Genomic DNA, 144,179 nt, shown 5'->3' with positions numbered 1-144,179 from the left:
CTGTCTCGACCCTTGGCTCTGGCATTGAGACTCTGACTCTGGTTCTGACCTTTTGGCTCCATTCCCTGCCTCTGGCTCTGCTTCGACCTTGGGCTTTGGACTCTGACCACTAGGCCTGACTGCCTACCACCCAGTCTCCTGACACACCCCCACCAACTTCTTTACCATGCTGTCTATTCTGGTCTCCCTAGTAACATGTAGAACTGCAGTGCTAAAACCATCATCTCTCCATGTTCACTGGTCCAGTCTCATAGCTTAACATTTAAAATGACAAATTCTGTTTTCAAGGTCTTGGTTATAAATTCTCTAATCGTCCTATTCTCTGACGTAGCTGAACCCCGCTCTTCATGCAAGTGGGTCAGAAAATAGCCTGCTTATTTAACACACTGTCTTGATTTTTCTTTGATCAGACCGTTAGCACTAGGGCTGGCCCAGCAAGCTCCAGGAAAATCTATACGCTGGCACTTGGCAAGATAGGTCATGCAGGCCCTCAACACAATGGGGCAGCCCAATCCGCAGGTGAACTTTTAGCTGTGTCACACAAACAGTGCAGAGCAGTGCTAGGATAGCAGAAGTGTGAGCACACTAGCTACAACTGATTCTTTTTTAACTGATATTTTTGGGCTGTGAAACTCAGTGATGTTTTAACCTTTAAAAAAAGGGAAAGACTTGAAAGCATTAGCTAATCTGAGGGAGAGTGTAGCCAGAAGCTGTTTGGGAACTTGGTACAGTTTGGATCCCGCAGTGAGGAGTAGAGTACTACACAGATTGGCTCAGAGAAAGAACGGTCGATCAGGATCATGGTCATAAATATCTCAAGCCTTCCAAAGGTTGGGACTGATATGCTTGAAGGACTGCCCCTCTCTCTCTACAGCCATGGACATCCATGACAGCTGAGCTCTTCCGGATCATACCAAAGGTAAGACTGAGAGCTGAAGATAGGCCTTTCTCAGGTGTGCCGCTCCCTTGCTGAAGAGATGATAACCATGAACCTTACCACTTTCCAACCCAAATCTTCCTGGGCCCTGGCTTTCCCTTGACAATAGAACAAACCCTTCCCCTGCCTCATATCCCCATTTCACCCCTTGTTTCCCTGGGACCAAGAAAAGGGAACCATGAGCACCAAGCCACCTCTTTATTGTCTTGTAAGGCTGTGGCATTCTGTTCAGGACACCCAGAACTGTGAGCCACCACTACTCCTCTGCAAGTGAGAGCTTTGCTGGAGATTAGACTGTCAGTCGCCTGCCACACCCGGCTGTCTGCCTCACCAACAAACTCCTCAAGACTCTTTCAGTGTAAACCGTGCCTTGCAAGTAACAGTCAGTGAATCCCAGTTCCTGAGTTCTCTGGGGACGTCTCACTGTAGTGTCCAGTCTCTGTGCGACACTCACAGAAATGAAGTTCGCTGCCTCCAAAGAGACAGTGTGCACATCAGCGTGTGAGGTTAGCTGAAGCCTCTCACTGCACTTGAATACACCGCACTGAGAAGGTTTTGTAATAAAACCAGAATAAGTTTATTAGCAAAGAACAGATTTAAGTGATACTAAGCAAGAGAAAACGACAGGTGTAGTTACCAACAAAATAAAGCATGCTTTCTAGCATCTAACGCTTAACGAGTTAAATCTTGGTCTCAGCCAATTTCTCATTGATAGGCAGAGACTTCAGCTCCCATGGTTGAAGGATTCACCTTTCATGTAGTCCAAGAGCTCTGGCCTCTTTTGTCCCTTAAGCGATGGATAACTAGAATGTCTTTCTGCTCCCCTTATATTACTCAAAGTCCATTGACTCTGCCTCAAGAACCAGGCAGGATTCCTGGGGTGCCTGCTCTGCCCTCTGGTGTGCTCACTCAGCTGCCATTTATTAGCTTGATGGCTTTGATTACCTTATATGTAAATATACTTTCATTGTCCTCTGCCTATAGACAAGCCCCTCAGAGAAGCAAATCCACATTCCTTTGTCAAAGGCAGGCTGGGTTTGTGCACTGTGCAACAAATACATTTTAAGAACATACTTCTGGCACGCACATGTGCACACACACACACATGACTCTCTGCACACAATCTGTACATACATCATGCAATGATGTTACCAGTTTACATACTGTACCTTACACAACACCTTTTAGATACGTATTTTGACAACCGTATGTAGGGGTAGTGAGTGTTTTAGGCCTGATGCGAGTTACAGTAGGGTGGGCCCTCTGCCAGTGAGTATTGAGGAGCTCCCAGGGTCACAAAGGCACTCTGATTTCACAGTGATGAGCTTCAAAGTCACCTGTGGGAATGAGGTATCCAACTCCCACAATTTAATAATTGGGGTTTGGGGGCCTATCTCCATAATACTCCTTTGAAAATCCCCACCTAAGTAGACAGAGAGAGATTTGCTTATGAACCTGAGTCCTGACCTCTATGGCCCAAACCACTCTTCCCATACTTCCCCTCCCTATATCTCTTCCAATGTACCTCATTTCTGATCTGGAGTGTCCCTTGCTGTTTCATTTCCTCTCTTGTGGAGACACTGCAAAGTGTGACCATTCTACACAATGGTTTCATAATCTATGTGCATTTCCGTGAGAGCCTATGCTAAAGCAGCAAAAATCATTTCACTCGTAATGAGCTGGGTCCTAGCCAACACCCTGGACCTGAGCACTTCAAAGTTGGGTGGATGCCAGATCTAGACCCAAACTTCACAACTAGCTTCTGTCTCTACACTTGGCCCAACCAAACTGCTGGATCCGAACATACCTAAATATTGGGGAAAGTCTGGATCTGGATCTGCTCTCTGCAGCTCAGCCCCATCTCTATGTGTAGCAGATGGACTGGTTTGGATAAAGTAGTTAAAGAGGATTTAGTGTCACAGGGGTTGGCAATCCTACTTCAGATGCAGTCTAGGTACGACAGTCTGGTGCAAAACATGCCGAAGTCAACACAAAGACTTCCACTGACTTCAGTAGGCTTTGGGTCAAGCCCCTAATGACTAGGGACGAATGAAGCTTTCCGGATTATTCAAGAACTAACGTGTTCACTCAGTAAACCTTATCTGAGGTCTGGCAGTGCTCAGATTGTCTATGTGTCCTGGAGAGGAGTTGAAATTCTGCAAGAAGGGCTGTTATAAAATGTCAAGCCTGTTTTAAATTTGCCAGGCCCCAGAGCTTTAGGCTATTTGGATATAGGCTAAAATGAACGTCTGAGCAGTTCGAACTTTGCCCATCACTGACCTCATCACAGCTGGCACTGGCTGGCTTCCTTTTGCTTGAAATCTCAGCCCAAAAGTCAACACCAGAAAGGGCCATAGAGGCTGAGCTCCCCTCTCACCCCTCAAAGTCAGCCCTGTAGCCTCGGACAGAGGCATATTGGTGAGTGCCGCTGCAGAGCCGGTTCTTGGGATACTAGGGAGAGTTAGTCTTTGAGTCTGTCAGTTTCAGGGCTTTCAGGAATGTTTCAGTTGACATGAAAATTGGAAAATATATTAAAAAGCAAGCTGTGTTGTTAACGTGTAGCAAAACTCAGTGTGACCGATACTGCAATGGCATACAGTATCTCTGGGGATCCTATTGTACTAAGTTTATGTATCACTATGGACCAGGGATTGTATGCAAATGCAGGGTGGGAGGGTTACCACAGCTCCTCCAGGAGCCAGACATGGGAAGGGAGGGGGGATGATTCAGCCTACTAGGACCTCATAAGACTAAAGATAAGCTGCGGGTATTAACTTGTATTGTTTTTTTCCTTCTGTAATCCTTTTACAGTAATAGTAAATATTTTGTATTGTGCAGGCTGGTTGGTAACTGATATACGCCATTGTAGCCCCTGGAGAAAGGTTGACCCTAGGTGCTGGGCCCTTCTACGACCTGCTGGGGAAATCACAGTGAGGTGCAGAGTGACTGCAAACCTCAACCACCAATCTGGAGGAAGAGGGGCATGGGTCTCCACCCAGGCTGGGAGCCTGAAACCTTCAGTGCATGCCTTCAAGGAAGACCAGAAGACTCAAAAGTGCAGTTAACTGTGACACTTGGTACTTACCATACTGTTCAGAATAGATCGTCTTGTGTCCATTTGGTTCAGATGTTAGAACTGCCTAATTTGGCTGTACATAAAATATACACACAAGGCACTTTATAATTCGTATTACAAAGGTGTGGAACACGTAGGGAATTTTTCTCTTTCCAATGTTGGAAATGGCACAGTGATGAGTCCAAAGAAGATTTTGTGTAAACTGGTGCTGATGCCAATTATTTTATATATTTGGAAGTGTTGTTTTTATCAGGAGAATCACGATGTAAAGAACCAGATTTGGGATTTTCAAAGGGACCTAATATAGTTAGGCAACTAAATCCCCCCCACTTTCGATTGGAGTTGGGTGTTAGGCATCCAGCGTGAGGAAATAGCCAAAGGCATCACTGTAAACGTTAAGGGAATCTGTTCTGTCAATGCATGTGCAGCGTGTTCCCATCTAGAGGACAGAAGACCCCTATATAGAAACCTACAGCAAGGAGACAGGAAGGAACAGGACTCACTAATGTCTACTCTGCAGGGTGTTCATCGTGGGGGATGGGGTCAGCTGACCCTAGGAGATGATGGTTCCTGCTCAGTGATCCAGAGGAAGGTAACTCTCCCTAAATCCTTGTCAGTACAAGGTGGAGAAAATTTCTGAATGTGCTTAATGGGAGATTATGTTGCTCCTCATTAAAAAGCAGAAGTCACAGGATATGCAATTGGCTAGCTGCTATGCTACCGTTCAAACAAACACGGGTAGATTCTGTTTGCCATTCAGTAATGGGCCTGTCATGCAAACAGGCTCCGCTGTTTGTACTATAATAAAGCTATTAAGCACTTTTCTAATATGCAGATTGCCTTTGATATGTTCACCTTTTACAGATATTGCACAATCACAAACAGTGCCGGTAACTCCAAGCAGAACGCATCTGCTGTATGCATTAGTCACTGTCAGCTCTAGCAGTCCATGGATTTCCATGGTGTGTCCATGGACGATGGCAGTGACAGGAGAGCTGAGCAAATCACTGGGGATTTTTTTTGGTTTTGTGGCCATAATGAAAAATCCGGACAAAGCTTCACTTCAAGTTGGGCTGAAATAGAAACAGTTTGATTTTTCTCACTGAAAAGAAAAACCAAAATAATATTTTGTTTGTTTGTTAAATGAATTTTTGTTTCATTTTCTCTGCCCCATCTCTTCCCATCCCTGTTCTGCCTCCTCCCCCGAGGGTGCCCTATATATGACCTGGTGCCTCCTCATAGTGGGTGGGGGGCATGAGCTAAAGGGCAGGTCACATGTCGTCCACCCCATGCCCAGCCCAGGGCCACCACGCTCTCCCCGCCCCATGTTGCCTGTGTGGAGACAGGAGCGGGAGACACCTCTCCAGCCAGGCTCTCTCAGGCAGCTGCTGCACAGGGCTGCAGAGCAGCGTCTCAGCAGCTGGAAGGGGCTGGTCCCACCCCTTCCACTCCCGGCATCTGGGCCATGCGTTGCCCAGGCCCGCCCCGCCTCTCCCCTCCCTTCCCCCCCCTTCTCCTCCCTCCCCCACTGTCTCCAGCATGCAGCCAAACAGCTGATCATAGAATATCAAGGTTGGACGGGACCTCAGAAGGTCATCTAGTCCAACCCCTTGCTCAAAGCAGGCCAATCCCCAACTAAATCAGCCCAGCCAGAGCTTTGTCAAGCCTGACCTTAAAAATATCTAAGGAAGGAGATTCCACCACCTCCCTAGGTAACGCATTCCATTGTTTCACCACCCTCCTAGTGAAAAAGTTTTTCCTAATATCCAACCTACACCTCCCCCACTGCAACTTGATGGCGGCGGGCGGGAGGCACTGGCAGGGACGGTGGGGCTGATTGGTGGGGCCCGCTGCTGCCAGGAGGCACAGGGGGAGGAGAGGCCTATTGGTGGGTGCTCAGCAGCAACTCAGAGACTATGCCTAGGAGCCCAGTGGCCCGCCCAGGCAATTTAAAGGGCCAGGGTCTCCTGGCCGCCACTACCGCAGCAGTGGTGGGGGCCCTAGGCCCTTTTAAATTTCCTGGGCTCCTGGGCAATTGCCCCCTTTACCCCCCCCGCTCCCGCCAATTGGTGGGCCTGCCTGCAGTGGTGGGGGGGGTCGCTTTTTCTTGTGGTCTGCTATGTAGGCCAAAGTTCTTTGCATTAGATACTACTCCCGCACCAGTCACCTTCCAAAATGGAGCTTTTCAAGGAGATCCATTTTCTTTAGACCTAACATGTTTTCCATCTGTGAGATTGTGCAGCTGGCCGGACAGCTCTGTGTGCAAAGAATTTGCTTCCACTTGGGCTTCCAACCAGACAAGATGCAATTCCAAAGTGCTTGCTGCTTTGCTGTGTGTTGAGAGCAGCAAGTCTTCCTCATTTTCTTCAGATTCCAGCTCTGTGTGGGTTGTGGGGGTTGGCATGCATGTGTATGGCCCAGAGGGATAGTCTGATTGTGAAGCTGAGCCAGTGAGGGTTAAGCAAACAGCAGACTAAGTGACCCAAAATCAACCTCTCAGGACATATTAGAAAAGTATTGAAATGGTAAACAGGGCCATTTCTTCTTGATAGTTATCAAAGCCACGTTAAGTAGACTAAATGCTTTAATATGTATGCCTGTATTGTTAGAGAATCAAAGGCTAAATACTAAGTGTATTTGTCTGTGTTTACCTATATCTTGTTAGAAGTTTAACCCTATAACCAGATTAGCTTGTAGATGCTAATTCCCTTTCATGTCTTAATTGCCTTAATTATGTATGCATCTGTATTCAGTTAACCTTAAGATCAAAGATGTAAGACAATGTGAATAATATCATTAATTTCCTGCAGAAAAGCTATCTGTGCTATAATGAAGGATCAGTTAATTGCCTTATGTGAAGGAGTATGACTAGTGTACCTGTGTATGCATAGGAAATAGCAGATTTGCTTCAAAGCAAAGAGCTACATTGCCTATTCTTCCTCAGGAGGAGGCCCTGCTGTGACAAGAGGCTTCTCAGCTGCTTGGGAACTATAAAAGAAGGTCTCGGGCCTCATCCTTTTTCAATCTCAGCTCTGCTTAAACTTTATCGGGGAAGTTAAAGTTGCTAGACTGAGGTCTCCAGGTCTATTCTGTATTATCCCTGCAAATTCTCATGGAAGAATTTGAACAAACTCTGCAGACCGACTGCCTATTGGCCTATAATCTGTTGAACTGATTCTGGAAGGACTTTTATAAATCAGCAGCCTCACCATCTTCGCCATGAAACTGACCTGAGACCTTTATTCATATCTGTATGTATAATGATCTTTTAACCACAGTAACTCTTTCTTTTAGATTTAGTTAATAAGAATTGGCTGTAAGCATGTATTTGGGCAAAATCTGAAGTATTCATTGCCCTGATGGGTAATGTGTCCGATCCCTTGGGATTGGTAGAACTTTACATATGGTGAATAAGGTTTTAAATAATCCTCACTATATAGGCTTGATAGTCTAAGTGGGAGCCAAAGTCTAGATTGCTTAAAGGGAACTGCATTTTAGCTTCTTGGTAACCAGTAAGGTATTACAGAAGATGTTTTGTTACTGGCTTTGTGAATCTGTTTTTCACTAACAAGGTCAGCTCTCAGACTGCTGCGCTGGGCATCACAAAATGCGGAAGAGATGGCCAGCCCTCTGTGGAGATAGAGGCGGTTAGGGACTATTTAGAAAAGCTGGACGTGCACAAGTCCATGGGGCCGGACGAGTTGCATCCGAGAGTGCTGAAGGAATTGGCGGCTGTGATTGCAGAGCCACTGGCCATTATCTTTGAAAACTCGTGGCGAACCGGGGAAGTCCCGGATGACTGGAAAAAGGCTAATGTAGTGCCAATCTTTAAAAAAGGGAAGAAGGAAGATCCTGGGAACTACAGGCCAGTCAGCCTCACCTCAGTCCCTGGAAAAATCATGGAGCAGGTCCTCAAAGAATCAATCCTGAAGCACTTGCATGAGAGGAAAGTGATCAGGAACAGCCAGCATGGATTCACCAAGGGAAGGTCATGCCTGACTAATCTAATCGCCTTTTATGATGAGATTACTGGTTCTGTGGATGAAGGGAAAGCAGTGGATGTATTGTTTCTTGACTTTAGCAAAGCTTTTGACACGGTCTCCCATAGTATTCTTGTCAGCAAGTTAAGGAAGTATGGGCTGGATGAATGCACTATAAGGTGGGTAGAAAGCTGGCTAAATTGTCGGGCTCAACGGGTAGTGATCAATGGCTCCATGTCTAGTTGGCAGCCGGTATCAAGTGGAGTGCCCCAAGGGTCGGTCCTGGGGCCGGTTTTATTCAATATCTTCATAAATGATCTGGAGGATGGTGTGGATTGCACTCTCAGCAAATTTGCGGATGATACGCTGGAGGGGAGGGATAGGATACAGAAGGACCTAGACCAATTGGAAGATTGGGCCAAAAGGAATCTGATGAGGTTCAATAAGGATAAGTGCAGGGTCCTGCACTTAGGACGGAAGAACCCAATGCACAGCTACAGACTAGGGACCGAATGGCTAGGCAGCAGTTCTGCGGAAAAGGACCTAGGGGTGACAGTGGACGAGAAGCTGGATATGAGTCAGCAGTGTGCCCTTGTTGCCAAGAAGGCCAATGGCATTTTGGGATGTATAAGTAGGGGCATAGCGAGCAGATCGAGGGACGTGATCGTTCCCCTCTATTCGACATTGGTGAGGCCTCATCTGGAGTACTGTGTCCAGTTTTGGGCCCCACACTTCAAGAAGGATGTGGATAAATTGGAGAGAGTCCAGCGAAGGGCAACAAAAATGATTAGGGGACTGGAACACATGAGTTATGAGGAGAGGCTGAGGGAGCTGGGCTTGTTTAGCCTGCAGAAGAGAAGAATGAGGGGGGATTTGATAGCTGCTTTCAACTACCTGAAAGGGGGTTCCAAAGAGGATGGCTCTAGACTGTTCACAATGGTAGCAGATGACAGAACGAGGAGTAATGGTCTCAAGTTGCAGTGGGGGAGGTTTAGATTGGATATTAGGAAAAACTTTTTCACTAAGAGGGTGGTGAAACACTGGAATGCGTTACCTAGGGAGGTGGTAGAATCTCCTTCCTTAGAGGTTTTTAAGGTCAGGCTTGACAAAGCCCTGGCTGGGATTATTTAACTGGGAATTGGTCCTGCTTTGAGCAGGGGGTTGGACTAGATGACCTTCTGGGGTCCCTTCCAACCCTGATATTCTATGATTCTATGATTCTATGAATCTAATTATAAGACTAAATCTCTGGTTTTGGAAATCATCTGTCCTATTCTTTGCAGTTTGCCCTGATTGAAGGTTCTCGGCATAGCCCCTCCAGCAACCACAGTCGCAATGATGCTTTGTGAACTGGAGCTTGAAATGGAACTTCTTTGGGGGAGAAACAAACGCACCTGTTATGCCACAAAGCTTTTCTCTTTTCTTGATTAATGCTTGTCTTACACCAATGCCTAGATCAGCTCTATTTTGCTAGGCACTGTATAGTTGTTAGAGATGGTCCATGCCCGAAAGAGCTTGCAATCTCCATAGCTAAAAGGCGAGTGGGGAAACAGGCACAGAGAAGTGAAGCAACTTGCTGAAGGTCAGTAGTAGACCCAAGAATAGAAGCCCAGGTGCCTGACTCATATCCAGTGCTCTGGCCACTTCACCAGCCTGCCTTTTACAGTGCTGAATTGTTCACGAAAGGTTTTGTTTCACATTTTGCATTTGCTGCCAATTAGATTAGATTCAAATTTTTCTTTTAATGGTTTTAATGAGATATTGAAAAACTATTGTAATTTAAGGTATTAACCGCTTCTTCTGTTAAATAGACTATGCATTCCTGGAGAGGAGACATCAGCTGTGAGAGTGCCTGTCTCAGGAGACTTCCAATTCGGGTTTGAGGCTTCTCCTGCACTGTGAATCAGAAGGAATTCCTCTGAGATCAAGTGTAAGTGAAATTGGAATCAGATTCCTTGCATCTTCAAAACCAAGTCAGAGGCTTCAAATATTTTTCCAAATGTTGTTAGGTGCTTATCTGAACTGTAGCCCAACGCAGAAGATTTAGAAGTTTGCTCATCTCTCCAGCTTCTGTTTTCCCATCCCCAAAATGTCGTCTTTGGCAGAAGCACAGGAAGATTTGGTATTTCCTTCCAAGCAGGCTATGTTCTGGGAAATGAAGTCCCGATTTCCAGTAACTCAAGGGAACTCTTCAGTGGGTTGTGAGAAAATCTAGGCTCCCATGTTGCCAGTTCTCTTAATAGAAAGGCGTGTGGTGTAGTTGTCTGAGCAAGCCCCTGAGAATCAGCTATACTGGGTTCTATTCCCTCTGACTGCTTACATGGCTTAGGACAAGTCACTCATCTCTCTGCAATGTGTTGTGAATTAACCATAAGATCATGGGAGGGAGATTGCTGTGGACCTGGTAGGGTTTCCCAGGCTTACATTGGTGTCATTCCCTTGATTTCAATTCCATGGAAATAGTGTAAAACCAGTGTAAGGCAATGGGGGATCAGGTCCCATAGGAGCAAAAACCCTATATTATTATTGATGTATTGATAGACAGCTGAGGGTACATTTCAAAACCATCTGTGGATGAGAAGGTTGCGGAGTAATAATACAAAGGGGGCGGGGGGGGCAGTGCTGCTCTTAGAGGAGAAGTGAGCTTCCAAGAAGGCTAATTGTACTCTGAGTTGTTGATGTCTGGTTCCCTGGGCTTTTCAGAGGAGGAAAGCATTAGCATTGGAGTTACTGAATGGGCTAAAAGGCAGTATCATCCCTCATAATGTGCTGCAGGCTTATTGGCTATGACTGTCAGTGTGGTAAAATCCTGGTCGTGCTAGAAGACAGGCAGAAAACTGCTGTGGGTAAAGTACTGGTCTCAACATTGGGAGATTGGATTCTAGTCCCAGCCCTGCCACCAACCTGGCTGAACTTAGACAAGTCCCTTCATCTTTCTGTTGCTCATTTTCTCCATCTGTGTTTGCTTCCTGTGTGAAGTGCTTTGAAATCTACAGATGAAGAGATTTCAGTATTTAGTTCGTGTGCTCAGCCTCAAAGCTAAGGGCTGTCTATTTTCCATCAATAGGAGCAGCAAGCATATTTATTAGGGGAATTCTTTTATCCCTTCCTTCAAAGGCCAGGACTTCTAAGTTATCAAACTAAGACGTTATCTGTCAGCAATAACATGACAGGAGCTGTAGTTAGAGTAGAAGCATTCCTGCCTGAGGGGCAATATGATCCAGTGGGTGTGTGTGTATATACCAGATTCTCACATGCCTTAGCAATACCACATGAGAAGGTGTGTGTTTACCAGACACTTGAATGCCTCTTGGGCAGTAATTCACAGCAATGCATGTGGTTATGCTACATATACCCCTGCTTCAGATATATTGTCCAACCAAGGCTCTTCAGCCACCTGAGCAGTGCAGGTATCTTGGTGAACTATTTCCTGAAATGTTGGTACCCTTGTGCAAATATGATCTCATTAAAAGTATTTTCAACAAATTGCCTAATGAAGCTGGTCCCAACCAGTTATTCTGGACACCTGCATAATATAAACCTTGATCAGCCTCTTGGCGTACTTTCATAATGCCCAAATTATAATTAGGGGCCAGTTGCATGTGTGGTTTTGAAGATGATAATGAGATCAAAACCATGCATAATTAACCTGTGGAACTCACCACCCCAAGATATGATTGAAGGCCAGAGCTTTCCAATAGGATTATCCCTTTCTGCAGATATGGAGAGAAGATAAAATCACCTTATGGCCAATACCCTGGAATATGTGTAGGAAGAGACACCATGTTCCCACTGAAGTCAATGACAGGACCCCAGTGGCACCATGATTCCATATTTGCTCGCTAGACATAGGCTTGTATGATTCCCCATATGGAACCCTAAAAAAGAGGGTAAGAATCAGGGGTGTTACAACCCCAAGGGATGCATTTTTCATAGCGCTCAGTGCAAATCCCATCGAGGCTAATAGGAGCTGAGTGGCTCATGCACAGTGTTTTGCCAATATTGTTACTCCATGAGTGAAGAGACTTGGGTTGATGAGGGGATTGGGCTCATACTCATAAGTTGATAACAGTTGTGAACAAAGCAGGCTTCTGCAGAATAGAAAAGACCCCTGGCATAAAAAAGACCCCTGGGTATAATACAGAATAATTGGAAGGAGGGCCTAGTGATGGTTGTATGGTTTGGAAACTGGCAAAGTCTGAGCCGCTTTTGCTGTTCTTTCCCTGCAGGGGTGAATTTACTGTTGCTTTCCGTATTGATTTTAGCAAGCCTTAGTACAATATTATAGTAGTTGGTGCTGCCTAATCCCTTGCTTGCTTGCTTTTGCCTTGTCTTCCTGACATCAGGACTGTTTCCTGTTTAGACTAGTATTTATTTATACTGGACTCCTGTAGTTTTGCCAAAGGTTATGGTGGCAACTTAGCCAGCTTCTGAAACTCAATTTATTTAGCAACCCCCTGTTGAATACTTATTGGCTTTATTATCCTACCCAGGCTGTTCCCAGAAAGCCATCTTAAATCGTTTGGATGCTCCTACCATGCTCACATCAAAGGCTTATCACTGCTCTTCCTCGATATCAAGCACTTTGCATGAAAATTAAATCACCTTTATCACTTTAAAATGGTTGATAGTCTCGATTCTGGGCTGAGAGCCAAGATCAGTTAGAATTCAAGTGAGAACATGCAGAAAAACCTGAGCAATCTGTAGAAACTCTTCCATATTCTGCATCTTGTTTGTTTCTTTGACATGGTAAAAACCTGGAGTGGCTAAATTATGACAGCTTTGCAGAAATGTCCTGACCGCTTACCAGTCTAGAAACAAAATCTCTTTGCCCACCCTAACCAAAAGAATGCTGAAACTCGAGAACAGATGCTATTCTACTTATCCAGAGGAAGTTGATGAGTAGAGTGTTCCCAGGTCTAACTTATGAGACAAATATAATAATGATTGCCCAGCTGATCCCAACCAAACTCAGTGAGCGTGGAGGGCCCTCAGTACCTTTCAGGACTGCATCCTCTCAAGCAACAGATGGAATTCCCCCTCGTGCTGAGGATGTCCATGAGAGTGAAGTGGCACATAGCGCTTGTGGCACAGTATGACCACTATTATCCTCAGTTTACGGATGAGAAACTGAGGCACAGCGCGATCGAGTGATTTGCACTGATTTCAAGTGAAATCACACTGGAAAGCCCCTATTCTGCACCGCCAGATGTACAGTCAGCAGTTCCTTCCTGAACGTCTCACCGTTTCCAACATGGGAATGCCATTCCTGGAATAGAAATGAGATGCTCATTTGAAATCCCTGTACACCACACCATAATTAAGAACAAGAGATAGGTTTGCTATTAATTAGCTTGCACTGACCCAGTTTCGACCCTCCAAATGCTGTAGCAGTGTGCAAAGTCTCCGAGAAGGCATGTATGTCCTCCTCTCTGGGGAAAGATTAATCTTCATTACTTCTATTACATTAGCCTGGCACTCTTTGTTACAGTCTCATTATGGTGTCACGTGCATCAGAGCCACTGGTTGAGAATGCGACATGTTCACGCTTACCCTTATGAAAACTATGCTACAGTAATGGGTAACTGCTGTACGATACAAACCATCTGGTAAGGACTAGGCCAGTGGCAAATAGCCATTCAGAAGTGGTGGTCACCCAGTATTGTGCATACAGCTAGTCTGAGCTAAAACACCCTATTTTTTTTGTTGTTGTTACCACATACGCCCTCCTTTCCCTGCCCACTTGTTTTTCTCATCCCCCTGTTATATTTTGTCATAGAATTTAAGCTTTTTGAAGCCAGGATTTTCATTCATGTTTATATAGCACCAGCACAATGGGGCCTCTAGGCGTTCCTGTGATACAAATATTAAACAATAACACAGGGCCAGATCTAGCGAAGGATCTGTGCTGTAATGATTAGAGTAATTATGGCATGATCCCGGCCTCCTTATTTGTAAATGAGGAGTGATCCATTGAATCCTAGCTATAGAATTATGCCGAGTACAATGAATCAGGCCTATAATGTGGGGTATGGTTGATGTTTTTTTGAAAGAGAGAATGAACCACGTGGTCCCTCATGCAGTTTTCTTTGAATTGTTCCAGCTGACATTTACCAATAACATTTGTCATGGGAAGCTCAGCACCATGAGATCACAGTGCTTTGTTGACAGCTGTGGGGGAACCCGTTCTTTGTTTTGGCTGCGGCTCCCAAAGTCTGGTTATATCAGTCAGCCAAACTAGAAGACTCTGGTTTGTTGGTGCTCTCTCACAGCCTGCCAGGGCTGCTGTTATTATTTATGGTGCTCACTGCCATAAGACCCCAAAATACAGACAATCCTTTCCTTGCAACATTTGTAACCCACAGGAGATATCAAGAGGCCAGGATGCTGTGGGCAAAGCAGGGAAAGGAACAGGCAAGAGAGAAAGGATGGTCCAACCATTAGGATGATTGCTTAGCACTCAGGAGAGCAGGATTCAATTCCCTGCTCTCCCACAGCCCTCATCTATCACAATGATCCCATATAATCTAGGAAACGTGGAGAGTTTTAAAAGAGTCATTCGCAATACTATATTAAGTCACTTCTTGTGGGCATTCTGGAAGGAATGAGTTGATGAATAGAAAGGCCACAGATGGAAAGAGCTATTTTATACATACAGGACACAACATTGTTACAATAGGAAATTGGCCAGAGCCCAAGTCAACTTCAGACTGTTTTCTTCTTTCTGCTCCAAATCTGATTTTCACACAAATTTCCATTTGCTTCATCAAGGCAATGTGAATGTTGTAGCTGGTGGATGGAACTGGAACATGAAGGGGTTGTTAGTCCAGCCTTATAGTTAGGGCCCTACTAAATTCATGGCCATGAAAACTGTGTCATGGACTGTAAAATCTGGTCTCCCACCATGAGATCTGGTCTTTTGTGTGGTTTTACCCTATACTATATAGATTTCACAGGGGAGACCAGGGTTTCTCAAATTGGGGGTCCTGACCCAAAAGGGAGTTGCAGGGGAGTCACAAGGTTATTTTAGGGGGGTCATGGTATTGCCACCCTTACTTCTGCCCTGATTTCAGAGCTGGGCAGACAGAGAGAGGTGGCTGTTGGCCAGGTACCCAGCTTTGAAGGCAGCACCCCGCCAGTAACAGTGCAGAAGTCAGGGTGGCAATACCATAACATGCCACCTTTACTTCTGCGCTGCTGCCTTCAGAGCGGAGCAGCTGGACAGCGGTGGCTGCTGACTGAGGGCCCAGCTCTGCAGGCAGCAGCACAGAAGTAAGGATGGTATAGTACGGTATTGCCACCCTTACTTCTGCGCTGCGGCTGGCGGCGGCTCTGCCTTCAGAGCTGGGCTCCTGGCCAGCAGCCGCCGCTCTCCAGCTGCTCCGCTCTGAAGGTAGCGCCGCCAATAGCAGCAGTACAGAAGTAAGGGTGGCAGTATTGCACCCCCCGCCCCCCACAATAACCTTGCAACATCCCCTCCCACTCCTTTTTGGGTCAGGACCCCCTACAATTACAACACCCCGGGGAAATTTCAGATTTAAATAGCTGAAATGATGAAATTTACTATTTTAAAAATCCTATGACCATGAAATTGACCAAAATGGACTGTGAATTTGGTAGGGCCCTCTACTATAATCCTTTCCCTTGACTCCAAAGCCCAGCTGTGCTGAACACATCAATTACATGGTATGTTTTCAATCTCCAACTGGATGAGTGTAGCACTAAGAATCTGGTTTCAGGTGTAAATGCTTGCCTTTATGGATTCAAATGTTGTTTTCGACAAACATCTAGAAATTCGATTTGCCGTCTCAGCAAACATTGCTGTCAGGGAACTCATTTGCTAACCTGTTTGGAGAAAATCCAACAGAAGGGACACAAACACACTCCAAGCTAATTCTTTTACACAGTTGGAATTAATATTTGCAAACAGCCTGTGGTACTGGAGTGAGTGAATACGGAATCATGCTAGGACCCCTGTGCCTTGCTCTGCTATTACATTAGCTGAGAAGGAAATCACCAATGCTGAACTTACTATTAGAGCTGGTCAAAAACTGATCTTGTTACCAATGAAAAACTTTTGGGTTTTCATCAGAAATTAGAAACTCGACAAATTTTAGCCAAAACCCAAAATATTTAGATTTGGGAACACAACTGTGGTGCATCTTAGGAGGCACAGTTGTGTGCCTTATGCTCCCATTCTCCTCTATAGGCCAGGCTCCCTGGCCAGACTACATCTTCCATAATGCATCATGGTCTCACTTCTTCAAGAGGGAGGCGGTATACCATGGGACTCCCTGGCCATGGTGCATCATGGGAGATGTCCAGCCAGAGAGCCTGGCTCATAGAAGAGAATAGAGACTGACGGCATCCATACAGCAGTTCTCATAAAGCACCACAGCAGTATTTCTATACGGAAATATTTCAGAGTTTAACCAAGAAAAAAAATCCATTTTCTGTGGAAAGCTGGCACTCCTCACAAAAAGAATTAGTTTAATCAAAAACCCAATTCTCTGTCAAAAATAAATAGTTTTGCTCAAAACGTTTTGACCAGCCCTATTTATTATTTATTATTTTTTTTTATGTTTGCATTTCATTAGCACCGAGAGCCCTCTGTCAGGGATCAGGACTGCATTTTGGTAGGTCTAGGCCTTGTGTATATATGTAACAAAAGAGCCATTGCCCCAAAGAGGCCGCAATCTATACATATTGTGAGAAACAACTGAGGGAGAAAAACAAGCAGATGGAGAAGGAGGACAAGAAAACAGTGAACAGCAGCAATCCTAGCATGCCCATTACATGACAGTGAAGAGAATGAAATGCTGAGAATCAGCTAAGCAGTGGGTTTCGTGATCCCATATCTAGATGGGGAAGAAAAGGTCTGTAGTTTTCTTCCTATCACAGTGGCTGGAGATCAGGGAAAGGGAGCCACCTGCTCAGGAGATGGCAAGACAACATGGGGAAGTTATTACGAGTGTTTTAAAAAATAGAATTAAGCTCAAATTTAGTGCAGTAGGTTGCATGGTTAGCAGCTGCTTAAGGAAGTCAGGTTATGATTATATAATTCTCTGGGGAAACACTACCGCAAATGATGATAGGATCAGCTCAAAGCACTATATTATTTAAAATAGACGATTTCTGAGTGCTGAAAACTGTGTGGAGGAGGATAGCGAAGTAGTGAGCTTAAAAAAAATTCTAAATGTATGCAGCATAGTGGGGGGAGGGAAAAGCCAGCGAAGAAAAGGATTCATTTGATATGTCAGAGATATTAACAGCATAGGCAGTGTCAGCTCTAGTGACATCTTTAAGAGGTAAGTGGAAATTTAAAGAGAAACATTTAGAACAGAAGCCTCAAAGCACTTTAAGAACAATAAATTAAAACAATGATACAAGTGTCTTATAGCTCAGTCTACCTAGGAATGTCAAGATGGCTCTTTTCATGACCATGTATGGCTATTTCTCTATATTACAGCTCAGGGTACTAACACTAGACCAGCTCAGAGCTGAGGAGTTAGTGCCCAATCCAAAATTCATTGAAGGGAGACCCTACAAGAATCTACAGACCACAGTGGAGATCAAGGGAGAAGAATTCTTTGAAAAACCAAAAGCTCACAGCTCCTTGATTCAAGAATGTCATAGGCTAGAGACAGTTGAGAAGATGATCAGGACCCCTGGGTTCTCCTCCTAGCTCTGTCAGGGACTCCCTGTGTAACCTGGCACAAGTCACTTCACTTCTGTGTCTCATCTGTGAAATGAGCATAATAGTATGTCCTTCAATGAGCAGGTCAAATTATTTGATTCCAAAAAATTTTTGGAAGAAGAATGGTTTTTCCCTTCTTAATCAAAAGACTTTTCCATGGGGAAATGTCTGGTTTCAGGAGCAACTTGCCTGTTTTGAGCCCAAAATTTCTTTTTGAGGTCGTTTGATTAAAATCCCAACAACGTTTGAAGAAAAATTGTTAATGAAAATTTGTCATGGAAACAAAAACTTGTCCTGACCGGTGTAGTCTTTAGCTCCCAGGAATATGCTGTAGTGCAGTGAATCAATGTCTGTACAACGCTTTGTGATTCTGGGATGAAATTTGATTTATAAGCACAGCATGTCGTCATTATGCTGACCATTCAGAACCCCATGCTGACAGCCTGGGTACAGCTCAACTCCTCCTGCTCCAAAAGCACAGCCCTCTGCCCGTTGATCTCATGGAGAATCTCCATTAGCTGTTAGTAGTACAGGGTGTATGGTCCACAGCTGAGCAGTTTTAATTGTCTGTAATAAAGGGCAGTGGTGCACAGACCCAATAGTAAGTGTATTACACTAATCATTCCATATACTGTATTTAACACTGAGCTCTACTGAGGCAATTGCTGACAAAACACTAAGATCTGTGGGTTAGATGGAAGAGGTTTTTACATCCCCTTTGGATTGCAAGATGTAACAGATGCACTCTCCATTTCCCTGCGCTGTGTGCAATCATTCACAGCAGTGCAAAGTGAGCATAAAGCATTATCCAGTTCATCCTATCTGAACTCTTGTCGCACTGGTGTAAATGAAGGGCAGAAGAGACTCAGGCATTTGCTGTCTTCTTGGCTCCCTTCTCTTGGTACGTGACCTCTATCAAGTTTACTTTGGCTCTGTCGTGTTTGTGAAAGGAAAAGACACCACAAGGGAGTTTGTTGATAACTGATCTGAGATTGGAATCTTTAAGCAAAGTCTTGACTTGCCTGACTTTCGGTTTCTGATCGTCTTTCTAAGCGAGGTACAGTACAGTACTGCGCCAACCTGGTTGCTTTCCGTACAACAGATCACATCACACTTAGCAATAATCTCTAACACATGAGGCCTCCCTTGGTTAATAATCCTCTGTCCCATTTATTTCAGTCTCTGCCAGTGTCATGGACATTAATTTGTATCCCCCTTATTTCAAACAAACAAGCAGAGCAAGGTGGGAGCAATATGATATCTGTGATATGTCTCTTGGAGTCGTTAGTGCCTAGTTTAATACAGAACATTAGGCAGTCACTGCAAGCTGACATACCGAAAGCTTTTAGAGAGACCCAAAGCAGTGGCTGAGACTAGGGAGCAGTACACAAGCTATGTAAGGAAGTGAGAGAGAGAGAGAGAGAGAGAGAGAGCAAGCGAGAGAGACACAAACGTTCTCATTTCCTCAGGAACACGGCCTGATGCAAACAAAAGGATGAGTCAGACACAAAGGACACTGGCCTCTGTCAGTTGTGTGATTTAGCAGCTGCTGGTTTTTAATTCTGTAATGTTAATATATGGGAACATTTAAAAAGGGAAATAGAGATGGGAAAGATGTGCCTCATTGTGTGTGGAGAATCTGATTTTCAGATGTGGGCACCTAACCTGGGCTTTCTGATCTCTACTTTGGAGGTTTGCCAGCTGTTTAAGCTTGTGGCCACGGTTATGCATAGTCTACAAAGTTCTCTGGGGATTCTACAGGATGAAATGAACTGAAGAAATGTAAAGAGGAGAATTCTCTCCTCTTTGTCCAGATACACTAACATTGATCTGTATCTCTCGAAAAGCCCAATATCTTTTTACTCCTAGTTATCTTTTGCTAAGGTTCCCAGAGGTCTTCAATGAATGATCATTTATTTACTTGGTTGGTGCTGATGGCCTGTACAGGTAGCACCTTTTCTCTGGGTTAGGTAGGTCAGAGAACAATTCTGTGTGAAATGGACAGACAGACCTTTCCCCTTTCCTTAAAAGTCCTCCTTTTGGCAATGGTCAAAACAACAGAAACTAAACCTAGGGGGATTAGGGTGAGATGTAGTTTGAAGGATAGAGACTTGAGTTAGACGGATAACTGAGGGAATATCAAGGGTATAGAAAGATCTTTAGTATACATCAGACCAGAATTTCTTTAGCCTTCAGTCAATATCATGTTTCTACGTTTTGCTTGGGGCTGGACATTGGCATAGTCCTTATTAGGGCATCTCATAAACTACTCAATAACCGAGGGTATTGCTAATAAGAACTGAGGAATTGTGGCAGAGCTGTGTCAATGATAACCTGAAATATCAACGTTCGGTGTTTCACTGCTGATCAAAGCCTAGCGGAGAGAAGAGGAATGGTTATATTAGGAAGTTATGCGCAGTCTACTGTGCATGACATCTGATTTTTGGGGCCACAAGTAGGTGGCTCTTGGGAGATACCATTTTTCTTCTTCCCCAGTTGAGAAGCAACCGAGACTAGCAGAACCCAGCAGAGCCAGATTTCTAAAGTTAGTTAGGAGGCTAAAAGTGCAGATAGACTCCTAGTGGGATTTTGTTATGTACCTGACTCCCACTGAAGCAAATGGGAATTTGGTGCTTTTGAAAATCCTACCAGGCCCCTAGCTGCATCTTTAGCCTTTGAACTAATGTTAGAAGTCTGGCCAGTAGTCCTAGATCCACAAAGGGACTTGGCATGTAAGTCTCATTTTTAGGCATCTCTGTGATCCACAAAATTCCCACTCAGCTGCCCCTTGACCCTGTAGGTGCCTACATTTGCACTGTGAAAGTTTTCTAGACACCTGCGTTTCTGCCTGTGGGCACTGCTCGCTGCTGCCTCACGGTCGGCACCTGGATGCCTGTCTCCTGCCTGAGCCACAGTGTGATCCATGAACTGGGGGAGATAGGTGGAGGAACACCTAGCTCAGCCATGGGGCCTCATCCAGGTGGCATAGTCAGAGGCCACCTACCAGATCGGGTCCTATTCAAAATCTATCCAGACAAGGAGCAAGAGATGTAACTTTTTTCATCCAGTTGTTAGGTTCAATTCCCCACCCTCTGCCAGAAAGGGAAAAGGTATTTGAATAGGGGTCTCCCACCTCTGGGCTAGGGGATATTCTGAAGAGGGACTCCCAAATGCCTGCAGTGAGGCACCAGTGAGCAATGCCCAGAGGGGCAGATACTTAGGTGCCTAGGGAACTAACAGGGGAAACCTACTGTGAGTGGCATCTCATTTGGATATCTCAAGTGGGCATGGCTTGTTTGTCGGGTAGTGACTATATTTTTGGCTGGCGCCTGGGAAAGTTTCACTACCTCCTCCCGCCATTCCACCTTTGCCTCATGTTCTGACAGTAATAGTACCCCTGCAATTTGCAATGGACCCAGCTGCAATGAGATCTAATGGTGCACATTGTAGCAACCCACATGATGCATGAAGGGAGGAGCACAGACTGTAGGAGGGAAGCATTTGGAGGAGGCACCAGGAAGTCAGTCCGTGTGCGCATGACTAGAATACTAGCTGCAGTTGCAGCATCTCTTTAAATGGTTTCCTGATAAATAGCAAAATTAGTTTCCCAACATGGAGTCCTTTTGTGCATGCAGTACCTAAAACACACACACTGCTCTTCTTTTATTTTAACTTTTTATTTGCTCTATTTTCTGTCTGCCTTTTTTTGCTCTCTCTCTCTTTTGATTTGAGGTAGATAAAATCCAGACAGCACCTGACATCTGGCATCTGAAGGAATCTCAATGTGGATCTAAACCAGCCACCCAGCTCCAAGAATGCAAAGGAAGGGAGAAAATGCCTTTGGTGTTTGTGGGGTGATTTATTGCTTGCGTATTGGTCTAACTAAACTCATGCTTATCGAGGAGCCTCTTCAACAGCTCAGTAAACTAAGGAGATGGCTTTCAAAGCCCTTTTGTGCCAGAAACAAGAGGGAGGACAGGACTGAATTGATTCCCAGTGTCTTCTGCAGTGCACTAGTTTCAAGATATTAATGTAGCCCCTCTTCCCTCCTCCCAAAAAGGCACTGAGCTTAGGGTCTTGAAGCATGAGAGTGAAAGCCTTAGCACATCAGCTAGAGGCCGTTGCTATACAGATTTCTCCCATAGAGTCAAAGTCTTGGTCCACACTAAAGCTAGGTGGGAAATTAAAAACGAAATTAATCAAATAATTTATTTGAAAAGTATCACAACATTAATTAACAACATTGACTGGAAGATGCCCAAGAGCCACGTGGATCCCAGGACCTTTTCAGAGAATCTTGTACTTCAGGATATAAGCCAACCATTCAACTAATTGAAAGAGGTTAGGAAAAAATTTCCCTTGTGGGCAATCTATTCCATAATTATGCGATTTCTTTTATCTGCCTCTGTGGCATCTGGTTCTGTCCATTTGTTATATACAAAATACCAGACTAGAGGGGCCAATGTGGGTATTCTCATTTGGCAATTTTTCTGCTCCTAAAAATATCTAAGAAGAAACTATGAGAGCGTATTGACTTTCACCAAAAGAAGTGATTGATTATTGCAGGGTCGGGTCAGGCTTACACAAAGATATGAAATAGTAGAAAACAGAATTACTTAGCAATTAGCATCTCTCACTCAAAAGGTTAATTGCTTCCACTAGATAACTTAAGTGAATTAGACTGGGTTTTTTGTTTACATTATTTGACACAGGAAATGTAGCCATGGCCTTTCTTTGTCTTCATCAGCTCAATTCAGGGGTAAGAGGAAATGGTTTGTAAATGCAATTTAAAGGTGGATTGAAGTGGGTTTTTTTTTTAACTAAATAACTACTAGTTTAAGTTCTCAAATCAGTACTGGAATAGATATGTCAATTTTGAATAAATGTAACTATATTTTAAAACAAAATATTTGAAATCAATTCTTCCTTAATTATTGATTCCTTTTATGACATTACTTTGGTCAGTCTGGTGTTTATAAGAGCCAGGTAGTCTTGTAGTTAAGGCAATTCACTGGGACTCAGGAGATCCTGGTTAAATACCCAGCTTTGCCACAGATGCTGGATGTGACCTTGATAAATCACTTAGCCCCCAGGTGAGGAAACAAAGTTAAGCATGTGCTTAAGTGGAAATGTGAATAGCATTGTTGACTTCAGTGGGGCTATGTAGTGAGGCGGTGTGGGTCTCTGCCACCCCAGGGAGAGACAAGCCCCTCCAGACACCAGAGAGGGCAGAGTCAGGAAGCCCTGAGCCAGCCCCTCTGAGGGTCAGGCATGGCATAGGAAGTATAAAGTCCTAACCCCAGAGCTCCCTGAGAGAGCAGCTGCCAGGGAGGCCAGACACATCTGGCCTACCTCCTGGTTGGGAAACCCCAGCAACCTGCAGCAGACCAGCTACCCAGAGGAATTGCCGGGCCTGCCCTCTGCCAGCTATCCCGAGGAACCCATGGTGCTGGACCCCCTGAGGACACCACCCTGACCCAGGTACCTCAAGAGGGGGAGTCTGGAAGTAGCCCGGGGGCAGCCGACCCTAGTCTGGCTGCAGCACTGCCAGAACCCATGTCAGTAAGTGGTGGCCAGGATCCCCACTGACGCAGCAGCGGGTCTTCTCCCACTGCTATGGCCCCAGGCTGGGACACAGTGGAGTGGGAGGGCCTGCGTCCCCCCCGCCACCCAACTCGCGGGTGGCAGTCTCCCCCTCTCCCAGGCCTTTGGACCGAGGGCCTGGGCTCACTGTTTATGTGCTTTTATTTCTCAGCCCCTGCCTGAGGGCCTGAGCACGTGACTCACCATTGCCCTGCCCTGCCCTAGGGCCTGGGTTTACGACTAACTGTGTTTGTTTCTGCTCTCACAGAGGCCGCGGAGGAAGACTCCTGTGGCTGGACTAATTCCCTGCTAGGCCTTCTCCCAAACTTAGTGAGGCAGTGGGGGTCCCTGCTGCCCCAGAGATACAAGCCCCAGCTAACCTGGTTACTTGTAGACTTAAAATTCAATATGTGCTTTAGTGCTCTGTTGAACCGGTTCCTTAATTTTTCTGCACTCAATTCCCCACATGTAAAGTAGGAATAATTACTCTTCTACCCATTTTTCTGTTTTGTCTATATAATTCACAAACTCTTGGGTCAGAGAGTTATCTCTGACTGCAGGCACCCAATAATGCTAGAAAATGAAACATCTGCAACAAGATGAACCATGACAAAATATTAGTGCAATCAAGCATCAGCGATAACGGGGAAGTGACAGGATAGCAGGAAAACCCTGTGATCTAATGAATTGCTGTCACCTGTTAAAGCCCCAAAAAATGGAAAAAATAACCTAGCCTAAAAAGAAAATTATTATGATTGTGGAGGGGGAGGGGCAGGAAATAAGATTCCGTGCTTGGATGCAAGACCTTACAAATAGCTCCAAGCAAAGCCTACTGGCTCATCTAAGCCATCATCAGAATGCAAAGCAATCCCTAGGGATTAATCTATTAATCCTAGATTACTGAGATCACAAGGCTACTGAAATGTGTATCATTTGATGGATTTGGTATTTTTTGGAGAATCCTCTCCCATTTTGTTAGCCTACTTTGCCACCCTTGTAAAATTCCACTTAACCTCATCACAGAATCTGTGCTACCTTGCTGTGCAGGACGTGCTGCCAAACTGAACCTTCTTCACATAACAGAATGTATGCCTAACAAAGTGTTCAAATGGAAAATGTTGGGGGGGGAGGGAAGGGAAGGGGGAAAAGTCCACTCCTGGCATAAGAGATTGCAGGAACTGGGTTGTTGGCTGGTACTAAATTGACCCCGCCCCCTCCTTTCGGTATATTGTTGAACAATTAAGCATTTCAGTGGCAGTGCTATATATATGGGGAAAGTTGTGTGAATAATGAACGTTTCAGTTCACTGGCAATTCCAAAATCCGAAACAAATTTTTTTCTGTTGAACAGAAATGAAAATTATTCCAAATTTTTACCAAATTGAAAAGTTGAAAAAAAAATGCTGTTTTGGGTGGGACAAAACATTGTGTCCAACCCAAAACTGAAATGTTTCATTTTGACTCTCAGCGTTTTTAAAAAAAATAAATCAGTTGGAAGGACATTTCTAAACAAAAGTTGTTTCAAACCAATCAAAATACTTTGTTTCAAAAGCATTGAAATGAAACATTTTTTTTAAAACTTTTTCAGATATTTTGGGGGGTAGGGCTGGTGTTTCTACATTAACAATTAGCTGAACATGACATAAATTCAGAAAAGGGTTTTGTGTTGCTGAAGCTGCATTTTTTCACTGGAAAAATCTTTCAGACAAAAAAAAAATCACCCAGGGGTGCGTGTGTGTGCATTTTGAATAAGTTAGAATGATACCAAGCAATATCTTCCTCAAAATACTGGTGTCCCTCTACAAAAAATTACGCAGTTCCCCATGGAGGATGCATGGTAGCAGGCAGCAGCCAATAGATGAAAGATCAAATCCTGAATTGGTGACCTCAGTGGAGTTACACCAGTTTATACCTGCAGAGGAGCTGGCCTCAGGTGTCAGGAAATTCTACAATTTCAAGTTAGTGGGGCGCCTGAGCACAGAAGTGTCCTAAATCCCACTCCAGACTGGGTACATCCAGGAGCTGAAGTGTGGCGGTCTCTGTAGTAATGTAGCTTGGGATCATTCAGGATGAAAAGCCGAGTAAACACAAGCTATTCCTTTTGCCATTAGTGACCCCAGCTGAAGAGGATATAGTGTTAGTGCAGAAACTTGTGGCTTGGCATTTGCAGCAGTTAAAAGTGGAATGGAAAGTATGCCTGGCCCAGGCGCTCCTTAACCTTAGAGTGCTCAGATTGCGATAAGAGAGTTTCAAATAGGCCACTCAAGCACTGGATCTTCAGGGACAAAGTTTCTATGAACTGGAGAGAGAATGGCCCCTGACATTCCATGCAATTCAGATTGTGTTGGCTGTCAAACAAAGCTGAAAGGATATGGAATCCCGTCCTGAAAATTTTCTTTTCTCCTTCTTGATTTAAAGAAAGACGAATTTCTCCTTCAACTATGCAATTTTTTTGGACATTGCTGATTGCTAATGTTCAAAAAGAACAGAAATGGACCTTTACTGCTCTAGAGTTAGCTCTCTGGCCTGGTTATTTCTGAGGTGGACATAGAGTTGGGTGGAAACCTGATTTTTCTATTTCATGGGAAATACCCTGAGTTACCTTCTCCCCCTACCCCATTCTGGAACAGGACCATTTTTTAAAATGTCCAGTAAAAAGAAAATTTGTTTTGGGTCAATCAAAATGTTATTTTTGGATGTTGACGTTTTAATTTTTTTAAAAATTGGTACAATAGAGAAAAGAAATTTCTAATCAAAAAGCTGTTTGACAAAAAACATCAAAATGTTCCCCAAAAGGTCCAAACAGAACTTTTTGAAATATCTAAATATTTTGTCGAAACTGACAACGTTTCTTTGAACCATTCCGCTCTTGACAAATGGGCATTTTCTGGAGAAAAAACCATTCCATTGGAAAGCTACTGACCAGCGCTAGTGCACACCAAGAGCTAAACTTAGCATACCAATGTGATCAAACAATCAGGAAATCCACTCATCTGCAGCCTGCAACCCTCTAACATTGTCCATACAGCCACCTCTCCTCCACATATTCTAGCCTTTGCTCCTGAGCTGCTGCCCTTTTATCTTTCAAAAGTTGCTGAGTGCACAGTAGCATGCTGGGCCCTTTAACACTAGATGCACTACACTGGGTGTTACTGGCAATGGAATACTGGGAAATGTAGTCTGAAGGGAGCCTGAGAATTATAGCCCAGGGATCAGGTCATTGAGGGAACCTTGTGACTGCGATCTGGTGGGGTGGGTCTGTATAAAAGGCAAGCTCTGTGGTCAGTCAGAGGGGGTAAGATGTGGGGGAAAGGATCCAGAGTGACTAGGCTGGAAAATAGATCGGATGGGCTGATGGAAGGGGCCTGGGGCAGGATGTAGAAAGAAAGACCTGCAAGGAGGGGTGAAGTGAGAATGAAGAGCCTAGTGTATTGCAGGGTGTGTTTGAGATCTCAGTTACCACCTCCACCTATAGGGGCTTCAGGCTGGGACTTCCACTGAGTTTGGGAGAAGTCTCCTCCCCCTTCTCTGGCCCTGTGTCATCAAGAACAAATGAACTTCTGAGCCCAGGGCACAATGTTACCCAGCAGGAGGCTGGGTGTAATGTGACTGTAATGTAGGTATTTTCATTATCTCCAGGAGGGAAAAGACCTTATCTGAAGTTTGGCTACAGTGCTAAACCCGAATTCACCCATCTTCCAGTGGGAGACTGCAGGCCCCCTGGAGGGAAACTGAGGTACAAACAGAGACAGAGATAAGAACCTATTATGCTCAGTAAGAGGATCAATATAAATTTGGAATTTATTTGCCTGGTCCACTGCAATGTCTGCCATACCATATTGTCTGAGTGCTCGTGAATTTAACTGGAATAGTTCATCCTGCCAACTATGGAAGCACTGGGCGGTTGTTATTGGGTGGAGGGATAGCTCAGTGGTTTGAGCATTGGCCTGCTAAACCCAGGGTTGTGAGTTCAATCCTTGAAGGGGCCATTTTGGGATCTGGGGCAAAAATTGGGGATTGGTCCTGCTTTGAGCAGGGGGTTGGACTAGATGACTTCCTGAGGTCCCTTCCAAACCTGATATTCTATGTTGAAGATGTAGTAGGTGGCATCTTTAAAATCAGGTCATCTTAACAAATTCTGCTCTTTCCCTTTCTGCCCTATGTGAGGAAAGAGACTACTCCTGAGGGCATTCTGTGCCTAAAAATTCAGTGCACAATATTTTAAAATTTTGCAAAATTCTGCAAATTTTATTTGTCAGATAAATGTGGAGGCTCCAGCATGGCATTGGGAAGCACAGGCCCCTGGCTGCACAGAGGTGAGAGATCACTGTGCAGCTCCCCTTGGGACATGGGCTCAGCAGTGAGGCTGCACCCAACCCTCACACAGCGCAAGGATGAGGCCTGCCCCAGAAACACCTCAGGGCCCTGCCCCTCCATTCCAGGTGCACCAGGCGTGGAGAGGCAGGCTCAGCAAGGCAGGATCCAAGTATGGAGGGGCTTAGTATGGGGGGCAATCCAGGCATGGTTTGAAAAGGTTCTGTGTGGGACAATCTGGGTGCAGGCAACTCAGTGGGGGGGGGATCTGGGAGCAATGGTAATGGGACTCTGTAGGGGGGTCCAGGTAAAGGTGGTTGTGGCTCAGCGGGGGTGTCTGGGTGTGGGGAGGATAAAGCTCAGCAGAGGGGTCTTGGTGTCGGGGGCTCAGTTGGGGGGTCCAGATTCTGGAGAAGTGGGTCTCAGTGGGGTGGGGATCCAGGTGCAGCTGATTGGGGTTCAGTGGGGTGGGGATCTGGGTGTGGGTGGCTTGTTGGGGTGGTCCAGTTGCAGGGGAGTGGCGTTCATTGGGGGTGGTCTGAGTGCGGATGGGGTGGGGCTCAACAGGAGGATCTGGGTATGAGTGGGTCTGGATGCATGGGGGTTGGGCGATGGGGGAGCAGCTATCTGTACAACGATCTTTCCCCCTGCAGCTGAGGAGTGATGGGTGCAGGAAGCGCGGGGTGGACGGAGAGTTTCCAGAACTTCGTACAGCCGGGGGAGAAATCAGGGCGGGGAGGGGGGGTGTGACACAGCCCTGGATGCTGTGTAGGGGAAGAGGAAGTCCTGTCCTCCCCAGCCCAGCTGGGACTAGCAACTGAGCCCGGCGCAGGGTAGGAGCCACCAGTCAAGTTTTCCCCAGTACCGTCCCCTGCCCCACAGTGATTTACCGCTCTGCCAGCTGCCCTGGGCACCCAAAACATATTGCTGGGGAGGGTTGCATGACCACTCTCATGGCTTCCCTTTGCTTCCCTGTCAGAAAGTCATTTTTCTGTGGGGAAGCAAAGAAATCTGCAGGGGACATAAATTCTGTGCATGCGCAGTGGCACAGAATTCCCCCTGGAGTAAGAGATGATGGAAATGAAGAGGTAAACTAAATTCCAGTCTATAAATACAGACACAGAGAGAAGATATCTGATAGTAGAGGACTCTTTCATCTAACAGAGAGGTGCATAATAAGAGTCAGTGGCTAGAAGATGGAAGTCAGCAAACCTGAAACTGGAAATGAGATGCAAAGTTTTAACACAGATCGTAATGAACTATTTGTATAGTTTCCCCAGCGCTGGGGGGAAAGATTCACTCATGGAGTCTCTAAATCAAGATGGCATGTCTTCCTAAAAGTTAAGCTCTAGTTCAACCACGAGTTGTTGGGCCAGATGCAGGAATCACTGGGTGAAGTGCAGTGGCCTGTGTTATGCTGGAGGGCAGGCTAGCTGATCCTAATGGCCCTTTCTGGCCTTGAAATCTATGAACTCCTCATGAAATAAAAAGCCAGATTATTTTTGCAAACTTCACAGAGACACGTCTACGGACACACTGCATCAATTGACAGCAGGGACTCGAAGGAGGATCAATATTCTGCACTAAACAGTATGGGTCAGTGAGCTAGCTGGGAACACACAGCAGGGAAGCAATTTCCTTACAGTGCAAGAACATACTTGAATAATGCAAAATCCTTTATTGTGCTGTTCAGGAATATGTGAATTTGCCTTCCTGGTTCACATTGAGAGTCTCTACATTTGAGTGTAACTTGAGAACAAGGAAATGGGTTTTGTGTTTGTTTTTTGATGGATGTGAATTCCTTGATCCACCAGGAAACAGATAATTACAACAGGCTGGCTTTTAGTTGTTTGAAAGTACGCTAAAGGTTACAGTAGCATTAACTTTTGAGGCACAGTGTATGAAAGTGAAGAGATACCTCCCCTGTTAGGTTTGGTTGCCACAATGTCCTATGAATAACTCTGATCTGGAACAACTTCCCATTACTCTGTGCTATTAAGCTCTGAACTAGTGAAAGCTCTGCTGCTGGGACTCTTTTTTAGACCAAGCAGAATACTAGAAAATGTACTGCCACATTGATGGGGTCACCGTCTTGTTCCTCTAAATTGATAAGGGCCTGTTCCAAAGCCCACAGAAAGTCTCCCATTGACTTCAGTAGTCATTGAATCAGATCCTAGTCTGTGAACTAATGTGCCAGGCTTGCTGTGGCTTCTGTGCAAAACAGGCTGAGTGGAGGACAAGACAACTCCAAGCTCTGTCCTCCCCACCTCACCCCGTCTCTTGCATGGGTGTTACAAACTTGTCAACTTTGTACCCATCTCTGCCCCCACCAGTTTCCTTCCTGCTGTCTATGAGGTAGGGGAGTATTACATCCCATCCCCCACTTATACTGATGGGAAAACTGAGGCATTGAAAGTCACTTGCAGAGTTTGATAGTAGACATTGCTGCTATTTTCATGCCAGGGTTCAGATCTGATGCAGAAGTTTTGCTCCTCGCAGCCTAAAGGTTGTTTATGAACTCTTCACTTTGAATGCTCTTCACTATTTGTTGCTTTTGGCTCTGACTGGTCTCCTGTGTATCTGCATTTTTGTTGCATCACTGAAACTTTCAAAAGCAGGCAGAGTGAAATCAAAAAGATGGACGGTCACAGGAACATTCTGGTACAAACATTTTCATGAGTACAGGCTTGCAATAGTATCCAGGAATCGCCTGCTTTCTGCAGACATTTTTTGAATGTGAAATCACTTGTATGAATGTTAGAAGAAAATGGATAAAGAAGGAGAGGAGTCCATTGAAGTAAACCTACGGTTTTCATTTGAACAAATGATACTATTTTTGCAATATTTTCCTAGCTCTAATGTTCACACTGAAAATTAGAGCTGCACTATACATTCCTCACCAACCTGACATGCTACCCTGAGAAGAAATGTTGATATGAGCTCATCTTTTATTCATTTTTGAACCCTGACTGTACTTGTCTACACTAGCTGGTTTTTGAGGCAAATAGTAGAAACTTTTGGTACACTGATGTAATTCTGTTATGCTGTATTTAAAGTTGAAAAAACTTTAAGGGAAATACACTTCTTAATAGAACATAGATAATTTAAAATGCATCAGACAGCCAGGAAATGCACACTAAAGGAAAAAAATACAATTGAAAAGTACGGAAATGCAAAGTTAAGGACCGCAGAGAACTTTAACTCTGCCCCATATCCCCAGTCACCCTTTGTCTAAATTCACAAGACAAACTTATGTTTGCAAACTATAAACCAATATTGATCTTGTGTTTGTAAAGGTATGAAAATACCTCATCAGTTTCTCAGCTGGTTAATCCACCTAATATTGACTAATAGGATTCCTTCATTAATCAATACAATTCTCAGTGCATAATTGGGAGTAGATCAACTACTATAGTGATTCTCATTCAGATATAGGGGTTTAAACTGATTTTGGACCCCAGATTCGGAAAGGCATTTAATGTCTGGCTTCCTCTGGGTCACTGAGCTGGGATCTTCTGACCTGAGGATCAATTCATCACGGGCCATGTGATTGCAGTGAGGGGGCCTGGATATTGGTCCTTTATACCTTGTCTTTCTACTTTAGTAAAACCTATCTGGAATGAGTTAAAGCATGTAAATCATTTTTTACAATGGAGAGAGGTAAGTAGCAGGGTCTCGCAAGGATCTGTACTTGGACCTGTGCTTTTCAACATATTCATAAATTATCTGGGAAAGGGGGTGAACAGTGATGTGGCAAAGTTTGCAGAGGATACAGAATTACTCAGGATAGTGAAGTCCAAAGCTGACTGCGAAGAGTTAAAGGGATCTTACTATAGTGTGAGTGGGCAACAAAATGGCAAATGAAATTCAGTGTTGATAAGTGCAAAGTAATGCATGTTGGAAAACATAATCCCAACTATACATACAAAATGATAGGATCTACATTTGCTGTTACCAGTCAAGAAAGAGATCTTGGAGTAATTGTCGATAGTTCTCTGAAAACATCTGTTTAATGTGCAGTGGCAGTCAAAAAGCTAACAATGTGAAGAACCATTAGTAAAGGGGGATAGATAAAACAAAATATCATAATGCTACACTATAAATCCATGGTACACCCACACCTTGAGAACTTCAAGCAGTTCTGGTCACCCCATCTCAAAAAAGGCTTGGAAAAGGTGCAGAGAAGGTTAATGAAAATGATGAGGGGTATTGAACAGCTTCCATCCAAAAAGCGATTAAAAAGACTGGAACTGTTCATGTTAGAAAGAGGATGACTTGGGATGGGGGCGGGGGGGGGGGTATGATAGAGGTCTATAAAATCGTGAATGGCCTGGAGAAAGTAAATAGGGAAATGTTATTTACCTCTTCCAATAACACAAGAATTGTTCTGAAATTTTTTTTATCTGTTAAAATTAATAGGCAGCAGGTTTAAAACAAAGAAAAGAAAGTACTTCTTTACGCAATACACCTGTGGAACTGGTTCTCAAGGGATGTTGTGAATGTCAAAAGTATAAAGAATTAGGTAAGTTCATGGAGGATAGGTCCATCAATGGCTATTAGCCAAGATGGTCATGAATGCAGCCTCATGTTCTGGGTGTCCCAAAACCCCCAACTGCCAGAAGCTGGGACTGGACAACAGGAGATAGATCACTCGAAATTGCCCTGTTCTGTTCATTCCCTCTGAAGCATCTGACACTGGCCACTGTCAGAGACAGGGTACTAAGGATACCAATGGACCATTGGTCTGAGCTGGTATGGCCATCCTTATGTTCTGATCCTCTAAAACTAAGAGCCACCTGATCATTGTGGAATGATACAAATACTAATTGAGCTGTTCTTCTTGTTTGAATGGAGACATAGGGAGTTCTGGATAGTTTCATTTTTGGTATTAATCAGCTGTTTTCCAGCAGCCAAGACCAAAAAACCCAACAATTTCCTGGTGCAAGTGCTGGAGGAACCAACTAGGGGCAGAGCACTTCTCGACCTGCTGCTCACAAACAGGGAAAAATTAGTAGGAGAAGCAAAAGTGGATGGGAGCCTGGGAGGCAGTGACCATGAGATGGTCGAGTTCAGGATCCTGACACAGGGAAGAAAGGAGAGCAGCAGAATATGGACCCTGGACTTCAGAAAAGCAGACTTTGACTCCCTCAGGGAACTGATGGGCAGGATCCTCTGGGAGAATAACATGAGGGGAAAAGGAGACCAGGAGAACTGGCTGTATTTTAAAGAATCCTTATTGAGGTTGCAGGAACAAACCATCCCGATGTGTAGAAAGAATAGTAAATACTGTATGGCTTGGCTTAACAGTGAAATCCTTGCTGATCTTAAACACAAAAAAGAAGCTTACAAGAAGTGGACGGTTGGACAAATGACCAGAGGAGTATAAAAATATTGCTCAGGCATGCAGGAGTGAAATCAGGAAGGCCAAATAACACTTGGAGTTGCAGCTAACAAAGGATGTTAAGAGTAACAAGAAGGGTTTCTACAGGTATGTTAGCAACAAGAAGAAGGTCAGGGAAAGTGTGGGACTCTTACTGAATGGGGGAGGCAACCTAGTGACAGAGGATGTGGAAAAAGCTAATGTACTCAGTGCTTTTTTCACCTCTGTCTTCACGAACAAGGTCAGCTCCCAGACTACTTCACTGGGCAGCACAGTATTGGGAGGAGGTGACCAGCCTTCTGTGGAGAAAGAAGTCCATGGGGCTGGATGCATTGCAACCGAGGGTGCTAAAGAAGTTGGCAGATGTGATTGCAGAGCCATTGACCATTATGTCTGAAAACTTGTGGTGATCGGGGGAGGTCCCAGATGACTGGGAAAAGGCTAATGTAGTGCCCATCTTTAAAAAAGGAAGGAGGAGGATCCGGGGAACTACAGGCCAGTCAGCCTCACCTCAGTCCCTGGAAAAATCATGGAGAAGGTCCTCAAGGAATCAATTCTGAAGCACTTAGAGGAGAGGAAAGTGATCAGGAACCGTCAGCATGGATTCACCAAGGGTAAGTCATGCCTGACTAACACTGCCTTCTATAATGAGATAATTGGTTCTGTGGATGAGGGGAAAGCAGTGGACATGTTATTCCTTGACTTTAGCAAAGCTTTTCATATGGTCTCCCACAGTATTCTTCCCAGCAAGTTAAAGAAGTATGGACTATAAGGTGGGTAGAAAGCTGGCTAGATTGTCGGGCTCAACAGGTAGTGATCAATGGCTCCCTGTCTAGTTGGCAGCCGGTATCAAGTGGAGTGCCCCAAGGGTCGGTCCTCGGGCTGGTTTTGTTCAATATATTCATTAATGATCTGGAGGATGGTGTGGATTGCACCCTCAGCAAGTTTGCAGATGACACTAAACTGAGAGGAGAGGTAGATATGCTGGAGGGTAGGGATAGGATACAGAGGGCCCTAGGCAAATTAGAGGATTGGGCCAAAAGAAATCTAATGAGGTTCAACAAGGACAAGTGCATAGTCCTGCACTTAGGAAGGAAGAATCCCATGCACCTCTACAGACTAGGGACCAAATGGCTTGGCAGCAGTTCTGCAGAAAAGGACCTAGGGATTATGGTGGACGAGAAGCTGGAGAGCGTGCCCTTGCTGCCAAGAAGGCTAATGGCATTTTGGGCTGTATAAGTAGGAGCATTGCCAGGAGATCTAGGGATGTGATCATTGCCCTCTATTTGGCATTGGTGAGGTCTCTTCTGGAGTACTGTGTCCTGTTTTGGGCCCCACACTACAGGAAGGATGTAGAAAAATTGGAAAGAGTCCAGTGGAGGGCAACAAAAATGATTAGGGGGCTGGAGCACATGATTTATGAGGAGAGGCTGAGAAGAATGAGGGGGGATTTGATAGCTGCTTTCAACTACCTGAAAGGGGGTTCCAAAGAGCATGGATCTAGACTGTTCTCAGTGGTACCAGTTGATAGAACAAGGAGTAATGGTCTCAAGTTGCAGTGGGAGAGGTTTAGGTTGGATATTGGGAAAAGCTTTTTCACTAGGAGGGTGGTGAAGCACTGGAATGGGTTACCTAGGGAGGTGGTGGAATCTCCTTCCTTTGAGGTTTTGAAGGTCAGACTTGACAAAGCCCAGGCTGGGATGATTTAGTTGGGGATTAGGCCCTGCTTTGAACAGGGGGTTGGACTCGATGACCTCCTGAGGTCCCTTCCAACCCTGATATTCTATGATTGTATGATTCTATTAATTGTTTTTCAGGTATTACTCATCCATCAGTTATTATAGCATTTATGAGTTACTATTTTAACTTATAACTTCCTCATTTGTGGACCATATCTAGGAGAAGAATATCAATTTTCTTTAGCACAAAAGACAAAGCATCATGAAAAAGGAAGCTTAAAAGAGAGCAAGATGAAAGATTACTTATTTTGTAAACTGAACAAGGAAGGAGGATAAAGATGACATGACCGTGTAGCATGGTTAGAATGGCTCCTTCCAATGTTCTACAGTGTGGTGTGGGATGTATTGAATGTATTACTGGATGATGATGTAGCTCTGGTGTAGAGATAAAATCATAAGGCCATCTTGAATTCCTCTAAAGGACAACTGAGTGTCCATCTTGTAAGCCCTTCTTGTCCCCTCCTAGCTGTAGTTTGGCGCTTTTTCTGTTTTGGTGGGAAATAACAGTAGCTGTCAATCACCTAATCTGCTTAGTGACCAAAAGTCTATATAAGGCAGTGTTCAAATCAGATAGGGGCTGCCCATCTGAGTGGTAGTGTCTGGTTGAGACAAACTTGGTAACTGAGGGTAGGTTATTAGCCCCACAAGGGTTACTTGTCATACTTACCTACACACACCTGATCCACCTGTATAGGATTCACTCACCACATGCGTGACGACACATGATAGGGAGTGGGAGGGTTTTAGCAACTTACCTGAAGAAGCACTCGTCTGATCCTGTTCCAGGTTCCCTGGATCCATCTGAGGGATCCAGCAGTCCTGCTGTGCTGTGCTACCCTAAGGAGAAGACACCAGTGAGTCAAGCTGCCAGGAATGGTACTGTAACCATCACTTGGTTGTATTCACAGTTCCCTTATTGGTACAACCTGCCTTATTTTGTAATTTGCCTGATCGTTATCTGTTTACCTTGTTTATCCTGGGAGTTCTTGCCACCGTCTTTAATAAATTCTGTTGTACCTTTATTGGTTTGAGTTTTATGTAAAGATTACAAGCCCCCAGTGATAGATACAGGTAGGAGACGAACCTGAGACTGAAAGATCAGGGCCACTTTTAATTTCAGCTCCTATTTCGGTCAACACTGGAAAAGTATCCCATATAAATGAAAATCGGTAATTTTTGCCTGCTCGGTATGCATATTTTTTGTGGTTTTCTAAAATGACTTAAAGCTTGACACATTAGAAGGGGCTTGATTTTTTTTTCAGAACATGTTGAACATTTGCCTTCTAAAAACTAGTCCCCTTTTAAGGTGTCTCAGATTGGGCACCCAAACTCATTAGTCACTTAACTGATCCTTGGCTGTCTCTTTCTGCCAATGGGTCATAGAGTCTTTGTCTCACAGGTGGTGGTGAGTTGACAGGTATTTTCACCCCTGCTGTTAGCAGTGCCCTCACTAACGACGCTGGTGTTTGGTTGTGGGGAGAGTGACTTTGTTCATTTCAGAAGTAGCAATCATCATAGTAATGGAAGGTGCGCTACTGTTTGACAAGCTGTGCTCAAACTCCCCAAGATAGTGGTGGAGGGATGGTGGTCTTACCAGGTGGTCTGCAGCATACATACCTACAAGAGCAATAAACGAGAAGACCAGGTGTTCTGCTTAGCAGCATTCCCAAAATTCTACAAGAGTCTCCAAACAGAAACAATCCAGTATCAGGTGGGGGAGAAGAGGTCCATCTCAGATCTTTTCCCCCTATGAAGTCACATTCACAGAACGTTCTGAATTATTCCAGTCATCAGAAAGTTTTATTTAATTTCTGACTGAGTTTGGTTAGGAATTACAGCCTTAACCATTTAAGGGCTGGAAAGTGTTCCTATCAGGGAAACTCTCCCATCCCAAAAGTGCAGTGTCTTCAGAATACCGAGGGCTCAACCTCAGTGTTCAGCTAATTTGGTTCAGTCTGGGGAAGCTCCATCTACAATTTCAGATGTATGACATTCCAGGGTGCAATCCAGACACATGAGGGGTTGTGTCACAACCTGTCCCGCAACCTGGGGTGCCTCTCAATGCTTTGCTGCTGAAGCTCCCACCTGGGCCACTCACAAACAGCCAAACAGCATGCAGGTCACACCCTGAGTGTCTCTGTGCAGTTGCAGCCTGCCAGCCACACATCAATCACACTCTGATTTCCACCAGCCTGAGTTACCACTTGCACAGTGACCCCAACACACTCCCAGTCCTGGATTTTACCCCCAAACGTGAGTTCTACATTGTCCAGCCCCCTCCTGGACAATCCAGATATATTAAGTCCATTGCCTCCTAAGGGGATCAACATACAACAGTTTGCTACTCTAAATGGAGTTACCGAAACAATTCACAACACTGGATTAGTTTTGATTAAAGAATAAAACAAGTTTCACTACAAGGAGATAGATTTTATATGAGTACAAGTATAAGGCATTGAAGTCAGAAATGGTTATAAGAGAAATAAAGATAAAACACTTTCTGGTGCTAAAACTTAATAAACTAGACTTAGTGCAAGATAAAATTCTTCCCACAACAGGGCTGACCAAGTTTCAGGTCAGGGTCTCTCTCAAAGTCAAATGTGCAGGTTTCTTTTCTTGTCTTAGGTGAAAGAGCAAGCGATGGATAGGAAATGATAACTTTGGGTGGTTTTGCTCTTTGCTTTGAAATGTCACCCTTTGAAATGCATTTTCCTGAGGGTTACCCTTAAATAAATTTCATTCCTGCTGTGAGGATGGAGACAAGGAGTCTGATGGTGAAAGGTGTGCCAAGCTGTTATGTGCTAAGGGCAGATCTGTTTGTTCCTGCCTCCCTTCCTTGCCAATCATGGCCACTTGATTGGTGATGGCCCATCAACTTTGATGACACCTGGCTAGAGGTGTCAACTTTGTCTTTGATAACACTTCTCCACCCCTCAGACTTGTCTGGTAAACACACTTCAGTCACATTCCTACATATTTCAGATTTCAGAGTAGCAGCCGTGTAGTCTGTATCCACAAAAAGAAAAGGAGGACTTGTGGCACCTTAGAGATACATATGTTTCACCATGATGATACTGACCAGCAAGTTATTAGTTTCAAATGATACCTTACAAGGCATATTTTGTGCAAAGATTATTACAATGGTGTGCAGGGTGGGACTGCAGGAATGCATTCCATCACAAGATGCTTCTCTGAGCCTCTTGAGTAACTGATGTTTGGGTACCAATCTTGGGTGAACAAATGCTGTGGCAGGATATGCAGTGCTTTCTAGCTGTATTTCTGCTATGTGTGTGTCTTGCAGAATCAGGATCTTATTTAATCAAAGCCAATTTGCCAATCCTTGCTTCAGCCTGAGGAATGACTCTTCATTAGCAAAGTTTCAGAGTAGCAGCCGTGTTAGTCTGTATTCGCAAAAAGAAAAGGAGGACTTGTGGCACCTTAGAGACTAACCAATTTATTAGAGCATAAGCTTTCGTGAGCTACAGGAAGTGAGCTGTAGCTCACGAAAGCTTATGCTCTAATAAATTGGTTAGTCTCTAAGGTGCCACAAGTCCTCCTTTTCTTTTTTCATTAGCAAAGTTGCAAAACTGGAGCAGAGCATTAGTCTATCAGTGGACTGAAGGCTCCAGAGTGGGGAAAATACACACCCCTCCCTCCGCTGGACAGGTTAAAGACTTCGTTTTTCTCCCTATAATATACTTCTCATCCCTGGAGCAAGTCAACTTCTGCCATGCAGTCATAAATGTTGACATTCTTTGTAAGCTAAAAAAACAGGAGTACTTGTGGCACCTTAGAGACTAACAAATTTATTAGAGCATAAGCTTTCGTGGGCTACAGCCGACTTCATCGGATGCATTGAATGGAACATACAGTAAGAAGATATATATATATATATATATATAAATATATATATAATATATATACAGAGAAGGTGAAATTTGCCACACAAAATGTAAGAGGCTAATTAATTAAGATGAGCTATTATCACCACGAGGAAAAAAAACTTTTGTAGTGATAAGCAAGATAACCCATTTAGACAGTTAACAAGAAGGTGTGAGGATACTTAACATGTGGAAATAGATTCAATATGTGTAATGACCCAGCCACTCCCAGTCTCTATTCAAACCCAAGTTAATGGTATCTAGTTTGCATATTAATTCAAGCTCAGCAATTTCTCTTTGGAGTCTGTTTTTGAAGCTTTTCTGTTGCAGAATTGCCACCCTTAAGTCTTTTACTGAGTGGCCAGAGAGGTTGAAGTGTTCTCCTACTGGTTTTTTAATGTTATGATTCCTGATGTCAGATTTGTGTCCATTTATTCTTTTGCATAGAGACTGTCCGGTTTGGCCAATGTACATGGCAGAGGGGCATTGCTGGCACATGATGGCATGTATCACATTGGTAGATGTGCAGGTGAACGAGCCCCTGATGGCGTGGCTAATGTGATTAGGTTCTATGATGGTGTCACTTGAATAAATATGTGGACAGAGTAGGCATCGGGCTTTGTTGCAAGGCTAGGTTCCTGGGTTAGTGTTTTTGTTGTGTGGTGTGTGGTTACTGGAGAGTATTTGTTCAGGTTGGGGGGCTGTCTATAAGCGAGGACTGGTCTGTCTCCCAAGATCTGTGAGAGTGAGGGATCATTTTTCAGGATAGGTTGTAGATCTTTGATGATGCGCTGGAGAGGTTTTAGTTGGGGGCTGAAGGTGACAGCTAGTGGCGTTCTGTTATTTTCTTTGTTGGGCCTGTCCTGTAGTAGGTGACTTCTGGGTACTCTTCTGGCTCTGTCAATCTGTTTTTTCACTTCAGCAGGTGGGTAGTGTAGTTGTAAGAATGCTTGATAGAGATCCTGTAGGTGTTTGTCTCTGTCAGAGCGATTGGAGCAAATGTGGTTGTATCTTAGAGCTTGGCTGTAGACAGTGGATCGTGTGGTGTGTTCTGGATGGAAGCTGGAGGCATGTAGGTAGGAATAGCGGTCAGTAGGTTTCCAGTATAGGGTGGTGTTTATGTGACCATCGCTTATTAGCACAGTAGTGTACAGGAAATGAACCGTTTATGTGGATTGGTCTAGGCTGAGGTTGATGGTGGGATGGAAATTGTACATATACATATAGAGAAGGTGGAATTTGCCATACAAACTGTAAGAGACTAATTAATTAAGATGAGCTATTATCAGCAGGAGAAAAAAAAGCTAAGTGTATTGCACCTTCACCTCTAATTCTGTTACTCAAGCCTTGCTGAGCCTTTTATTTGAAATCTAGTGAGTAAGAAGTAGAAGGGGATTACAATAAACTGGCTAGTGTGCATGAGTTCCACTGCCCTTTACCGGATGGAATCAGAACTGCCCAGCCATGTCACATGCCCCATCCTACCAATGGCTAATTGAGATACTCCTTCAGTTTGACTGGGAGGGGCTCTTGGCCTTTTCCAGCAGGGTGACGGGAGCCCTGCTCCTGTGGTGGGGCAGTTCCTGATTGCTGTACTCTTTAGAATCACGGCGACTGTTAAATCCTAGGTTTGTCCACAGATTATTTTTAGCATATAAAAGGGGACCCAGTTTTCAAGGCTTTTAAAAATTCTCTGTGGGGAGGTTTTAAACTGGGAATTTTCCCTCCAGTCTATTCAGCACATCACTTTGTCAAGCGAGGAAATGTCAGGCAAGATGGGAGTTCTTGAAACACACCCTAAGAATAGTTCAAAAAGGCGGGGCAAGCTGTTCATTTTTTGACACCCGTTTGTTGAACTTTGAAGAATTTTCATGCCGTGTCAAGGAAAGGGCAAACCTTGCCGCCTCGTTCTCCTGTCAGTGGTGAAGAGCGGTCTGCTCCCTTGTTACCAGAACACAGCATGTTGCCATAGAGATGGGCTCGCTCTCTCCTACAGATTGTCATTGCATTGTAAAGAGATGGAGTAATGTTGTGCTTCGAGGAGGGAATCTTTTATTAGGAGGTGATATGCAGCAGGAACTATGCTGACCTAGCTACTGATCCAGAGTCCTCACAAGATGAAAACACCTGATTGACTGTTTCTGAACTTCAGCTTCCTCCACATGTACAGCTTTTGGCTGTCTTACATTTTGCGGAGAAAGCACCATTTTATAGACGAACATTTGAGTCAGGGCAAAAATATTCTTTGTTGGTCTGCTTGCTGACAGTGATGTATCTGGGTTTGTTCATTTGGCTCACAAGTGTTCCCTTAAGGCAAGGAAAAGAATGGGAGGCAGTTGTGGTTCCAGAAAGACTATAGACTTGAGATGGGCCTGACCAATCTAAATGCCCTGGAAACTGATGGGGTGGGAATTCCAATCTGAAACTGGACCCAGAGCTGAATTTTGTGGCTAGTTCCAGGCTAAACGATGATTGCAACCTGAGTCTTAAATTCAGATGCCTGCAAAATTTATGGTGCTCAAAATCTAGATTCAGAGTAAAATTTTACAACATGGCTCCATTTTTAGTACTAAGTATCCCGTAGGTCTCACAACTAAGGATTCTCAATTCTCTTAATTTGCCAGTCCTTTGAGAGACAATATATTCGGTCCAAACAATACCATTTGCAATAATATAACAGTAGTTTGGGGGTCACAATGGGAAAGTGAATTGGTAGGATACCTGCAAGAAACAATCCCCTGTAGGGCCTGTTGCTTTATTGAGCAATGACTAACGTTGACATTTCCTAGTCTAACAGGAATACAACTTTGTTTCCAAAACTGCTGCTTTAATTCATCTGGCAAATTCACTCCTATACACACAAAGTGTCTCCTGGTACCGTGTCTCTGCTGCTCTTTGTAGCCTATCTGCACTGCATGTACCAAACAAGAACTGCACTAACCCTGATTCTTAGATGAATTTCAGGACAAACTTCCTGGGAACAGAAAGTCATCATCCAAATAGGCATTCCTCTTTCTTAGACAGCCATTATCACGTTACACAATGGCAGTAGATAAGGAAACTTTCTAAATGGGCTCAATAAATATGAAAAACTTGTGCTGCATCTGATGTAGAAACCATTTCACTCTATGTACAAGAAAAACATACAGTACAATTCCAGTCAGAACCTAGGAATTAAACCAGACATGGCTGGCCTGCAGCTACTTCCTGATCAAGGCCCTTCCAAAAATATTAGTCATGATACTAAAATATTGGCACCCAGGAAATGAAAAATTCTCTCTCTAAGAAGTCCCTCTCAGCCCCTGTATTTTCTCCCCTAGATAGCATTACTTCATAAGACCAGTGAATTCCTTCTTGGGAATATATCAATGTTGCATGCATGGCCATTTACATTATGCTTTTAGGAAGGGTTGGGTGAACTGCAAAGGAATGTGCCTGAAAGGTGAGTCTTGGACATAAAATGTGGAAGTGCCATGTGAACATGTCTTTATTGCCATCACCAGTTTCATTATAATCTTTTACCAGGTACAACCTCTTGGACTATAAGAAACCAAATAAAAGTGTATTCTTTCTCTCTTCCCCCTCCCCTCCCCACCCCACCCCCCAGCCCCCCACTTCTCTGCAATCAGGTGCTAAGGGATCTACAGCAAGGAAAGCTAGCCCCTAGGGTGTGAGGAGAAGCCTCAGGAGGAGCTGGCTAACTTCTGACAAGCCTTCTCAGAAGGAAATGATGTAACCACACCAAGCCATGGCATGTGGGCCCCCTTTGCTTTGTTATTCCTGCTTGCATTCACCCAGGCATGTTTGCGCAAGAGTGGGTGGGCTTTTCTCCAGCCCAGGAGAAGTGGTGTAGGCTATAACAGAAGGAATGTAAAGAGTGTGTGGGTGCGTGCACTGTGCTGGTAAGTAAACAAGAGGGCAGAGGAGGTAGAGCTGGGGGAGGGATAAGATGCATGTGGGAGGGATAAGATGCATGTGGAATGCTAACAAGGTGTGTATCTGGAGGGCTTAGTAGGCTGGGGGTCTTGGGGTTAATGGTGCTGCAGTGGAAATTTGTATTTGATTTAGCCTTTCTTGTTTGTCTTGAAATATGTTGCTAGGGAGAACAAGGACTCCTAATTTCCCCTCTCTCTGCCAGCCATTCGAGTGGGACGTTCAAGAATGCTCAGTGTTGGCCTACTTCTCTCCCCAGTTGACCAAGTGAAATGGGAATTAGATGTTTAATGGCTATTGGCCTTCTGAACATCTCCTTCTCCTCACCCTGAGTTAGCTCAATGCTGACCGCTTCTCAAAAGGCCCACCCATACTCATTGGGACACTTCGACAAATGTTTGAAAAGATTAAAATAAACATCTCCATCCACTCCTCCATCATAGCTCCTCCCAAAGATTCAGGAAAGTCAAGTTTTTGACACAGCCCCACATGACATTCTCATAAGCAAATTAGGAAATATGGTCAAGATTAAATTACTATAAGGTGGGTGCACCACTGATTGAAAGACCATGCTCAGAGTAGTTATCCATGGTTCCCTGTCAAACCGGGAGGACATATCTAATGGGGTCACACAGGCGTCAGACCTGTGTCCAGTACTAGTCAATATTTTTATTAATGACTTGGATAACGGAGTGGGCAGCATGCTTATAAAATTTGCAGATGACACCAAGATGGAAGGGGTTGCAAGCTCTTTGGAGGACAGGATTAGAATTCAAAACGATCTTGACAAATTGGAGAATAGGTCTGAAATCGACAAGTGCAAAGTACTACATGTAGGAAGGAAAAAAATCAAATGTACAGCTACAAAATGGGGAATAACTGGCTAGGTTGTAGTATTGCTGAAAAGGATCTAGGGGTTATGGTGGATCACAGATTCAATATGCGTCAACAACGTGATGCAGCTGAGAAAAATACTATTATTCTTGGGTATTGTGATGGAGTATGTTCCCTGCTCTGCCCTGCAAGGGTTGAATTGGGGCAGCTGGGCCCAATTAGATAATCAGGCTGAAAATGGGGGAGCTTTAGGCTGGTAGCAGCTAATTAAAGAGACACTCGCCTGTAAGGGACAGGTGAGGCTTCTACAAAAGACAGGAAATTAGAAGCAGAGAGGGCTACAGTCACTCCCTGGAAAAATGGAGGTGTGTTTGGGGGGCTGGAGAAATGAACTGTCTAAAGTTACGCCATGGGAGAAGGGAGTGGAGAGACTGGCAAACCCAGAGGAGTGGGCAGGGCCAGGACCAGTGCTTAATTTGTGCCAGGGCTTGCCAGGGCTGAGCCCTGGCACCTCTAGGCTTGGTAGTTCATAGTCCCAGAATCTCTGGGCTTTCTGCATCTGTTATGAATGTAAAAAAATTGCTTGAGCCCCAGCACCTCTTTCATTACATATTAAGCATTGGCCAGGAAGTATAGAAGCAGCTCAGGGAAAGGCAGAAAGGTGCATGGAGTGGATCTTGGCTGCTGTGTACAGGGTCCCTGAGCCAGAACCCGGAGTAGAGGGTGGGCCCAGGTTCCCCTGCAGCCACTGTGGGAGTGGCACTGTGAGGCAGTGAAGCCTGAGGCTGATGAATAGTGGGAACCTTGATACACTCCCCCTGGAAGGGAAAACCACAACAGTAAACTAGCCAGAGGGCTGATTCACGAAGAGGACGCTGTGGGTCCTGAAGTAAAGAGTGGCTGCAGAGGAGAAACTAACCAGGTGTAATCACTGGAAGGAGCGTCTGCCTGACTGAGTTAATCCCCAGAACCGCCAGGAGCTGGCACTTTCCAGCTGTGAGTAGAGCAACCCTGTCATCGGTGTATTAACAGGAGCGTCTTACGTTAGACACCGGAGGCAATTGTCCCTCTCTACTCAGCACTGAGGCCTCAGTTGGAGTACAGTGTCCAATTCTGGGCGCCACACCTTAGGAAAGATGTGGACAAACCGGAAACAGTCCAGAGGAGAGCAACAAAAATAATGAAAGGTGTAGAAAACCTGACTTATGAGGAAAGGGTAAAAAAACTAGACATAGTCTTAAGAAAAGAAGACTGTGGGGGGACCTGATATCAGTCTTCAAATGTGGTAAGGGCTGCTGTAAAGAGGACTGTGATCAATTGTTCTCCATGACCACTGAAGATAGGACAAGAACTAATGGTTTAAATTGCAGCAAGGCAGATTTAGGTTAGATATTAAGAAAAATGTTCTAACTAGAAGGGTAATTAAACTCTGGAATAGGCTTCCAAGGGAGGTTGTGGAATCCCCATCATTGTAGGTTTTTACACAGGTTGGACACACACCTGTCAGGGGATAGTTCAGGTCATGGGTGCCCAACTTATGGCCCACGGGCTGTACACAGCCCACCAGAGCATTTCAGAAGGTCTGTGGCCTGCTTCAACACAATATACTAATGGCTAATTAGGGATAGTTCAGGTCATGGGTGCCCAACTTATGGCCTACGGGCTGTACACAGCCCACCAGAGCATTTCAGAAGGTCTGTGGCCTACTTCAACACAATATACTAATGGCTAATTAGGGAGAAGGTTCTGTGTTCTTTACTGTTTTTCCCCCGTTTTCTATAATTCTGATACGTTTTGTTCACTGATTTCTTTATTTGTTTTTAAATAGACAATACTACACGTAGCTTGTTTCTATCTAAATACATATGAAACAAGTTAAAATATAAATCAATACACATGACTTTACATCTTATGAAAATGTGTAGAATCTGCATGGCCCACACAAGTTTGTGCTTAGGTTTATGTGGCCCTCCTGGGTAATAAGGTTGCGCACCACTGGTGTAGGTATACTTGGTCTTGCCACAGAGCAAGGGACTGGGCTTGATGACTTCTTGAGGTCCCCTACAGCCCTATATGTCTATGATTCTATGAAACATCAGCTGCGTAATGGGGCATTAGGATTTTAAATGAATGGTGATAAAGCTGCTGCATGTCTAGAAAAGAATTTGTCAATATAATGCTGACCAGAAAAGTAAAGTTATACTCTTCTCTTCACAAACGCATACCACAGCATCTCTAACTTGCACTTAAACAGCCATCAGGAATGGGTAGAAGAGATGTCATCATGACAGCTCTTCCAAATGAAGGTACAGTCACCACTCCAGCACACTCTCCCATGATACCACTCTGCTGAGTTGGCATTTGAGCGAGACTCATGACCCCACAGATGAGTGAGTGCACCATCAATGCAGTCTTTTTAGGTAGGTGCTACTGTAACCTTCTGGTGAGTGTGACAAGGCTACTTCTGTCCTGATGTGCAGGGGATGAGAGTGTTACAACTCCAGTTAGAGAGGTTTGGCTCTTTTGCTCAAAAGCATGAGCCTCTATTATCTATTTCAAGAGGTCCCTGGAATCAAGATAGCAGCTGTTGCTCTACTATAATACAGACCACCTTCTCTAATCAAATAAGGCCCGTATTCTACTGTTACACCTGTGCAGCAAACCCTTTAAAGTTGAACTAGTGGAGCAAGGTAGAATTTGGCTAAATGTAGAACTTCCAGGAACAAAACTGCAACTCAGGGTAGAGCAGGCTGGATGATATAAAGTTGTTCCTTCACACAATGATTTCTTTGGAAGAGGTGCTGAACTTTCTAGGCTGGTGTCAAAGTATGGTGATTGTCACTGGCTGATTGTGCAGTGACTGCAGGTAATACAGTTATCAGGAGGATCACTGACCATCTTCTGAAGTAACATGTGAAATGTTTGCACTGTGCTACAGAGAGGCATCTGAATGAAGATTCAGAAGTATGGGATGTGCATTCGTGTGAAACCCAGCCTGTGAGAGTGCCATCAGACCTGCTGCTCGATATGCAAATTAGTCTTTCTATGTATAGAAAAGCTGCTTTTATCCAGCAAGTTGTTCCTCCTATTTTTAAGATGTGGAGGTGGCTTGAACTGTGTGCTCATCTGACTCAGACATCAGTGTAGCTCATCGCACTGCATGGATTCAGTTGTGGGGGAGTCCATGAGACTCCAGGTGCTCCCAGGGTAAAAAAAGGAAATGGAAAAATACTGAGAGAGGGGGACTCTATTAGAGAACACTTCTGAAAGTCCATTGGGGGCAAGAGGAAATCTTTCTGGGTGCCAATTACTGTAGATCTCGTGTGATTATCCCTTATTTCAGACTGGAAACAAGGTAGGCATCCGATGAAGTGCTGAAGCTCACGAAAGCTTATGCTCAAATAAATTTATTAGTCTCTAAGGTGCCACTAGTACTCCTTTTCTTTTTGCGAATACAGACTAACATGGCTGCTACTCTGAAACCATTTTTAAAAGTGAGAGTAATAAATTGTTGTAACAACTTACCAGGAGCTATGGTGGATTCTCCAGCACTGACAACTTTAAAATGAAGCTTGGCTGTTTTTCTAAAATCTGGGGAAGGTCTCTGGCTTGGGTTCTACAAGAGGTCAGATTAGATGACCATCTGGCCTTGGAATCAATTAATTAAATCTGGATATTTTGTGGAATTAACATTTCATATAAACATTGCTATATACATTTTTGTATGTAAATTCATCTGACCTCTGACCAAAGCCCTTTGAAGTCACTGGAAAGACTCCCATTGACTTCAGTGGGCTCTGGATCATGCTCCATATAATTACCTAGGTCAAGTCTTAAGGTGAGTTTGTATGGTTTTCTGAACTCTTACGTTAATCAACCATGTGTGTCTCAGCTAACTCAGGGGTTGTCTTTTTGCAGTGTGGGGCCCTGTCCAGAGGTGTGAAGCCCAGGTAAAATGTTTGGAGTTCTTGCAGACTTTGTGGCTTGATGAGTTTAGTACTTTGACTTGGGTCTACTGTAACTATTCAGCCATTGTAAACTATCTACCATGTACTTAGTTACTAATTATTAAACAGGAGGTGTATGGCATTTGTGCCTTGCAAAAGCTTTGCTTGCTGTTTTGCTTGATGGCATGTCAAAACCTCCAGATCCTGCCTGGTTTAAAGTATAAACTGGCCCAGATTCAACTTGGCAGGTTTGCGATCCTGGTCCAACTCTTGGATTAATAGCTAAGCCTGAAACCAGGATAGCCTGAGTTATGGGCTCGTGTCACACCAAAGTGGGTTAGGAAAGCATCAAATACATGAGCTGGAACCCCTGACCCAGAGGACCGATCCTATATGCTACAAAAGGGCCCCACAGCGTGCAACCCTGCAGCTTCACATGAAAAATAAATAAGTGATGTGTCCCTTATTTTGAGTTGACCGGTCTCAATCCATCTTTGAGCCATAATCCATCCCTCTCTGAGTACACTTGGAGGCCATTGTTCTACTTCTAATTCCCAAGGCTGTGGGGGAGGGAGTTCCCTGAGTGCTTTCCTCTCTCTGGTTTTTAGTGCAATCCTGGTCTCCCATGGCAGCTTTGATTTAAACATCTGGTGCTGAGCATATGGGGAATCTGAGGCTCCCTTCCAGAGAGTCAGCTTTACTGTGTTTGTCTTAACTGTCCCTGTAATGTTTAAACCCAAAGTCATATCCATAACCCAAATGTATTACTAGAGAATTACTTGGCTCTGATATTTGGTCATCCCGAGCCTTTTAACTGAAACACTTAGCAGTATTATAGCTCAGTTTTTTGGTAACTCGGTGGTTGTTCTTGGCACTCCTACGCTCTCCCAGACCCACACTCACAGCCCTCTCTGTCTAGGCAGCCCAGCATGTGGGATCGCCAAGAGCTGAAGATTTTGCAGTCACAGTGCTCCAAGTGTTCATGTCTGGCACAGATGCTGCCTGTTTCTCAGTATGCCTCCAGTGTCCTTGCACCTCGCTTTGTATCTCCCTGATGGAGTGGTATTTGCTTGTTTTAGCTAAAGTGGGCAAAACAAAGTGCTGGACTCTAGGTAAGGTTGCCGACTCTGACTGAAGCTATTCTAGGAGATTTTTTCTCCCCAACATGGCATAATGTCATTTTCTTAAAACATCCTATTAAAATCTCCCAGACTGCTTTCAATAGACTCCAGGCCAATCCTGGAGGGTTGGCAACTGTAACTCTGTGCTATGTAACCCACCTATAACAAGCAACTCTAAGATGAGTAGGAAGGAAGGGCTTGTAAGCAGACCTTGGGAGACCTGGGTTCAATTCCTGACTCTGATAGATGCTTTCTACACTTGGATCCTATGAAGATATGAGCCATTTAGGCACATACATAGGAGTGAATGAACTAGGTGCTGAACTGACTGCTTCTCCAGGGGTAAGCTGGCACATCAGAATTGCTATACTGGATCAGACCAGTGGCCCGGCCTCTCTGGTATTATCTCTCTGATGAGGCTGATACCAAAAGCTTCCGAGAAAGTTTCAAGAAACCCCATCATGGAATGATTTCCCCACAGGGGAATCTTGTTCCTTGCCCCATCAACTAGTGGCTGGCTAGGCCCTGAAGCATAATGTGTTCTTACTCCTTAGATGGTTTTGGTCCTATGCTGAAGAGTCTGGAGCAAGAAGCACCTCTACAGAGTTTAGTTGAAGAGCTAAAATCAACATAAGGAAGCTGGAGTAAATATTTCCTGTTGCCCACATCCCGTTTGCCCACCCTGCCTTCAAATGCCAGCTGCCATAATTTAGCACCAAATCAACCACATGAAAAAAAAACTCAGCTAAACTTTCCTGAGTTCCTCAGCACAGCACACGGTTGTTAAATGTATTTGTGTGTGTGTGTGTGTATTGTTCGTCTTGGCTTTCATTTCCTCTTCTGGAGGGGATTAGGCATTTAAACCCATGAATCATTGCAGAAGCCACTAATGTTGCCAGCCCTTCTCGGTAATGGATATAAAGGAACTATGATAATACCGACTTAAGTCAGCATGACTCCAAAAGAAGTTCACCGGTGTCTCAGGCATGCCATTGTTCCTGGGGTGCAGCGAGGGCAGGGTGTTTTCATTTGGCTGTTAACCATGAAGCAGGCTGCTGAGAAGGGTGGGGAGGTAGGATGGGTATGGATTAGAATACACTTTCTCAGGTAAAGTGGATGTCTTCCATGAATACGTGCCACTTTGGCATCTAACAGAACTGAGTTCCGCTTGTAACATTCCACCTGCATCATCTCCATAGGGAGCCTTATATATCTTGGCACTCTCCTTCAGTTTCTGAGACTGCAATATCTCCTACAGCCAGAAGTGACACGTGGGGGATGGGCATGTGGGGTCACGTAACCCCTCCCCTCCCCACCGCCCCAGATTTGCTGCTTGGTTGGACTGAGTGTGCGCAGTGACACTGCTGAAGCTGGCTGCCCTCACTATGTCCCCCCCACCACACACATACACACTATTGGCAGGCACAGATAGTCTCTGCCTACAGCAGTGGTTCTCCGCATATGGGCGACTAGTTGTCTCTGGGGAAGTGGTTCATGAATTTTTTCTGGTTGGCTTTTCTCTGCTCCTTGGCTGAAGCTGATTTGCTCAGTCACTACTTGCTGGGGCCTGCTGGCCCCCAAGCCAATTTACAAAGCCCATGCCACCTCCTTCAACAGGTCTGGGAATATCAGCTCGAAGTGTTCTGGAGCACAGATGGAGTTGGGGCTGGGCCTGGCTGTGATGAGCTGAATGGAATAGCCAGCTGCTCACTGCGACTTGTCGGGGAAGTTTCTGCCTGGTGATGTGTCCGCTGCACCTCTCCCTTGTGGAGACTGAATGCAGCTTTGGGACACACGACATTGCTGATCTTTCTTCAGAAGTCGAAGTCAGAAATGCAGAATCAGGCCACACTTTCACTGGCTTTGTTAAGGTGAGAAGTGCAGGATTGGGTCCTAAGGGCCAAGACCTCAAGCCCAATAAAATCTGTGGAAAGACTCCTGTGGACTTCACTAGGCTTTAGATCAGGCCATAAGTGAAGCAGACAATATCCCCAGCTATGGATGAGTATTGTGTGGGTTTTTTCTGTTTAAAAATAAGGGAGTAGATGGGACAGAATGCTATGAAAGCTACAAATGAAGGAGAAACTCTCTCTTTTTGGCTTGTGGTGAATCTTTGATCAGTAGTGCAGTAGCAGAACCTACAACTTCTGTCCTGGAGCTGTCTTGGATTTTAAATCCTGTTGGGAAAAAATTAACAGCAGAGAGCAAATTATCTGCAATTTGCTGTACTTTTTATACAGTGCTCTACTGCTAATGATTGAATTGCCTTGTTCTTGAAGAGCTATAGCTCACTGTAAGATATACATTTAATAACAAACTACAATAGACAATCGTGGCAGGTTTCTGCTACATTTGTTTTAGAAAGGACACCAAGTGAAGTTAAGAAGAATGGGGCGCGGGGGTGGGGGTACCTGTAGCATTTCAGTAGAGACTAGAGTGTGCTTTATTTGGATTGCAGTAATATCTAGACCCCCAACTGCAATTAAGGGCAGAGGGAGCCTTTCTGTATGTGTGAGAGTTTCTGCCCCCAAGAGCTTACAATCTAAATAAACATGATTACCAAAAAATTGGAACTGGGGGGGAGGGATGCAACTTACTGGCAGTGAAGAGTATGTTGGTTTGCAAACATAATGGATATTCAAAGATACTGGGGCAATTCTGGTGCATTGTAATACTCACTGATGGAAGCACATGGATTTATTGGGGCAATGCAAGCACTAACACTGGTTTACACAGGCAGGACTGAACATCCTCTCTCTCCTCAGGTCAGATCAACAACATACAAGATAACTTAATATTAAGATAGTTCTATCCCTATCTACTGACAGAGGTGCTGTCTACACTAACGATTACAGTGTCTCAACACAACTCCACTGATTTCAATAGAGCTATGGCGTTTTCAGCAGCTGAAAATGGTGCATTACTACCTGATGCTCACCAGTCTTTGTTTTGGCTTAGAAAAACAACTATACTAATTGCACATTTTATTTAGCTCTTCACTAAAACTGATGGAGTTCATATTAATATTAATTTTTGGAAGTCTTTCATGTACACTATCTCCAACTGCTTTACAGAGACTGCACAAATCATGCCAAAAAATACTGACATAGAGCAAATAATTCAAACCAATGCACACCAGGAATACATACAGTCCAGTGGTATAAGCAAGTTATTTAATCAACAATTAATTTTAAAAAGAATAAGGAAAAATGGGAAAGGTTAAAGGAAACGCATCAACCCGCTCTGTGGCAGGGAACATCACAAACAGTGTCTCTGGGATGTCAGGGCCGTTCACAGTCTGTTCTTTGTAAGTCCCAGGCCTTCTTCTCAGGCCCTGGCTGTGCTGTAGGGATGCTGTGGGTTGGACACTTGCTCTGGTGGTGGCCACACGCTCTCAGGCTCTAGGTGTCAGGCCCTTCTTCCCAGTGTCGCCCCCGCCCTGTCGGGCTTACGAGCCAAGCCTGGCCTGCAGAGTCTCTTGGCTGAGGCATCTCCATGTGCTGGGCCTGCTGCCCAGGGTCCCCCTCGGTCTCCCCAGCTGCTCACTGCTCCCAGCTCTGGACTGCTCCAGCCCCAGCTCCACCACTCTGTCTCAGCACTGCTGCTGCTCTGCCTTCAGCTCCCTGGGCTGCTTCTTTGGCCCCTCTGTCTCTGGTTGCTACAGCTCTGCTCCCAGGACAGGTCTGCTCTGCAGGCTGCTTCTGTGACTCTGCTCCCAGCACTGACCTGCTTCCTGGGCTGCTTTTCTGGCCCCTCTGGCTCTGGTTGCTGCAGCTTTCTTCCCAGGGCAAGTCTGCTCTCTCTGGGCTGTGCCCTCTGGCTTTGGGGCTGCAGCTCTGCTCCCAGGACACGGTCTGCTCTCTCTGGATCTGGCACAGCTCTGCTCCCCAGCTCAGCTCGGGCCCCTGCTTTCTCCTTAGCTCGGCCCCACTCTCTCTGACCCAGGCAAATCCAGCTCACACGGAGGATGGGAGGACAGGACCTCCCTGGCCTCCTGACTCCCTGATTAGCCTGCTCCTGATTAGGCTGACCTGGAGCATTGGCCTCTCCCCATTTTTCCTGGGAGCTGTCTGTCTCAGGGTCCTGATTCCCCATTGACCCTTCCCCCTTTTTAGTACTGGGAGCTAGCAACTAAAACACCCCCACTGAATGTTAGTAAGGGGGCAAGAGTCCCCTTACATAAATCACAACTGTGGTGTGGATGGCACTGTTAAAGCCTTTGGTGACAAGGCCAATAACAGTGACAGAGAGAAGGGGAAGGAAATCTGTCTTAAGATGAGATTTGAAAAGCCTTGAAGAGGCGACGGGTTGGAGAAAGGAAATCTGTTCTCAAAGGCATAAGAGGTTGAGGAGTATCTTGTATCAGTAATGACATGATTTAAAACAAAGGACTCGGGAAATTATAGAGCAGTCTGCGTAACTCTGATATCTGGAAAGATACTGGAACAAATTATTAAGCAATCAGTTTGTAAGCACCTAGAGCACAATAGGGGTATAAGAAATAGCCACCCTGGATTTGTCAAGAACAAGTTATGCCAAACCAGCCTATTTTTCTTCTTTGACAAGGTTACTATAATTGGCCTAGTGAAGAGGAGGGTAGGGTAGTCAGGGTACATTTTGATTTTAGTAAAGCTTTTTTGACATGACAGTCTCATAAGCAAACTAGGAAATTGTGGTCTAGATTTAATTACTATAACATGGACACAAAAATGGTTGAAAAATTACATTCAAATAGCAGTTATCAATGGTTCACTGTCAAACAGAGAGGACGTGGCTAGTGGGGTGACCCAGGGATCTGTCCTGGGTCTGGTGCTATTCAAAATTTTCATTAATGACTTGGATAGGATAATGGAGCGGAGAGTATGCTTATAAAGTTCATAGAATCATAGAAACAAAAATAGAAGTTTGAAGATGACATCTAACTGGACAGGTTTGCAAGCACTTTGGAGGACAGGATTAGAATTCAAAATGAAATCAACAAGATGAAATTAAATAAAAATAAGTACAAAGTTACTACACTGAGGAAAGAAAAACAATCAAATGTACAACTACAAAAGGGGGGAATAACTGGCTAGGTGCTGGCACTCCTGAAAATGATCTGGGGGGTATAGTGGATCACAAATTGAATGAGTCAACAATGTGATGCTGTTGCTAAAAAGGTTAATATTCTGGGGTGTATTAATCTAAGTGTTTTATGCAAGATATAGGACATAATTGTTCCACTCTACTTGGTACTAGTGAGGTCTCAGCTGGAGTATTGTGTCCAGTTCTGGGCACCACTCTTTAATAAAGATGTGGACAAACTGGAAACAGTCCAGAGGAGAGCAACAAAAATAATGAAAGGTTTAGTAAACCTGACCCATGAGGAAAGGTTAAAAGAACTGGACACGATCAGTCTCGAGAAAAGAAGACTGAGGGGGGACCTGATATCAGTCTTCAAATATGGAAAGGGCTGCTGTAAAGAGGACTGTGGTCAATTGTTCTCCATGTCTGGTGAAGGTAGGAAAAGCAGTAATGGGCTTAATCTGCAACAATGGAGATTTAGGTTAAATATTAAGAAAAAAATGTTATAACTATAACGGTGGTTAAGCTTCGGAATAGGCTGTGGAATCCCCATCACTGGAGGTTTTTAAAAACAGGTTGAACACACACCTGTCAGGATGGTTTAGGTTTACTTGGTCCTGACACAGCGCAGGGAGCTGAAGTTGGTGACCTCTTGAGGTCCCTTCCAGCCCAACATTTCTACGACCAAGAAGAAAGATCAGAGAACAGGCTAGTGTTTTAGGTGAGAGTAAAAGGAGGGGGGTTACAAAGAGATCAAATCTGTTAGGTGGGCAGGCCCCAGAGAGAACATAAATTTGGGTTCAAATTTGATGTGAAGGTATCCATCTCCTAGCAGAAACAGAACGCTCTGTAACTCCCCTAAGTGGAGTTCATACTGCATGTTGCCTTGCTTTAAATGGTAATAGCATCTGCCCCACATAAGAGATTTAAATGGCTCAGGAGGCTGGGATTTATTGCTAGGTCCTGGGTTCAAATCTGGCCCCATTTTGAAGCAACGCAAACAATTACTCATTGGATTGCTATTCAGGGGCTTGGGTGTCAACCTGGTATTCCCAGCAAGACAGCAATATACATATCACCCTGACAATTGGCATTAGTTGACTCCCTGGCTGGCAGCCGTGGCAAAGTGGGGTATAAAAGGGGATGCATAAAGATCTCCCTATAGATCCTCAAGGCTGGTGGGAGGCACAGTTGCCAACTTTCACACGGTAAATTAGTACCCCAACTTTCACAATAAGCCAAAAATCTAGCCAATCCCATTTCAAAACAAAGGCCAAAATAAGCCAATCCCTAAGAACCCCAGCACTCTGTGACTAGATCCTCCCTGGCGTGCAGTCTGGGACTGTGGTGAGCCTGCTGTGCACCTCTGACTCTTTCCCCCCATTGCCCCTGCCTGCAGCCCCCCTTGCCCCTGCTTGCTGGGAGCCAATCAAAAAAAAAAAAAAGAAGCAACAAGCTGCAACAAGCTATAAGCCAAACAAGCTACAAGCCAAAAACTAGCCAACAAGCAACTCACAAGCCAAGTAAGCCAAAAAGAAGCCCAAGTTCTGCATTTTTTTCACAGGTTTGGTATCTCTGGTGGGAGGTGGTGTGGGAGGATACTGGACTTGAGTCATGTCACAGTTGTCAGTTTGGTATTTTTTGCCAGCACTAAATTTACATAATAATGCATCATGATGAGACATTCCCTGCAGAGTTAATTTCAGGGATACCCCCCACCCATCCCCTCCTACTCCCTTAGCTATTAGTCAGCATCTGCAAGGCTCCAGCAGGCGACTGGCATCTTGCTCAAGGGATGAAAGGAGGACAAGCATTCATAAAGTATCCATCCCTGTCTCATCCTCCCGGGCTACCTTGCCAGCTGTTTGCTTAATGACTCGCAGAACCCTCAATCTCTGCCTTCACACCCTGAGGATAACAATCTGCTCAGAGCAGCCAGCTGTTCTTCACAGGGGAAACTGGCCGGCCCACTGTAGATCAAATATTTCTTTTTTTTTTATTTCAGAAACCACAGGACCGTTCAGAATGTCGTATACGCATCTGCAGGACACACAGTAAAGAGGGGCCGTTTTTTCCATTGAGAACAAAAGGCCAGATGTTGAAAAACAGCCTCCCTCTTTGGAGGTATAATTTCTTGTGAGGCAAAATGGTCTGGAGAACAGTGCACTGGACTGGAACTTGGGAGCACTGGTCTCTATTCCTGGCTTTGCCGCGTCATCTGCAGCCAATCCCTTCACCTCTGTTTTCCCCTCAGCCCTGTGGGTGTCTCTATGTTCATACAGGGCCTAGCAGTGGTGGGCAACCTGCGGCGCATCAGGGTAATCCACTGGCGGGCCGCAAGACAGTTTGTTTACATTGACCATCTGTTGGCACAGCCGCCCGCAGCTCCTAGTGGCCGCGGTTCACCATTCCTGGCCAATGGGAGCTGCGGAAAGCCTAGCACATTGGGCCACAAGGTGCTACCATAATACAAATGCATGATAATGAACTATGGGTTCAAATGTATATATGCATTTATTGAAGTGTCTAACCTCAAATCTCTAGGTGATGGTACATAAGTTCTGTAAAGCGTGTTGGAGGCAGGGAATTCTCAAGATATATGACTTGCTTTATTAATCAAATAATCCTAAGGCAAATGTGGCTTTCCCATAATAAAATAAAGAGCACATGTAATGGAATCGGAGCTGCTTTGTACTAATTATGAACAGTGTATGTTGACCTGTTTATTGGAATGTTTACTGTGTGAATATTTTTTTTTTAGTTTAATAGAGGGCTGCTAGGGGAAAAACAAGCAGGAAGGGAATCATAGAATATCAGGATTGGAAGGGACCTCAGGAGATCATCTAGTCCAACCCCCTGCTCAAAGCAGAAAACAATCTCCAATTTTTGCCGCAGAAGAATGACTCAAGACAAGCCACTTCTCAGCAAACACTTGAGACAATTCTAGGACAGGGGAAAGGTCTGGGAACATGAAGATCAAAAGGACTAAAGAGGTTTAAAAAGGGTCTCCCTCTCAAGAATGGTGAGTTGTTCAGGGGGGCCAGCCTGACACATGGGGATCCCACTTGGGTATCCGTAGAAAGTGGTCACAATGGCAAGATGGTGTGGCTTGCGATCAGAGCGTACAGGCAGACTGTTCTTAAAACCCCTTTCCTCTCAATACTTTGTTCCTACTGGTAAATAAACAATACATTGTTTTAAGAAAGCTGTTTGGTCCCCATGTACACCACATGTTACAGACTCCCAAAGGGAAGTAACTCAGGCGCCGAATCCTGTCAGATGAGTACGGCTGATGCACAGGTTACTGTAGCCCAGTGGCCAGTTCAGGAGGAGGAGAACTACAGAATTCCACCCCAGGCTAGGTACAGCCATGCGGCCTAACTCCTGAGAGGGTGCACTAAGAGACAAGAGAGGGGATAGCTCGCCCTGCAACTGTGCACTACCCATAGGTGCCGATTCCGTGGGTGCTCTGGATGATCAGTTGGCAAGAGCAAACAGGACAAATGCCCAGTTTTGCCAAAAAAGTTGGGACAGCTGGATCAGGGCTCTAAAAAAGGGACTGTCACGGCCAAAATGGGACACATAGTCACCCTCCTGTCATTTAAACACCTAACTGTGTCCATGAATCCTATAGACTTCTACAGTGAGTGACAACCCATTGAATATATATCATGAAGGCCAGGTAAAAATAGACGTACGTAACTTGTACCTCTATCCCATCCACCTGAGGAAAGGGGTGACAGATGCCTTAGCGATGCACATAGGTGTTCCTACCAGGAGAGAAGTAACAGTAGTGATTTTATACTCTGAGACCTGTCGTTACACAATGTGATCACTAGCATTGCTGTTATAAATAATCAGTGAAAGGCCTGAAGAAGAACGGACCAAATCTGTCATTTCCCAAAAGAAACACTGCACCTCAGGAGTCAGAATTAAAAATCGTGCTTGGTGGCACATATCTGCCCACATCCATCATTCTGAGTGACTGATTTGAGTTAGTGACAGGCAAACATCAGTAGGTTTGGCATTTTGTGGGTTGGTCTGAATAGACATTCAAGCACTTATCATACCTAGCCCAGGCACTTTGCTGCCCTACCTCGAAAGCATAATGTCACTACTGAATTTTGATCACATGTCAGGGACAGATGACTTTCCAATAAGGCAAGATCTGACCTGAACCGTCACCTAAAATTCAAACAGTGCCCAAGATTTTCCTAAGTGATTTCAAGTGCCCAACTTGAAAGACCTTTGAATAGGGCCTGATTTTCACAGCACTTTCAAACTGGGTCTTTTTATAGCATGCCAAGTTGGCCACCCAAAAGAAATGAGGCTCTGAAAATCTCTACTCATATTTGCAAATCTTGTTAACAGATCAGAAGGATAGTGCCCTTTTGGGTATTTCCTAATCCTCTAAGGATCTACATTTCTAGGTTCTGGCTGAGACAAGAAGCAGATATGCCACAACAATGCCATACCATTAAGAGGCTTCCCTTTATGCAGCAGAGCTGTGTCTGGAGTTCATTCATGAGCACAGGTCTCTTGTCTTTCCGACTGCTACTTCATCCTTCTCTCTTTGCCTCCATTATGTAAACACAGCATCCTTCTCCATTGTTAAATCAACACCCGCTCCCTTGTTAACCTGCAACATTCAAGAACGCTGTAGCTCTATTTTATTAAAGGTTTTTTCAAGCATTCTTCCCTGTACAAAGGGGGCTTCTATCTGTAAATGGGTTTCCTCTGCCTTTAGATCATTGTTGTACTGGGGCTGGTTGTTGCTACTGTCTCTTTTAATAGGGAAAGCCCTGGCACAACACAACAAAGCCAGAGGGTGCCTGGTGTCCCCATTGATTCAGCAAGCGCAGGCCAGTGTGTGAAAGAGATGACAGAAACACAGCAAGTGCCTCTCTCCTCCCCTTTTATTCAAGGAATAGGGGCTGGTTTATGAATGAAAAGCTGAGGCTCATTCACAGACTGAGTGAATAACAGATAAACTGCTCAAGAGCAAGCAGCTTACAAGCTGCAGAAGTGCTTAAGATGTGGCACTCCCCAGAGGAGGGCTTAATTCCCAATGACTCATTGGTGTACGACAGATGGAAAGGGAACTATTAAAATATGAAGGAATTATAGAGCTTTGATCTTCTAGTTTTGAAAAGTGCAGGTTCTGTTGCCGCGGGCGGAGGAATCTTCTTTTGAAAGAATTACTCTGTGAATTGTGGTTTATAAGGCTAAGGCCCTCATTCAGCAAGGCACTTAACTGCGTGCTTCACTTTAGCCACAGGAGCAACCTCACCCCTGTTCAGTAAAGCACCTGCTTAACTTTAAGGGCATGCTCAAGTCCTGTTGATTTCAATGGGATTACTCACCTGATTAAAGTTAAGCACCTGCTTAAATGCTCTCATGGAACAGAGCCAGAGTGGAATGCTTTGCCTTGCAATGATATAATTGAGCTTATGATCCCAGCAAGAAAAGATAAATGTTTTTGGACCATAAATAAATGTTATCTTCCTTCAGCAGCCTCAGATGTTCAAAAAAATCAAGAGACCCCAAAATACCATGAAATCTTACATTTTGGGCTCTCTATTTTCCCTCTGATGTCTGAGCCCTTATTGTTGATGTTTTCAGGTTTTAATCCAGAACCATGAGGGCTAGATCCTTTAAAAAAATAAAAACACAATTTGAGTTTCCCACATTCTCACCTGACTCTAGGAGTTAGGGATTTAAAAAAAACACCCTAAGACTTGTGATAAAAGCATAGAAGTTAGCAATACTGCGCTCTATAAATCCCTGTGGGCCCTGCACATCTCAGAGTTCTTCGCTACTGCTTAGGGGTGCATGTGGGAGAAGGTAGTAGATTGTAATAGGGTGGCCTGCCCCTTTATGCCCCAGGATGCCTGTTCAATCAGCCCCACCTGTGTTGTAATTAACTGCAGCCCAGCCTGAGGGGGCAGGATGAGGGGTCAGCTGTTAGGATGGTGAACACTTGAGCTTTGTGATAAAATGATGTAAAAGAGCAGAGTCCCAAGGAAGCTGGGTTAGGAGCTACAGACAGCAGCTTAGGTGCCTGTGGGAAGTTCTGAGTTAGGGTCCCTAAGAAATAGGGAGGCTACTGAGAGAAGTTTCTGGAATTCCCAGAGAAGGGAGGCCGTGGGAAACCTGTCAGACAAAGTATGTTGTGGTTTGTTTGTTTAATTGGACTACTGCTACCCTGGAGGAGGACTGACTTTACATGTGACCTGGCCAGAGGGCCAAGTCAGCTAGAAGAGGGCTGTGGCAGAACCACATCAGCTGGCAAAAGGGGATGCTTGAGGTGAAGACCTGCTGCAATGCCATGCTCTGGTGGTGGGTGTTGTAGTAGTAAGTAGAACTCTTTAATGGAGGCCACTGTATGGCTTTTTTCTACATTTCCTAAATTCTGTGGGTTTGGGTGCTTTGTCCTCAGTAACCTTAATTCCGTGTTGGGGTTGTCTTGACATTTTTTGATAGTAATGACTGGTGACCGCTCAGTTTAAAGAGTTACATGCTTTTCTTCTGCTTCTAGCTGTGGTGCTGCTATCCTCAGTGTTCTGGTTTGTAAACCACGTCCCAGCCTCCCATTTTCCAGTCAGTCTGCTCTGACCTTGCACGAGTCACTAAACAGTGGGCACAACCAAGTATCAGGGATGTGACCGTTCCATCTCTGGGGATGCTCTAGCTGGCTTGTGGTAAAGTGACCAATCCCTAAACTGGTTTCTAGTTTCTTCTAGCATCAGATTTCAGCTTTTCTGCCTCACCTGCAAGCCCAGAGGCAATCCTGTCCCCATCACATTTCTGGACTCCTTCTATTGATTCCCTTTCACTCTCTCCCCACTCCTTGGTTTTCTAGTCCAGAGCCTTAGATGGTAGAAACCACCACAGCTCCCCTGAAGTCACTGTGCTGTAGTGACTTTCACCTGCTAGGGAGTCTGGCCCTTTGGTTTTTCTTTTCCCCCATATGTCCATGCCTTGATCCCCCAACAACTGGAACACTGTCCCTCTGCTCAATTGCCAAGCCCCCCTCTCCCCTTAATCCTATTTCCTCTAGCAATCCTCTTCCCTTCTGATCAGTGATTTCCCCCCTCCTTTCTTCTCCTGATCTGTCTTGTTTACATTGTTGCCCACTCTTGCAATTTTGATGAGTAGTCCTGCAATATCTAGTACCTTTTTTTTTTTTTTTTAAGTTTTAGCTCCTGGAGGCCGGTGATTAGGTGAGAATCTCTGTTTTCATTTTAAAAATGTTTCTAATGCTCATGGTTATAGAAAAGCTTGAAAATGTGACCTGATTGTGCTCTGATGGCACAGAAGCCAAAAGGCAAGTGAACAGCAATTTTTTTTAAATGTCATGGTTTTGGGGGTGGGAGAGGAGATCTGAATCACAATTATTGAATATGAGTGACAATACTAGGTTCATCTTATATCCTAAGCTTTTTTTATGCACTGCATGAGTCTTATTTAGGTTTGTAAAGAGCAGAGTACATTTGCAGTGCTATAGAAATATCTTTATAAGATCACTGATCACATAAGGGGATAGAATAGTTACAGCTCTGCTGTATTTACAAACAAAAATACCCTTGTTCTGCAGTGATGGGACTGGACATATGGGACTATCACATGACAAGTCTGTGGTGGCTTAGTAAAAGACTGTGTAGCAAAGTTTGCTGTAATGTCATGGTGGTTCCAAAAGGCATTTCAGGCGGGTGAACAGGAAGAGAGGAAATATTTTTGACATCAGGGCATACAGTATGCAACCTCAGGGCTTTAATGGTGCCCTTCTATTACATAAAAACAGTACTTAACTTGTTTTTCCATGAGTTCTTCAAATTCCTTGGCCAGTCCCATGGCCATTTAATCATGATAGCTAAGGGTTGCTGATCAAAGCACAGCATGGAGTCTGCAGATGTGTAGCAAAAGTGTAATTATTTCTGCTGAGTATCATGGATCTCACTCTATCTAACTTCACTGTTTTTGTTGTAATCTGTGTGGTGGTATAAAAATCCACAGGGCCTGCTTACTATGTATTCTGGCCAATCAGCCCCCTGCCAAGGATCAGAGAGAGTCTAACACCTCCAGTAGCTGGCCATCTAACCAGTGGCCTGGGGAGATCATGAAACACTGTACAGCAGCCTGTTTCTGGTGAACACCTCTGGCACACAGAAACAAGCTGGTCTGGCATATTCTGATATAAATCTATCAAAAAGAGAACTCTGCAGGAAAGTGATAGTTTTGAGAAACTTCTCATTTTGAGGAAAGAATTGAAAAGTTTTGAAATTGTCAATGACCTGTTTTGACTCTAAGAGGAAAGTTCTCCTTTTATTCTAAATGATTATTTTGAAATTTAACTTAAAGTTTTAAAAAATTTTAATTGAAACAAAATGATTTGATCACCCCAATTTAAAACTTTTTTTATTTTCTGTTCTCAAAAATATTTGAGACATTGACTTTTTCTGTTCCGAATCAGGACAAAAACTTTTGAAAACTCAGATTCTTGCAGAATAGGAAAACCGCTTTCCACCAAGCTGTAAGACAGGCTGACCTGACCTTTTGCCTCTATTCCTAGGATTCTTTTCCTCATGTGTTTGCCATCTCAGGGCCTGACCCAATAAACACTTGCCTCTGGACATAGTGATTGGCTGAAGCATAGCCAAGGAGGTAGAGCCCAAATCCTTGATCCCCATTCTAACTGCTAAAATACTGGCTAAATTTATATTTCCCATATGATACCCCTGCCACAAATCCTTTCCCTTAAAAACATGTATAGAGTACCCTAGCAGCAGTCTCTTGGCTTCTGCGCAGATTTGTCTTCTAGCTTATGAATGGAAAGTTCCTCATTTATACCATTGAAGGATCCACTAGCCCCAAAGGAAAACTCATTTCAGAAGATGTAAGGCCACCTGCTCACAGTCCAAATCTAGACTAACTCACAACAACCTGGCTAGCAATCTGTATCATTTTGATGGTGTAAGACACTTAACATCCATTTGGGGCTTGTCTAGCTGGAGAATTAGTGTGGGGCAAGAAGGGGTATAGATCTGTAATGCACTAGCCTGCTGCACAATAACTGGCCATGTGGACCTTCCTATCATGCACTTAAAGGTCCCTAATATGTATTTAGTGTGTAGTAGCAGGGTCCACCCAGGCAGTTAGGGCACACACATTAGTATGCTGTAGACTCATGCCCCAGCTTGCCATTCACTAACTGCCTAAGCAAGGCTGCAGAAGGATGCAGGGCATGTAATACTTCTCAGGGGAAATGCACAGCAGAGCTTTGGGATTGCCCCAGAGCAAGACGTTAGTGGCAAGACTGCATGTGCCCATGCAGTGTTGGTTGTAAGGGGTAGAAGGGTGTCTTATATCCATACACAGGTTGCCCAGACCCTTGGGCCTACGCATCCAGGGGTAATTCAGTGCTGTGCTCCTGCAACTCCACTGTAAGCAAGCATGCAGGAAGGGGACAGTCACCTAGCACGCTGGCCAATGTAACTGAGCAACCCCAGAATGGTATAACCACAGTGACAGTTACCATCCCCACATATGCCCCCAAGTGCTAGGGGGAAGAGAGGAGGAGACTGAAAGTCTGTCTAAAGCACAGTCTCCCTTGCTCTCAGGCTGCTTCTGGGGTGGCGTAGCTGCCCACTGTAGTAGGAAGAGATCCTAAAACATAAGCCCTTGTATCAAAGGCCTGGAATAAGGCAAGACCTGCTCACAAAATCTGGCAAGAACAAGGCTAATATTGGAAAAAATACACATTCCTAAGAAGTGCTAGTCACAAAGTACTCACGCAAACCCATCCCAATATCAAGTGGTACCAAAACATCCCAATATTAAAATTGGTACAAAAACATTCCCCCAAAATAACAGGAACACACTAACCCCTCCTAAAAGATAAGGTCAGGATAATAGTAAGTAATAAAAATGTTTTGACCGAACCAACATGAACAAGATGATGGGTACTAACTAGCTACATCAGGGGGCAGTAACTAACTGTCAGAGGGGCAGTACTAAGTTGTTTTTATTGGGGTATAAAGATGTATCTCGGAGGGGGTATCTTTATCTGTCGTTCACTGAGCTGGTCCATTGTTACAGGCATACGTGTATTAGTGGTTCAGTAAAGTCTGCGGAATACTAGTACCGTGCTTCATCAACAATAAACCTGGCTGGGTGCCTTCGTTCCTTAACCGATCTTGTGGTCATTGGGCAGTTCGCTTGAGGTCTGCTGTGCCAGCTGTCTGCACAGGGCTGGGGTGGCACCCAAGGAGAGAACTCATACACACAGTCAAACATCAAAATCTAATCATACCCATCACCACAAACAGGTACTGTAGCTAAGTCATAGTCCAGGAGAGCTGCTTGACACGTATTGTACAAAAATGGCCTTTTTGAAAACTACTCCAAAAACGTTACTTTTTTGGCATAACTTTTTTTGCCGCCTTTTATCAAGCCAGTTACAAAAAGAACATTCACTAACTGAAACCTGGGTTTTCTTAAAGGAGCATTTCTGTAAGACTGTCAGTTAAAAAATTCAGAACAAACCTTCAAAAATGAAAAATGGGTGTCTCAGGAGCCCTGGAAACAACTGTGGAAATTTAAAGTCCCTTCCCATCCATTTTGGACCTGCTCTGCAATAAAGCACACTGTAAAATGTATAGAGAAAATGAGACTGAAGTTGCGTTGTCTTTTGTAAAATGATTACTTTCTCCCCAATATGTATCATCTGGACTGGATACAAATTCTTCTGGCCTGAGCTAGAAAATAAGTTACCAGATACTGGAAAAGTACAGCATTTCCTATTGAGGAATGGGGGGTGGAGGGGAATGATGTACTGCTATAAAATAGAGGGGCATGACTGTGCCAGGAGACACTATGAGAGACTGCATTTTGTGTTCATTATTAGTGTGTGGAGGAGGGGCTTGGCCAAAACATACCTAGATGTCACTATGGTGATGGAGTTGACAGACTGCTGTGACTAGCTCTGATTGTAAAATGGTGGGGGGAAGGGAAGGGAGCAAGACTATGTATTAAAAAGGAGATATGTTAACACATCCTCTCTCCTACCCTTTGTTGGTTTTGTCTCTTTAGATTGTAAACTCTTTCAGGCAGATACTGTCTCTCTCTCTCAGTACAGGCTGTGTTTAACACAATGGGGCCCTGACTGGCTCCTGAAGAGGCTACTATAATGCACAAAATATATCAAATTGCAAAAAAAAAAATGAACTGCACTCCAGGAGGATTTAAAAACCTTTTTATATATAACTGATTCTGAGTTGATCTTTATGCCTGCGTGAAGTCCCATCGATGCAGCGTGCATCTCCATTCAAGCATAAGGCTCTAATATTCTGTTTCAGACTTTGGGGCAGGACAGGCACTTCTTTTGCATAACTTCAAACTACTTGAACATAGCGGGTTAGAAAGCTTCACGGGCACTAGAATGTTATTGGGTTCCCATCCTGCTTAGCAGGAGAGGTGGGGACAATCTTCCCTATCTCACAAGCCAATGGAAACAACTGGGGGGCAGAGGGAGAAGTAGAGCAGACAGAAAAACATATAAAGAATATGAGCTAGATGGGGCCTTGGGCTGTATGCCCACACAGGAGAGGATGTGGGGGAAGTGTAAGTACTGCCTCTTGCATCCCTACAGGAGCCACCTAGACCATGGGTCCAGGTGCAAAGCAGGGAGGTGGAGAGTGGATATGGGGGGTGGGGGGAATGAGAGAAAGATAGCTTTGGTTCCATCTCTGGCCAGTGTAGCTGAGCAGAGTTGGCGGGGGGTGTTGGTGTTGGGTGTCATAACTTGCTGCTGACTTAAGCTGTTGGCCCTGCTTAAGTAGGGCTCCTTTCTCAAGGCTGTGTCTAAACTCAGTCTAGCCCTGTGGGGAAATTGGCAGAGGGATCATTCTAATGGGGAGGACACCCACTTATACCAGTCTAAGCCCTGGGTGAGAGGATGCATCACTAATACAGAGCCTCTAGCATGTGCTTCTGATAACTAGAGGAACAGGGCTAGATTTTCTTTCAAATTAATCCTCCTGTAACCTAGGGTTGAATTACTGGAAGAGAAACCTTTAGGGGCATGGGTTAACTGTGTATCCCCCCCCAAAATAGCACCAGAGGTCCTGGCATCCTTGGATTCTAGGAAGCTTGCCCACCCATCATCCGTGTAGCAAACTTTGTTTCTGCTTAAAACCTCAGCCTTGTTAGGCATCTCTCATGCCTGTAATTCACAGCAAGAAAATGGGGATAATAGCAAGCTTGTGGGAAACCGAAGTAAATTTGGATCAAAAATGAGGGACCATTGAGAGGTGGCGTGTTCAGGGGAAATCTTCATTCTGGAGCATGCGGTAGACCTACATGATGGTTACATCTCCTATCTCTGCATTTGAGAGGCTCTGTGCCAGCTTAGCTTGCCTATACAAATCTCTGACCTGCCTGTCCCCTGTGGGAGACAGAAACCAGCTCACCTCTCGCCTTACAGTAAAAAGCTGTAAATGAAACCGCCCATGACCACATGCCTTCACCATCACTAGGAATGGTTGGCTATAGCCCATATATAGCATGGGAAACAGAACTCATAAGAACCTCTACCACTGGAACTAAAAGAACCTGCCAAGAGTATAGGGGAATATGAAGCCTGATTTCCAGAGATGTTGAGCACTGCTATTCCTGTTGACTTCCACTGTAGTTGTAGGCTCTTGGCATTAGAGCTGGTGGGGAAATTGCTTTCCAGGACAGAAAAACTTCAAGACTTCAAAAAAGTCTTTTCCTACAACAGGATGAAACTGAGACCTTTGACTTTGTTTTTTCTTTTTTCTACACACACACACACACATATATATATGAGGAGAGGGGAGAAAAAAGGAAGGAAAAGATGCGATGCCCCAGAGTAGCCAATAGTCCATTGGTCAGGGTCTTCCCTAGGTTGTATGGAGGCTCAGGTTTTTCTGATTCAGAGCAGGGATTTGAATGTAGGTCTTCCAAATCTCCCATGTGTGTCCTACCCACCAGACGATTGGCTAAACTGGGATGCCTCTCTCTGGTTTTGATCAAAATTCCGTCCTGAACTCTCAACTTTCCTGATAAGTTTAATCAAAACTGTTAGGATTCTGCAAAAAGGTTTGGGTTTGATCTGAAAGTAAGTTTATTCTCTGAGGGTATGTCTACACTACGAAATTAGGTCGAATTTATAGAAGTCGGTTTTTTTGAAATCGGTTTTATATATTCGAGTGTGTGTGTCCCCACAGAAAATGCTCTAAGTGCATTAACTCGGCGGAGCGCTTCCACAGTACCGAGGCAAGCGTCAACTTCCGGAGCGTTGCACTGTGGGTAGCTATCCCACAGTTCCCGCAGTCTCCGCTGCCCATTGGAATTCTGGGTTGATATCCCAATGCCTGATGGGCTAAAACATTGTCGCGGGTGGTTCTGGGTACATATCGTCAGGAACCCGTTCCCACCCTCCCTCCCCCCGTGAAAGCAAGGGCAGACAATCATTTCGTGCCTTTTTTGTCTGCTGCCAGCCAAAGATGTAAAGGATAGATGGAGTGGGTCAGAACAAGAAATAGACCAGATTTGTTTTGTACTCATTTTCCTCCTCCCCTGTCTAGATCACACTGCAGTCAGTCACAGAGAAGGCGCAGCGAGGTTAATCTAGCCATGTATCAATCAGAGGCCAGGCTAACCTCCTTGTTCCAATAACAACGATAACTTTGGTGCACCATTTCTTATTGGAACCCTCCGTGCAGTCCTGCCTGAAATACTCCTTGATGTACAGGCACACCCTTTGTTGATTTTAGCTCCCTGAAGCCAACCCTGTAAGCCGTGTCGTCAGTCGCCCCTCCCTCCGTCAGAGCAACGGCAGACAATCGTTCCGCGCCTTCTTTCTGTGCGGACGCCATACCAAGGCAAGCATGGAGGCCGCTGAGCTCATTTTGGCAATTAGGAGCACATCAACCACCACACGCATTATCCAGCAGTATATGCAGCACCAGAACATGGCAACGCGATACCGGGCGAGGAGGCGACGTCAGCGCGGTCCCGTGAGTGATCAGGACATGGACACAGATTTCTCTGAAAGCATGGGCCCTGCCAATGCATGAATCATGGTGCTAATGGGGCAGGTTCATGCTGTGGAACGCCGATTCTGGGCTCGGGAAACAAGCACAGACTGGTGGGACCGCATAGTGTTGCAGGTCTGGGACGATTCCCAGTGGCTGCGAAACTTTCGCATGCGTAAGGGCACTTTCATGGAACTTTGTGACTTGCTTTCCCCTGCCCTGAAGCGCATGAATACCAGGATGAGAGCAGCCCTCACTGTTGAGAAGCGAGTGGCGATAGCCCTGTGGAAGCTTGCAATGCCAGATAGCTACCGGTCAGTTGGGAATCAATTTGGAGTGGGCAAATCTACTGTGGGGGCTGTTGTGATGCAAGTAGCCCACGCAATCAAAGATCTGCTGATCTCAAGGGTAGTGACCCTGGGAAATGTGCAGGTCATAGTGGATGGCTTTGCTGCAATGGGATTCCCTAACTGTGGTGGGGCTATAGACGGAACCCATATCCCTATCTTGGCACCGGAGCACCAAGCCGCCGAGTACATAAACCGCAAGGGGTACTTTTCGATAGTGCTGCAAGCTCTGGTGGATCACAAGGGACGTTTCACCAACATCAACGTGGGATGGCTGGGAAAGGTGCATGATGCTCGCATCTTCAGGAACTCTGGTCTGTTTCAAAAGCTGCAGGAAGGGACTTTCTTCCCAGACCAGAATATAACTGTTGGGGATGTTGAAATGCCTATATGTATCCTTGGGGACCCAGCCTACCCCTTAATGCCATGGCTCATGAAGCCGTACACAGGCAGCCTGGACAGTAGTCAGGAGCTGTTCAACTACAGGCTGAGCAAGTGCAGAATGGTGGTAGAATGTGCATTTGGACGTTTAAAGGCACGCTGGCGCAGTTTACTGACTCGCTTAGACCTCAGCGAAACCAATATTCCCACTGTTATTACTGCTTGCTGTGTGCTCCACAATATCTGTGAGAGTAAGGGGGAGACGTTTATGGTGGGGTGGGAGGCTGCGGCAAATCGCCTAGCTGCTGGTTACGCGCAGCCAGACACCGGGGCGGTTAGAAGAGCTCAGGAGGGCGCGGTACGCATCAGAGAAGCTTTGAAAACCAGTTTCATGACTGGCCAGGCTACAGTGTGAAAGTTCTGTTTGTTTCTCCTTGATGAAACCCCCCGCCCCTTGGTTCACTCTACTTCCCTGTAAGCTAACCACCCTCCCCTCCTCCCTTCGATCACCGCTTGCAGAGGCAATAAAGTCATTGTTGCTTCACATTCATGCATTCTTTATTCATTCATCACACAAATAGGGGGATGACTACCAAGGTATCCCAGGAGGGGTGGTGGAGGAGGGAAGGAAAATGCCACACAGCACTTTAAGCACAGCACTTTAAAAGTTTACAACTTTAAAATTTATTGAATGCCAGCCTTCTTTTTTTTGGGCAATCCTCTGTGGTGGAGTGGCTGGTTGGCCGGAGGCCCCCCCACCGCGTTCTTGGCCGTCTGGGTGTGGAGGCTATGGAACTTGGGGAGGAGGGCGGTTGGTTACAGAGGGGCAGCAGTGGCAGTCTGTGCTCCAGCTGCCTTTGCTGCAGCTCAACCATACACTGGAGCATTCTGGTTTGGTCCTGCAGCAGCCTCAGCATTGAATCCTGCCTCCTCTCATCACGCTGCCGCCACATTTGAGCTTCAGCCCTCTCTTCAGCCCGCCACCTCTCCTCCCGGTCATTTTGTGCTTTCCTGCACTCTGACGTTATTTGCCTCCACGCATTCGTCTGTGCTCTGTCAGTGTGGGAGGACAGCATGAGCTCGGAGAACATTTCATCGCGAGTGCGTTTTTTTTTTCTTTCTAAGCTTCACTAGCCTCTGGGAAGGAGAAGATCCTGTGATCATTGAAACACATGCAGCTGGTGGAGAAAAAAAAAGGGACAGCGGTATTTAAAAAGACACATTTTATAAAACAGTTGCTACAGTCTTTCAGGGTAAACCTTGCTGTTAACATTACATACATAGCACATGTGCTTTCGTTACAAGGTCGCATTTTGCCTCCTCCCACCGCCTGACTACCCCCTCAACCTTCCCCCCTCCCTGTGGCTAACAGTGGGGAACATTTCTGTTCAGCCACAGGCAAACAGCCCAGCAGGAATGGGCTATACTGAGTGTCCCTGAAGAAAAGCACCCTATTTCAACCAGGTGACCATGAATTATATCTCACTCTCCTGAGGATAACACAGAGAGAGAGAGAACGGATTTTGGTTGAATGCCAGCAAACATAAACTGCAATGCTTTGTTCTACAGTGATTCCCGAGTACGTGTTACTGGCCTGGAGTGGTAAAGTGTCCTACCATGAAGGACGCAATAAGGCTGCCCTCCCCAGAAACCTTTTGCAAAGGCTTTAGGACTACATCTAGAAGAACCGCAAATGCCAGGGCAAAGTAATCCTTTCACATGCTTGCTTTTAAACCATGTATAGCATTTTAAAAGGTACACTCACCAGAGGTCCCTTCTCCGCCTGCTGGGTCCAGGAGGCAGCCTTGGGTGGGTTCGGGGGGTACTGGCTCCAGGTCTAGGGTGAGAAACAGTTCCTGGCTGTCGGGAAAACCGGTTTCTCCGCTTGCTTGCTGTGAGCTATCTACAACCTCCTCCTCCTCCTCATCTTCTTCGTCCCCAAAACCTGCTTCTGTATTGCCTCCATCTCCATTGAAGGAGTCAAACAACACGGCTGGGGTAGTGGTGGCTGAACCCCCTAAAATGGCATGCAGCTCATCATAGAAGCGGCATGTTTGGGGCTCTGACCCAGAGCGGCTGTTCGCCTCTCTGGTTTTCTGGTAGGCTTGCCTCAGCTCCTTCAGTTTCACGCGGCACTGCTTCGGGTCCCTGTTATGGCCTCTGTCCTTCATGCCCTGGGAGATTTTGACAAAGGTTTTGGCATTTCGAAAACTGGAACGGAGTTCTGATAGCACGGATTCCTCTCCCCAAACAGCGATCAGATCCCGTACCTCCCGTTCGGTCTATGCTGGAGCTCTTTTGCGATTCTGGGACTCCATCATGGTCACCTGTGCTGATGAGCTCTGCATGGTCACCTGCAGCTTGCCACGCTGGCCAAACAGGAAATGAGATTCAAAAGTTCGCGGTTCTTTTCCTGTCTACCTGGCCAGTGCATCTGAGTTGAGAGTGCTGTCCAGAGCGGTCACAATGGAGCACTCTGGGATAGCTCCCGGAGGCCAATACCATCGAATTGTGTCCACAGTACCCCAAATTCGAGCTGGGAACGTCGATTTAAGCGCTAATCCACTTGTCAGGGGTGGAGTAAGGAAATCGATTTTAAGAGCCCTTTAAGTCGAAATAAAGGGCTTCACTGTGTGGACGGGTGCAGGTTTAAATCGATTTAACGTTGCTAAATTCGACCTAAAGTCCTAGTGTAGACCAGGGCTGAGAATCAGGCCTACAGCCTCTAATTGAGGCTAGCTACAAGGCAATGGATTCAAATACTTGGATGGGTCTGATTTTCATATTTAAGCAGTAGGTCACGTACCAAACCGCATTTAACCCCTCTCCCCAGATCTGTAATGTAAACTTTTGTTCCATGCCTTGTCATTAAGGGGACTTACTTTGACCTCTCATCGTTTAGAGCCAGCCTAGAAACGCTTCAGTTGCACAAGCGGTCCCAAAGGGACTGGTTCTCTTTCAAGGCTGTTAGGTGCCCACTCTCTGAAATGGAGTCCCTTCAAGGTATGTCAAGTTAGATACCCAAAAAAAGGGAAACCGTAAAGTCACTGGTCACTTTTGGAGAATCTTGGCCATTGTCTCTTGAATTCTAGGGGCTGGATCCCCGGATGGTGTAAATTCAAAGATCTACTCCAGCAGAGAATGTAACTGGAGCTACCCTGAGTCACACCAGCTGGGATCTGGCCCTATGTGTTGAATCTATTGCATTGCATTGCTTCTGTATCAGATATACCATCTTATTGATCATTTTATTCTGTCAACACCTCAGTCAAAGAATAAAAACCCTTTTTTGGACATTTCTTCTATGGAAGGTAGTATTTCCAGGAAACTAAAAACAGAAGAGCAGAGAGGCAGTATAATGACACCTATAATTACCATTTCCAAGGAAAACCACATTGCATACCCCAAAGTTATTATGGGATGGTTGTTAGGAATGTAATTTTTGGAGGCAGTACACATGGCTGCACTACTTGTGTTCACTGGTCCCATCCAGGCACTAGACTGGAGTCTTCAATGAGGTGTGGCTCCTAGCCAGTTCGCTGGTGTTTACCTCCTCTGACTTGCGTTTTTGTTTTCTGTCTGACACTCTCGGCAACCATAGATCCAAGACCTAATGGCTTGAGAGTTAGTTTTAGCTGAAATCAGAAACAGTGAGAGGCCATGATGTGGGAATCCAGCCCAATAGAGGGCTGATATGTAATTCTATAGCACTGTTATATAAATGGTGCACATATGGTACCACTGCGACAGGCCTGGTCTAATCACCACAATGAGGCCGATTATCTCTGCTTATCTTGCCTTTGCTCTGACTGCAGCAGTTTGCGTGACAAGGAACTGCACAGTGCCAGTGACGGTTGGACTGCTGGGATGTGTGCTTTGCTGCCTGAAACAATTGGACTTCAGAAGATGAATCCTTCTTGTCTCATGTGGGAAGGAAGAAAAGCAAAAGGAGCATTAGGTGAGGATCAGGGCAGGGATGTTTGCATAACCCAGCCTGTCAACATTACAAACGAAACTAGGTGTCCACTGTTTACTAAAGAGTTTTCCGAAGGTGAATGGAACAGAAAGCTCAGAGAACAACCATCTGTTCTATTAATGTGGAATGCAATGGTGGTTTAGCTCAGGCACGAAAGCTGCTGTCTCATAGTGTTATGACTGAGAGACTTGTAACACAGCAGCCATCGTATTCAATGTTTCGTAGTAACAAGGTAATGCTGAGGCACAGGGCTGGATTAACTCTCCTGTGGGCCCAGGGCTATTAGACTTGTATACAGGGGCCCCACAAAATCTTTTTCCTGGGAGGGAGTTTGGTGCAGGAGAGGGCAGGGGATTGAGGTGTGGGAGGGAGTTTGGGTGCAGGAGGGGGTTCTGATGTGGAGGAAGGGGTGCAAGGTGCAGGTTCAGTCCAGGAGGTGCTTACCACAGGAGGCTCCCGGCCAGTGGCACAGCAGGGCTCAGGCTGCCTGCAATAGCCCCACACCACTCCTGGAAGTGGCTGCCTGCTAGCATGTCTCTGCAGCCTCTGGGGGCAGCCGGTCTCCATGTGTTGCCTGTGCCCGTAGGCACCACCCCCGTAGCTCCATTGGCCAGGAACCAGCCAATGGGAGTTGCAGGGACAGTGCTGGGGGCAGGGGCAGCATGCCGAGCCGCTCCTGCTCCTGGGGCTGCAGAGATTTGCCAGGAGCCGGCCGCTTCCGGGAGTGGCGTGGGACTACGGCAAGGAGCCTGCCTGAGTGCCCCTTTTAGCGGCCCAGAGATCGCTGCCTGTGATTTATTTTTGTGGGGTCCTCTTGAGCTGGGGCCCTGGGCTGCAGCCTCTAAAGCCCCTGCCTTAATCCAGCCCTGCCAAGGGACCCCCAACCAAGATCAGTGCCTGGTTGTGTTGGGTGCTGTACAAATGCACAGCAAGAGATGGTTCCTGCTCCAAAGAACTTGCTTTCTAAACATACAAGGCTCAAGGGAACTAGAGGCACAGAAATGCCATGCCCAAGGACTAGGAATTAGAACCCAGGTCTCCTGATTCCCAGTCCAATCCCCTGTCTCCTAGGCCATACACCCATAGATATTTCACCATATATTTGAAAACCTCCCCCAGTGGAAAGAGTCCATGGAGGGCCTACAGACCACTTAAGCCCTTACAACAGGGTTTTAGCAGCAGACAGACATTGTGCAGCGCCTCCGCTCAGGAGGGCGTTTCAGCCCATACAGCCTTGGACATCAGAACATGTTTCTTCTCTCAAAGCTGTAGAACCAGAAAACTGGATTTACATCCTTCTTTGTTCATAAACTGCCTGGGGCTTCTAATGCCACCTGCTCAGTCCCAGGGAAAAGCGAAAAGGGTCCTTTGTTGCCTTATCTGGAGGTCTTCCCTCCAGTTTGTCCTGTTTAAGTGCTGGCATGGCATCGGACAGTGACACTTGGATGTCCTGGCTATGTTTCGATGGCGTGTCATTTCCTGCCAGGGGCACTACAAGTGAATTCAGTAAGACAGGGGTGTTGGCTACAAAGATGCCGTCACATAGTCACTGTTTAGGAGGGACCTGGAATGAAAAGGCACAAGTTCTGAAGCCATAGAGTAGGGGATGTCAAGAAAACAATGAAAGGTTAGCAGAGGATGAATCCATCTCTCTCCATCCCCTATCAGTGCTTGACTACCGAAGAACAGCCGCACCTTTAGCAATACCATACTGGTGCAAATACTCATGACCAAATACTTGGCTGATCTGATCTGTAGGGAAAAACCCATCTGGCACCTGAGTATAAAGAATTTTCTGAGCTGTTCCAACCTGCCTCTTCTGTGCTGATTAGAGGAATCCCCCTGTGGAGCCTAATGGTCCCTTTCACCACCAAATATTCTGCAGTTGTGAGTACTACATAGGCTTGCCATGTCAGACTCTCACTGTAAGTCCTGACCCCCGTTAGAATGGAGAGGTGCCCAGAACAGATATAATTACATGCCTCGTACCTGCTCTAATAATCCTCATGCCTTTTCAGTTTACTTCAGCTTCTTGGACTAAATGCAAGATAAATGGATTAGACAGTGGGGAGGGGGGTCCTCGCAGAGTAACAATGTGCTATGCAGCTTTTAACCCATATGTTGCCAATTCATATCCAACCCCATTTAGTAGTACACAGAAACAGTTGTGATGTGATCTTAGGGCAAGTCCCATTATAGACAAGTGTCTATAGCCAAGAAACAGCCATCATATTTGGTATTAATTGGCCCTTTGTCAGTTTCTGCAGAGAAGCAGAAGAATAAACTATCCCAGTGGCTCTCAAACTGTGGGTCAGGACCCCATTTTAATGGGGTTGCCAGGGCTGGCTTAGACTTGCTGGGGCTCAGGACCAAAGCCCAAGGGCTTCGGCCCTGGGCATCAGGACTCCAGTTACAGGCCCCCTTCCTGGGGCTGAAGCCCTTAAGCTTTGGCTTTGCCCCCCCCCCACTCCACCGGGCGCTTGGGCTGGCTCAGGCGTCTGTTCCGACTCCTTGGGTCACATAGTAATTTTTATTGTCCAAAGATGGTCCTGGTGCAATGAAGTTTGAGAACCCCTGAAATATCCTCTTGAGAGGGTGTCCTCTAAACAAAGCTGAGGTAGACTGGCAGGGATTATAACTCCTGAGATGGGGGGCAGACTAGAAGAATATCAATCTAAAGTTTAATTTCAAGAAGTATTAAAATATTCGTTTCCCTGGGATGATTGGACCAGTAGACCTACAACATAGAAATCAATTGGAATTAGGTACCTAAAGATATTGGTGGATCTCGGTCTATTTTGATATTTTCTTCACAGTGAAGGATATTTCTCCTGGGATCCATTTTAGCTAATGAGATTTTATGGGTGTTTCTGTATTTTGGTGGGTTCGCCCTGCCCCCCCCGTCTTGTACTCCCAAATCTTTCTAAAACCTCTTGAGTGGCACATCTCACAGCAAGTTTCTTACACTTCCTGCACATTCTGATAGCAGCATTTTCTTAGACTTTGTAGAGTCCTCTTTTTGTTAGAATGAAAGCAGAAGAGCCAGATGGTTTGGCAGAATTCCAGTTACCTAAGAAACCTAGTACTGGAAACTTATGAGCAGTAATGTTTTCTCCAAAGATCATGTTCCATCTGCCTTATTCTAATAACCACTTTCAAGTCAACACCTAGCTTTCTAACTCTTTCCATCAAGACCAGACATGAATCGATATAATTGATCTCATTGCTTTTTCCTCCCCTTATATAGCTGGATGCTGTATCACATGGTGCTTTTGTTGTGTACATCCTCTTCAGGAGTTTGATTACACTACAATTAACTTTTTAAAGGTAAACTACTGTTGCCTTACTTAAGCAGTAGAGTCAGATACACTAGATGGGGGAGACCTCAGACATGAGGCAATATAGCTGCTTATGGGGTATTTAGTTGTATTGCAGTTGCACCTAGGGTACACCTACATAGCAAAAAAGGTCCATGGCAGCAGACCCAGGCTCTGGGACTTGCTGCCAGGGGTTGTTGTGAAGACATACCTCTAGAGGCCCCACACAAGCTCAGAATCCTAGTTTGCTAGGTGCTGTATCAACATAGAGAATGACAGAGCCTGCCCCTGAATAAACAAAGACAACAAAGTAGAAGATGGAAAGTACCATTCTCCCCCTTCTCTGTGCCTCTGCTCCCACTCTGTAGAAGGGTAGGTGAGATGCGAGCTCCCAGCATGCACCTTTAGGGCAAGGCTTTCCAACAAGCGCAGTCCACCCAACCAGCTGTTGTTGGTATTTGTGCTCAGGCTTTAAAAATGGCTCCGCATCACCTGGGCTGAGCTGTCTGGAAATCTGGCAACTTCTTTTGGTGCCTCACCAGGAAAGTGCGCCTCTGAGCTCCTGCAGAAAGCCAGCCCTACTGACTTGCCCAAAGTGTGTCACACTCAGAACTGAACCCTGATCTCCAGAGTTGAGGCCAACACCTTAACCACCAGAGTCTTTCCTCTCTTCAGCATACAGATTGTTGCCATGCCCTTTATGTTACTTGGGGGTTAGTCTTGCATCACTTTTTCATTGTCATCCATCAGAATAACTAGGTGACATCAGATGTTCCCATATGTGGATGTAAAATGTCTTTCTGGTGCATTTACACTTATTTTGGGACCTGGTTTTAAAAACCCTCCTTTACCCAAGCTGTGTAGGATTTTCCCTTAAAGATGTAGAATGTTTATTGCATACCATAGGCAAGAGATTATGCAGACATGGGTCTTAAAAACACCTACCATTTCTAAACCACATACAGTGTATATGGATTTCCTTGTACTGACTTCACATGTGACATTGTGTTGCTTTTCTAGGAAATATCTGAGCACAGTCTTGCAAAATAATACTTCCTACTGTTACATCTGCTGCATGAGGGGGAGGGTGCTGCCTTCATGTCCCAGGCTGCTGGAACTGCATGCCAAAGCTCATGAGTCACTCACCCCGAGTGTCGTGCTTTCCAGGAAGGCAAAGCCCAATTTTAGAGAATATCAGACTGAAGAGTGCTGTAGGGAAATAATCAAGAAAAGGTCACCAGATGGTATCAACTACCCTGAGAACTGGAGGTTTTTGAATGGGGACAGTGCCAGGAAATGCAGGATTGGGAATGAGAGAACCTGTTATGTCAAGGCAGCTGGAATAATGCCAGCCAAGAGCTGGTGTATGCTCTAAGTAAGGGGGAAATGAGCTGGTAACGCATAAGGGAAGGAAACGGGGGGGTGTGGGGGAGATCTAAGTAAGTAATAGCTAGCATTTAGCAGCACACATTCAAAGCACTGTACAAATATTAGCAGCTGATTCATCATTGTACCCCTGTGATGTCATAGCGCTCCTGTTTTTACTAGAGTCAGGTAAACTGCATATCCCACAGAGCACCTTGAGCTGCAGCCATATTGCCTTGGGCTGGAATCTCTCAAGCTAAGCAGTGCTGGCCAGGGCAGTCCTTAGGTTGGAGGCGTTCAAGGAAAACTCGGGTGCTGCAGGAGTTGGTGTTAGGGAGCTTTTACCTCCTAGTGGGTGCTGAATCAGTGCCTTGCCATGGTGCTAGGAGGTCCTTCTTGCAGGTGCCACTCTTCAGATAAAGTATCTGAAATCCTGCCTGCTTATGCTCCTAAGGCTGGGATTTTCAAAGGAGTCTAAGAGAGTCAAGCACCCAATGGGAGCCTAAATTCTGCCTAAAATTTCCACTGCATTAGTAGCAAGAACAAGGATGCTCAAGAATGTCCCATCCAAATTCTGACATAAGTAATTCCATTCTGCCTGCATCAACTCTTCCTTTTACAGTTTAATTGAATATTATTATTCCTACCCATTTTGGAAATAGTGCCTGGCTATTCTACACAATAGGAATAGTTGGATATATTCCACTCCAGACATGGCTGCATTTCACTAAATACAGAGTAATACATTTCCATCCATATCCTTGGTCTACTTACTTTGAAAAGCTGACCATCCTAGATGGTCATGCAGGCCGTACAGGGTGCGTGTACCCTGAAAAGAAAACCCTGTGGTGCCAAGTCTCGGGTCAACTGACTGGGGCCTGGGCTGTAGGATTAAAAATAGCAGTGTAGACTGTCCCACTTGGGCTGGAGCCTGAGCTCTGAGACCCTCCCTGCTTGTTGGGTTCCAGAGCCAGGTTTTTCTTTGCAGTGTAGCTGTACCCAAAGTTACACAGAGCTACTGTACCTGTGACTAGACCTGGATGGCAATATTTGACTGACAGGTGGGGTTTATCACACCCTTTCACGTGGGAGGAAGAGGGGCTTTTGAGATTTTTTTTGGGTGGAAAAACTAATCTTGGTTTCTTATGACAAGTTTGGGGGGGGGGTTGGTCATTGTGGGGCTAAAATGGCAGTAGAGCCATCCCACTCAGGCTCTGAAACTCAGCAGGGTGGGGGGGGAAGGGGTACAAGACCTGTGGGACCCCCCCCTTCACTCCCTTGTACTGCAAGGCTGTGGTAATATTTCCTAACTGTGACACCGTTTGTGTAAGCAGTTGGTCAATGGCCAATTGGTCAATATGTCTGAAGCTCCAAGATGTAGGAGAGCACTCCTCTAAAGTTCTTGTACAATGTATAGAGCTGAATCCCCTTGATCTGTCGGGGTCTGGAGGGATTATATGTGAGCAACGTGGACACAAATTCCTGCCTCACAGAACTGAGACTAGTAGTTCCAGAGTATGGCTGGTCACTAGCTAATAACAATCAGTGGATAGTCTCACTCCCATGTATCCAGAATGAATTGTGGATATAAGAGTTGGACACCATTAATAGTTCTGCTAGTTTTCCAAGGTGGAAACCACAAAGCTACCTGTGTCCCTCAGTTGGCCTATAGCTAAAAAATTGCAGCTAAAAGTTGCAGTGTGGATGGGGGCCTTAGAGTATTAACCATAAAGAGTGGAAAAATGTCCAGTGAGAATGACGACCCTGACTACTATGGCTGCTTATAGCAACCTATGAGCCTTCTGGCCATGATCAAAATACCCCTGGAAGTCAATAGGCTCCTGTTGACTTAATTGGAATTGGATTGGGCCTTAAATTGTAATAGTTTGTCCCTTTAAAGCCACCATACACTTGTAGTCAAACAACATTCCCAGTGCTTCTGGAGGATAGATTAGATTTGCAAGAGTCTGGGAGGAAGGAGAAGGCTGCTAGTAAAAACAGTATTCAACCTGACCCTGTGCATACTTCTGAAGCTATTTTACCACAGGAGTGCATAAATGAACATTCAGGCAATAATACTGAGCCTGTTCAATGTGTTCCGCACTAGGAATGAAATATCATGAAGTTCTCTCAGTATTGCACCTTTGTCTATTTCTGCTACTGCTGAATGTATCTTCTTGAACTCCTGAGACTTTAGTGCATGCAGCATCAGGGCTGGATATAAAGCAGCAGTGTCCCCTTGGCATGTGTCGATCAGCCACGCAGGTTTTATATTTAGGGGGTGGGGGAAAAGTCTGACAGTTGGCTGAGTTTCATAAACTGCTGCTAATCCTAGGGTTTCACTGACTTTAATCCTGCACTAGCACTGGGGCAACCTCAAAAGGCTTGGGCGTTCTGTCTGCTTCAGATATGCATCCAAAACTAGTGGTTCCAGGAAGCTCAATATCAGAAGGATCACAGAAGAGCAGCAAAAATGAATGATTGAGGAGAGATTAAAAAGTAAATATTCATAATGTGGCTAAATGATTAAACTTGTTTGTTTGTTCAAGTATTCAAAGGGGCTAAACACTCGGGGGGAAGAGGGAATTCTGCTAGCAGGACCCAGAATGGGAGGAATTAGATGACCTTAGGAAGAGGAAAACATAAATGGAGGGTGAAATTCTCGACTGGTGTAAATTGTTGCAGTTCTATTGAAGTCAATGGATCTGTGCCAATTTATACCAGATGAGGATGGGCCCTGCACGTGAATTAGATAGGGTAATGATCTCTCAATGAAAGCCTCATTGTTGGGGCCATCTAAAAGCAACCAGCTCAAAACCCTCCCCCATATACTACAGAGAGTAATCCTGAAAAGAAGTGTTTCAGAAGGAATATAAACTCTCATGTTTGGGACATCACCAACCTCTAACTAATGGGAAGTTAGGAAGAAACTTCTGTGGGTGTTTTACTAACTTTCTAAAAAAAGGGAAGGTGAAAAAGGAAAAAAGCTTTCAAAGGATTGAGGTTTTATTTCCCTCCTGAAAGTGGCTGGCACCCACCTTCTCCCAATGAGACTGAGAGCTTTTGGCTGCTGTGCTCTCTTCAAAATCCAGCCTTTGAAGACTTTTTTCCCCTCTTCCTTTTTATTACCTATTTCCTGGCTTCTGCCCCCCTGACTCCGGCTAGCATTCGTCATTCTGTGCTTTTTTTAAATTTAAATAATGACAATTCAAGGAGCATAAGAATAAGAAATGGGGGGCGGGGAGAAGGGAAGGGTGCTCTTTCAGAGCTTGGAACCATTTGAGTTTCCTGTGCTTTGCCAACCTGACCTATATCCATGATGCTTGGACTGAAAAGAAAGATATACGAACGTATAAGCCCAAGCACTCCTCATTTGGTTAATGAGGAAAATGATCTGTTATGGGTACAATAGCTGTCCAGAGTGGAACATGATTAACTGCCTCCCACTTTGCTGAGAGCATACACAGAAGAACCATTCAGACCAAAGAAGTTACATAATGACTTTCCACCTACTTCTTCTAACACAGTGATCAGACACAGTGGCCATACACACAGGAGCACTGGACATACACTCCATACTCACTTCCCTAATGAAGGGACATTGTGTAATATCCAAATACAAATGTCTTCTAAAAGCAAAACAGGACAGCCACACCCCTGGGAGGTGGGTACATTCTAACATGAACTCCCAGTGCAATGCTGCGCCTAAAGGAGTTAATGCGAGTTGGGGATGTATAAACAGGAATATCAGGCAGGGAAGCTGGGGCTGCTCTGTAATATGTACTCTCTATTAACCTGGTTATTGAGAAGCTTACTGTATGACTATATCTGTGTAGCTTAATAGCACTCTGTAAGGAAAAGCAAGCAGGAAGGACACACTGGCTTCAGATAAGACACCCCTCAGCAAATATCTGAGGACAATGAGAGAGCCATGGATTGTGAACGTCTAGCTCAGCTCTGCATGGGGCTTAGTGAAACTTTTTTTGACCAGGACAAACCCCGAGAACTGAGAAGACAAAGGAATTTGGATTGGCTAGGAAGTAACTTTTTCCTTCTCCAAGGCAGATGCTGGGGTGCAGTTTTGGCCAACACCCAGATGTGGAGTTGGGAAGGAATTTTCCCCCAGGTCAGATTGGTAGTGACCTTGAGGGAAGGGGGTTCCCCTTCCTCTGCAGCATGGAGAACAGGGCACTTGCCAACATTATCTAGGTAATCTCACTTAATTCCCTGCTACCACAGCGGTCTTGGGCACTGGTCCCTCCTATTCTGTCCTTGTGGCATGAATTTAGTTCTCATGTGGACTGTAATAGTTTGCTTGTTGAGTTTAATGTGCTGGTAGCCTGAGGCACAATAGGTCAGAGTAGATGATCTGATAGTCGCTTCTGGCCTTAAACTCAATGGGTATGTTTACACTGATCTGTAAGCCCAGGGTTAGTTATCAAGTTAGCAGACCCTGGGTTTGTTAACACAGGGCTTGAGCATCTACATTCATTTGTAACCCCAAGTTAGGAATTTCTACTGCATTATGTATCCCTGAGTCCAATCACCCATATCCCAGACTTTGTAGTGCCCTTCCAAACTGTGGCAACTCTCGACCCCTTTGATCATGGTGCAGTCTGGGAAAACTTGACTGCTCAGTACGCACGGCCAATACACAGGACAAGGTACTGTCACCCTAGCCTGGTCACAGTGGGACAACTGCAGAATTCCACCATAGCTGGGAGAGGCACAAGGGTTACACTTGGAGCGGGGGGAGAGGTGCAGCTAGCCCTGCAACCATGACAGGAGGTTATATTACCTCTGTATTTCAGTAGCGGTGGCAGCAGTGCCAAACACTGTGTCCAGTTCTGCTGTCGTTCAAGAAGGGTGTTGGTAATTTGTTGGAATCATGTTTGGCTAAGGGCAGGAATGGGAACAAGAACACAGGTGTAAGGCTCTGAGGTGTCAGAGCTTAGAGAGGGTTCAGAGAAGAGCCACAAGAATGATTAAAAGATTAGAAAACCTGCCTTATAGTGATCGGCTCAAGGAGCTCAATCTATTTAATTATTAAAGAAGGTTAAGGGTTGACCTGCTCAGTTATGGGGCTGTCCATAAATTACATGATGCCTTTTTTTTGGGTCATTTTCACCCACCCTTAACAATGAAACACAATTAAGGACCACCCCCACCCCTGAGAGTACCTGGGGAACAGATGGTTGACAAGGGCTCGTTAATCTAGGAGTAACAGGATCCAATGGCTGGAAACTAATGCTAGGTGAATTCAGACTAGAAATAAGGTTCAAATTTTCAAATACTCTGCACCTCTCCAGATTTGACCTTAAAATGAAAACAAAATTGGATCAATCCTTGTCTATGTCTGGCTCTGTAAAATTGTTAACACATTACCATGACCTGCTAAAAATAAGACCAATGATTAACTATTGCATAAATGGCTGCTGTGGTTTTTTTAATCCTATATAATAATGCACAGCTGTCTGCGTATGCTACCAGCAGGTGCCTGTAAACAGCATGCTACTTCTCTTAGTCTGATCCAATCTGGAGGAGAGAAGCTTCATTCACACTATTTATCAGTAGGTTTGCAGCCATCAAAAACAGGATCAGGGACAATCTTTTTTTGAGGGAGGATTTTCAGACGTTCCCAGAGCTGGCCTAACTCTCCTCCCATTTGAAGTCAATAAGGGATTTATCATGTTGCATTACGTCATTGCAAAATGCTTGTGAAAATACCACCTTTAAGGCCCATTAAGTAATCTGGGCCCAATCAGATGTTCCTTGCACCACCGAAAGGTACAGTGACTAGGAGAGCAGATTTCAGAGTAACAGCCGTGTTAGTCTGTATTCGCAAAAAGAAAAGGAGTACTTGTGGCACCTTAGAGACTAACCAATTTATTTGAGCATGAGCTTTCGTGAGCTACAGCTCACTTCATCGGATGAGATGAGGAGAGCAGAATAAAGGAAACAGAAGAGTGAGACAGAGGGTGATCAAAAGGAGGAAGAGGACTGGGATGATGTCAGAGAATCTACAAACCAGCCACACGCCCACCTGCAAACAAAACCGTCACAGGGCATCAGAGGAGGTGGCAAAAGGAGTATGAGACAGTGTGGAGACTACTGGCCCCATAGAAGTTAGTGGCTATTCTCTCATTGACTTCATTGGTATTCTGGTCCACAGTTGGAGTGGAGGAGGGGGTATGAGGAACGGGAAGGAAGAGAGTTCAGAAAAACTGTTGAAAGAGTCACACAAACGATGACCATCTTGGGAGCAGATATCAGCTTGTTGTAGATCCAGCATTGTACTGCAAATGTGACATCCCTTCATCTCAGTTGTGAGTGGGAATTGCAGAGCTAAATGCATAAGCCTTTGCAGTTCAAGCTAAACCCTGTAGCCAGCAGCTGTTACAGACCTGTATCCAATGTGGATTGGGTGCCAGAGGGCTGAGGGGGCATAACACTCATTGAAAAGCAGATTATGCTTGTATACGCTTTCTTTGGTGCTTTGATACACCTGTGAGATTAAATGGAACTATTTGTGCACAGGAAATGAAGTTAAATATAATCTTCAAATGTAGCATGAAATATGCAGTTTCAATAGCGAACCTTATACTTGCGTACTTAATAACAAAAATTATTACAATGATCCCACGAGGACAAGATTTTTCATGTATGAAGCAGGAGATTTCACTTTAGCATTTTCACATCGCATTTGAAATGCACCCAAGCCTGAATTCCATATCTGGTTTGAAGTGGCTGGAGCTGTATCTCCATTGTTACATGCATCGCTATTAGCATCTTGTGGCCCTAGCTGAGACTGGTGCCTGTCTGTACAGACACACCGTAAGCAACAGTCCTGCTCCAGAGAGCTCACACTCTCTAAGTAAACAAGACTAAGATGGGAGAAAGGAAAAGATCTCCATTTCCTTTTACAGATGGGAAATAGAGGCACAGAGATTAGGTGTCAGTACAGGAATGGCAGGGGTGGAGATTGAAACCAGATCTCTTAAGTACCAATCCAGCATCTTAACCACAAGAGTTTCCCTGTGATCTATAAAGCATCAGACCTCAGCATGCCCTCTACACCTGGACACCACATGAGGCTGAAGTCCCTGTCCCAGGATGGACCCTGCCCCTGGGACTACAGACCCCATGGCTGGTGGAGAAGGCAACATAGATTAGAAGCAGTGAGATGCCCAGCAGGCTACTCTTCCTGCCCCACCACCTCTAGCCAACATCAACCACCAGAGATACTGTAAAAAGAAAAGGAGTACTTGTGGCACCTTAGAGACTAACAAATTTATTTGAGCATAAGCTTTCGTGAGCTACAGCTCAGTTCATCGGATGCATTCAGTCAAATAAATTTGTTAGTCTCTAAGGTGCCACAAGTACTCCTTTTCTTTTTATGAATACAGACTAACATGGCTGCTATTCTGAAACCAGAGATACTGTGTTTAACTTTTGTGTACGTGCCCATCCACCTCAGCAATATAATTTCCACTTTAAAACCTAGTATGAAATCTGCTATTTAATCATACATGTCAATGGCAAAATGGCTCTTGCATTGGGGAACTGGAGAAATCAGTAATTATTCACTGCTGTGAATAATGCACAGGCCTGGCAGTTTTCCTTAGTTCTGTATGCAAATTCTAGTCCCTAACAGAGCTGAGATGTTTCCTCTATTGCATTTTAGCTAAGCCTTGCAGTTCTCGAAAAAGGCTTTGGTTTTGGTTTGGGTTCTATTTCATCTGAACAAATTTATCCAACCTTATTTATAGCCACTGAGTCAAGTTCTGCCCTCAGTTAAGCGGGAGAATAGTCTCACTATTGTGGGGAACTTTCCTGGCTTCTGCACTACCCCGGTGAAGTGGATCTGAGTCCTCGCTCCCACTTCTTTTACCCACTGGCCCCCCTGCCCTTGAGGACTCCCCTTCCACTCTCCTGTCTGGCAGAATCCTCATAACCCCAACAAGGCTGGGCCCAGGATTCCTGGGGGGCTTGACCCCCAACCCTGCTGTGGTCACCTAGGACAGGGGCTAGAGTGTCCCCACTCCGGGTTACTCTCTCTGCACTGGGCACTTCTCTGACCCACTGACCATTACATACAAGTTAAAGCAAATGCAAGTTATTTAATCAACAATTAATTTTAAAAAGAATAAGGAAAAATGGGAAAGGTTAAAGGAAACGCATCAACCCGCTCTGTGGCAGGGAACATCACAAACAGTGTCTCTGCAATGTCAAGGCCATTCACAGTCTGTTCCTTGTAAGGCCCAGGCCTTTTTCTCAGGCCCTGGCTGTGCCGTAGGGATGCTGGGGGTTGGACACTTGCTCTGGTGGTGGCCACAGGCTCTAGGTGTCAGGGCCCTTCTTCCCAGTGTTGCCCCGCCCTGTCGGGGTTACGATCCAAGCCCGGCCTGCAGAGCCTCTTGGCTGATGCATCTCCCTGTGCTGGGCCCACTGACCAGGGTCCCTCTCGCTCTCCCCAGCTGCTCACCACACCCAGCTCCAGACTGCTCCCACCCCAGCTCCACCCCTCGGTCTCTGCACTGCTGCTCTGCCTCCAGCTCCCTGGGCTGCTTTTTTGGCCCCTCTGCCTCTGGTTGCTACAGCTCTGCTCCCAGCACTGACCTGCTTCGTGGGCTGCTTTTCTGGCCCCTCTGGCTCTGGTTGCTGCAGCTTTCTTTCCAGGGCAAGTCTGCTCTCTCTGGGCTGTGCTTCTGGCTTTGGGGCTGCAGTCTGCTCCCAGGACAGGGTCTGATCTCTCTGGATCTGGCACAGCTCTGCTCCCCAGCTCAGCTCGGGCCCACTCTCTGACTCAGGCAAATCCAGCTCACATGGAGGACGGGACTTCCCTGGCCTCTTGACTCCCTGATTAGCCTGCTTGCCCTGTCATTGAGGCTGACCTGGAGCACTGGCCTCTCCCCGTTGTTCCTGGGGGCTGTCAGTCTCAGGGTCCTGATTCCCCATCGACCCTTCCCCCTTTTTAGTACTGGGAGCTAGCAACTAAAACACTCCCACTGAATATTAGTAGGGGGGCAACAGTCCCCTTACATCAAGTCACCGCACTGCCACCCATCCTGCAATAGAACCTGTGGAGTGTGACCCTTGCACCTGGGCAAATCTGATTGAAAGCTCAGGACCTTAGTCACAGCAGTTGCATGGGTGGAAGCAAAGGAAGAATTCAGGCCACTTGCTATATTTTCTCCTTTAAAAAATTTTTGGCCCAGATTCTCAGCTGATGTGAATTGGTGTGGCTCCACAGATGCCAACAGAGCTAGGTTGCTCTACACTAAATGAGGATTGTCCCCTTTGTTTCTGAAAGCTTATTGGTTTTCTTTCTTTCCTTGCATGACACAACCATCAATGTTTTAGTCCTGTCCTAAGCATACACTGCTAGTCTAGATATTTTGAACTAAAGGACAAAGTATTGTTGTGAGCTACTGCAATACAAAGTCTCTTACCTCCCTGAAACGTCCAAAAATCACTTTCCCAGTGTGGGGGAAAGTGGGTGAATGTCATGCGGGTGAAGTGGGCCAGACAACAAACTGGTGCCTTACATTTAGCCCCAGAACAACCGAAGCACCAGGCAGCGCAAGCTTCCCTACACTGCCAAAGCACTTCAACTTGAGCGGGGTGGTGACAACTTCTAGGGGGAGAGGGTGGGTGGGGATCATGCCTATTAACTACTTCTTTTCCATGGCCAGTTAGGGCCAATGTATATGCTGCTCTCTTGTGATGGAGACGTGTCTGCTAGAAACCAAGCTGAGATTCATCAGCTCATGTCACATCAGATCCCTGTGAGCAGTTACCTTTCCCAGGCTGCTCTAAAACAAAAGCCACACACTGTGTAGCCACATCCCTTCCAGGAGTTTGGCTTGATCAACAAGTAAATGAACAGTAACGAAGTTCAGTAACAAAGCCTCCTCTTCTCCAAGGGTTCCTGCTTAGCTCACACTATAGATTTTTTTTTTTGTTAAGATGAGGGCCACACCCATTTCCCCTTAAATTGGGAGGGCTAAGGTCCCAGGCACACAATCACATGGGGGCACATGGCTCCACCCCATGGCCCTGCACCCCACTTGCATGGAAGCAGGAGCCATGACATGGGCCCCTGTCCTCCCCATGCACCAACAGCAGCAAGGTTCCTTCTTCCTTCCCCACCCCAAGTGGAGAGGCTGAGATGGCAGTATGGGAGCCTTCTGGAACAAAACCCAGCATCCAGGGCAGGTTTAGTTTGGTTTGATTTGATATGCGAGATTTGTTTGGGGTGAGTAAGTTGGGCCCACTGCCTTCTTCTCTTGCCATTCGTAGTCCTCCATTGAGACGGTTTGGCAGAGCCTCGTAGAACAACAGGGCTTGGCGTTTACATGCTTGTAAGTAGAATGAGCAGTTCTGGCTTCTCAGAGCTATTGTTTCAGGCTGCCTGCAGACTCAGGCAGACATACATGATTTTCTTGACCATCAAGAGGGCTAGAAATGTACTTTCCATTTTCTCTTCTGCTGTAATCCAATCAGGTACTAAGGCAGTAAACACAATCTTAGAGTGTTTAGGGCTTAATCTGGGCCTGGATAGGACAATGACATCTGAGTCAGTGAATTTTACCCAAGGAGCACATCTGAAGGTGTCATTTTTGTACAGACACTTTCTGGACATAATTGCACTTCAAGCAAACAGTTGATGTGCTTTCTATTATCTCACATAGTCTCCGTAATTTTGTTTCTTTCTAGTGTCTGCAACTCTGTTAATGCTGTCACTCATGGCAATTTTCACATTGTTTTGGGTTGTTTTCCCCCCTCCAGTGCAAAATATCCATACATTCAAGTCAGGCTTGGAATTTTAAACAAGGAGACACCAGATCACATTCAGTAGTGATGTATAAATTATTGGCAGTGACATTCCTTGTATTAAATATTTGGGTAACTCGTGTGTGTGTGTATACTTTTTCATGAATGTATCTCTCTGCCTCTTGGTTAACTCTTGTCACATATTAAACCCCCCTGGACTCAATAAGTCATTAATACTGAAGATGAGGATGCAGTGAGGAGAAAAAATATTTTCAACCATGATGTAAAATGCCACAAGAACCAAGTTGTCGTATTTATTTATTCCCCCCCTTACAATCATTTAAACATCAGGACTGCGAATACTTTGTTAGAGTGCATAACAGCCCACAAGTGATACAGACTGGTTTGTTGTATGTATGTGCTGGTGTAATGGGTAGACATTGTGACAACACTGGTTCATTGGTAGCCATGTGACAGCTAAAGGAAAGGATGAAGGTCTTGCTCAATTATATCAGTTTATCTGTAGAGCTGTATCTCAGGAAGGAAGCTTGTCTAAACTTAATTTGCAACAGCTGCATGGGCAAATCTGTGCTCAGACACACTGAAGGCTCTGAAGCTGCAGAATCCCAGAGCTCTGTATTAAGAGCTTTTGTAATGGAATTAGTTGGTCACTGCAAATAACAGGGAGGGCCTGAGAGAGACCTTAATACTAAGTCTGAGTCCACATGTCCATCCAATTTACTGATGCAGGATAAAGTAGGCTCTGATAATGTAATGAGAACCACATGGGCATTCCCAGGCACTCCCACAGAGTCCCACTGACTTCAGAGTGATTCTTCTGAGGCTGGGAGGGTCCACCCATGTCATTAGTATTGTAGTATCTCAGCCTTTGTAAGGCTCAAAGAAAGATTGTCCAATCATACCATGAAAGCGCTAGAACAGGTAGTCAATAGACTGACCACAGGCCAAATCCAGATCGCCAGGAGCTTTTCAATGGACCCCAAAAATCTTGTTTCTGGGTTGGTTTTTTGTTTGTTTGTTTGTTTTTTCCCTCTGCAGTCTGGACCTTGACTATTCCTTGACCAAGAAATTTGGACCTTGACAAAAAAATCAACTCCCCCTGTCCTAGAATATTAGGTATTTTGTAAGATCAAACAACACAGCTTGCCTCCGCTTCCCCTCTGAGAGTCCATTGTCGACTCTTCATCTGGATAGATGGAAATGTCAAGGGGATTTTCACGTCCTGATAGCACCTGTCTCTGGTAGCTGCCTCTCCTCATTCAAGACTGAGACTGTATGAAGGGCTACAAAGTTTGAGAATGAGGAGAGAAGCCCTGTGACAGAAAGGAAGAGTCTGCCCCAAACACAGGAATCTAGCCACCGTTTCCTAATAGTGGGCCCAAATCCTAGCCAGGTGGGTCCCATCAAAGCCCCTGGGAGTTGTGGAAACACAGCAGCCCCGAGGGCTGGATCTTCACCTGGTATAAATAGTGTGGCTCCACTGACTTTATTTTAGTATGACTGCACAATGTACATTGTGCAATGGCAAGTTATGCAGCTAAGGATCCAGCCCTTGGTGTTTTACGTCTTTGTTGCTATAAACTCTGGCTGTCCTGCCAATCCACTAAAATATCTGCAGGTCTCATGTGTACTTCAAACCATCAGATGATGGCAAGGTATTGCAGGGCAAGGAGAGGTCCTGCTGAGCACCAAGTCCCAGAACTGCACCAAATACCCTGGGAGTACAGTATTCTATATAAATAGGATTACCACCCACAGAGTTTGCACACTGCCTAGCACAATGGGGTTCTAGTCCATGACTACAGCTCCTTGCTGCTACAGTAATACAAATAAGAGTGGAGATCTATTGTGTTAAGTGGTCCTAAACACAAAAGAAGGCTCTTTTTCTCTGCAGATGAATGGAACCTAGTGGATGGTGATTCATACATTTCCCTATGTTTGTCCCCATAACTTTTCCCAAATAGTAAATCTTATTTTCACTTTGTTTTTAAAACAATAGTGTTGCCCATGAGTCACTTGGAAGACGCATCTATTTGTGAACAAAAGGCAGAGTCCAAGACAGAGGGAAATCAATCATGCTCATTCCAGTGGAGCTTTAAAAATGTCCACACTAATGCTATCCAGAGAAGCACAAAAGGCACCTGCAGCCAAACAAATGAGTACTTCCTTTCCATGTGCTTCTGTCCATATCCACACGAGCAGATATCTGCCAGTGCTGATGTGCCATCAGCAGTTTGGGATGGGTTACGATGTAAATTCTTCCAGGGGATTGCTTATCTCCAAACATTCAGATGAAGAAGCCCTCAAATTTCAAAATAGCAGGGGCCAGATCTCCCTTTTTGCAGGTGCAATTTGTGCCTGTGAAATGAATTGCCGATCCAAATCAGAATTCATGCACCTTCTGCCTGGTTTATGCTTGCAGCTGAATAGCTAGAGGTGCAGGGACTTGTGCCATTCAATTGCAGGTGCCAAAATACAGATGCACATTTTACAGGCACAGATTACATCTGCAGAACTGTGCCAACCCTTTGGAAAATTAAGCCAACTCCACTCCCTTTAAACTCAATGGCAACCCTCCCATTGACTTAAGTGAGGAAGGATCAGGACTTGTATAAGCAAATGGCTTTGGTGAATGAACCCAGGTATGCCAGATGACTGATTTATAACCGATACTCCAGAATCGGATTCTCCACTCCTTTACAGCAGTTTTGCACTGGTAAAGTTACACTGGCATCAGACCAGTGGAATGAAGAGGAGAATCAGGGCACATAGCTCTGTGCTCTATAGATGACAGGCAAATACTTTCTGCAAACTCTAGTCTCTGCAAATGACAATGAACTTTGCCAATTTGGTTGCATTCCATATGTGAAACTAAGTTTGTTGCTAGCCTGGCCACTTTCCTTCACCGAGCTAAATGGCTTGACTGTAATTATCTGTCTGATTTACTCAACAGGAATCACGGATGCTTCTAACAACTTCAAGAATAGAAATGTATAGCTGCTTGCATCCTCCTCTCCTTGGAATAAAATAGACCACTGTGAACCCATTTCATTCTCAAGATGAATGCAGACATTCAGCATATTGAGTTGTCTTTATAATAATAATAATTAATAATACAGCAAATGCGGCTTTTCACTCTGCATTGAGGGACCTTGTGTGACACATCACAGACACGTAATCTCACTAGCTAACATCTTTGCTAGCACTTTAGTCCAATAGGGCACTTGTATGCTGTAAATGGAAGCCCTAAACTGATTGTTGCAGCATAGCCCATTGGAGAGTGAATACCTGGGTGCCCTTGGGCAAGTCCCTTCATTTCCTCTTCCACCTTTTGCCTGCCTTGCCTGTTTAGTCGGCAATGCTTTGGGGGCATGGACCGTCTTTTTAACATGTGTTTGTACGGTACCCAGCACAGTGATTGGCACTTCTAGGTTTCTTTGTGCTACAACTAGCCATTACAGTTCTAAATGGAGTAGAGCCTTCATTAGACACTAATTGAATACTTGCTGATGGTGTTAGCTGAGAGACCAGGGATTCAGTGGGCATGAAAACTGAATTAGCTTCTCCATCCTTAGTCATGGAGCCTGCAGGTCAGGCCTGATGCACTAAGAGTAGCGTGGACACCTTTGGGTTAGCCCACTACCTGCTAGTCCAAAGGTAAATCACTCCAACCTTCCAGCCAATCTTAACATTGTCCCAATTTTTTTTCCTCATTTCAAAACTTAATTGAAAATAAAAAAAAAAAAAGTGTCAAACTCACCCCCTGTTGGTGCACCTGGCAACCTCCCACACTTTATTTAAATCCCTCCCAATTTAAAAAAATCACTTCAAGACATGGGCAGCTGTCTCTTAAATTCACAGATCCATAGTATGTGTTTGTGTGGGGAGTGTGTTTTTTGTTTTAAGGCAGTAGTGTCTATTATAATTGTCCAGTCTGAGCTCCTGCATAACACAGGCCATAGAATTTCAATCAGGAATTCCTGCATGTAGCCCATAATGTCTGGCTGAGCTACAGCATACTTTTTTAGGAAAAAAATCCAATCTTGCCTTTTGAGATGACTTAAAGACTTCAAGTTACCTCCAAAGTGGGTTTCAAGCATAACCATTATACATAATTGTTACCATCTTAATACTGCAATAATCTCAGGTCAAAATAAATACCTGTAGTTTTGTTTTCAACAGCAACGGTACAATTGCATTTCCCCATGGCCGACAATTTCTGAGAATTCAGCAGTTCAGTCACCAGAGGAGTTCACCCTTTCATATGCACTATCGGATTCATCATTTTCACATGAGCTCAGCTCTGGGTAATTCAAGACCTCTTTGTGCTGTTAGAGTCCAAAAGGCCCATTTGAATCATGCAAACTATTTTTCCTGAGGCAGACATTCATAGAATATCAGGGTTGGAAGGGACCTCAGGAGGTCATCTAGTCCAACCCCCTGCTCAAAGCAGGACCGATCCCCAACTAAATCATCCCAGCCAGGGCTTTGTCAAACCTAACCTTAAAAACTTCTAGGGAAGGAGATTCCACCACCTCCCTAGGTAATGCATTCTAGTTCACCACCCTCCTAGTGAAAAAGTTTCTCCTAATATCCAACCTAAACCTCCCCCACTGCAACGTGAGACCATTACTCCTTGTTCTATCATCTGCTACCACTGAGAACAGTCTAGAGCCATCCTCTTTGGAACCCCCTTTCAGGTAGTTGAAAGCAGCTATCAAATCCCCCCTCATTCTTCTCTTCTGCAGACTAAACAATCCCAGTTCCCTCAGCCTCTCCTCATAAGTCATGTGTTCCAGTCCCCTAATCATTTTTGTTGCCCTCCGCTGGACTCTTTACAAGAAGGATGTGGAAAAATTGGAGTGTGGGGCCCAAAACTGGACACAGTACTCCAGATGAGGCCTCACCAACGTCAAATAGAGGGGAACGATCACGTCCCTCAATCTGCTGGCAATGCCCCTACTTAAACATCCCAAAATGCCATTGGCCTTCTTGGCAACAATGGCACACTGTTGACTCATATCCAACTTCTCGTCCACTGTAACCCCAGGTCCTTTTCTGTAGAACTGCTGCCGAGCCATTCGGTCCCTAGTCTGTAGCGGTGCATGGGATTCTTCCGTCCTAAGTGCAGGACTCTGCACCTGTCCTTGTTGAACCTCCTCAGATTTCTTTTGGCCCAATCCTCCAATTTGTCTAGGTCCCTTTGTATCCTATCCCTACCCTCCAGCATATCTACCTCTCCTCCCAGTTTAGTGTCATCTGCAAACTTGTTGAGGGTGCAGTCCACACCATCCTCCAGATCATTTATGAAGATATTGAACAAAACCAGCCCCAGGACCGACCCTTGGGGCACTCCACTTCATACCGGCTGCCAACTAGACATGGAGCCATTGATCGCTACCCATTGAGCCTGACAATCTAGCCAACTTTCTATCCACCTTATAGTCCATTCATCCAGCCCATACTTCTTTAACTTGCTGGCAAGAATACTGTGGGAGACCGTGTCAAAAGCTTTGCTAAAGTCAAGGAACAACATGTCCACTGCTTTCCCCTCATCCACAGAGCCAGTTATCTCGTCATAGAAGGCAATTAGATTAGTCAGGCATGACTTGCCCTTGGTGAATCCATGCTGACTGTTCCTGCTCACTTTCCTCTCCTCTAAGTGCTTCAGAATTGATTCCTTGAGGACCTGCTCCATGATTTTTCCAGGGACTGAGGTGAGGCTGACTGGCCTGTAGTTCCCAGGATTCTCCTCCTTCCCTTTTTTAAAGAAGGGCACTATATTAGCCTTTTTCCAGTCATCTAGGACCTCCCCCGATCGCTATGAGTTTTCAAAGATAATGGCCAATGGCTCTGCAATCACATCCGCCAACTCCTTTAGCACTCTCGGATGCAACGCATCCGGCCCCATGGACTTGTGCTTGTCCAGCTTTTCTAATAGTCCCGAACCACTTCTTTCTCCACAGAGGGCTGGTCACCTCCTCCCCATGCTGTGCTGCCCAGTGCAGTAGTCTGGGAGCTGACCTTGTTCGTGAAGACAGAGGCAAAAAAAGCATTGAGTACATTAGCTTTTTCCACATCCTCTGTCACGAGGTTGCCTCCCTCATTTAGTAAGGGGCCCACACTTTCCTTGACTTTCTTCTTGTTGCTAACATACCTGAAGAAACCCTTCTTGTTACTCTTAACATCTCTTGCTAGCTGCAACTCCAGGTGTGATTTGGCCTTCCTGATTTCACTCCTGTATGCCCGAGCAATATTTTTATACTCATCCCTGGTCATTTGTCCAATCTTCCACTTCTTGTAAACTTCTTTTTTGTATTTAAGATCAGCAAGGATTTCACTGTTAAGCCAAGCTGGTCACCTGCCAGATTTACTGTTCTTTCTACACATCGGGATGGTTTGTCCCTGTAACTTCAATAAGGATTCTTTAAAATACAGCCTGCTCTCCTGGAATCCTTTCCCCCTCATGTTATTCTCCCAGGGGATCTTGCCCATCAGTTCCCTGAGGGAGTCAGAGTCTGCTTTTCTGAAGTCCAGGGTCTGTATTCTGCTGCTCTCCTTTCTTCCTTGTGTTAGGATCCTGAACTCGACCATTTCATGGTCACTGCCTCCCAGGTTCCCATCCAGTTTTGCTTCCCCTGCTAATTCTTCCTGGTTTGTGAGCAGCAGGTCAAGAAAAGCTTTGCCCCAGTTGGTTCCTCCAGCACTTGCACCAGGAAATTGTCCCCTACATTTTCCAAAAACTTCCTGGATTGCCTGTGCACCGCTGTATTGCTCTCCCAGCAGATATCAGCGTGATTGAAGTCTCCCATGAGAACCAGGGCCTGCGATCTAGTAACTTCTGCGAGTTGCCGGAAGAAAGCCTCGTCCACCTCATCCCCCTGGTCTGGTGGCCTATAGTAGACTCCCACCACGACATCACTCTTGTTGCTCACACTTCTAAACTTAATCCAGAGACTCTCAGATTTTTCTGCAGTTTCATACTTGAGCTCTGAGCAATCACACTGCTCTCTTACATACAGTGCAACTCCCCCACCTTTTCTGCCCTTCCTGTCCTTCCTGAACAGCTTATATCCATCCATGACAGTACTCCAGTCATGTGAGTTACCCCACCAAGTCTCTGTTATTCCAATCACATCATAATTCCTTGACTGTGCCAGGACTTCCTCCTAAAATGTAGCACTGGAAGGGACCTTTATAGGTCATAAAGTCCACTCCCCTGCACTGAGGTAGGACTAAGTATCATCTAGACCACGCTTGACGTGTGTTTTTGTCTAACCTGTTCTTAAAAACCTCCAGTGACGGAGATTCTGCAAACTGAGGACATTTTTTCCCAGTATTTAACTGCCCTTACAGTTAGGAAGCCTTTGCTCATTTCTAACCTAAATCTCTCTTGCTGAAATTTAAGCCCATTAATTCTTGTCCTGTCCTCCGTGAATAATGGGAGCAATTTATCACCCTCCTCTTTATGACAACCTTTTACTTATGTCCCCATCCAGACTTTTTTCCAGTTTTTTAATCTTTCCTCATAGGTCAAGTTTTCTAATTTTTGTTGCTCTCCTCTGGATTTTCTCCACTTGTCCATATCTTTCCCAAAGTGTGGTGCCCAGATCTGAATGTAGTATTCCAGTTGAGGCCTTATCAGTGCTGAGTAGAATGGAAGAATTATTTTTCATGTCTTTTTCACAACAATCTTGCTGATACACCCCAGCCTGATGTTCATGGAGAGTGGGTGGTTTTTTTTTTTTTGTGGGGGGGGAAGGGTTTGCAATTGTATTACATTGTTGACTCATTTAGTTTGTGACCCATTATAACCCCCTGATCTTTTTCTGCTTTACTCTTTCCTAGGCAATCATTTCCCATTTTGTATTTGTGCAATTGATTTGAATTTCATTCTGTTTATTTCAATCCTTTCTTCAGTTTGTCAAGAGCACTTTGAATTCTAATCCTGTCCTCCAAAGGACTTTCAACCCATCCCATCTTGGTATTATCCTCCAATTTTGTAAGTGTATTCCCTATGCCACTATCCAAATAACTTCTGAAGATATTGAGTAGAAGTAGATCCAGGAAAGATCCCTGTGAGACTCTACTCAATATTCACTGCCAGCTTGGCTGTAAAGCACTGATAATTAGAGTATGGTTTTCCAACCAGTTATGTACCCACTTATAGTAGGTTGTCTAAGCTATATTTCCCTAGTTTGCTTATGAGAATGTCACATGAAACTAACAAATTGCATTCTAAAGTCCAGATATACCTCCTCTACTGCTTCCACTCCTCCACAAGGCTTGTTACCTTGTCAAAGAATGCATCCCCTTATTATTATTTGTATTAAAAGTAACATCTAGAGGCCTTGAGCCCAGTCAGGACTCCTGCCCTAAAATGTTTACCACAAAAAAAGATGAGCTAGACCAAGGGTGGGAGAAAAGGAAAAGCACTTTTATGCCAGGATAATTGCATCCACACTGGAGGGGGTTGTATAGCTTCAACTATACTCGGGTAGAGCAGGTTGCTGTATGTGGAACTTCTGACTCCCTGTTCAATGGCATAGTTGCAAAGCCATCCTTCCTTTCCCAAGGTCACAACCAGGACATGGGCAATATTTCCTAGTAGTCAGAGCATGACTCAGGAGGCAGGCTGGGTTGGGTACCTGGTGATCATAGTCAGGCAGTAGGGTCAGGTAGCATGGGAAAATCACTTGCACTGACAACTTCCTGTCTCTCTGTTTGGATTAAATAGAAGTAGGGAACCAATGAGGACCCTTGAATTTCCACCAATCAGATCCCAGGACTGGAGTCCTCTATCTGTGAGCTTGTAATTCTAGTAATTTAACCTGTCATCCAGTACCCTGTTGGAATTTACTGATGCCTAAGAGGGTTGAGGTTTCAGACCTGTGGTCCCTCAAACCCAGCCTGCTAAGTAACTTCACTGGGTTTAGTTCTCACAAAAATACATTAGAATTGAAGAAAAAAAGAACAGTAGGGGAAAAGCCCCATCATTTCCCAGCAGGGCATGTCCTTCTACCATCCAGAGAGATCCTTTTTCACAACCCTGTTTTATTTCCTAACTAGAAATAACCATGTGTTTGTTGTCTCAGGAAGACTTTCTGCAATGAAATATTAGACCACTTTTGACAGCGTTACTAAAAATACATATATCTAGATATACTGGCAGGAACAAACATGAAATGTTCTTTGGATAATTATGAACATGCTTTTCTCTGGAAAGATGCCTTTTGCCTCAATTAGTTGTTTTTCAAGTAAATACAGAGAAGGAGTTTGCTGAGGAACAGATGGGCTGGAATGAGGAGCAGAAATATTTTCAGTGAATGAGGGGCCATATGATGTAATAAGCCACAGGAACAAAGTTCAGTTATTTTATACACTCGTCCAGACCTCAAGACTGAAAATGCTTGTGGCGGTAATTTCAGTCTCTCTCATCTGCTTTTTGAAGTTGGCTTCATCTTCAGCTGCTTTTATGATGCATGTGGAGTTATACTCAGACAATAATGATTTAGTAATGATGGGGGAACAATGGTCAGTGCTGTAATGCTTCAGATTGTTTTTGTGCTAAAGATGCTATCCTGGTGTAAAGCCAGAGAATCTTCATTGAGTTTAATAGTTACTCTAGATTTTCTTTTTTACATCCACCTACCTGAGAGACAAATTGGCCTGTGGTGTCTCTTTACCTGTGTGACAAGGAGGCTGGGAATAACTGTCTACATATTTGAAAGAGCTTAATTATGCAATCCTTAAACTGGTATCTCCCCAAACTCACATGTCATTCCATTGGAAAGTGTTTAGACTTCAATGTGGTTATGGGTTGCATGAGGAAAGAATAACTGTTTAGGAGGGTTGACTGGGTATAACTAGATGTCATGGAAATGCAAAGAAAATTTGGGATGCACATCAAGAGATGTCACTTCTGCTAGGCTGGGGAATAACTTTGCTAGGGAATTGGTGCAATAGATTCATAGACTTCCTTGAAGGAGAGACGGGACCATTATGATCATGTGGTCTGACCTCCTGCACGACACAAGCCAGAAAAATCTCACCCAGTAACTTCTGCATGAAACCCACCACTTCTGTTTGAGCTATCCATCTCTTTCTAAAAAGAGATCCCATTGGTTTAGTAATATAAAACCACACTGGACCAAACACTGAGTATATCTGTGTTGATAGGAGCGTGGCTGGGTGACTTAAAGCTGGTTTTCTATATCTGTTTTGTGGCTCTTTGAAAAGAAATAGGGGATTTGACATGACCATCATATGGTTGAATTTTGCGCTCTAAAAGTAACGTGGAAGTCAAGGAAACTGCAGTGGGATATAAACTAGTGCAGGATTAGGCAGAGAGCTGAATTTGACCTAGGCTAGTGAAACTACACCAATGAGCCCAAATCCTCCAAGGTATTTAGGTACCTAAAGATGCAGAAAGGTGCTTAGTGGGATTTTCAAAAGTGCCTACGCAGGCAAGGCACCAACTCACATGGAGTTCAATGGGAGTTAGGTGCTTTTGAATATCTCACTTGCCTCTTTGGGCAGCTAAATACCTTTGAAAAACTGGCGCATACTGTGTAGCGTCTTAAATCTGTTGTGTGTTTATTTTCCAAACAATTTAACCAGTGCCAGTGTCTTGTTCCGGACACCCCATATAACACACTGGGATTCATAAATGCTGTTACTTGGCTGCATGGCAGAGCGTCTTTCACTTCTGGAGAACTATAGCACGGTTTGGCCATAGCTTTTAGTATAGCTTCCAGAAGAGAATCTGCAGGGCAAGTCTCATCTTTATGCATATCCCAAAACTGCTACACATCCAGCAGTCTCTGTTTGGGTGAGGAGCGGCTGTGGATTTAGTAGAGGCAGTGACTGCAGGTTAGAACTGAACGTCTGCAGAGCTAGGGGTCAAGGGACACTTACATGGTCCATGTTCACTTGTTGTTTGCTCTGTAGAGCTAGTTCTGTTAGCTCTTCATGAACATTATATTCACTGATAAATGTTGATCAGAACAAAGCTCCTGCCAGTTGTTTAATATTTATCATGTTTGTCTCAGTAGTGTTTCCTAAGTGGTAAACACTAGTCCTATTTACATTTGTTAACTTTTTACTTTAAAGACAAAAGTGCTGCTCATGAGCCATGCAGAAGAATCTATTTTGATAAGAGAAGCCTAATGGATGGTTTGGATGGACTCCAAAGGCTCAGTTGTACCTATTTGGACTGAGCCGAAACTTTTCAGCACTTAGTAACAAAATCCAGAGGTGCATATTGGCTCAGTGCTGCCTACAAAACCAACAGACTAATGGGCCTTCTCTCCTCGCATAACCCTGCTTCCCTAGTGTCAGCAATGGTAGCCTGCTTTGCAGGCCATGTAACAGCACAGCCCAAATACCACTGGTTTATGTCTTGCTCTTGGCATTTAAAATGAAGGCTGAGATGTTAAAAGCTGCATAAAAGGGATTCTCATGCCCAGTTCCCATTGGATGTGACAATCCCCTAGGTGGAGCTGAAAATCTCCACCTTCATCTTACTTCAATTTTCAACACTGTAAGCATATGAAACCAATGTGACCTGGATATCTGGAAAACAGAGTGCTATTCAATGAAACATCTAGCCCTAGGTCCTGCAAGTCCCTATATGGCCTTAATTGTGTCTATAATGTTATGGGTATTAAAAAGGGAAGCCTTGCCCTTTTTAATTCCCTGATCCAAGTCCATTTAAGTGAATGGGGACAAGGCCGTTGACTTTAATGGAAGTAAGATCCAAGTTACCGCAGTGATCATCCTCAAAAACATAAAACAAAAGAAGTCTGTAGTAGGCCAACTATACGTGATATGGTCATCCATCCCATCCACCACAGTTCTTCTCTGATGTTAGGCCTGAAAGAGAGCCCTTTTTCTGCAATTTCCCACTATTGCTTCTGTGTGCCATTAGCTGAAGTTTGTAGGACTCCATCTGATGCATAGGGGACAGCATGGGAGGGGCAATATTTCCCACAAACAACTTACTGCTTCATGTATTTAACAGGATTTAGCCTGTTGGCACCTAGCGCTGCTTTCTAAGATCATGCTGGGTACTAATTAACACCAGAATGCTTTGGCTCTTTTAGGGTGACTCCTGCACTACCATCCTGCCCATACCAGCCAGCAATTATAACTTTAGTTACTCTGGACAGACAAACCTCAGCAAAAGAAATGTTTTGGTTTGATGTTCAGATACACTGCAGGGTCCTCCAGCATCTGTGAATGATCCAGCTCCAAAGAGTTATGGTAATATTTAGACCAACATGTTGCTGGAAACAGTGTGTGGGTATTTTCAATGACAAAACCATTCCAATTCTAACAGGCAGACACAAGTACAGCCAAATTGTTATATAAATCATCAATAGAGTAAAGAGCAGCACTGCTTATATACAGTAAAGTTTGGACCTCCCAAACCATAGATCTTCTGGGACCATTTTGATTGATCATGCTCATAGGTTATTCTCTCTGTTGCGATTCAAGACTGCATTCCTAATACCCATTCATCTTCTACACTTCTGTTTTCATGCCTGCTTCTGCTGATGCTATCGGTGGCCTTACATTGACTTTGTGCTAAGCACATTAGGGACCTCTCCTAGTGGACCTGATTGTTAAGCTAATAGGCTGCATTGTCTCCCCAGGGGAAAAAATATTTATAGTATTTAAGTAAATATTTCTTATCTAGAGCATCCTGCTTGCTGAAATTTCATGGAGGTTGATTTCCATTCTGATTGGGTAACATTTTATAGCCACTTTGCACTAGTGTAAATGACTGTGCCAGGTGCAGGACAATGAGGCCCTGATTGCATGGCTCTTTCCAGGTTCAAAGTCCCGTTAAGGCGATGTGACTTGCCTAGATCACCCAGCAGGCATAGAATCTAGCTCTCCTGAATCTCTGTGCTAGCCATTAAGCCACACTGCATCCACTTCTCTTATGTAAGAGGCAGTGATGTCACAAACTAACCAAGTTTCCTCATGACGTAGAACAGGACAGCTCACATAATGTTTCCGAATGTAATGAAGCTGCACAGCGATGCATCGTTACACCTCCCCTTGTACTGTACCATGCAGAACATGAGTCTCACCGGCAAGGATAGAAATTACATTCAGTCTTTACAACCTGTACTGAGTTCATGTTCTTCTGAGTCCCTGGCTCCAAAAGAAGACTAGTGCTAAATATGTCTCTTTATCATCAGCTTTGGCTAATGAGAAAATTGTGGCCAGTATCCTTTCTAGCTGGATCATTTGTGCTGTTTCCCTTGACTATTAAGCAGGGGAACAGAAGCAGCAGCAAAAACTTGACCTCATTTAGAAGAACTCCAATTATTTATGTCCCTTTGTTATGAACAGCTATTGCCAGCAGCTTTCATCTCACTTTGCTACTGTGGGCTGCATGTACTGTGACGGAGGTAGCCATCTTACAGAGCTGCATTGGCTGCTGCTTAGGTCTGTTCACATGGGCAAATACCATTTTCCATGAATGTATGTCCGCAACCAAAAATCGGCACGTCTTTGGCAGTATGCTCATCTTTTTGCTATGTCTCTCTCCATCCATCCATACATCCATCCATCCACCCCACAGACTATTGGGGGTTCCATCTGTCCATGTTCTACTGGGTGTTCCCTCAACAGCAATAGCTATTGACAGCTACTCTGAAATTAACTCTATCTGAAGGACCGTTCTTAGTTCCCTTCCTGTGGCTGAACCTCTCAGAGAATATTTCTTGCCTTCCATATTTCTTCCTAGTAAGTTCTTGACTGTGCTAAAGCATAAGTGAAAACTGATAATCATTCCAAAAGTCAAAGGCTGGATTGTCTCCTCTTGAAAGGGATTTTAGTGCTGGTGAAAATGACCAGACTGAGATCCCTGGAGGGGCTGGTGAAAATGACCAGACTGAGGTCCTCTGTTTGTCCACAGAATAGTACCATGTGGGCAGGAACAGTCTAATGGAGTGTGATTTCTGAACACAAGATGCTGTTTCCTCAATAGCATGATGCATCAGGATGAGCTAATGTGAATATAGGACTTCACACTCTTCTCTTTATCCACCATTGAAGGGGGACTTGCCAACCATTCAGAACCAAGCCATTTGATCTCATTGTTCAGGGGGCATTGCATAAACCTTTTTAAAATTATCTCAGGTTGGTGGAGTCAGTCTTGAAACACAAAGAGAAACTCAAAGACTCAAAGCAAAAGTCAACAGAATCTGCTAAGTGTTAGTGGCTTTGGGTTGAATCCATGCACAACTGCCAAGCATCACATTTTCTAACTGAAAGAATAATTAGTCCCAGACTTGCCTGAGATTTGGGATCCAGGTTCATTTGATACGTCCAATATATTTCTGGTAGCAGACACTGTGCTAGCCACTGTTCAAACACAGAGAGAACCACAGATCCTGACCTGAGGGACTCACAATTTAAAGATACTTGAACCATGTTCAGAAGATAGGAAATGTGGAATCGTAAATATTAGCAATGGAAAAGGGGTATATGTCATACAATCAGCCCCCACTTACACTTAAAATCCTAGAATTACCAGGACCATCTACGCCAATATTCTGTCTCCAGCAGTGGCCGACTGTTTCAGAGGAAGCTGCAAGGCAGTTATTCAATAACCTGTTCACAGGGAAAGTGGTCTTATTTTTTCCTGATCAAATTAGATACTGGCCCTGAAGCATGAGGGTTCTTAAATTTATTTTCTACTAAAACATTCAATCTTGTTATCCCTACAAACATTTAATCCTCTTCTGAATCCTGATAAGCTCTTGGCCTCCATGATAGACTGTGGAATTCATTGCCACAAGATAAGTACGCGGTGAAGGATTTCACCAAGTGTTCCATAGAACTATGACAAGTCCCTCCTATGCTAGTGTTTGTACGATCTACTCAAAGGTTGAAAAATATTGACATGTTCTGGCTCTGCTTCAGACTTCATTGCAGAAGTTTTGTATCCAGGTAGCTCCAGTTTTGGATGCTTCTCTGAAGTACTAGTGTCCAAACTTCCCCAGGTCTGCAAAATTGGGCTGCAAATCACATTAGAGTTGGGGGGTGGGGTGTAAACTAATGCTATTTCCCAGACTTCCTGCTTCAGCTAGGCTATCCTCAAAATATTTACTGCATACTATCTTGGGATGTTGGTCTTTCTGCTCCTGGCCCTCACTAGAACCAGAAAAAAGAGAGAGAGAAGCTGGAAAATGACAAATGCAAACATGATTTACTTGATTTCCATCCCCCCACCCCCACCCACAAAACCTCCAAAGCAGTTTGGATGAATATTCAGGTCACTTCCCAGGATTGACTTGGCTGGCTTTGTTCATGCTTTCAAGATAAAGTATTACAGAACTAATCCAGATTGATGTTGGTGTCCATTTTGGCATTACTTGATTCTGCAGCTAAAAGTGAAACCTCAGAAAATGTTAAAACAAGCTTTACATGATTTAAACATTAAGAAGGGCCAAAGATCCCATTTAGTACATGCAGTCTGCATTTGACCAAGGATAACCCAGGAAAGGTGTCTCTGAATACAATGTGTTCAGAACTCTCCCAGTTTTTAGATATTTTTGTTTGTTTGAAAAAGAAAATATAGAGTTTTAATTTGGATAGTGAAACTAGGTGGTATTTTTAAATATTTATAATTTCAATTGCCCACATGAAATTACTTTGGTTGTTCCAATCCAGTACCTAGTGGACAGGTAGTCACCTCTCCACACAGAAAAGCCCCACCACAAATGCCAGTAATTGGTAACCCTGATGGAAGTTTCAGCAAGGAGGCCAAGGCTTGAAAAGACCTGGAAGACTCATCAAGACAGTTTGAACCACAAAGGTTTGAAGTACGTTGTCAGGGCACTCTGGGAAGCTTGAACTGCTGTTACCTTTGTTCTGTGGGGAAAAGGGTTCAGACTCAAAGGCTGTCAACCCAGAGCTTAACCAATTAAGTTCACATAAAAAATTATAGAATGGGTGGTCTTTGCTCTTCAATAGCATCTTGTGCCCATAGCTCTTCTCAGGAAGATAACTGGAACCCTTTTCAGTATGGGACTGATGAGCCAGATGGAGGCTATAGCTTGAGGTAAAAAATAGTAATTTTTTTTCCTGTAGGATTTCAGGTTTGTTTTGCCCCTCTTTCAGCTTCAGATAACGGAAGCTAGTGATTTTTCTACCCTTTGCAGCTGAACAAGGTTTCCCCTGCTTTCACTAGGTCCTAGGCCTCATGCGACTGTGGATGTGAAGATCCTTCCTGGCTCTACCTTTATTGTGCAAGCTCTGACATAGGGCCTGACCCTGTGTAATAGTGAGCAACCTTAACATCCACTGAAGACCATGGGTGCCCAGCAGTGTGCAGGGTTAGGACCTTTATTACCATGAGATTTGCCAACAAAGAAAGAACCCAGTTTTAATTCTAAGCACTTGTGTTCCAAATTGTTCCAATTTCTTTGGCTGCTAATTTATACCTGCTTGTTTCTTTGGTTTTATTCCCTAAAATCCCTGAACTGAAGCCCTCTGAAGTCAATGCAAAGACTCCCGTTTATTTCAATAAGCTCTGGATTATGCCCTGTATTTCTGATTCTACCACTCTCCTGTTTGTATGACCTTCATCAAATCATTTCACTTCATCTTTCTCTGCTCTGTTTTCTTGTAAAATTGGGGTAAGGATACCTGCCTGACTCTGAAGTGCTTTGAGATGCATGGATGAAAAAGCACTATTCAAGAGCTGCATATATTGTGTGGACATTGACTATAACTCTACATAACAGGAATAATTAGTCAAGTATTGCCTAAAATGTTTATATAATTGGTAACAATTATAATTATATAAAAAAGGTCAACCTGTGGAACTCCTTGTCAGAGGATGTTGTGAAGGCCAAGACTATAACAGGGTTCAAAAATGAACTAGATAAATTCATGGAGGATAGATCCATCAATGGCTATTAGCCAGGATAAGCAGGGATGGTGTCTCTAGCCTCTGTTTGCCGGGAGTGGGAGCTGGGAATGGGCACCAAAGGATGGATCACTTGATGATTACCTGTTCTGTTCATTCCCCCGAATCATCTGGCATTGGCCATTGTCAGAAGACAAGATACTGGGCTAGATGGATCTTTTGTCTGACCCAGTATGGCCATTCTTATGTTCTTAAATGCATTTATTCTGGATTCATTCACTCCTCAGATGGTGGAATTCAAAAGTCTGAATGCACCCCAGGGACGCAGGCCACAGTGTGCTAGATGTTTTAGGAGTGAGTATAATGTACTTTCCTATAGGATATAGGATCCTTATTGGGACACTGCCAATGGGAATCCATCAGTAGAGTGCAGTTCATGGAACCATTCAGCGAAATACTCCCCTTGCTGTCCACAGATGACAGGAGAATAAGTGCTGTACAATCTTCCCCTTAATATTCAGTTGTCCCCCCCACCCCAAAAAAGGGGTGACTAATGTAATATATAATTGTATCACAACTGACACTTTAAATTTGCATGTTACTATTCACTGAAAATCTCAGAATCTGATGTATTTGTTGAGCATGGGGAAAAATCCAACCTTCAAACTTTGATATTTCCAGTAAAGTCATCAAGAGCGCATCTTATTGGATTTCGACTCAAGTGCCTCAGAATCCCAGAAACCCCATCCTAGAGGCCATGGATGTTTGCTTGATGGGCTGGTCTCTGTGGAATGGGCTCAAAGGTCTGGTATTCCTATGAGTCTGGTAAGTGAAGGTCTCAGTTGAGCTGGTCTGAAGGTGGTAGTTCCCATAGAGATGCTATGGTGATGGGGACCATCTAAGCATCTCTATAAATAGATTGGGTTGGATACTACTGCAGAAGCTGGCTCCTAAGAGAAAAGTACTCCTGAGTGGACAGACCACATTTTTGTCTTATCCCCTTCTCTCTTCTGCTGGTTCCACAAAAAGCATCTTCACAGCCTCATCCCCTGTGTATAGTCAGGTGTTATTTTATCCTTTCTACAGATGAGGAAAGAGGAAAATAAACTACTACCCAAGATGACACAGTGAATGAGTGGCAGGGCTGGGAACAGGACATAGACATCCTTGACTCCTAATTAACTGTTCTAACCACTGTACTGCAGCTCACTAGCTCCTTTGTGTTGGTTACTTAAGAAGGAATTTGACCCTCTTTAACCCTAAAGCTTTAAAACTTAAAACAGCTTTTTGAACTCTTACTAAATATTTCCCATAAAATATAGGATGAGCAATGAATGAGACACCAAGCTTCTACTCATATTACGTTGGCATCTAATGGCCCCAAATGAGATCAGAGCCCTAATGTGCTATGCACAGTGCAAGCTGGGAGAGACTGTCCAGGAGCTTACAAGCATGCTCTCCTCAGACAAAGGGCGGATGAAAGGAAGTAACATCCCCCATTTGCAAATAGGCCCCTGAAGCACACAGAGATGGTGTCTTATTCAAGGTCACAAAGGAAGAACCATGGCAGAGTTAGGAACTGAGGCCCAGATCAATGGGAATTAAGGACTAAACTCCTGAGGATCCAGGTAGAGTTGCCAACCCTCCAGGATTAATTCCTGGAGACTCCAGGACAAAGATTAATCTTTAATTTCATGTGATGAAACCTCCAAGAATATGACCAACCAAAATTGGCAACCCTAGATCCAGGCTTGAGGCCAGGTCTCCTGCATCCCAGTCTAGTGCTTTAATCACAAAACCAGCTATTCTAATTAGTGCTCTTAGATACCGTATGTCATCTGGGCCCAGTGCATGGATAAAGAGACTGTCTATGCTATGCTATGATCGTTGGAGGTGGTGTTTGTACACTTCATTATCCTCCATCCCCAAAGATATGATCCTGGGTTTAACCAGGCTTTGATTTAGCTGGCTGCTGTTTGCTTGATTGATGCTAACAAGGCTGACTCTTTCCTTTTTCTCACTCAGTTGCGCAACTGGGGAATGAGGAGGAGGGGGTAGAGACTGGCTGCACAGCAGTGAATTCTGCCTGCAGTTCCTAGTGTGAATGTGAAAATTATTCTGTGTTAACCAGCACATGCTGTACCTGTTACTGCAGCTCCCTAGCTGTCAGCTGTAAACAACTGCAGTGGTGACCAGGTACTGAGGAAGATGGGTAATCTGATTGCTGCTACATCCTTGCTTCCTGCTGCAGAAGTTACCTGGCCTTGGTTTGCTGCCAGTCACATCTGGTTATCTTAATCAATGTCCTAATCCCAGGGACTTTATCTCTTCTGTGGGAGGAAGTCACCAGGCTGCCACCACCTCTCTCTCTCTCCCCTTGCATCCCCTGGGGATTAAATGAATCAGGGAGGATTAAATGGAGACTGGATATGATTGTACAATGGCAGATTGCTGTTAAATCAGCAATAAGGATTTGACTTTTAAGAAAACAAGCTAAGAGGCAGAGAAGCAAGTAGATCCCTCTTAAGGTGGAATTAATTACTTAACACTTCAGACATGAAATGATGTTTTGTTTTACATACCGTGATCACCAGCACAGTCAATAATTTTTCTCTTTCCTCTGGCAGTAGGTCTAATGCTTGTTTTTTTGCGGTTTGCTTTCTCCTTACATACCTCTACTAACAAATGGTAAAGAGAGGGTAGATGAAGTATTCCTACTCTCACACTCATTATATACCGGGATAGTAACTGAAACGGAAAGGTGGAAAATGCAACATGATCAAAGGAAATACTTTTTGCACACAATGAGCTTGGAGGACTCATTGCCACAAGATGTCATTTCAGCCAAGAGTTTAACATGATTCAAAAAGGTATGGGCTGTAGATATGTGTGACGTTCCCCTGGTGTTATCCAGACCAGTGATCTACTAGGTCACTCCAATCCTTGACTCTGTGAGCCAGCCTTACCCTGCTCTGCTGTGAGAACCCCCACTCCTGGGCTATTCATGCACAGCCTTTGCATATAAACTGCTCCTTGGATAGTGCAACCAAATGACACCAACCAGTATTTCCAGTCCCAGACATAACCCTAGGAATCTCCATCTTGCAGAGTCCAGTTATGCCCACTGGACTCTGCAAGCTTATATGAGTTCATCAATTTAACAATGATCTTGATATGTACCAGGCTTGCTATCCCAAGGGGCGTCTCTGTCACACTTCGAACTAAACGCACGGCTTCAGGTAGAATAAACAAACAGATTTATTAACAACAAAGATAGATTTTAAGAGATTATAAGTCAAAGCACAACAGGTCAGATTTGGTCAAATGAAATAAAAGCAAAACGTATTCTAAGCTGATCTTAACACTTTCAATGCCCTTACAAATTTAGATGCTTCTCACCACAGACTGGGTGATTGCCCTTCAACCAGGATCTCCCCTTTGATTAGCACTTCAGTCATGTGGTGGTGGTGTCTGTAGATGTAAGTGGAAGAGAGAGGAAGAGCATGGCAAATGTCTCTCTCTTTTATCATCATCTTTCTTCCCTCTTGCCTTTGCCCCCCACTCCTCCCACCTTCAGAGTCAGGTGAGCATTACCTTATCGCAGGTGCAAACTGACCAAAGGAAGGAGGGTGGCTCAGTCGAGAGTCCAAGAGATCCTTTGTTGTTGCCTAGGCCAGTGGCCTTTGTTCCTGTGAGGTTGGGCTGGGTTGGGTTTGTCCCATATATGCCCCAATGAGGTATGAACTGCCCCTCTGCTCTTGGAGAGTTTTTGCAGGACATATTCTCAACCTCATAACTATATACATGAAATTACAACCTAGAACATTACTATAACAATTACTATGACATTACCATAATAATGCTTAGTGAATCATGAGCCTTCCAAAGACCCCCAACAAGACAAACTTTGCATTAGATACCACACAATCATATTATAAGGATGAACATGGGGGTGCTGGGTGTTCCCTCGAGGTATAGAATGTCACAATATGGATAATGAGATGATCAGGAGTCATAACAGTAAATATTAAAAACTAAGTAAAGGTATAGGGACTAATGCCGTCAAGCATGAGAGGTTTTTACCAACTTCTGGCTATTGAGAGTTAACCTTTCCTAGGTGCACACATGCAACCCACTGATAGAGTGTCTTATGTACTTGTCCATGCCAACTCCCAAGTCTTACGTACTTGCCCAAGCTTGAGAATGTGTTTAATGCTCCAATCTACTTTACACAGTTTTTTTAGCTCAAGCTGTAGGAAAGCATGGTTTTAGTACTAGAGGACCCTTGTTCAGTTTCTGGTCACAACCAGAATGACAGTCATCACACATGCATACACAGCACATCAGAGTTAATACCGCAGTTTAAAACTTAACAGAATCTTCTACTGTGTATGCACCATAGCATATTTTCAAGTGTTTGCAGCTTTGTTACAACCACAGTTTTTCTAAACTTAGCAAAGCATATACTCTTCCTTGGGAACTATTCATATGCCAAGTTTCAGGTTTCTAAGTTCTGCCAGTTTTGAGCTATTTTCCTTCTCCGCCTCCCCCCAAACCCCCCCGACACACACACAAAACTTTTTTTACACAAGGAAAATTGTATTTTTTTCCACACATTCATAACCTAAAACGTCGAAGGAGGTTTTACTGCAGCTTGGTAGTTTCAGCCGTACTGGATTTTAAAAAAAAAGTGTGAAAATTTTAAGCTCAAAAAGTGAACGTTTCAGAATCTTATGAGCACTGGAATCCAATGATTAAAATGGAAATTAACTACAGCTTTCATTAACAGGCATTTCCTTGTGATATATAGTGGAATTTGATCTTGTATAGCAGCAGTCCTGATTGGTGGTGTTTCAGTGTGCTTAGTAATGCAATGAGTATGACACTAGTTACTCAGTGTCTATGAAAGCCAGTTAGTCATTTTGCCCCAGATCCTCTAAGACAGTGTGGGGCAACCTGCAGGCCGCATGTGGCCCATCAGGGTAATCTGATTGTGGGCCGCGAGACATTTTGCTGATGTTGACCACCCTCAGGCACTGCCCCCCGCAGCTTCTGGTGGCCACAGTCCACCGTTTCTGACCATTGGGAGCCGCAGGAAGCGGCCTGCCACTTCCTGTAGCTTCCATTGGCTGGGAATGGTGAACCGCAGTGACTGGGAGCTGTGTGGGGGCCATGCCCGTGGACGGTCAACGTCAGCTAAATGTCTCGCGGCCCACAATCAGATTACCCTGATGGGTTGCAGGTTGCCCACCACTGCTCTAAGTATTTAGGCTCCCATTTTCCAGTGCAATCAATAGGAGTTAGGTGCCTAAATACGATTTGAGGGGCTGGGCCTTTGATCCAGACTTTCAAAAGTGCTCAGCCCAGTATGTGATGCTGTTCTCTTCTGAAACCCAGGCCATAACTGTCATAATGGGAGTTGCTGGGTGCTGAGCACTGTGGAAAATCTCTCCCTTATTTAGCAAAAAGAAAAGGAGGACTTGTGGCACCTTAGAGACTAACAAATTTATTTGAGCATAAGCTTTCGTGCGCTACAGCTCACTTCATCGGATGCATGCAGTGGAAAATACAGTGGGGGGATTTATATACACAGAGAACATGAAACAATGGGTGTTACCATACACACTGTAACAAGAGAGATCAGGTAAGGTGAGCTATTACCAGCGGGGGAGGGAAACCTTTGTAGTGATAATCAAGGTGGGCCATTTCCAGCAGTTGACAAGAACGTCTGAGGAACAGTGGGGGGTGGGGGAGGGGGGGAATAAACATGGGGAAATAGTTTTACTTTGTGTAATGACCCATCCACTCCCAGTCTTTATTCAAGCCTAAATTAATTGTATCCAGTTTACAAATTAACTCCAATTCAGCAGTCTCTCGTTGGAGTCTGTTTTTGAAGTTTTTTTGTTGAAGAATTGCAACTTTTAGGTCTGTAATCGAGTGACCAAAGAGATTCAAGTGTTCTCCGACTGGTTTTTGAAAGTTATAATTCTTGACGTCTGATTTGTGTCCATTTATTCTTTTACATAGAGACTGTCCAGTTTGGCCAATGTACACGGCAGAGGGGCATTGCTGGCACATGATGGCATTTATCAGATTGGTAGATGTGCAGGTGAACGAGCCTCTGATAGTGTGGCTGATGTGATTAGGCCCTATGATGATGTCCCCTGAATAGATATGTGGACAGAGTTGGCAACGGGCTTTGCTGCAATGATAGGTTCCTGGGTTAGTGGTTCTGTTGTGTGGTGTGTGGTTCCTGGTGAGTATTTGCTTCAGGTTGGGGAGCTGTCTGAAAGCAAGGACTGGCCTGTCTCCCAAGATCTGAGAGAGTGATGGGTCGTCCTTCAGGATAGGTTGTAGATCCTTGATGATGCGTTGGAGAGGTTTTAGTTGGGGGCTGAAGGTGATGGCTAGTGGTGTTCTGTTATTTTCTTTGTTGGGCCTGTCCTGTAGTAGGTAACTTCTGGGTACTCTTCTGGCTCTATCAATCCGTTTCTTCACTTCAGCAGGTGGACATTGCAGTTTGTAAGAATGCTTGATAGAGATCTTGTAGGTGTTTGTCTCTGTCTGAGGGGTTGGAGCAAATGTGATTGTATCGTAGAGCTTGGCTGTAGACAATGGATCATGTGGTGTAAGCTGGAGGCATGTTTATTCTCTCCCACCCCCCCTCCCTCCGCTGTTCATCAGACGTTCTTGTCAACTGTTGGAAATGGCCCACCTTGATTATCACTACAAAAGGTTTCCCCCCCCCCCCACTCTCCTGCTGGTAATAGCTCACCTTACCTGATCACTCTCGTTACAGTGTGTATGGTAACACCCATTGTTTCATGTTTTCTGTGTATATAAATCTCCCCACTGTATTTTCCACTGCATGCATTGGATGAAGTGAGCTGTAATTTGTTAGTCTCTAAGGTGGCACAAGTCCTCCTTTTCTTTTTGCAGATACAGACTAACACGGCTGCTACTCTGAAACCTCCCTTATTTAGGTGTCCAGACGGTAGTACTGCTCATTATATAACCAAGAGCCCAGCCTTGGATGCTGAAGCCCATTTCATTGAGGTATGGAAAGTGTTGATATGTGCTTAATGTTAAATCTATATCCTGCAGTGGACCTTGACTGTGCCACCTAACTGTGAAGTAGAACATTGCATCCTGATCAACAACAAGGCTTTAAATATGTCTGTGGATTTTCAAAGGAGACAAGGTAGTTAGGTGCCCAATTTCTCCTGGCTTTCAATGAGTTTGGTGCCCAACTCCCTTTGGCTCCATTCCCAGCCTATACATTGATATTAAAGTGCAGTATCTCTAGTTCTGGTTTTAAAATTAACATAACTTTCCTCTTTTGGCTTTTGATGAACTGCACCAAGGAGTGCACCAATTTCATCCATGGGACACTCAATTTTGAAGCCAGAATTGAACTGGAATTAGGCCGTTGAAACAGGACTTGCTGCTTCTGCTTTTTGTTTACATGGTGAAAAGAATTCTTCTGCCATACTCCACATCACTGAGAACAGACTGAAGGCTTGACTGCATGATACAAGAGAGACAAAGTGGGTGAGGTAATACCTCTTATTGGACCAACTTCTGCTAGTGAAAGAGACCATCTTTCAAGGTACACAGAGTTCTTCTTCAAGTGTGGTAAAGGTTCTCAGTGTTCATGATGCAGTACAAGTTCAGAGTTTTTTTTTTTCCCCTACAGTTTCCTGTAGGCTTGGGAGATCCCAAAGCTCCTGCTGTCTTTGCCACTAATTTGCTCTCTGCTGGTATTGTAGTGTGACTAGGGCTTGTGAAGCTGCAGTGTTGGAATTCACCAGTTGTTTATTTGGCATTTGAGCAGTTATATAGCTAATCTTGGTCTTTAGGCTTACTACGATTAGATTTGGATCTGAACAAAAGCTATAGGCCTGAACAGTCCCTAACTCTGGAGCTGTTCTTACCAACTTCCTTTCAGGTCTTTATCTCCATAATGATCTAAATCCAGATCCTGGGTTGGAACAACTTCAGGCTTTTGAAAAGTTTGGACTTGGGTTTGGATCTGAACTGTTACAAGGCCCCTCTAGCTCATGTTTGAAAGAGCTATACTTCCTGGCACCATATCATAGATTGAAATCCTGGAAGACATGACTCAGACCTTCATCCTTCCAACCAATGGGGTTCTTTTGGTTGCATCCCATCTATTATGCATGAACATTAAAGAGAGAGCTCCATAAAAGGAGAGTTTTTCTTAGCATTCTTCACCAAAGTCCTCCATCCTATCCACTGTTTTGCTAAGTGGGCTCAAAAATGTCATGTCAACAAGTTGAAATACTCCACTCCTGGAGTATTGCGTCCAGTTTTGGTCCCCCCACTGCAGAAGGGATGTGGACAAATTGGAGACAGTCCAGTGGAGGGCAACGAAAATGATTAGGGGGCTGGGGCACATGACTTACGAGGAGAGGCTGAGGGAACTGGGCTTGTTTAGTCTGCAGAAGAGAAGAGTAAGGGAGGATTTGATAGCAGCCTTCAGCTACCTGAAGGGGGGTTCCAAAGAGATTGGAGCTCGGCTGTTCTCAGTGGTGGCAGATGACAGAAAAAGGAGTAATGGTCTCAAGTTGCAGTGGGGGAGGTCTAGTTTGGATATTAGGCAACACTATTTCACTACGAGGGTAGTGAAGCACTGGAATGGGTTACCTAGGGAGGAGGTGGAATCTCCATCTTTAGAGTTTTTAAGGCCCGGCTTGACAAAGCCCTGGCTGGGATAATTTAGTTAGTGTTGGTCCTGGTTTGAGCAGGGAGTTGGACTAGATGACCTCCTGAGGTCTCTTCCAACCCTAATCTGTGATTCTCTGTGTGTGTGTTCTTTTAAAGATAGATTCAAAGCACAAATAGTTTGGAATATTGAGTCATTTCTAACTAGGGGCTGTCTCAGAATTGGTATTGTCTTTATATCAGAGATTGAACCAGTTACCCATTTGAGACAAATCCTGGGAAGTCTAAAATTGAGATCAGTGTCAAAAAGGGGATCATCTCAAACTTGACAGTTGCAAATCCTTGGCCATTTAATTTTAAACATTCATGACTTAAATACTAAACTTATTCTCCTCAAATTAGGCCTATTTGGTAGATTTTTGGTGTCTTACAGTCCAAACAAACATGAACTATTTAATAAACTTCTGCTTTAAATTATCATTATTGGTATTGTGTCCTTGAACTTGATGGTGTCTTTTGGGTGCTACCACATTATAGTAGACATGATATAAACACACAATAAGATGATGCTGATATATTAACTTACAGTGATATAAAATCGATTTTAAGGCATAAATAGAATAGTGTAGTGCAGTGGCATTCAAACTTTCCAGACTAGTGTACCCCCTTTCAGGAGTCACTTAAACTACTTGCTTACAAAATCCAACATAAAAATACAAGTGTGTCATAGCACAGTAGTGCTGACAAATTGCTTTCTTTCTCATTTTTACCATATAATTATGAAATCAATTGGAATAGAAATATTGTACTTACATGTCAGTGTATAGTGTATATAGAGCAGTATAAACAAGTCATTGTATGAAATTTTAGTTTGTACTGACTTTTTTCTAGTGCTTTTTATGTAGCCTGTTGTAAAACTAGGCAGCTATCTAGATGAGTTATTGTACCCCCGGAAGACCTAGAGGTACATGTACCCCTGGTTGAGAACCACTGGTGTAGTATACAGGGTATTCTGCTTCTAAGAGAGGCTGATTAAATGTTACTAGTTGTTGTTTGTTGTTACTTAGATTGGTGTTTTGTTTTTTTTTAAAAGCAAGTTGCAGTTTAGATACAGGAGGCCTCTTTGTGGCATACTGTTAGTAAACTGCCTTATTTGATTTGGCTTCTCTGTGGCCTGCCATCTGTCCCTTGCTAATTACACACAGATTAAAAGGTGATCATCCAGCTACTTATCTTTGGACTCCAAACAGCAGCACCAGCCAATGTATACTTAATGCACCGTAGGCCTAGAAGCAACATACTCTTCACACCAGTCTGACTTCTTCATTAGCGGCAGTACCCACAGCCATTACACAGCTCTACTTCCACTTGTTAAATGTGCTTAGTAAGTAAATACCATCTTCTGAATGCATAGGCGATTTGTCTAGCTCAGCACCGGCAGCTCCAAACTTCTGCTGCGGCTGAGGCTGTCAGCGCGACTTGGCCAGGATATATCATTAGAACCATACGGGCTAGAAAGTTTGTTTGTTGCCTGCTTGCCAATTTGCCTGAATAGCCCACAGTGTAATCTGTCTCTCCTTAGTGGGAGGCAATGCCAAAAATAGCAAGCCAAGAATTTCTTCGTGTTATTTCTGGGATTGCGCCACGAACGGACATCAGAAGAAAGGAAAGAAAAAGAGGGAGAAAAGATTTAGTGGTAGGGTACAAGTGTTTTTTGTGTTTTTGTTCACTGGAAAGGGTGCATCTCAGCCACTTAGATTCTGATCTCCATCTAGAACATGTGATTGCTCAAAAATAGGTACAAATACACGCTTATGACAAGAGGAGGTTTCATCTGACTCAGGAAAACTGTCTGGAGAGAGAATGTACAGTTGAGATGGGGTGGAGGGGAAGTAAAACAACCCCACACATGCTCTCCAGGCACTGAATGCTCATCATTAGTTTGCATGAGGCAATTTAAGTCTCTTCTTCGGGGGTAAATGTACTCTGTATATTCTATATATAGAATATCCGTTCAAGGGACCAGTTATGCCACTCTCTCACACTGAGTAGTCCCTTACTCCATGAGTAGTCCACTGCCATCAATGGGACTGTGTGTGCAGTAAGGTACTGGCCATTGTGGCTCAGGGTGGCACAATCGAGGTCCCAGAGGAATCCGGATTGACAGTAGCCTCTCAGCTGAGCAGTGACTCTTTGTGGCAGGGCCCTTGTTCCATTGTGCAGTTTGTATTGTGGGAGATGTTACGGTCTTTTGTAGGCATGCAAGCTCTGAACATGGAGGGCGGGGAGGTTAGGATTGTGCAAAAGCAGAGAAGGCCCAAGCTGTGAATTTTGCCTCCAAGTCTATACTTTCCTTAAGCCCTGGGGGTGTTAGGAATCTTGGGATTCTGGTTTGGAGCTGTCAAGATTCCTTCACCACTCTGAACTCTAGGGTAGAGATGTGGGGACCTGCATGAAAGGACCCCCTAAGCTTATTCTTACCAGCTTAGGTTAAACACTGCCACCACCAAAGTGTTACTCAAAGAACATGGGAAGTGCCCACTTGGAAACGTCTCCCCCCGAAAACATCCCCCCAAGCACTACATCCCCGTTCCTGGGGAAGGCTTGATAAAAATTCTCACCAATTTGCATAGGTGAACACAGACCCAAACTCTTAGGTCTTAAGAACAATGAAAAATCAATCAGGTTCTTAAAAGAAGAATTTTAATTAAAGAAAAGGTAAAAGAATCACCTCTGTAAAATCAGGATGGTAAATACCTTACAGGGTAATCAGATTCAAAACATAGAGAATCCCTCTAGGCAAAACCTTAAGTTACAAAAAGACAAAAAAAACAGTATTTGTATTACAGTAGCACCTAGGGGTTCCAACTGAGTGTCAGATCCCCCAGTGAGCTGGGTGCTGTACATACCCAGAATGAGAGAGAGTGTTTGCCCAGGAGAGCTTATGGTCTAAATAGACAAGACTGGGACGAGAGGTGACTTGCCCAAGATAACACAGAAGCTGAGCAGCAAGGCTGAGAACAGAACCCAGGTCTCCTGACTTCCAGGCCAGTATATCAGAGCAAACTGTAGTCTTAGGGCCAAGTTCTGCCACACTTGCATTGCATAGCACCTTTCTCAGTAACAAGTCTGACTATTTTAATGGAGCTAGCTGATCAACTTAATTAAGGGAGCCAGAATCTGCCACTAATCCAGTGCCTCAATCATGGATGCATCTGAGAAGTCCCCTTTCTCAAAGGTCTCCTGGCAATTACAATCACATTGTCCTCCAGAAGATGAGTGGACATCTTAAAGGCACCATCTAACTCTTCCACATGGAATGCTTTTGTTTATTTTTCCCCCTCCCCCTTTGGTCTGGTATTTAAATTATCATGCACAGATTTGCAGATCATTTTTAACAGCCTTGAAACCAACACAGCAGGTTTTAAAATTGCACTGAATTAATTATTACTACCTAGGATTTTTTTTTAAATATCAAAAACAGAAAATTATAATTGGGTCATCTGCCAATTGTACAGGAATAAAAGTGCCATAAGGCAAAATAAGTCCCAAATATTAAATCCAGCACGGTTATTTTATTAACCTATTGCAGTCAGACCCATTTGGTGGCAGACGATTGAAGCATTCCTATGTGACTTGTTTAACAAAAATCTCTAACTTTGTTAATATGGAAACTTTTATTCTGCACAATGGAACAGCTGCACTGTAAAGAACAATGGGTCTCAGACTGGATCCAACCTTGAACAACTACTTTGTGTCCTTTGTCACTGGTACAGCTGGGATCAAATTAGCAGAAGACTGTAATTTGAGGGGTTAAAATGGAAAAACCAAGCAGGAGGACAGAACTCAAACTGCAAAGCAAGTTGCAGAGGATAAAGCGGGGAAGGCGGGCTGCAGGCAGCAAGAAGGCAATTTGAGGTTGGATTTTCCAGTGTGTCTATGACTAAGAGCACAGGTGCCATTGAAAGACAATGAGACTTGTGCTCCTAAATTAGGGAGGCGTTTTTGAAAACTCCTTTCAACCTAAATCCATAGAAGGCCAGATTTTTCAAATGGGCTCTGCTCCCATTTAGAAATCAATGGGAATTAGGCCTAGATCCCCAAATGGTATTTAAGTGCCTAGCAGCTTCACATCCAGTAACTCTCGTCGTGACACTTATGGCCAGAATTTTTTTTTTTTTTTAGCAGAGTTCAGGTGACCCAATGTGCTGAGCAATCTTGAAAATCTGATCATTTATTTAGGAACCCAAATGGGAGCTGAGCTGTTCTGAAAATCTGGCCCCAGCTGAGTCCTAAAAATTCTGAGCATGAAATCCTAACCCAAGGACCAGCCTAACAAACCTGAAAAGCAGGGGAAGCTTGCAGGGGTAGAAGAGGGATAACAAGGCAGCCACAGCCATGGTTAAAGCACATTTTATTCTCCTCTTTATCCCTTTAATGCTGTCCTAATATTACATCATCATGTAGCCAATCAGGTTAGGATACTTGTTTTAAGAAAGTATCGCACCTTGGGGGATGGTCTGAGAAACACTGGCATCGAGGAAGAGTCTATCCTGTGGGACAGAGCCATTCACTAGGATGAATGGCTTAAATTCTCTATTTTCGTTTTTTCCTTTGAAATATTTCAACGTGGGTTTAACAGAGCTGCTGAAGGGTGCCAAACTGAATGTCCTGGAGTCTGAAGTCCTTCCAAGTACACATAGATAATGATGGAAGCTTCCTTTCTACTACCGTGCCATCAAGTGCTTCAGCTGTGAGATGGAAGGCACCTCACTGGGTAGATAAGTTTTAATTTTCAATCTTTGGCTCCTCTGCTAAGAATGTCAGCATGGTGGGGGGAGGCCAGATATGGTGGTTTTCATGTAGACATCAGTCCATGTCCACAAGGAAATTAATATTTGCAATGCATTCCATATTGGATTCTATAGAGCCATCAGATAGCAATGCCTTCCTATCTCTGTCCACTGGGGCTATTGTGACTGGAGTCCCAGGGGAGCCAAATGAGGTCACTCAATTAGGGTGAACTGCAAAGAATGGGGCAGGCAATCCCCAAAGCTGGTGGATATTCCAACACTTAGATTTATCAAGCCAGCACAAAACAGCTTCTAGAATACCTCACTGGTTACCCAAAAGCCAATGACACAGTTCCCTTAAAGTAACCGAGCCTTAGGCCTCCACCCAGACATGTAAGTCAAATATGATGAGGATTATTGAATCTTATTCATCATATGAAAAAGTTCTACCAATCCCAGAGGATCGGACACATTACCTCCCAGGTTAATGAATGTTTCAGATCTTACCCAAATACACGCTTACAGCCAGTTCTTATGAACTAAACTAAAATGTATTAAAAAAGAGAGAATATTGGTTAAAAGATCAGTATACATACAAACCTGAGTACCATTCTTGAGATCAGATTCAGAGCCGAGATGGTGAGCTTCGTAGTTGCAAAGAGTTCTTTCAGAAATAGTCCAAAGGTTATAGTCCAAATGTTCATATTCAGGATGATTCCAGATTGGGACTGGAGATCTCAGTCTTGGGTTTAAGGTTCCCCTGCATAAAGCATCAAGGAGATCTGAAATAAAAAGGATCAGGACCCAAGGCATCTTTATACAGTCCAGAGTCCTTAGGCGAACAATAGGCAATCACGGCTACTTTGATGTAGACTTATTTCCTAAGCATCACTGGTAATTAGCTACCCAAATTAACATAAGGCAATTTATCCATTAGGCATTCTATCACAAACTTTAAAGAGATATATAGACAATGACATTATTTCACCCAAGATTAATCTAAATATTAATATTCCATTTTGATCTCTGAATCAATAGCTATAGTGACAGACAGCCATGTAAACAGACAGTTCCTAACATTCAACAAGATATGAGTACGCACATACAATTAGTATCACCTCTCATTTTTAACAATATAGGTTTGCGTTTCAAAGTTCTAGCCTATCTACCATGGAATGGCCCGAATTACCATTTACATACCTTTCTAACATTTGTTTAATGTCTGACTCTGGGTCAATTATCCTGCAGGATGCTTAATCTTTTCCGGCCATGCATCACATTTTGTATAAGATTTATTGCAATTATATAACAATGGTAGCAACAATGACTTGTATGGTCATATTTTAATTAGACAATGTCACAGCTATATTCACACCAATGATTTAGAGCTGAAAGGCTCCATAGCTTGTTGCCAACCCCTACTATTACTCCTGCATTTCAGATTTTTATCAAAGGCGATTTTAACAATCCTTGGGCCCCCTTTAAAAAAAGAAAACGTAAGAGAAATCGGCAGCAAACTGCCTACAAGTGAGCCAAGTTAGGTTAAATGTTATATCCAAAAGTAAATAGAAGTATCTTCAGTACAAGTATGTGGGCCTAAAAGAGCTTCTGGAAAGGATTTCCCCTTTCAGATCTCTTTGCTTACCCAGTACGGACCAGAATCTGTTTCTCTAGCCAGGCAGCTTAGCTTATAAGATAATGTCTCAGAGGTACATTGCCTTTCCAACACCTTAAGGTTAGATACTACACAGATAACCACTATGATAGCTATATAATGAAGAAAAGAGACCACTAAGTCATATTGTTGTCCTCCAGGGCCAGTTCAGAGTCCATATGTCTGTGAATTTAGGAGACAGGGCTAAATCTGGGTAGTCCTGTGTTCCCTGGGGCTGGAGTTTGATGTGTGAGCAGAAAGATAAGACTGCAAATGCTTAAGTAGAGAGCTAAAGAACAACTTCCTGCCTAGAAGTCCCTCACTTTAAGTTCCTCCTACAACACATCCTCCTCTGCTGTCAGAAGTGGAGGACCAAGAATTTCATGGAGATAAGTTAAACTGATGGAGTTCTCCTCTCCTAATCCTCAAAGGTAACAGGTATTTTCTGTGGTAGCTACTGCAGCTGTAGACCTCATCACAAGCTCCCCAGAACCACCCCTGCTCCATGGGTAAGGGCCCTGCTCAGCTGTGGCAGAGAGAAAAGGATCTGATTTTTCCCACTTACTAAGTGGTGTTGGTCCAAATCATAAAGCCCTTACTCTGTTCTTACTCCAGCTGTCCTTACTCAAGACACCCTCCCATTGACTCAATGGGAGTTTACTCTGAATAAGAACTGAGTCAAGACCTTTTTGCTCTCTCAGGCCACCGCCAAGGAAGGGAGCAGCATGGGTTGCTGCAAACTAGAATTAACATTTCTCATGGAGTGTCTGAGTTGGCAGAATTTTTAACTGAGGCTCTTGTCAGTGGAACCCTTGGCATTTGGTGTCTCCAGGAGAAAAGACGCCTAGGGTAGCACGTCTACTCAGTCTTTTTGAAGGCTGAGGCAGGGATGTTATGTATTAACAACAATGACATAGACTCAATATCTATTGAGATATTTGTTCAATATCTTCATAAATGATCTGGAGGATGGTGTGGATTGCACTCTCAGCAAATTTGTGGATGATACTAAACTGGGAGGAGTGGTAGATACGCTGGAGGGGAGGGATAGGATACAGAAGGACCTAGACAAATTGGAGGATTGGGCCAAAAGAAATCTGATGAGGTTCAATAAGGATAAGTGCAGGGTCCTGCACTTAGGACGGAAGAACCCAATGCACAGCTACAGACTAGGGACCGAATGGCTAGGCAGCAGTTCTGCGGAAAAGGACCTAGGGGTGACAGTGGACGAGAAGCTGGATATGAGTCAGCAGTGTGCCCTTGTTGCCAAGAAGGCCAATGGCATTTTGGGGTGTATAAGTAGGGGCATAGCGAGCAGATCGAGGGACGTGATTGTTCCCCTCTATTTGACATTGGTGAGGCCTCATCTGGAGTACTGTGTCCAGTTTTGGGCCCCACACTACAAGAAGGATGTGGATAAATTGGAGAGAGTCCAGCGAAGGGCAACAAAAATGATTAGGGGTCTGGAACACATGACTTATGAGGAGAGGCTGAGGGAGCTGGGCTTGTTTAGCCTGCAGAAGAGAAGAATGAGGGGGGATTTGATAGCTGCTTTCAACTACCTGAAAGGGGGTTCCAAAGAGGATGGCTCTAGACTGTTCTCAATGGTAGCAGATGACAGAACGAGGAGTAATGGTCTCAAGTTGCAGTGGGGGAGGTTTAGATTGATATTAGGAAAAACTTTTTCACTAAGAGGGTGGTGAAACACTGGAATGCGTTACCTAGGGAGGTGGTAGAATCTCCTTCCTTAGAGGTTTTTAAGGTCAGGCTTGACAAAGCCCTGGCTGGGATGATTTAACTGGGAATTGGTCCTGCTTTGAGCAGGGGGTTGGACTAGATGACCTTCTGGGGTCCCTTCCAACCCTGATATTCTATGATTCTATGATTCATAGGAAGCCAAGGGCCTGGTGCTCTTTCCTCTGTGTGGATAAAAGCTTAGGTAGTGCCAGAGGCAGTAGCCACTTCAGAGAAGAACTTTCAGACTGTTAAAGTCATTGACATATATCGAACTGACGCATTAGTCCAACTCCCATCACATAACCATTCATAGTAGTCTTGTTCTGCTTATTGGTTATTTTTATTTTTAAGAAGGGTTTACTCCCTCACTGCTCATCTTTGCTTCCTATTTGCTCTGATGGGAGGCTGTGTGGCTTAGTAGGACGGAGTCCAAGACTGGAAGTTAGGAACTGTGTCAGGTTGTATTCCTAATTCTGTCATTTACTTGCTATATGGTCTTGGGGGAAAGTATTTTAAACACCCTGCATCTCATTTCTTCCAGCTTGAAAATAGAGACCAAGGTGTTCTTATCTACCTTGCAGAGGTGTTATATTATTGTTTGTTAAAGCTGATTTTAAAAAAGAAAGGAAAAGTCACTTTTTCATAACTTTCCCCGTTTTTATTAAACCTCAACAGAAATATTGTCCAGCCCTATAGCTGGTTGGAAAACATAGGGAGATTTCTTTTGCCAAAATTTCAGTCCATGTTTTCCCCAATTTTTTAAACTTTTTTTTAGGATTTTAGAATTTTGCCAACATTTCAAAATAAAAGAAGGGGCGGGGGAGAAGACCAGCCCTATGTGGGTTCAGTGCTCTGAAAATGGATAGCACTGTGCAAATGTTGAACACTGTAATTTATGGTAAATTTTTGACTTCACAGTCTCTGCCACCTGACGGTCTTAAAATTAAGACCGAACTCACTGCTTTTTCCAGTGGAAGAATCAACTCATCTGAGAGAGAGAATAATAAAAGGATATAAAATGTCTTTGGTAACAGTAAAGAGAATATGAGGAAAACATTGGCCATGTAAATGTCTTGTTCTGTAACATCATCTCATATCAGCTCCAGTGTGAGAAACGTCTCCTTTAGAAGCCAAGGGAGCAGAAGTGAACAGTTAGAGAAATCCTCAGGAGACTGGTGCTTTTGAAGGAGTAGTTCCTCTTCAGTCTTGCTGCTCTGTGATAGAAGTTGTTTAAGAGTCCCCATCGCTGGCCCTTTTTGCAATTACATTATCTCCTTTCTAAACATTGCTAGTGTTAACAAGCATGTGTGCATGCGTGTTTGATGAGTGTCCAAAGTTCATATCCGCTCTTGTGTTTAACCTTCATGTGCAGCGGCTGAGGTCAGGGAGCTAATTCTATGCGTACCCTCCTCCGAGCACATAGGCTGGCCCATTTTTCTAGGTAACTGATTAGGATCAGGATGTCAGCACATAAGTGAATGGGGAGCTGTTATCGATGAGAGGTTTGTGCTTCTGTGTTGCGGAATTACCCTGATTACGTGGTTGGCAAACATGATGCTTGGGAGTACAGCACACTCTGTTTCTCAGAGGAATGTGGGTGCTTCTCTAGCTAGGATGAAGGATAAGGCACTCTGCTGTTGGATAGGTTAATAAATTGATTAATAAATACAGGGCCATATTGTAGCTTATAATATGTCCCTGTTCCACAGTGCAAAGGGCAGCTTTATAGCCCTCCCCCCCTATTGGGCAGGGCAAGATTTTTCCAGTGTAGGGGAATCCCCATCTGTTACCCTTGGCAGGGGTCTAATTCAAGCCCATACAAGTTCAAGCAGTTCGGTCTGTGGCTGGGGTCCTGGTGTGGCATGTGAGTGTTGAGGGAGATATCTCTGCTTCTCCTCAGGTCTTTCAGCTCTATCTTGGCAGGAGTAGAAGGTGACACATACTGACCCTGGGGCTGGGTGAGTGTTACTTGCTATATTGTTGGCAAAAGCACTCTGTTACTAAACTGGCAGATGCCTTCCAAATATGGGCCCAATTACCCAAAATATTGGTGGCCAAGGTTAGGCTGCTAAATTCATATTTAGATGCCTAAATATAAGTGGTCTGATTTTTAATGGTACTGAGCAACCACAGCATCCAGTGACTCATGGGTGCTCAGTACTTTGACATGGTTTATTGGTTTGTTTATTTTTGAGGTGCCTAAATATGGATTTAGGAGCCTGACTTTAGGCCACTCAGGTTTGACCCATTTTGGCCACCAAAGATACAGGACAGTCCCAGATCCAAAGGAGATATCAGAGCTGACGATCCAGTCTGGACTCCTCTATAGCTGAAACTTGGCAAAAATGGTGCTTTCCCATAGATTTCAAAACCATATGTATTTATTTACCGCCATGTTATGTGTGGATATTTTACTGTGTGTTGTTAAGACTCAAACACTATATTTTGTGCTAATGAGCTCCAGTACTTATAATAAGCAGAATGGAACTGAATAAATTGCCAAAAGAATAATGATTTTCACACTAGAGAAGCAGACTGACAAGGACAAGTTCTGCTTAACCTAATAAGCTCCTGCAGCGGAAGATATTTTAGTGCACTACTGTGAGGGTAAGAGAGAGTATTTCTGAGTTTTCCAGTGACTGACACTCAAAGTGCAAAATGATGGGGAAACAGAAAAGTGTTAGCAAATCAAAGCCAAGGCCCATGAGATGAATTTTCAACATGCCACCTTTACTCTCAATAGCATCTACATCCAGGGATCGAGAGGGAGATAATGGGGGCAGGTTTGATGCAAGATTTAAAATATATATAATCTGCAGGGGTTGAGGACAGATGTTTTGTCTGGTCTCCACTGAAAACATCCTTTTACCATCAACCCCCTCGGACTGAGAGTATTTGGATTGGCTAATGAACATGCCAAATGATGATGAACTGACTTTCTGCTGTGCACCCCACAGTACTTGGTGCTAGGTTCTGCTTAATCACGTAAGATCTGATTCGCAATAAGGTGACTTTACACAGTTCTGGTAGTGTGTGTAACTGGCGCATAGAACGGGATTTTTAAGGTGGTGTGCACTACTAGAGCACTGTAAAGTGGCCTTTTTGTAAATCTGAATCTGCCTCTGTGTCCCAATTCAGCACAGTATTGAATCGCCTGCTTGAGCTCATTCCTGTTCATCAAAGCACTTAAGCACATGCTTAAGTTAAGTCAATAGGATTTCTAGATGAGTGTTTTATGAATCTAGATCATAAGGCCCAAACTTGCTCTTGCTAACTCAGTAGAGCACTGATTTCAATGAGAGCAGGATCAGGCCCTCAAACACCAGCACAGAAACACATACTTTTGCTAGTTCCCTCTCCCCAGACACATGCTGTCATTCTTGGTCTGTTCTTTTTCATCTGTTCTTTTCTGATCAAGGGAATATATTAAATGCTGCTTTTGGTAGCTTCTTGAGCTGCTGTATTGAGCAATAAAGAAAACTTAGGGGTCATATCTTCAAAACTGGCTGCCAACTGGCTAAGCAGAGAAGGTGAAGAACTGTGTGGCTTCTGGGATGAGCAAATGAGGCCATGTGTGATTTTTGATGCATGGTATCTCCCACCTGTGACTTGCTAAGTGTCTGTTTCTTTGCTGCCTTGCCCCATCAGTCCAGTCACTTACACCTGGGCAAAGCCAGGACAGCAGAGTTTAGCACCCGTGGAAGGGGATGTAAATGACCAGATGAGGCGGTGGAGAATTGGCCCCTAGGTCATTGACAGATCCCATTGCGTGGCTGTGGTAAGACCAAGTCTTGGTCCTGTGAGCCCATCCCAAGTGAAATAACTTTGCCTGTCAAAGCTACATAATGGTTGTAGGGATGGAGGCCCTAAGGCTCTTACACAGACAGGATGCAAGTGCTATTAGTACTGGACTCAGCTCGCAGCTTCTCTCGGTGGGTCTGTCCTTGAGGTTCCCCTGGCCATGGCCTCTCCACGCCACTCGCACGTTTAATACCCTTCTCCAGCATGGGCTCCATACATGGAGTCCCTTACATTGCCTCTCCCGTACCATTTCCACTGCATTTAGTGCTGTATGTGCCTATGTAGGAGGATTTGCCCCTCATTTAATTAACACACTGTCTATCGCTTAAGGGGTTCTGCACTTCGGTGATGGCAGCATCTACCAATCCAAGGTCAGAGAAAAGCTGTAACCTTGGGAGTTTAATACAAGCTGGAGTGGCAAGTACTAATGTTTAAAGTCCTTGCAGGCCCCCACCTTCTGCACTCGAAGTGCCAGAGTGGGGAATTAGCCTTGACAACTTTGTAAGAAAGAATTAGACAGAAATTTCAGCTTGTCCAAAAGGGTTGAAAATTGGAAGCATGACTAGTGCCCGTTGTTGAGAATTAATCTTTGTGTGTATTTTAATTGGTTTAATTCTCTAAACAGAGAGAAGCACAGTTTCTAGTTGATACCACTCAAATTCTGTCTGCGGTACAAGTTGGGTGCCTTTGAGAAGGCAATTTATTATGATGGTTTTAATAACTAATTTTGACTGTCTGCAAGTGGAACTAGACCGCCAATAAATTGAACAGCTTTCACCTGTGGATTGTAATAGCAACTTATAGCAAGAGAATATGTATATGTATGTGTTTATGTAATTACTTTTATTTGTTAGTCCTAGAAATACCAGCAAATCACCTTTATAGCTTTAGAGAGAAATCACATGCTCTTTGTTCTGTCCCAAATCTCTGGGAATTTCTTAAATCATGCAGGCTTAGTAGTGAGGTAACATGAGCCTCATCTTCTTTGCTGGAGCACCAATCAAATTCCTGTCCCAACTCAGTATAAACCCTGGGATAGATTCTCTGGGAGAGAGACTTTTCTCTGGTTGTTTCAAAGTCCTGGTTGTACATCTGGAGGGGCATGTGCGTCCCGGGTATGTTATATACTTTAGTATAGCAATTGTTGCTGCTCCCTAACTCTCATGTGGCTCATAAGTAACCCAGAAGGCTAACACCTGGAAACTTTCCATCTGTCTGGGATTCCTCAAAACGCTGCTGAAGGGAGCCAAGTATGGCAGAGAACTATTAGCTATGGGGGGGGGAAGGGTACCATCTCCTCCCATCCCCCAATTGTATATCCCATTTCCAGCACCTGGGTAGAATACTTCTCTTCTCTGAGAGCTCCTTCACAGCCTTGCCCCAGCCCAAATCCTAAGCATGGAGCAGTGTATGGCTGCACAGCCCCTGGAGCAGACTGTCACTCTGAAAGTGTCTGCCAGGCTTATACCTGGCTTGGGGCACCCTGGCATTGCTATTCCTGGAATTTGAACACCCTCAGACCATGCAGAAGTTGAGTTCCAGACTTTGCAGCTCAGGTCCACCTTTATCCTTTCATTGGGCTAGGCAAGGCTGGTTTTAAGAGGGTAGAAGCTTGGTTTTAAGAGGGTAGAAGCTGGTGCAAACCTTGATTCAAGCAGCAGAAAGCCCCACCAGGGTGGAGGCTGCGGTGGTAGAAAGGAACCTAATTTACTCCTCCTTCCCCCGCTCCCCACCCAACCTGCCCCCTGGGTGTCTTTGGGAGCCAACAGCACTGTCTGGAAGGGCGCATGACCATTGCATCTATGGGATGTTCTAATTTAGATTTTCCTCCTAGGCTGTCCCCCTTGTAAAGAGCTGCACAAATGAAGTAATTTGCCATGCACAGCAACCAGTTCTACCAGTCCTACAAAACCCAGAAACAATACTCCATATTCTTGCCTGCCAACTATTGACACCTAGTCTATTAACTGGTATATAAACTGAGATGGAGCCCGCTCCAAACACCACTTCCTCAATGGAAAGCCGGGGGCGGGCAAGGGGACACAACAGAAGTAATCATCTCTGGGTGAATTCCAACCTATGATGCAAGGGCCCTAGCTGATCAAGAGGCGTAATTTAGCACTGGTGAATCTGTTCCTATATCTTTGTTGGCTCTAGTTATTGTCCTTGGGTGTTATGGGAGGAGAAGTGAAAGTGAATCTGATGACTTTACCTTGTTCATGCTCTTCCATGTTGTCTTTCCATGATCATTCCAGTGGTAGAGATTTTGTAACATGCATACTCCAAAAAAAGTGAAGTATATTTGCTCCAGTAGTCTCTGAAAGTGAACTTGTATGTTTCACTACAACATCCAGAATGTCTACTTTGCAATTCAAATAGTTACATGAAGTCATCCAATCAGGGAACAGAACAATGCTATATGACTTACTTAATGAACCAACAGAGAATGACTTATTAGGTTTTGACTGCAAAATATTTGAAATGAATCCTTTGCGAGCTGTTCTTTGGGAGAGACATTTTTCACAAAGAAGTTTCAAATAACGAATGGATTCAAAGGTTTTGTGAGCTGTTTGTGAGCGTTCCCCAAAGATAGACAAAAGTCAACCAATAAATTATCAGTTATAAATAATTCACACTACTTAGACGTAAGTATTGCTTTTACTCTATTTTGTGGGCCTGATTCTCATTTTTCAGCAAGACACCTTTACACCACTCTGGCAGTGTAAAAGCACTTTTAAGGGAGAGTAAATTATATTAATATCAACTTCAAGACCCCTTTACTTAAGTACAGTGGTGTAAAGTAGCTTTAGTGTAAGTCAAGACCTATATCTTTCCTATGGGGATCTCTGGCCACCTCACAAAAATTGATTCATACTTGGTCTCCCTTTCAATTGTGAGATGGGTATAAATAGTATTAGTCCCATTGTATAGATCACACAACGACTCAAGGTCAGAGTGCAAAAACTCAGGAGTCCTGGCTCCAAGTCTGCGATTCTAACTCCTAGATCTAGCACACTGTCTTCTTCACATGCACTGCAAGGTAACTTGCGTGTAAACTTATCACTTCTCACTGTATGTGGTGGATGGGGTAGAAGGAAGCTTTCCCTGTGGGCATGTGTCAGATAACTGCCTAATACATGGTTTCTTGCTCCTTCTTCGGAAGTAAATAGCACTGGTCGCTCTGAGACAGAACGAGACCAGATGCACCATTGAGTTGATCCAGCGTGTCAATTCCTATGAGGTTTAGAGTGGATAGGTAGCAAAAGTTTGGTTATCATTTTTCCACCCCCTTTTGTCCAAAAATTGGGTGCTGTCTTGCGTTCCCAATACATACTAGTTTGGAAATGCGCTGCAAGAACTACAAACACAAAAGAAATAGGAACATTTGGCGGGGGGAAATGTTTGAGCCTTAGTTTGGTTCAATTTGGAGGAAAGCTCAGTATAGTTCATATTTTATCCAAACTGGCTTGCCTCGTCTGTAAATGCAACTGGATAGACCAGATGACTAGAAAGGGGTTACAGAAACCTGTACTTTCTGGGTTGGTAGCAACTGTCAGCAGCCATCACATGGTGATATCTGGCCTACATGAGTTGAGTTGCTGACTCTAATCAAACGCCAAGTGGTACTAATTGGTACTCTGACTGGGAATTTTGACAAGATCAGAATGAGCTATAGAGACTGAATAACAGTGTGGAGAGAGTTCACGGTACCTTTCCAAACATAACAGAGCCGTTCCAGGTCAAAGGTTGAGGCACGTTGGCTGGGCTCTGTGAGGGCTGTACCTGTTTGGAAAGTATCCAGAGGACTTCACTCAGGACTGTCAAAGCCAGCCTCTTTCATCAGCACTGCACTAAAGTTTAGTGTTACGGAAACAGTTGGCAGAGATTATTTTTGAAACCATGTTGGCTCCTTGGAGGACAACTATTCAGGTTCTCTCCTTACCATAAGCACTGGCTAATGCAGTAGCTCTCAAAATAGTTGGAGAGGGAAATTTAATGGGCAGAAAGTTGGGGGTGGGAACTGACCATCTAGCTGTAGGAATCCCCTCTAACTGTTAACCTCAGGATCACGCTTTACTTTCCTTGGCACTTTGAACATGTTCCCAAAGCCACCCCATTAACAGAAGTATCACATTTCCTTCCATGCATTATTAAATTGTAAAAAGAGCTTTGCAGCTTGAAATGTGTTCTCATTAACTATAATTAAATCTTAAAATTCTCCTCCAGGCTTGGATAAGATACAAAATTTCTTTTTTCTTTTCTTTTTCTTTTTTTAAAATTGTATTAAAGTTTTGCATTTCACTAATTACCCAATGCAATGATGTTTCCAAAGCATCCACTAAAAAGTATTTACCGCTTAGTGATGCATTACTTAATCTAGCAAACCATCACGTTCTCTACATTCTCTTATTTAATATGAATAGTTCTGTGCAGCTTCTTAACAGTACAGCTTCATATTCATTATTCCTTAAATTTCACAATGTCTGGGATGCAGCGTTTCAGTTAACAGATAAGTGAGATCATAAATCAAAATAGTTTAAAGGACGTTGCCAGATAGCTGAGATTCCAAGGTTTGAAGTATGACATATCTCTATCCTAGATTTTGGCAGGCATCAAAAATACAAACCGAGATTTTCAAAACTGGTTGTGGGAGCTTCAATTATTTTGGTGCCCAATTTGGGACCGTGTACAGTGGCCTGATTTTCAGTGGGTGTGTGCTCAGCACTTTCTGAACATCCAGGCATCTTTGGGTTAGGTACTTATATGGCACCATCACTGGAGAGTCTGAGTGCCCCACAACCTTTAGTAATATATCTTTTCCTCACAACACTCTGTAAGGCAGGAAGTGTTATCCCATCTATAGATTGGGGGGGGGGGGGGACTGAGGCCCAGATTCCAAAGGTATCTAGGTGCCTAGCACCCATTGCAATCAGTGGAAGTTAATCACCTAAATACCATTGAGGATCTGGGCCAGAGAGACCAAGGGTCAGATTTTCAAACTATCTGGGTGCCTAAGGCTGCAGATAGGTGCCTTATGGGCCTTCCAAAAGCATCTAAGCAAGTTTGGTGCTGGACCTAAGGTAGCAGACCTGAGATATCTGCAGATACTTCGCTTCCTCTCCTCCACCACCATGTTCGAGTGTAAATGTCAGCCTCTAGCTAGCCCTAAAATGATTTACTTGGGGCTTTGGATTGTGCCCAGAGATCTGGGTGAAGTCAATGGAAAGACTCCCATTGACTTCAGTGGCTTTTGGATGAGGTCCTGTATCAACGTGGAGTGGGCTGGCTCAGGCTTCAGTTCCCGCCCCCGGGTCATGTAGTAATTTTTATTGTTGAAAGGGGGTCGTGATGCAATGAAGTTTGAGAACCACTGACCTAGGCCATCTCTGACAGGTGGTTGTGCCACCTATTCTTTAAAACCTCCTATCTAATCAATTGCATCTGAAATTACACTGTGCTCCTGCACAGTATCCTACAGGCAGCTATTTTACCATGGATTTAGAAAAATAATAGCTTTTGGCCTAAGACCTTCCAGGCTGGAGTAACTTAAAAAAAAAAGGGGGGGGGGACTGACTTGTAGGTTCAGACGGAAACACTGAGCCTTGAACTACATGGCAGCAGCATGAGCAGCCTTTGCTACCATCCTGTATTTTAGGTAGTTGGCAAAGGATGGGCTATTGCTGACCATAGTTTACCAAACAAAATTATTGCCTTTTATAAGGTCAAATGTGTAGTTTCTTCCTACTGGAAAGACTGAAAAAGGACAATAAATGATTCATTGTAAGCATTCCAGAGGCACATAGTCCCTTCATGTGAATGGCTGTGGGAATACATTAGTACATAGATTTCCTGTTCATACAATGCAAGTTATGTAGAAAATGCCTCTGCTTCATCATTACCCACCAGTGGACAACAGAATAGGCTGTTTGTGAATGGCTTGCTATTGTTTCCTATTCTCTCTCTCTCTCTCTCTCTCTCTGTACTCCCTTCCAGGGTATAGACTGACTTTTCTCCATCACACAGAGTTTGCTCCAGAAGGCAAAAGACTATGGGATAGAAACCCAGCTAACATAAATGGATGGTACCACCACTGAAGTGAAGTCAGTGGAACCATACTAATTCTTAGCAGCTAAGCATCTGGCCCTGTGTCACTGAACCACACTGATCATTCACAGGTCAGAATGGGGCTGTGACAGGGACCTTGGGGCAGGGGAACCTAGATGGTGGGACAGAGGGTTCAGCAGCCCCACAAACTTGGGTATCCCTCTCACTCTGACGTTGTTGCCAAGCTACTGTAACCCTTCTGGCCATCAGAGTTGGCAGCAACAAGGGCCGGGTTCAGTATCTAGGGGTTCTATTTCAATAACACAAGGCAAAACCAGCTCGAGCCCCCACCCAGTGACCTGGAACAATTACATACCACTCCCCTGGATGCTTCTAAGAGGCAATACTTCCCCTCTCGCAGGCACAGAGTCTGAGTGTAGCAAAAGCCTTTTAATAAAGGAAGGAAACAATGTGGCATTGCGTTAGGGAACCACCACAAACAGGATTCATAACACCAACCATGAGCAAAAGACACACCCCCAAGTAAGTTTGGCAGTGTCCTTTTCCCCTCAGGGTCTTAAGTCCAGCAACCCAATAGTCACCCCACCCACACACAGTTTCTGTTCTTGGTCAGTGCAGACTGTCCAGAAGTTCACCTGCAGAGTTTACCTCCCAGCCTGGGTGGAAGTGGAGGGCGGTATGCGGGGGGGAGGGCATCTTACATGCTCTGCTGCTTGGGTCAACAGCCAAGTGCCATGTCTCTCAATGGGGTTCTGCTGCAGTCTTCACCACCAGCTGCACCTTTCTGCCAGCCACCCTGCTCTCCGCTCCACTTTAGCCATTTTGCTGCCTGCTTTGTCTTCAGCCCTCCCTTAACACAGCTCTCAGTAACCTCAGCTCTTTAGTGACTTCAGCTTTCAGTGCTTTTAAGCTTGTAGTAGGGAAGCCTCAGTGCTGGTGCACCACTACCCCAAAGTAGGTCTAATGCTTAAAGCTAGGTGATTTCAGTGATTTCAGCTCTGCAGCATGCAACAAGACTCCGAATGGAGCCAAAATTAGATCTATTACACAGTGGAGAGAGGAGGATCAAAGTAGTGTTTAGGGCCTATACTACCAGATACTCATGCCTGTCCCCAACCTCCCTCAACAAACTGGGCTTTGGAACCCATGTCCCTTGCCTAGCGAGTACTGCTTAGTTGAGGGCGAGTCCCTCCGTCATAAAATGCCAAGTAGAGTTCTAATGTCCTTGATTCACATAACCAGGATAACAACTCTTTATTACTCCTGCCCCAATAACAAAGAAACTGGGGATCCAACAGCAGCCAAAGTGACCATTTGGGCAGGCAGTCCATCATGTTAGGCAGGGTGGGTGTGCCCATGCAAACGACATCAGCCCCTGAAGTCCTTTTCCACAGCTCAACACCAGACGTCAAAGTAGAGCTCATTCTGACTCTGCTTACATCCCTGCTTACACTACAAACCTCTCACAGGTGCTGCACTTACCCAGCCATCACAGGCAGGGACACGCCCAACTGAATTACATGAATACTTTCCTCAGTCACTGATGAACCAACAGAGAGGCTCCTGCCAATTCCACCCAGCTCCCCATCGTTGCACCCCAGAACTGTACCGTCTTGCACTGGTCAGAAGCCTCAGCAGTGTAAATTCATTACTCAGTCCACCCCTCCTTTGATTTGGAGAGGACCCACTACTTGCCTTCATAAACTGAGCTAAGATTTCCCAAGCACTTCAACCAAAACGCTGTTTTAGGTAAAATATAAAATGGGTTTATTAATTACAGAAAGAAAGATTAAGTGATTATAAGTAGCATGCATGAAAATCAGAGTTGGTTACTTTAACAAAAATAAATTTGCAGTTTGAGTTCTACAAATTAAACAGTTCTACAAAATCAAGCAGTGTCTCACTCTGACAGATGATACAAACAGGTCACAGATTCTCAATACACAGGATGGGACTCTTTCCTGGCCTGGGACCACCCTCACCCTGTTCAAAGTCTTTGTCCTCCATATGTTCCTCCAGATGTTGAGATGGAGGGGAGGGGGAGAGAGGCCAAATGATGATGTAATGTCCCCTCTTTTATAGTTTCTTCCAGTTTGCTGGAAAGATTTTTGCTTTTGACGTGGGGAACTTCCCCCACTGGTCAAGCAGTCTCCATTGTCTGTGTTTTCTCTCTGAGAAGTCTCCATAGTATACAGTGTGATGGGTTTGGTCACAGAGACCCCCTTGGTACTGCCACCTGACGTGCTGAAACTACCTCTGAGCCCATTTTCCCTGCCAGCTTGGGACTCCGGAACCCTGTCTTGTTGAGCCAGACATGCTACTCTGCTGCAACACAGACCTAGGGTCTGAACCACGCCCCCAAAGCTGCAGACTTTAATCAAAAACTGCTCAGCAGGTTTCCTATCTCTGACACCCAGCTCCCAATGGGATTCAAACCCCAAATAAATCTGTTTTACTCTGTATAAAGCTTATACAGGGTAAACTCATAAATTGTCCGACCTCTAGAACACTGATAGCGATGTATGCACAGCTCTTTAATCCCCCAGGTATTAATCACTTACTCTGGGTTTAATAATAAACAAAAGTGATTTTATTAAGTATAAAAAGAGGGATTTAAGAAATAACAGGCAGAACAAAGTAAGTTACCAAACAAAATAAAACAAAACTCACAAGTCTAAGCCTAATATATTAAGAAACCGAATACAGGTAAATCTCAGCCTCAGATGTTCCAATAAGCTTCTTTCACAGACTAGACTCCTTCTTAGTCTGGACCCAATTCTTTCCCCTGGTACAGTTCTTGTTAGTTCCAGCAGGCATCTTAGGTGAAAAGCAGGGGATTTCACATGACTGGGACCCCCTTTGGTCTGTTCCACCCCCTTTCATATCTTTGGCATAAGACAGGAATCTTTTGTCTCTCTGGGTCCCCATCCTTTCTTCTAAATGGAAAAGCACCAGGTTTAAGATGGATTCCAGTACCAGGTGCAATGGTCACATGTCCTGTAAGACCCTAAGCCTCCATTCTTTCCGGCCTGACTCACATGAACACAGGAAGTCTTACAAGTAAACAGAGCCATTTACAACCAGTTGTCCTGGTCAATGGAAGTCATCAAGATTCTAAACCACCATTAATGGCCCACACTTTGCATAATTACAATAGGACTTCAGAGTAATACTTCATATTTCTAGGTTCAGATACAAGAATGATACATTCATACAAATAGGATGAACACACTCAGTAGATTATAAGATTTGTAATGATACCGTACAAGAGACCTTTTGCACAAAGCATATTCCAGTTACATTATATTCACATTCCAAGCATATTTTCATAAAGCACATGGAGTGCAACATCACATACAGTTCCTAGGACAGTGAATTCTTTCCTTGCTGGGTGTTGTTGAGCCACTAAACGCAGTCTGGCTACTCCATTGTTGTGCCTGAAAGGCTGTTTGTGGGCATTTCCAACCTCACAACATAGTACAGTAACACACACACATAGCAAAACTTCATAACTTCACATACAATCCAACAGGATGTTAATGTTCAACAGATCAAGACTGTTAAAATGATACCTCACAAGGCATACTGTGTACAAACATATAATTATGATATGAGAGTAGTGAATGATGGCGTTCCAGGGTGCTATTCTGAGATAGTGTTACAGGGGCTCTGTCAGTTACACTCAAATGCACCCTATGTAGGTACTTATAGGGGCTCACCATAGTAAGTGAGCGCCCCACAGTCACTAATAAGCATGTCCTCAGCTCTGAGGGAAGGACGTATTATCTCTGTTTTATTGACTGGGAATGCAAGAGATTAAGCAACTTGTGCAGGCTCGCACAGGAAGTCTGTGACAGAGCTGGAAATTGAGCCTCGGGCTCTTGAGTCTCAGCCATGTGCTCTATCCATCAAGATCTTCCTTCCTCCCTAGTCTGTGGTTTGCCGAAATACTTAAATGTGACCTTTTTCCATTTCCTAAAATTTGAGAGCAGCACCTCATCTGCTTTATGTTTGATTGACACCTGCTGAGGGCCTGGCCTGTAACATCCTATGAAAAATGTTGGGGTATCTTTTTCATTATTAAACTGTGCTTTAAATATTTTGATTCAGATGCATTAAGAAGTGAATAGCACATTCCATGGCTGAACACACACACACACACCAAAAAAAAGACTTTCAAGTCCCTTGTCATTACTATTTAACCAGCTCTGGTATTAAAAGCCTTTATAGGAGCTCTGTAGTCAGAAGGTTTCCCGTAAAATGAACTTTCCACTATTCCTCAACAGCCTTAGTGTGCCAGTCCAAGAGTAATATGGAAAAATGAAACAGGAAGAAAAAACTTTTTCCCCCCTCCTGCCATCTGCTAGAGTATGGGACCATGGCAGGAAATAGGGCTTTGTCGTTTTGTGAGTTTTAAAGCTGTAAAGTCTGCCATCTCAGAACTTTCTACAGAAACCTGAAAGCAACCAACTAAAGAATGGAAAAGACATTATGTAACTTCAACGACAAACACTAACGTCCAGGCCTTATGTCTGGAGTAAATCCGTGACCTTGCCCCTTTGCAGGATTTCAGGAGAACACTGTGTTTCTCTGGACAGTCAAACAACGACAACAACCTGGCCCATGCCAGATTTCAGCAAACAATTCCAGCATTTCCTTCCCCTGCCTCTGTTTTGTGGGTATTTGGAATCTTTCACGGCTGTAGGCTGGGATTCATTAGCTACAATAAAAATCATACTACAGTGCTATTTAAAAAACAAAACAAGCCAAGCTGAGGCAAGTGTAATAAGCCTGTGACATTGGCAAGTTTGGACTGAACTGCAGTTTCAGAATTCATAAAATATTCAAATTTAGAAATAGAAGGGATCTCTTGGGTCTTAACATCCACACTACCTCAGCTGGAGCAGGCTTGTCCCCTGTAGTCCACAATACTTTGTCTTGTCTAGTGTGAAATGACCAAAGTCATTTAAGTGCTGTGTTGTGTTCTGTGAGATTGCTTATACGTGTAACGTTAGGTATGCATGTGTTTGTGGGATCAGGGACTATGTTCTTTCTGTTTACTATATCTCTGGATTACACTGGAAAAATTTGCTTTGTTTTTTCTCTGAATTCTCTCCCTTTGTTTCCTGACAGGGAATTGGGGTGCTGGGATTGTCGCTTCCATTTTATCTTTTGCTTGTGAAGAAATTCTGCTACTTCTTCTTTAGAGGAGTGTAATGGGTTGTGCTCACCACCATGGTGCCTCCTGCTGGTTGCTCCGGGAATTAGCTCTTTCAGCTGTGGAGCACTCTCTGCAGGTGGTGTCTTGCCCATTGTCTGCTCAGCTGTATTGTCTCTACCACCGGGACACGCGTCACTCTCTGGATTGTGGTGTCCTCTTCAGGACACTGCCCTCCAGCAGTGCCCACTACTCCAATCTTCCTCCTTCCGGGGGTAGTACAGCCTGGCAGCCAGTGTCCATGAAACCCCTAGTACCAGGGCAGTGCAGCCTAATGGCCTGAGTCTATGCAAATGCCCCACTCATTCAAGGTAGTACAGCCTAGCAGCCAGAGTCCATGAAACACACCCCTACTGTCAGGGCAGTGTGGTCCAATGGCCAGAATACATGGGGTCACCAGAAGGAGGGCTGGCAGCAAGGTAGGGGGGCCTGGGCCCACCCCACTCCACCGGGCCCCAACCCAGGGCCCTAGTAGCAGTGGAACAACCAGCTACCAGCTCAGCAGGGAGTCCTACCAAAACACACCGAGCTTACCTCGGTGAGAGATACCACTCCGACACCACCCCAGGTCACGTCCTTCCACAGTCTCAGGCATTGTAGTCCAGGAGGCGTTGGGATCTCTTAGTTCCCCAGCACCAGCCACTCCCTGGGACTCCATGGGCTACTGTGGTCCACGTCTCCACTCCCCTCTGGCACAGGCTGGAGCCTATCCTCAGCAAGAGCTCCTGGTGCACATCCCTCCCTGACTAAGCTGGGCTGCTCTCTTTTATACTGGTACACCTGGAGCATGCCCAGTAGGGAGAAGGGGGTATGGCTTCCTCAGCCCACAATGTGGCATTAACCCCTTCCTGTCCAGTGCAGTACAACTGCACCCCATCACAAGGAGGCACCAAATTCATCCTCTCTCCTATTTCTTCTAAAGCTATGTCTACTCTACAAGCTAGGGATGTGATTCCCTTCCTCATGTACACTTGACTGCGCTTGCTGAGAGCTTGTGCAGGTATGAATAGCAGTGTAGCAACTCAGCTATGTAGCCACTCAGTAGCACAACTGAGCCATGATAAGTACAACTCCACCCAAAAATGGTGGGTATGTCCTCGGCCTAGCTCTGCCAGGCCTCCACTGTCACTGCCTGTGCTACCACAGCTACACTGCTATTCATAATCACACCTCGACCTCATAGTGTAGGTGTAACCTAAGAAAACCCTCTGTTTATTAATTTAAATTGCAAGGCTATCATCATTCTCCTCACAAGCTTGACATCCTCCAGTATCCCCCCAGCAGCACAAATTAATATATTCTACACATAAGAACTCTTCAGTAAATTACAATCTTATCTAGGTCAAACATTTTACAGGACTGATCTAACCACTGGGGTTGAGGGGTCCCTGTCCTTCTAGCCAAAGGCAAGATGTAGACCCTAAACTTGATTTCTCCAAGGTCTTCTAAAGGGTGGGGAAGCCATGTTGCCCTCAACTTTTCCTGTGAATATATGCTGACCTCTTTCTCATTCCCTCCAGCTGGAGTTCAACACCTTCTTTACAAGCTTCTGCTTTCTGTGTGTGAGCCAGTTATGCCTCTGTCAGGTTTTAGATGGCTGTCCAGTTTATTTAAAATCGTTGACCCTCAATTAGTTCATTTTAAGCACATACAAGAGAATCTTGTAGAGAATCCTTCTAAGTTTGCCTGGTCTGATAATTATTAACCCATTGTTTAGTGTAAGGAAAGATGTGCAATTTCCATTTTGTTCTGATCAATGATTTGGCTGCTTTGGTGCTGTAAGGAATTAAACCTGTTCATTATGACTAGTGGTGCATTCCCCAGTAGGAGATTTCCAACATTATGCTGAGCATTTAAATGAATCTGTCTAAAACTTCCTGCCCTAAAGATAGAGCTTTGGAAGAATCCCATATCGTGTGTGCTAGATAGGGTGACCAAATAGAAAGTGTGAAAAATCAGGACAGGGTGCGGGATAATAGGTGCTTATACAGGACAAAGCCCTGAATATCTGGACTGCCCCAAGAAAATCTGTATGTCTAGTCACCTTAGCGCTAGGGTTCCTTTGCCAAACCTCTTGAGAAATAGCTTCATATGCTACATATAAGTGAGTGTCTTCTGAACTCTGTGCAGTACTTTAAACCAGTAACAGTCAACTTGTCATCCTAGAACAATAGGCAGTTCTCAATGAGTTCATGAATTTCATCCATGTTCCTTTCACCTTGCTAGAAACAATTAAGGCAGAACTGAGCAATGGGTGAACTGACGCCAGGTTCCTTCCTCTAAACAGTGTAGCAAAGATGTCCTGATTTTTGCATTATTTGTGTCAAGTTGTCATATCAGTTGAATTGTGGTGATGCAGTGCCACAATGCAAGCATCATAGTGCAGTGCTGGGATGTTCCTTGACTATTATTTCTATGGCTTTCTGTGACTGTTCAATTTTCTTCTTTCAAATGCATCACAAGTTGATGTCGAGATTGTTCAGCTGTCTGACTGGTGTATCATTGAGAACAGCAAGGTGTTGCAGTCCATGCTCCAATCATCTGATTGTGCACTTCTTCACCATGGCTGTCCCACAGTCACAGTGTGGAGATTGGTCTAAGCCAAACTTCTGCATGGTGGCACTCACTATGGCCATTCCAGTCAGCAACCTGTTAAGACTAATCCAGGATCTGCATCCCCGGTGAATGTAAATTAGGGCTTCTGAGATTAATTAGCATGCCTGTGTGTCTATCCCAGAGTTGTTGCCACTCTGCAAGGACATAGCTGTCAGACCTGATATAAGAACAGCCATATTGGGTCAGACCAAAGGTCCATCTAGCCCAGTGTCCTGTCTTCCAACAGTTGCCCACACCAGGTGCTTCAGAGGGAATGAACAGATCAGGTATCATCAAGTTATCCACCACCTGTCGCCCATTCCCAGCTTCTGGCGGACAGAGGCTAGGGACACCATCCCTGCCCATCCTGGCTAATAGCCATTGATGGATCTATCCTTTATGAATTTATCTAGTTCTTTCTTGAACCCTGTTATAGTCTTGGCCTTCACAACATCCTCTGCAAAGGGTTCCACAGGTTGACTGTGCGTTGTGTGAAGAAATACTTCTTTTTTTTTGTTTTAAACCTGCTACCTATTATTTTCATTTGGTGACCCCTAGTTCTTGTGTTTATGAGGAGTAAAGAACACTTCCTTGTTTACTTTCTCCACACCAGTCATGATTTTATAGACCTCTATCATATCCCACCTTAGTCATCTCTTTTCCAAGCTGAAAAGTCCCAGTTTTATTAATCTCTCCTGGGATGCCCCTAATCATTTTTGTTGCCCTTTTCTGTACCTTTTCCAATTCCAATATATCTTTTTTGAGATGCCGTTGTTCATCCAAGATTCACACTGGGCCGGCAGCATTGGACATGAATGCATGAGTGGCTGCTGCAAAAGGATGTCATAAAGTCAGTCATGGTAGAGCAGCCGGAACTGCAGGTGTAGGTGTTTTCTTCTGGAGGCGGGCAGATTTTTTTATAGGAATTGCATGTTGCTTATTTGAATCATTGTGCAGCCTGCTGAATACAAGTTAGGCTGTTCAATTACAAGCTGTTTCTTCAGCTCTCCACTTCTTGAGGGCTGTATGAGAATCTCATTCCAATCAGCAAGAGACTTTTAATTGACTTCATTGAGCTTTGGATCAGGTCCTTAAACAAGTGGCAGGATTACCCTTGTGAGAACCACCATTCACACTTACATATGGATTAGCTTGATCCAGTTTCCCTGCTCTGAAGGAGCTCCACAGCTTTGGGATTTTTTCTTGTGTGCCCTTTTGTCTCCAGCTGATGCTGCTTATCCTGGGGCAAGCCGGGTTTGTGGGAGACCCAGTCAGGGTGTGATGCTGAATCTTCCTTCAAGGTACAGCAGACTAATTTTAAACGATCTTTGAGGTGGATGCATATTTACATTTAGCTCTAGAGTGATTTAAACTTTAACGGGAGTATTATTAGACATCTTAAGTTTCTGTTATTGTGGCAGATGTTCCTGGGATGCAAATGCCCACTCCTAGTCATGTCTTTTGGGTTAAACCACACTTCATGGACTAAATTTTCAAAAACATGAACAAAGCAAAGCATGTAGTTGTGCAAACTAGATGGGTATGTGTGCTTCTAAGCCAGAGGTGGGCAAACTACGGCCCATGGGCCACATCCGGCCCGCAGGACCCTCCTGCCCGGCTCCTGAGCTCCTGGCCGGGGAGGCTAGCCCCGGCCCCTCTCCTACTGTTCCCCCTCCCCCGCAGCCTCAGCTTGCTCCACCACTGGTGCAGTGCTCTGGGCAGCGGGGCTGCGAGCTCCAGCCTGACCCGGTGCTCTGTGCTGTGCAGTGGCGTGGCCCAGCTCCAGCCGCTGCCAGCCACCGGTGCTCTAGGCAGTGCGGTAAGGAGGCAGGGAGCGGGGCAGGGTTGGATAGAGGGCAGGGGAGTTCGGGGTGGTGGTCAAAGGGCGGGGGTGTGGATAGGGGTCGGGGCGGGAACAGGGGGTTGAATGGGGGCATGGGTTCCGGGGGGGCAGTCAGGAAGGAGGGGGGGGTTGAATGGGGTGGCAGGGGGCAGGCAGGAGCAGGGGCAGGGGTTCCGGGGGCAGTCAGGGGACAGGGAGAAGGGGTGGTTGGATGGGGCAGGGGTCCCCGGGGGGCTGTCAGGGAACACGGGGGGTTGGATGGGGCAGGAGTCCTGGGGCGGGGAGGGCAGATAGGAGGTGGGGGCCAGGCCATGACCCCCTCCCCTAACCGGCACTCCATATAATTTCCAAAACCCGATGCACCTGTCAGGCCAAAAAGTTTGCCCGCCCCTGTTCTAAGCCCTTCTCCTTTCATGAAGACCCAATGATGGGAGAAAGCAAAGATGGCATTAAACCACCTTTTCCATACTTTCTACCGTGGAAGGGGCAGAGAGTGGGGGGCATTCAGGGGCTGCTACAGTAGCCCTATGCCATCAGCTGAGCTGCCCGATTGAAGAGGGGCCTCCAAACTGAGTCGTGCTGTGACACCATGTGTCAGGTCACAACGTCTGGACCAGGGAGCCGGGCCCAGCCCACTTAACAGGTCACCACTGCAGGGTGAGGGCTCCCTTTCCAACCCCACCTCTCCACCACTGGCCTCTCCTCAGTAGTAATATTTTTAGAGGGCTGGGAGTCCTCAGTTTCAGATTTTGCCTGAGGACCCCAAAAACCTCTGCGTGCAGCCCAGGCCAGAGGATTCAATTTCATCCAGCTTGTTTGTTTTGTGCTTGGAACCCAGTGGAAAGCAGAAAATCAAAATCAGGCCCTTAGCTTGCCATTCTGTGGTCTCATGGGAAGCTCTCTATATGTCTGAAAATTTAAATCCTGTTAATTTGGACAGTGGGGTTGAATCAGGGGGAAGCTTATAACTATAAACATACCTTCATCTGTTGCTACCAGTGTGTGTTGGTCATAAACCACTGTTGGGTTGTCGCCAATAAATGATCGGAGTGACAGATCATTATTACACAACTTCCTATGGCCTCTAAGAACATCCACAGGGCCGCACAATAACTGGGGCTTGTGTTACTCATCCCTGTGCACTTCTCTAACAGCAGTTTCTTTTCAGGGCCTGTGCCGACAGAATGAATGACGATTCATTGACATCCCAGCTGCCTGTTTCCCTCCCTACCCCTGTGTTCTTCAGATTGTGGCGGTTGGATCTGATCTGATTCCATCTCACAAGACATACATTAGAACTAGTCACGAGCGCTGGTTGGAATATTGACAAAATGACAAAAACAGAATTTTAGTGTGGAGACATCCCAGTTTTGATGAAATTTTTATGGGGAAGGTAGAGACAGATAGCAACTGAAAGACACACTGTTCTGGTGATTAGTGCACTAGCCTAGGACTGTGAGATCCCAGGTCTGCCGGATTCAGAGGGGGGTCTTGGATGAAAAGCTCTCTTCTGAATAAGGCAGAGGAGCAAGGACTTGATCCTGGATCTTCTACATCCCAGACTACCCAAACTGAAAGCTCTGAAAACAGAAGCTTTGATGCAGTTCTGTTTTTGCAAACACATTGGAAAGATGTTGGTTTTGTTCCAGTGTGGAATGAAAAAAAAAGTTCAATATTTGCCCTGAAACAGAATCCTCATCATTTGGTCAGCTCCAGTGGCCACAGTGGCCTCCTGCCTTGTTCTCAAAGTACAGCAGTTTCTCATGTTAGCCCATGCCATTGCAGTAACATTCCTGTGAATGATCATGAACTAGAGCTGTTACTGTTGGATACCTTGTATTTTGCCAGTTAGCTATGGGGATGGGCCCGATCCTGTCAGCTGCCAATTGCCCTAATCTCCTATTGCTTTCAGTGGGAGTTGCAAGTGCTGAGCACCACTCAGGATCAGACCCTTTATCCCCATCAATCTGTCCTGGCCTGACCTTTCTGCTGTCTCTCTTTATTTTCACATCCTTTTGGTTCCAAGTAAAACACAAGCAGAGAGAGGACTTTCACATGGGGCTGCAGCTTTATTCAATGTGTGGCCACTTCATCCTCACTGCGAACAAGTCTGCTCGGCAGCGGCTCTCCAAGGGACCAGAACACAGTTCCACAGTGCCAGGATTCCATCTGGCATAAAGCGCACGGCATTATTCATAATACCTTGCCTCTCCGGAAATGGATTCCTTCTCAAGCCCACCCACAATGCTGCTCCAAACGCGAGCAGCTGAGGGAGGGCTTCTGTCTACAGGCTGTAACAGCATATCCATTTCCAAAAGCCAGATGCACAGACTCCCAGGGCCATATTCTCTGCTGCTGGAAATAGATGTAGCCCTATTGACTTCAGTGGAATTTTAGCCAGTCAATGATTTGGCCTGTTGAAATTAGACATCTTTTGTCCTTTCTCTCAGGGGCCAGTGCAGGCCTGGACCCTGCAATGCTTTCACCAACGCTTTGCCCACTCTAGTTTGCAGTGATGCCCACAGTGGAGTTCCTATAAATCCAGTGCTTCATTTCACCTTTGTGCTCAGCTGACTCTTCCTCTCTCCTGATCCCCAAACAGCTGTGCTCATGCCTAGGCAGTCACTGTACATGATTAGCAGTTCTGGGGCACACTCCTGGTTATTCATTGCCCATGGAATGGAACAGGGCTCCAATTAACAATCCATCTTATAAATATTCATGGCGCTGCTCACATGGCAAACAAGCCCTTTGATCTCTTGCTCTAGCAGGCATGTGGGACGTTAACTATTGACAATGCCGTCTCTTTTTGGCTCAAGGTTAATTTCTGCGCAGGACGGTGTGCGGCAACGTGGATTTCAAAATAATAATGAATCAGGAAAGCATAGCAGCTGAGATGTGTCTAATAAAGCATGGTCAGCATGTCAACCCCCTCTCAGCACATTACATCTGATCGTGCAGCTTCTTCTTTCAATTACCTTGCTCTCTGTGAGGTGGGAGGGGGAGAAAAGGACTTTTCTCCTTAAAGCAGTTTGTCAGTCAGTTGTGCGCCTAAGTGATTCCATATTGATCTACTCTCTGCCTGACACCATCCTGCTGGTTGCAAAGTGACCTGAGCATTGGCAGTGCCAGTTGCTTTCCTACAGGGGAAGTGTCTTTTTAACT

The sequence above is a fragment of the Lepidochelys kempii genome, chromosome 7, assembly GCF_965140285.1.
Source record: "Lepidochelys kempii isolate rLepKem1 chromosome 7, rLepKem1.hap1, whole genome shotgun sequence".
Taxonomy (NCBI): Eukaryota; Metazoa; Chordata; order Testudines; family Cheloniidae; genus Lepidochelys; species Lepidochelys kempii.
Note: the sequence above shows the minus strand (reverse complement) of the source record.